Below are 144,179 nucleotides of genomic sequence, written 5' to 3' on the forward strand. Positions count from 1 at the left end.
ATAAAATGTAATTTCCTTTTATTATTCTCTTTTCCAGGTAGGACGAAGGCAGTGGAGGATGGAGGGATATTATACAGCTGTGTTCCAGGGGCTCTTCTTAGGGCTGTGGAATGGATCTAGGCAAGATGGACTCGAATTAAGATTGTAATGACTCTTCCGTTTAGAAAACACACTCTTGCTGTTAATGATGCCTTGTCAGGAATGATTTTTTAATTTGCAAATGAAAGTAAAACACCCATTTCCTATTCAGTTGTATGAATGCTTGCCTCCGTGTGTTTGCATGCGTATGTTGGTTAAAGAACAAAGGCATGGTGCCTGCAGAAAGTTAAGTGCAAAACAATGTGAAGAACTGAGAGTTTCCTGAACCAGCTCTGGTGAAAGGCGATTAAGTGCCAAATTTTGACAAGGCTAAGGTAGCTTGTCTGCAGAGAAGCACTATGAGACTTTGAGTTTCAAATGTACTTTTAAATGTTCTCTGGGATTGAAATTTTTTTATTTATAAATGAACAAATAATGACTAGTCTTGTTGAAAGAAATTTAAATAGGACCCAAGTTGATAAAATCTTCTGGCTGTAATAACATTTGGTCATTGCTTGATCTTCGCTGCCAGATGTAGGTAGTGTTGATGCTGGTGATGATGCGGGATGGTTACAGACACAAGCGCATGTTTTTTGCCTTCCTTTCTTCCTATCAGTTTGACAGAAATAACACTAAGTAAATGCCTTCAGCCTTCCCTGGCATGCAATTTTTCATCCAAGCAAAACATAATGTACCTAGGACCTAAAAGAAATGTAATAATTTCTGCATTCTTGTGATTTGTTAAAACTTTCCCACAAACACCTACAGAAACTATATAATGTTTGCCTGGAGATTTAAGGTAACAGGCTTACACTCACAGCAAGATGAAATTTTTATTAGATGTTAGGCAGACATGTTATGCTGATGTTGAGAAGTGCTGCCAAGAGAGTGTATGTAGAATGGCCTGTTATGGATATTTTACAGACCTATTTAAACGCCTACAGCCATTTGTGAAACTTTCAGGATAGATCTGTTGGAAGCCGGGGAGTGAACATTAGGAACTGGTAAGATTCCACCGACTTCTAATATTCCAAAATAATATATCCATTTGCTTAAAGTGCACTAAAACGACACCTTTAAGGATCAGAGGTGGTGATGATTAGTAATAACCATTGCAGGTTTAGCAGTGACGTTTTTAGATCGTATACACACATTGTGAAGCTCTGTTATTCCTGGGAGCAGCTAGGAGTTTGTCCATTTTTCTTCAGAAAAGGAACATAGGGGCTTGTCTTTAAATAAAACTAAAATAAGAATCTTTAAGTTCAACTACGTGAAGTTCAGGCTGACTTAGTTTTAATATTTAGCTTGGTTAATTAAATCCCATTCTTTGCCCTGAATTTAATTATCCCAACCATTGAGGTAATTTAATATAATAATAAAAAGGGGGGTGGCTAATGAGAAATGGAAGAGAATCTGACTATTCCTTCATCTGGCTCAGTGGGAGCATTTCTTCTGCAAGTGTCAGTTTATGGACGGTGATGGTTTATGGGGCATTATGAATTTTCAATTAGGGAGAAAATGGAAACGAAAGACAGACAGTAGATCATCCAAGAGTGATCGTATCAGGAAATCACTAAAAAGCTCATCTGTAAAGTTCAAGGCATTATTTTAATATGACTTCATGATACCTTAGGCATTTTGTGCCCCCTCTCAGGGGAGCTCAAAATCCATGGCTTTTTTTAACTTTTATTTTTTTTTATATACACTGTTTAAGTCCTTGCTTAGGGTTTCTATTTAAGGTAAGAAAGTCAAATATTTGCCGCTTCTATGCAAAAGTGAATGCTAAAATAAAAAGGTGACCTTTCTTGTTTAGCTGTCACTTCCAATGCAAAGGTCTGTTTTAAGGTCTGTTTCCTTAAAACTGCGCAAGCTCTGTGACCTTGATGCTGAGGTGCTGTGCAGTACAATCAGACTGGGATCCAAAACCCAGCTGGGAACTTGCTAGCTGTTTCAAGCAGCTTATTCTATTGTGCCTCAGTCTTGCCATCTGTGAAATGAGGATAGTGCTATCCACTTCCCCCGGATTGCTGGGGAGCCAAGTGGGAGAATGCAGAGGGCACCACACAGCCTGACAATAGATGCTCTGCAAATAGTGATCTCCTTTCTTCTGAATAAGTCACAGATAAGTTATAAATGGATAACAGACGCCAATGTATCATCATGCCAAACATAAAGCCAAACGTGCCAGCTCGTTATCAATCAGGGCAGTGTTCCTCACTTTAAAGTGCCGGTGATTCACCTGGGAATCTGCTTAAATATAGATTTGCATTCAGCCCAAGATTCTGCATTTTAACAAGCTCCCAGATGATGCAGATACTGGCGGCTGGAGCCACACTTTCAGTCATAAGGAACTAGGCCAGTGACTTTTGAATACAGAATTGACTTGGAGAGACCGGGCTAAGTTGCAAAGCACAATTTTACTCTACTTTGTTTGTTTGTTTGTTTTTGCATTTGTTTAATGATAAAATTATTGGGGAAATCTGAAGATGCTACAAAAAAAAGTTTGAGTGAACACATTTAAAAATCTGGGAAGCTCAAATCCATTCTACACACTTTCATTTATTGTCTGGACAGATAAAGTACAAATAATTCAAACACAACAAGGTTATGGAAAAAAAAAACATTTACAATACTTCCCCTCAGAAATCATCTAAACTAGCAAGATTAACATGAAGTCATTCATTATAACTAAAGTATACAACTGCCTGGTCCTAAGATTTTTTTTCCCTTTTTTTTCCCCCAAGAGTGAACACATTATAGAGAAGAGATTTTTGGCATGCCTTTCCCACTAATGCTCAGCAAATGCATCAAAACTTTGCCAGCAAACTGCGTTCATTCATAGCAGGCGATGTAAAAAGTTTTCCCTGAATGTTGAACGAGTGTTCTCTGAACTGAAATCTGGTGGTTGTTTTTGTTTTTGTTTTTTGTTTTTCCGCAACCGAAAAGAGGAAAAAAAACAGAAAAAAAATGTAAAGGAGGAGTCTATGATGCAGCCTTGGTTTTCGTGATCTGTCTACCACTACGACTGCTACTACAAAGCTTGCCTCTTCAGTGTGAAAACAACAGTTCTCTCTACATGCACTTAGTGGGTTCAGCATGGGAAAAAACGCACAAAATAAGCACAAGTTATAAATAACCATAACGTTTTATTACCATTAAGACTAAACTTGTATTGAAAAGATTTTATATAACAAGACAAGAAAAGCAATAGCAAATTTAACTATCAACTAGATTATGCATAGCGAGTAACTGTTTCTATTACCCAGGGAAGAGCATGAACCCTTGTATTTTTTTGTTTTGTTTTTGTTTTAAATATATAACCGTACAAAGCACAAACATACTAAAATGATCAGTGCACTGGACGCGGGAGGATGCTCCCTCAGTCATTTTGTTCCCTTAGCTCTGTTTTGTTTTCCCCAATCTGAATTACATTAAAATAAAGACCCAGTTGTTTTTATTTTTCTACTGTGCAGTAAGAAAAAATATTCACAACAAACATGACAATATATCAAACAATAGTTCTACACAAGTTACCTTGATACCTCTTTAACTGTCACTTAAATATCATAAGAAAACATTGTAAGACATATACAAACAAAACTAGCCAAGTGTTACAACTTATAATAAATTAACCCAAAGAAAAAATAACTTTATATATATATATTTATATTGTATATACACATACACACACAACAGAATGACACAATAATATGCTTCTTCCCATAGTTTAAGTAAACAAATAAGTAGTCTAGCCAATCTAGCTATATTTGATCTCGGCCATAGGCATCATCACATCGGCGATTAAATAAATAAGTGTTTCAAGCAACATAAACAGTGTTTCAAATGTACCAACACAGCCCAATTCTATCAGCATGGGCTACAAAGTGAATTTGAAAATTCCTTAATGAATTTAAAGCAAATGTATCTTTTGTTTTCCTCTCCTAAACACATTACATTTAACTATGATACTAAGATATGTAAATAATTTCGTAGCACCTACTGCTCAAACTAAGGAAGTTTTAGATCAAAAGGAAAATTAATCTTTTTAATTTTTGTTCTGCTGACATCCCATACTGATGACTTAAAGAAAAACTGTCTTTCAACTCATCTCCTTGCTTTTGGGTTTTGACTGTGGGGAACTGTGGTACCCTGGGTAGAACGAACACTCCTTTCCCCTAGTAATTAATAATTGTTTTTTATTATTATTACATGCTATGAAAAGATATGAAGATCATCTGTTTATAGCCCATCCTTCAAAAAACAGTCTACGAATCCAGTTTAAAACACACATCTTGATCTCTAAAAAGTTACCAGTGCAGTATGAACGCGACAAAGTTGTCAATTTCCCCTAAATTAGCCAGTCAAAATATTTTTTTCTCAAATCCAGATTCTCTTGTAAAAATTCTTTATATTTTATAAAAATAGATTTTTCTTGAAACCCATTTTCAGCAAAGAGACCACCTCTTTGGCAACAATGTTAATGTTATTAAATTGTTAATGTCATCAGGTATCCCCCTTGCCCCCATCCCCTAACAGAAGACTGTTTTTAGTTCACATGATATAAAAGAAAAAAGGAAAAATAAAAAAATTTGCAAAAGTTTTTTTTTTCATTTTTGCAATTTTTATTATTCCTCTTTTGATTTGTGTGGGGGGTTTTTACCAATCTGATTGGATCAACTTTGTGACAAAAAAGAAAAATCTTTTTTTTTTTCTTTCTTTGAATCCCATTACTTTGTAAAAATTGTTTTATTTTTATTATTTTTTTTTTTGTTTTTTGTTTTTCTTCTTCAAATGAGCGAATGGTCATCTTAAAAAGACCCACCTTCAAGGAAGGTAGTAAAGTTAGCTGGCTGGGTTAAAATCCCTGCACATCGCTATCTATGTATATTATATTCAACAACGACAGCTATGAAAGAACATTCAATGCATCAAAGGTATTTTTTTGTTTTTTTTTTTTTCTTTTTTTCTAAGCATTATAAAATCCTTTCCTGGTACACGTCAGGATAATCCAATGTTTTAATACTTAGGCAACACTGGCTTATAAAGTCCATGGTTGAATATAAGCCTCGAAAAGTTTGTTTCTCTCTCTTTTGTGTGTGTGCGTGTGTATGTGTGTGTGTGTGTGTGCGCGCATGTGTTTTGTTCGTATATATTTATATATATATTTTAATAAGTAAGGATGGGAAATTCAGGACTTGTGGGCTTTGTTGGTTTTAAAGGAAACTTGCAACACTCGGTCTCCTAGGCGGTACCCGTTGAGGCTGGCAATGGCCATGGCCGCCTCATCATAGTTGGTCATGGTGACAAAGCCGAAGCCCTTGCACTTGTTGGTGTTGAAGTCGCGGATGACCTTGACGTTGTTCACGGCGCCGAAGGGGCCAAAGAGCTGCCAGAGGACACTCTCGTCGGAATCAGGGGACAGGTTGTAGACAAAGATGCACCAGCCCGTTCCCGTGTGACCAGGGATGTTCATTCCCACAAGGCTTGTCATCCCATCAATTGTGATTGGGGAGAACCTGGGGGAACAGGTAGAAGGGGGGACTGGTCCAGACATCAGTCTGACCACGGATAACACACAGATGCACAGACACAGACATGGGGCAGAGGGCTGAGTGAGTGTTTGCAAGGAGAGTCTTCAGGGTTTAAAAACCATAACACAAAAAAACTAGTGTCTGTGGCATTTCTTTTGAATGGAAAGGCTAAACTGGCTAAGGCCCATATATGGCAAGAAAAAGGCTAGGTCAATTCCTAATAACCACAAGGAACTCCCAGAGCAAGGCTCCATTATGCTTCTGCCACAGTATATGGTCATAGGGTCTCCCACCCTGATCCTTCTTGTCCCTCCCCACAACAGACAGCGAGCTCTTGGGAGGAGGAGCTCGGTTTCATTCATTCTGTTGCTCTACTTATTTATTCAGCTGGGCACATACGGGAACATCACAGACATAGTGACACATAGAAAATAGACTCTCAGTAAATACTTCTTGATTGCATGAGTGAATAACATTGGTGGATATCAATGCTTGGGAAATTTTATTTATTTTTTAGGGCAGATTTGGAGATGGCCCCAGGAGTGCTCAAGTCTACCGTCTTTGCAGTCCCCTGACTTATGGTTGTCAAAGATCTCTTGATATTTTGAGGAGAGAGACACATGAGAATGAACAGACATACCTTGTTATTAATCAGATGGGTGGTTCTGTTTCATTTAGCATCTATTCAAAAGAGTTCCAAAAGAAAAACCCCCAAGCCATAATAATAAAGACATTATCACTCCTTGATGCTATATTATCTGGAATTCATTTCTAAGCATCACAGGAGTGAGATTTCAAGTGGTTTGTGCATTTATGTATCTTGAATTAGAAAAGCTGAAAACTGTTATTTGCCCTATTACAGCTACTTTTGTATTGGGCTTTGAAATCTCAGTTTTCATGTTATCTTGAAAAGCAAAACAACCCTTCAGATTCTATTCACTGTCTGATAAAATATATCCATGTGTGATTCATAATGGATGCATCTAGATTAGGTAACCAGGGCCCACGGCAGAAAAATATTTGTTAACATTTTGTTTTATACCAAACGTATACAGGGATTTGGGCCCTATCCATTGACTAGTGTCCTGGTTTTCATGTGGTTGGGTTTTGTTTTGTTTTGTCTTATGAAAAAGGGGATAGGAAGAAGAGAGGAAGCAAAACTGGGGAAAGAATGGAGTAAAGTGTTATCTGGGACTTTTTTTTTTTTAAGATTTTATTTATTTATTCATGAGACACATAGAGAGGGGCAGAGACATGGGCAGAGCTGGAGAAGCAGGCTCCATGCAGGGAGCTCGATATGGAACTCAATTCCAGGACCCAGGGATCACAACCTGAGTCGAAGGCAGACATTCAACCACTGAGCCACCCAGGTGTCCCATATCTAGGATGTTTTGTTGTTTTGTGTTTTGTTTTTTAGGAGGGGGGGAAGATGGAGAGAGAGTCTCAAACAGGCTTCACACCCAGTGTGGGAGTTTGATTAGACATTAGGGACTCGATCTCACAACCCTGAGAACACGACCTGAGCCAAATCAAGAATCCTATGTTTAACTGACAGCTGCCCAGGCATCCCTAGGATGTCTTAAAATAAGCAAATATTCTCGGAGATCTGAAAGTCCAATGAAAGAACAGTTCTGCATCTAAAGAGAATTTAGATAATCAAATGGCTGCTGAAGATATGCTAAACATAACAACTCAATAGGTACTAATTTTGGCATCAGTCACTAAGTCAATCTTGTCTCTTGCTTAAAAACAAGTAACAAGACAAAACCAAAAAACAGCATGGTAAGGATTCTTAGAAGGGCAAATCCATGTCTGTTATTTGCATTATTTCTGAAGACTGTCTTCTCAGCCTTCTCTCCTCCAACTGAGTGAATTGACTCCGTTCAGGTTAAAGGTAGAGAACAGCGAGGTATTTATTTTAAGGCCATCAAAATCAGGAGCCAGCAAAGAGGTTTCAAGCAGAGTCTCAGCTCTAGTGGGTGATGGCCACCTGGAGCACTTTGGGAGGAAGGAGTCTGGATCCAAATCTGGGTCCAACAGGAAAAGAGAATGCTCTTATGGACTAGTGGTGTTTGCTCTGAGTGGGGAACCAGAGATGGTGGCAGCGTGCATGCTGCTGCTGTGCCTTCTCTGGCCTCATCATGCCTAAGCATCCGTACATAATTGGTGCCACCTCCCTGAAGTTGGAGGGTAATGAAGGCCTGAGGTGGGAAAAATGTAAAAGTGGGAGAGGGAAGAGGCAAGCAGTGTGCCAGACACATGGAAGTAATTCACAGTCATCCTCCTGGTGCCAAGATTGAGATCTGAGAGGCTGGCGCTGTGCTAGTGAGTCTGCAGTCAGCTTACTTCCTCTACTGTGTGCCAGTTTCCAGAGTCGGGGTACTTACCATGCATGGCCAAGTGGTGAAACACTGCCTCATATGGGAGTGTGACTGGGACTATTAAGGACCACATCTCTTTGCCTGACTGTAGGAAGGGGAATTAAAGTGTGCAGCTCTATTGAGCAGGATGATGAAGATGCTATGTCCCTAGCAGCTCAGTGGAGCTTATCAAAAGCACATATGGGAATCTCATGGACACAGTGACATAACGTACTCAACTTCCTGAGACTCAGCTTTCAGACTAGGTCTGGATCATTCCTGTGACTGCATTCAGAGAGCCCCACAAACCTTGATTCTCTTTGAGCCCCCGACCCCACAGAAAGGCTTTAAATGAAAGAAACCGCAAGTTTAAAACATAATACATGTAAAACCAAGGGAGGATTTATAACTGCTAAAACCTGTAACAAAAGAAACTCCTGGTTGAGGTGCACACAGATACACTTCATTCTCAGGCTGTGCCCTGAAATGCACCCTGAGGTGGGGGTGAGAGTCAGCAGGTCATCCACACGTTTATTCATGCTTCGGCCAGGCCTGGTAGTCCAAAATCTAATTTTTCCACTGACAATCATAAGATTGTCAACCATGATTAGCAAAATGTTCTAATTTTGATTTGCTGGAATCTGCCCTCTTAACTGAATCTTGGCATTGCTAATGCCAAACAGTTGCTCTGCAAGTTTGCAAGATCAGCTGGCAAAGAGTAGGAGCCTTCTCCCTTAGGGGAGGCGTCCAGAGAACCAGATTATCAAGGGCTTGGTAGCTGTGGCACCTGAACCGTAGGAGAAGCCCACCTGCAAATAAAAGAAAAAGTGAAACACACAAGCACACTTTGTGTGCCCTAAAAGAAACAAAACCAACTGAGGTCTGAAATTAAAATTAAGAATTTGACATGCTGGTGGAGGAAAAAGGAAGAATTAAAAAAAAAAAAAAGTAAAGTTAGTGAATTAAAAAAAAAAAATTTCTAGCCCCAGTCTGTGCCAACACGGACATCTGGCAATCTGTGGAGTTTTAATTACCTCTTTACGCCATAGGCCATATTAAGCAAATTGTCCAGCCTGCAAAGAGAAGGAGGGTCTCTGGGTTAATGCCTCACAGATGGCAAGATCGCTCAATGGAACTATTAATAAGAATGCTCCATTTTCAAAGAAGAAAAGCTCAATAACTTTCCCCAATGCTTAGGAGTCTATCCACTGGTAGTTCCCCCTTTTCTGCCTCCAACTATGAGTAATTCATGTTCAGGTCAATGCTAGAGTTTAAAGCAAGTGTCTAATGAAGCTCCCTTTCTTTCAAGGTCTGAATTAATCCCACTCCCCCCCCCCTCAGAACATTTGTGTGGATTTCATTTTATATCGTGTGTGAAATCATTAAAAGGGGGCAGTTTCTTACATCGTTCACCTTTTATTACGATTCACCTTTTATTGCAATTAAACTCGTGCATGAAAGGAATACACGTGCATGCACAATGCATAGCAGAATGGATCTTTTCTCTTATTCTAGCTACATTAACTAAATCTTCTTACCACACACATTTTTTGGGGGGAAGAAGGAGTTTGAGGGTTAAGATTTTTTACAATTAGCTTACTATTTACAACCTGAAAGCTCCTCCTAGCAAATTGCCATTATGTTATAATCTCCCTCATGTTCAGTATTTTACTGGAGGACAAGCTATTCACACCATGGGGCAGTAGTAACCATAGTTTCCACCATTAGAAGCCTGCTGGAAAGGCTTTTTACATAAATACTGCATGTGCTCTCACACAAAATAAAAATTAGATGACTTGGACTCTTCATGAAATCATTAACCCTTTCAAATTCCCAGGACAGGACACTGCTGAGGCTGATTTTCCTCCTCGTCATGGCCAGATGGAGGGCCTGCTATCTTTCCATGTGATGTTTGAAAAGGAGAAAAAAAAAACCAAAAAACAAAAACCCTTTCAATTAAAGGGTAGTTGGGAGATCGTGGAATAAAATAAGTATTTAAAATTATTATGGACACGTCAAAAATGTTCCTATCTCTTGTACAACAAAGGCAGTCAGGTTGATTGGCTTCAAGGAGTGAAACCTGCCTTTCCGAAATGTCCCAGGAGAAGGGAAGTGCCCCAGCACATTGGGAGGGTTGGGTGCCTGAGGAAACATTAACAAGGCTTAGAAAAATCTTCCTTCTTGTCTTCCCAGAATCTGCTGACTTCAGAGTCAGAGTGAAGTTAACACAAAAGAGACTACCTACCCTACAGAGTAACCTGCAGGAGAAAGAGGAGGACAGGCCAAACCATTCTCCCTGGGAGGATCTGCCTCCTGGCCTACACTTTTCTTTAACTTTATTAAAAGCCATTCCCTCAGCCTTAAGTCTAAGGTGTTGAATGTGGCCATTTATTTGTGGATGAACTTTTGTTGAAGTGGAACCTTCTGGTTTGGTTAAATGTAGAAATTTTGTTCTAATCCAAGAATCTGAAGTTTAACCAGTCACAGTGGTAAGTTGAAAGGGGGCTTGGAAGAGCATCTGGTCCAACCATTTCATTTTACAGTAGTGGAAACTGAGGCTCAGTGGGGAGGTTCGTTCACACAGGGACTCCTGGGGGCGGAGGTTCTTAGGCTTTGCCCCATCTTTCAGGGCTGTGGGTTTCCCTGGCCCTTGCCCAGCTGTGTATTTGTGTAGCAGGGCCCTTCCCTGGAGGCTGTGCCTACCTGAACCTCTGGGCCTGGTGGTGAAGCGGGCCAGGGTAGCGCCGGTTGGGGGATTGGTAGAGCTGGGACAGCAGCGCCTGGCTGGACTTCTGGCTGGGGTTGTTGGCAAACTTCACAGTAATCGGTTCCGTAGCACCGCTGGGCTTCTGGCCGTTCAGCCCTTTGATGGCTTCTTCTGCCTCGATTCTCTTATCAAACCGGATGAATCCCACCCCTCTGGACACTCCTGGGGAAAGAGAAAGAGCCTTCATAAAGCATGAACAAACCAAACTGGTAAACATCCTTGGGAAGAGATGGGCTGGGCCACATGGATATTCTAGGGGGAGTCAGCCCACTAGTGGGGCCAGGGCTGAGCCTGCCTCCCCAAATCCCTCTCACCCATCAGGATGCATCTGCCTGTGTTTTTGCTACCACGGCTCTGGACCAGTGACTGCCACCCACAGAACACAGGCACCTGTTACATCCATTCCAGCCTCTAGCACCGGCCCGTTCAGTCCTGGTCTCCCTTAGTTGTTGTCACCCATCACTCAGCGTCTAGTCCTGCCATGTGCCCTTCACACCTAGCAACTATGTAATCTATTTGACAAGCAAACTCTGACCACATTACACTCTTTAAAAACATCCTTTATACATTTTTCATAACTTTTCAATTCTTTACCTTGTGCATGGTACCTGTTTCCCACTCCACACACAGAATAACAAACAAAACCCACAAAAACCCTTTCCGTGGGCCCATGTTGCAAACAGGTAAGTCAGACTTCTCAGTACGGCATCTAATGCCCCTGATGATGTGGCCCCAAATCCTCTGTTGAGCCTCATGCCAGCCGTATTTACTCCTTGAACAGGTTGTGTTCTTTCTCGACTCCACGCCTTACAATATGTCCTATCCACCTATTTTATAGGATGCATCACATCCACCTAGAAATCTCTATCCCTCCTTTGTGCCAAGTAACTGCAGGTCATCCTCCAAAACCCTGCTCAAACATCACTTCCTTGATGGAGCCTTCGCAACAAGGTGCAGCACACCTTCTCCTGAGCTCCCGTGGTCCCCTGGACAGCCCCTAGCAGGTGCTCATCATACTGGAGTCCAGCAAGGGCAGGACTGTGCCTCCTTTATCCCTGGTCCCCAGTGTCCCTCTGCACAGTGTCTGGGGGGCAGAGCTGCCTTCACTGAGGGTTTGTTGCATGCGTTGAATGATAAACACACGCTAAACTGCTCTCAGGGGGTGTTTTAAATTGGGATCAGATGTGGAGTAGGTGAAAACATTCGGTCACTAAAAACGCAACCCAGGGCACCTTACATTTCTTACCGAGAGGTGGTGGTTGCCTTTCTTTATTCTGGACAAAGTAGCACAGTACCAGGCCCTGGGTTCCTGTCCCTGTGCTGCTACTAACTAGCCGGGCAGGAGTCAGAGCCTTCACTCTGGACCTCCATTTTCTCCTGTGTGAAATGAGGCAGCATGAGGTTCCCTCCAGCTCTACGATGCTGTCACCGGAGCCGGAGCTCTAATGCAGGTTCTTTTCACGCATAAAAGTAATGTTACTTGGTTGAGGGTTGAAAGAGACTTTGAAGGTCATTCAGTCCCACTCACAACCTGATGCCTGAATCTGCTTTACAGCCCTGCCAAGTAGTTTAGCTGCTGCTGGAACAATTCCCATGATGGAGATCTACCTCCTAAGATGGCCCATTTTAGATGTGGGCATTTGATTGGTAAGAAGTCTTTCTCCTAAGTCAAAAATCTACCTATGCATGACCCGTATCTCCTTTACCGTAAGTAACCATTATCTCTCTGCTCCAATGGGTCACAGGGCACTGGCTGCGGCATTGAGACACAAGGAAAGAAATGACAAAGAAACACTTAACCTGTGACTTGATCAACCAGGATTCGAGAGGTGATGATACGGCCATATTGCGAGAAAAGCTGCTCCAGTTCCTTCTGGGTCATGGTTTTGGGAAGGCCGCTAACGTAGAGGTTAGCATCCCTGATTGAGGCAGAGCTCGGACGGGCATATGAGACCTGGGAAAAGGCAAGAGGAGCTAAATCCATTATAGCAACACCCTCCAAGTAGAGGCTGAGTCAACAACTGAAATGGCAGCCCCTCGTCTATCATTCTAACTCATGGTGTCAGTTGAAATAACTCAGTAGTTGAGATTCTCTTCGCTACTCTTGCAATGGTAACGAGAATCAGGAGAACAGCAATAGAGGAACAAAAGGAGAGTTGGCGATAACTTAAAACAAATGCACAGATAAGGGTCTCTTAGAGCAGAACAAAATAGCTACTGTATGGCAGCTGTTAAATGCAGAACTACCCACGCACGGAGTTCTGAAGATTTACCTCCTGGATGTGGGTGTATAGATGATTTACTGTATCCAACACATAATAATCTTTGAATAAACCAAAAAAAAAAAAAAAAAAAACCTCCATGAAATTCTGCTCTGCAGATTTCTCTCCTTGCCGCCCTCCCCACCCCCAAGCCCTTCGTCTTCAACACATTAAAGCAATCAGGTTCTCTGCAAGATTTTTTATGTCCCGTCCTTTGTGTTGTTCCAATCTGCTCCCACAAGGTCTGCTCTCACTGAATGATAAAGTGCTGGTGAAATGGGGCTTCATGAACATCTGCTTGTGAAACTGGATATGTGACCTTGTCATAACATCTGCAAGAACCAGTTGCCTTCTAACTTTGAGGAGGAGCAGATAAAACCACAATCAACAAAACGAGGGGCGGGGGGAGACGGTGAAGGAGGGAGGGAGAGGGCAGGGGGAGAAAGAAGCGAGCCTCACGGATGGTTATAATAAGTTCGACTTTGTAAATTTGTCCTCCCAGATCTCTCAACTGCTTTTTTTTCCCCCAAAAAGCTAACACAGAAGTGTAAACAGATCTGAAATTCCATCTGCAAGAAGCCAAATCTGTAGCAGTACACATAAGCAAAGCAAACCCCAGCAGTCATTAATTTTAGACTTTCATTTACTTATTTATTTATTTTTTAAGAAAACAACATCAGACATTTGAAATATAATTTACAGCTAGTCTAACAAAAGCACTTTCCTGCTAAAGCTATTTCTGGGGCAGTTATGGCTCAGAATAGATGATGAAAACAGTCATTTCGGAGCACATCTGACAATGTTGGACAGGAAGGGACCTATATGCCTTAGCATTTTTCAGTTGGGAGTTTTATTTAATCCATATAACCAATTTACAAGGCCTGCTAAGACTAGAGGGGTGAGCGAGTGTGCATGTGCTTGTGTACTGCGCACACACAGAAGCCTGGGTACAGAAGAAAGTGTACATGTTAAACTGGACCCTTGGCATCAAGAACTACATCTCGAGTGGTGAAGCAGAGCTTGCATGTGAGAATGGGTCTGACAGTGGATCTAGCAAAGAGGAATGAAGGCTTAGCAGACCCCTCACCCTTGGCACTCGCTCCCACTCCATGACAGAGATGCCAGGTCCCTAAAAATAGATGTTGACTCAACAGATAAAATGATGTGAGTGACGAATCTGCCTCGCTGGTCTCCTCCCTCTATTGGAGCGAGGCAGCCTATCTGCAGTATCTATCTCTTCTAGAAACTCAGGGCTGGCCCCAGTAGGCTGGTTCCCAGCAGAGGGCTGACGTGCAAAGGGACATTTACATGGCCAGTCCCTGGGGAGTGGGGGCTAAAGGAGCAGGAATTTCATGTGACTGCTTGCACAGACCATCACTCCACACAAGGCTCTCCTACCCCATCCTTTGAGGAACAAAGTCTTTCAGGTTATAACCCAGCAGAACTAATTTTTAGGCATGAGAAAGGAGTGGTAGGGAGAAGGGAATAAGAACACTGTAGTGATACATTCACAGTAATAAGAGTACCCCTGTCTCACCCCTGCCAATTATTAGACAAATTAATTACCTGAATTACATTTGTGCTGCCCCATAACATACCCCATAACATACCCTCCTACTTCTATGGCTTTGCTCATGGGGAAAACTTTTCCACCTACTTTCTCAGGCCCTAATCGTATTCTCCTTTAAGGCGCAGCTCCAAAGCCATGTTCTCTTGACAGCTTTCCCTGATCTTACTTCCTCCTAAAAATCCCCCCAACACACTACTAGTGCTCTCAATGAACTGCACCCATGGTCCATACTTAACCCATTCTGACCTTGATTCACCACCTTTCTATCTGGTCTGCTGATCTCATTGTGGTCATGGTGTGTGTGTGTGTGTGTGTGTGTGTGTGTGTTATTCATCTTTGTGGGCTCTACCTTGCAGCACAGAGCCTCATACCTGTAGAATGCTCAACGCTGACAGAAAGAATAAATGAACATGCCCATAAAACATACTGAACAATGTAGGTGTTGGTGATTCTCTGGGGCTAACTGCAGCTTGGGTTTCTCCACTTAGGGGCCTCACCAAGAGTTAAGCATCCAGAATCATAGCTGTGTTTCCCTATTAAGCTAAGAGCTAAGAGATAGGTTTCCTATTCCCCGGGGTCTGGGGTTGGAAGGACTGAAAGGAGATGGTTCTATGACTAGACATCACCTAGAGGCCTTCTCTTAGCAAACATTTCCTGAGGATCTGCTATGCAGCAGGCACCGTGCTGTGTGCTGGGGATGCCCAACAAGCGAGAACAAAGAGTGGTTTCTTGCTCTAAAGGATTTCCAAGTCCAGTGGGGACAACACACAGGAGGTACCCAATAAACATGAGTTGAATGCAAGAATGGCACGCATATGGACCAATTACCACAATGCCCCAGGATGTGTGCTATTCCAGGGCTAGAGAGCTGGGACTGGAACACAGAGAAGGGAAGACTACTAGCCCTTCTGATAAAGGGTTAAAAGGGCCAAGAAGAAGACAGAGCCGAGGTGAGACTGGTTGTGAGAGAGGTGTGTGGTGGGGACAGGGACCGGTGGTCTAGTGATAGCCCTCCTCTGCTGTGAGGACATAAGATGATGACAGTCAAGAGCTTAGTGCAGAGCCTGCTGGACATGCAATGGATACTAATGACCTTGACACCCAATGGTCTGGGCAGCCAGAGCTGGGGGAGGAGGTGGGCTGGGGACAGACCTGCTAGGAAAAGAAGCTGCCACTGGAAAGTCATTGGCAGAACCAAAACCATTTCCCCAAACCTCATCCGGGGAGAATTGCTGCCACACAGCACAGCACAGAGCCAAAACAAGGCCCAAAGATGAACATGGCACTTAGATCATTCACCAAACCTAACTCCTGCTTAGTTGTTCTCCTTTACTTGGAGCCTTAAGGCTTTTGTTCCCTCAATCCCCTGTCCAGGAACTCTGTAGAAGTGGGTGTGGGCAAAAATGACAGAAAAAGGACCTCCTTTTTAAATTAGCATTTAATATCTGAGTGCTTGTCCTGGTATTTGCACTTTTAAAGTGCTTCAGACCTTTATGAAATCCCGAGTGACTACAGGCATCAGGCACTTCGTTGTGCTAAAACATTTCTCAAAAATTATCCACTCCTAGCCCCGGCAGAGGGCCTGCCATTGCTGTTTTGTTAACCCCACTAAACTAGTGGCCTAGAGCCCAGGGCTTCCAGGGCTAAAGGCGGCGCCCAGGACAATCACGTGCCTCTGACTTTCAGGATCCTCCTCAATTCATTCCCCCAGAATCCCTGAAGACAGGGCTGGCATTTCTAGGCCGCAATGATCTTGCTCTGGAGCTCAGAAAGAGCTGGGAGCTGGGCAGCCACTCCTTTCTCTCTGGGTAAGGGTGGCCCAAGGCAGGTGACTTTACACATGATCTTGATAAAAGATTTACAGTCTCTCCAAAGTCCCCATCTCTACAGGCTCGACCTAACTCAGCGCTCTGCAAGCGCAACAGTACAGCGTGACGTAAGCCCTGACTGTGGGCTGGCCCCGGCGCTCACTAGCTGTGCGACATGGGGCAATTTGGTCTTGATAAATCTCAGTTTCTCTACTGGTATAAAGGGGGACAATTTTCCTTTGGTGAAGGACTGAGATAATAGATTTAATGTGTATAGCAGATTCCTAGGACTTAGTAGATCTCCAGTAAATATTATTATGTGGTAGGTACTACAGGCTTTTGTGGGCCAGCGTGGAACTCTAGCCCCATTGGACACACCTCAGTTTTACTGCACAAACATCTGGGATACCACCAGTGAGCACCTAGAGAGGCACCGCTGTCCTCCTCCATCAGCCTAGGGGAGTCATCCTTTACGACTTGGCTGCCATGCATTTTCTCTAGCACATTCCTACAGATTCCGCTGTACTTCCCAGTTTCCACAAAGTACTTCCTAGTTTCCAAAATGACTTCATAAGGTGCTGCCAGTGATTCTCACTAACATGGTATGGCAGGCCCAGGGCTGGGGCTGCCCCTCCCGCGCTGCCCAGCACTCGCAGGCTCCACTCCCTGCTCACAGCCAGGCCTTGGCCTGCGCACGGCAGGAAGGACGGCACAGCCTGGGGAGAAACCTATCCCGAATCCTCTGGCCACCCCTCCCCTCCTGTCTAATGTGCCACGGTACAGGAAAAGGAGAGGACTGGGAAAGCTGATAAATGCTCGCTTTGGGGTGCTGAGAAGCTGGTAGGATAAAGACGTCTTCCTCTGCCTTGGAAAGGTGCTCCTTTAGCAGAATCCTGGCCTTAGAAGAAGATGAGAGAGTTCATTCATTCCTCCCCTTCCTGAGCACTTCCTGTCTGGCAGGCCCCGTGCTGGGTGCTGGGTGCTGGCGGTGCCTCTGCTTCAAGGACCCCGTGGTCCAGTGAGGAAGTGAGCAAGTAAATGACGGGTGCCGTACAGGGCCTGTCCCGGGCAAGGGGCTCCTCATTTCCCACCCGGGTGTTAGCTTCTGAGTGCAGGGAGCCCCTGGGGTGGCAGTCCAGGCCTCTCAGTGCCCCCGCTCCCCCGCCCAGGGGACGTACTGGGACCACTGGGACAGGCTTCAGGAAAGGCAATGGGCACGGGGGCCTCAGCTGCTGCCTGCTCCCTTCAGCAGCCAGACACAGCTGGAAGTGCACTTTCCGGCCCAGGCTCTGTACTGTGGGAGCAGGCTCTGCTTTCGTGGGGGAGGCCGGTGGGGTCCATAGCACCTGTGACAAGGGCTGTCAAAGTGTGGGGTTCTGTGTTAGGAAGCCCATTGTGTTCAGGAAATCCATCCAGGATGAAATCCGTAATAAAGGGGACTTTAGGATTTAATACACCTTTCTCTTTTTGTCTTCTCTCTCAACCGGCTTACAGCTAGGATGTGGAAAACAAGGGCATCACTTGTTAGGCCCCCTCAAAATAGAGTAAGGATCTCTGTCATTGACTGGATGGTTTCATGAGCCGGGCATTCTATTCACAAAACTGCTAATCTCTACAACTGCGGCTCAGGGTAAGTGGAAATAAAGGTGACAGGTGCCATCGGCGATCCCAGTAGAAAGCACCATCCTTCAAATCTGCTCCACAGAAAGTTTGGTGTTGGAAGTGGCCTGCAAAGGTCTGGGTGAGACCCCAGGTAGCCAGCCACCCGCATAATGCGCTACACAGGAAGCTCACTACTTCACGAGGCACCGCGCCCCATCACTGGCCATCACTGATTATTGGCAAGCTCACCCTTCCACTGAGTTCAAACCTGTCTCTTCTATAGCTTCCATCCTCCTCCTATTTCTGTTCTAGCTCCACACACTAGGACAGGAGCATCCTTCCTGTCCACATCACCCCTTATCTCGTGGGTTTCTCTCGTTGGGAGGTGTTAGGGCAGTAAGCAACTGTATTTTGAGACGGGCCATTCCAAGGAAGTTCTTGCTTATGTTACTTTAACTGCCACTGAGCATCTATTTCTGAAATGGAAAAGAGACAAAGGTTAAGAGCAAGGGCTTTGGGGCTAGAAAGATATGGATTTAAATCCTGATTACTTACTAGCTACGTAAGCTTGGGTAAGTCACAACCTTTCTGAGCTGTATCACTTGAATAACATAGATTAGAAGCTTTCTAACAGAGCACTTGGAGCATGAAACAAGCTACTGCGTATAAGATTTCTAGGCACTCTGGAGCACCTGGGTGGCTCAGTCATGTAAGCATCTGACTTTTTTTATGATTTTATTTATTTATTCATGAGAGACACAGAGAGAGGCAGAGACACACACAGGCAAAGGGAGAAGCAGGCTGCATGCGGGGAGCCCGATGTGGGCCCCGATCCTGGATCCTGGGATCACGCCCTGAGTTGAAGGAAGGTGCTCAACTGCTGAGCCACTCAGGCATCCTGCATCTGACCCTTAATTTCAGCTCAGGTCATGATGTCAGGGTCATGAGATCGAGCCCCATGTTAAGCTCCCTGTGCTTGAGATTCTCTTCCTCTCCCTCTGCCCTTCACCCTATTCTCTCTCTAAAATAAATACATAAATAAATCTTAAAAAAAAAAGATTTCTAGGCACTATCCCGGGCACACAGGAAGTGCTCAATAAATAGCAGCTTTGATATTACTGCTCTGGCCTTACGTGAGACCCTGCGGGAACAGAGATGAACACAACAATCCCTGACATGCAGGACTATTAGTCTAGCAGAGGAGACACATACAGAGACCCACCATTTCAGAAGATCAGGGCACAGATTTTCCCCAATCTGTTGTAACGCCCTACTCTCTGAGCAAGTGCAAACTCCCCAGAGCATATAGATCCCTGCGGGATACTCATTCCAAAGAGACAGGAGAAATGGCAGCAGGGAACAGACTCTGGTGCCACCAGGGCCTTCTAGAAGCAAACCCTTGCGGGTACCTCTGATCCCACCTCCGGGAGCAGGAAGAGAAGAAAAAAGCCGGCTGGCTTCTAGAAACAACAGCTTTGATTGTGAGGATAAGCTTGCCCCCCGCCCCCCTGCCCCGTGCCTGTGGCTGCAGCCCTGCCCACAGGCAGAGCAGGTGTCTGCTTATGTGGCCCCACTCCTCATACTTTCCCCCACCTGGCACCTGATACATGATATTCTTTTATCAGGGGTAAGACCCCATGGTCATGTTTCTAATGAGCCCTGATGGTGCCACTTCTCCCTCTTAAAGACGTTCAGTGGGTCTTCAGCACCTTGAGATGGATGTTCACATCCCATGTGGGAGCGCTGACGGCCCTCTGGGATCTGGGCCAACCTCTCGTCTCCTGCTAACTCTCATGCGCCCTGTGCCTCAGTTCAGATTTAAAAAGGTCAGTTTTCTGAATATGCACTTAATGTTTCTACTTCTCTTGGTTCATCATCATGTCAAAATGAACCCCTACCCATCCCCACAGACCCCACCTGAACGCTGCCTCCTCCACAAGGCCTGGGCACAAATGACTGCTATCTCCTTGAACTCTACAGATGACACACATTTCCATGGCAGCAGCTTTCACAGTACCTCCATCATGGTGTTTAAGAGTATCTGGGAATATCATGAGAATATCTGGCATACAGTAGACTGGATAAGTATTTCTTTTTAAAAAAATGGTGGGGTGATCTAGTCATATGCCTACAACTTTAACAGAGTCCGTTAAATTACCAAGGGGCTTTCCTTAGTACAAGGATCTTGCCATGTGTCTAGCAGTCCCCAGAAGGTAGGGATGTGCTAAAGGTTCCACGGGCTGGTTAGTGGAAGAGCTGGTCTCAGACTTAGAGCTTAAGACAGTCTTCTCACTAAACTGCAACTCCTGATCTTGCCTTATGGAAGTTTGATAAGGTGACTGCAGCCACTTGGGAGCCCCACTCTACTTCCCACCACACAAGAGCCTCTATATATGCTGCCTGAGTCTCAGTAAGACTCAAGACTCTGGCCTTACTTTCTTATGCATCTTTGAAGAATGTACAGTTCTGAAACATGTAGATGGGGACAAACCTTCCCGCTTATGTGATTTTCGCCTAGGGGGTAACCCTACTCACTTTTGTCTTCATTCTGGGGAGCATTACTTGAGCAGCCTGCTATAAACCATGATGACCGAGAAGTGAGGTATTATTCGTTCTGTTTTCTGGGTGACAAACTCTGGCTCGGTGAGATCAAGTACTTGTCCAAGGTCACACAGCCAAGCTAAGACAAAGCTGGATATGACTCCAAGCTCTGGGATCTTTCCACTATGTCAGGCTAACTTGGACAGTGAAATAAAAGCAGTGTGCTTGGCGCAAACTGCTACTTTCCCTGGAAAGTTACCAAGCTGACAAGATCACGCTATAATATTTTATTAGTGAGATTGTCAGAGCTGGAAAACACCATTTTGCAGATGAGGAAATGAATCCAGAGAAGTAAAGTAAGTTGCCCAAGGTCATCCTGGTAGTTTTTGACAGAGCTGGGACCTGACTGACTCTTCATCTTAACTCAGGGCTCTTCTGAATGGACAACAAAGGGGAAGGGAAGTGGGATTGGCTCTATGACCTGTGACAGACCAGCTGACTTGCCTTGGGGCTTCATGATGGCCACAGAGAAGAGAGTATTCCCCACAGTTGCTGTTGTTCTAAGCGAGCACTGTCCAATAGAACTTTCTGGGATCATGAAAATGTTCTGGATTGTGCCGTTCGATGGTGGCCACTAGCTCCATGCAGCTACCGAGCACTTCAGATGTACCTAGCATGACTGAACTTTCCATTTTACTTATTTTTAATTCATTTAAATTCAGATTTAAGAAGCCCTGTGTAGCTAGTGGCTACTCTACTTGAGAACAGTGTGAAGCCTAGAAACGTCACAAAAACACAGAATCTCCGAGCTCAAGGGACTTTCAGGTCAGACTCCCATGTGGTATAGGAATCTCTTCTACGTCACCCCAATGACTCTATCAGGATGTCCCCAACAAACAGAGACTCATTCCCACCCAAGGCAAATGTTCTGCCCCGATGGCTGCATCGGGTCTCTTCCCGGATTCCTGCAATACAGGATGGAGCCTCAGAGGCACTGCAGGCTTCTTTTCCCATAGAGAACAGAAGAGCAACCAGCGTGGATGAACCTCTGAGGCCTGCACCATCTTTGCTGTCTTCCCCACTTGCCTCTGGACACCCGTTAGCATGGGACCCAGATACCAAGGGCAGGTAGCCCAGGCTGGATGCCTGGAAGCCCGAATCCACAGTTCTCCTAACAGCCACGGCTAGCTGGCTTCTTGAAGGCAGCTCACATCCTACTGCTGGCTTCTTCCCCACTTGCAGACAGCTAATGCCCCCAAGCCCCATTCCACACACTTCTGAAACCACGTGTCCTCTCAGCCTGGATCCGTCTGATTTTCTTTTGTAATCCAGACCCAGGACACTGGGGATGACCTTTAAGATCCTGAAATCACAACAACCTCACTGGGCAGGGAGAGCAGGGATAGACACCTGTCCCTGAGATTACTCACTTGGAGGAAGTCAGCTGGGAACCGGGGAGCAGAGCGAGCGAACAGAAGCTCTCACAGGAGAGAAAGAGCAGCCTGGTACAACTGGGGTACACAGCTCTCCAGTTTCCCCTGCTGTGGCTACGTGCCCTCCCTCTCCTGGCTCCTTGGGGATTCAATGATCCAGCCTCCCCTGCTGACTTTGGCAGGGGAGAGCTCCCACACTGCTCTGTCTCTAGCTGTAATGGAGGAGGAGAGAAAAATGCCTTTTTATTATTAATAAGATTGGGGGAGGCAGTCTATCATTTCTGGGTGGGGTGATACCCGTCAGCAAAAAAATGATCTGCTAACTGTCCGGGAAGCATTAAGAGCAGTGATAGGAGAAATAATTGCTTATGCCGAGTGCAAAGAAAAGATGCTTCAGCGGAACGAAGGCCTTTAGCAAGGCAGGTGGATTGAGGGGGGGAGGGAGGGAGGGGAGCGCAGCGCCCTGATGACCCTTGGCAAGTGGAAGAAGCGGGAGGGGCAAACTGGACTGAGCAGAACTCCAGTGCCAGAGACCCCTGGAGGCCCCGTTAGGCTATTAGAACAAGGCGAGTGTGGAGAAATGGCTAAGCAGCCTCCCAGCACCGAGATGCCCGGATACAGGGGCTCAGTCTGTTGTCCTTCCCAGAGAAGGGAGGTTTTCTCCTTCTGAAAAGCCTTCACTCACACCTTCCACTTCTCCAGTCCTTCTCCCTCCGGAGCTGGGCTGCTGCCTTGTGATAAAGCCTCCTTCCTACTCTCACGGCCCCTCTCCTGACTGAGTGCCAACCTCCTTGGGTTCGCTCTGAGTGGCTGAAGCAGCCTTTGTCCCCTCATTCCTGCTCCAGTCCTGAAATCACTCACACCTCCGGTTTGCACAAAGCTGTACTCTGGGAACGTTTTCTTAAAAAATCATATTTTTATAATTTGAGTAATAGCTTAATGCAATTATTAGAAAAAGGCAAGACACAACATCATTTGTAAGCCTGTAATGCAATGAGAAAAGGAAGGAAATATATAAAATGGTGTTTACAGTATTGAGTTGGGAATGGCTGATACTGCCTTCATTATATGGTAACCTATTTTCCAAATTATTTATAAATATGTATGCCTTGCTTTTAAAATGAGTAACAAAGCTCCTAAAGAGCTGATGAAAACCAATGTCTAAGGCTGACAAAACCTAGCCCCGTAGCCTGCAAGCTGCTGGTTTCATTCGTCAAACACCCCAAGTGACACACCATTGCCAGATGAGCCTTCTTGGAACTTCCCTTTGACCAGGTCCCTCTCCTGCTCAAACCTCGCACAGCTTCCTACTCCCAGCTTCTTTGCCCCCAAACCGATGGAAACCCCCGCAGCCCGACAGCCCCATCTCATGGCAGTAGAGTTGGCCCTTTGTGTGTCTGTGTCCCAAGTGAGACAGGAGCTCCCCATGGAGGCAGAGCAATGACCACTGCTTTACTCATGCTCCTTGAACTCAAGTTAAAATCCAAACTGGTGTCCCACTACCCTGAAAGGCTTAGTGGGAGTGATTCCAAATCCTCATATTCCACTTTGGGTCACTTTTTACTGAAGCTTTTCAGTGTAACTTGAATATCAACACACACTTTCTGTAAAGATATCCCTTTTGAAGGTACTATAGACCATCTCATTTTGTTACTAATTAATGCAACAAAGAGTTGGAATGCTACAGCTGGATTCGATGCAGGGCTTCCTAGTAAGAGGCTGAAATTACAGTGTGGACTCCGAAGCTACTGTTTTAGAGCACGTGGAGACAGGCAAGAGCCCAGGACAGGGACGGGCATCCAGAATCCACAGCCATTTCACCCACTGCTTCCCAGAGTCTGAAGGGATCTCCATTGGAGACAAGTGAGGAAAAAAGCTAATCAAAAATGCATTCCAAAGCCCTAAACGGGGCAAATCATCTCCACTGGGTTCAGAGTTGAAATCCTCAGAAAAGACTCAGTTTCCCAAGTGGAGCACCAGGCTGGTCTGGCAAGCTAGATGTGGAAGCCCATGGTCCATGCCATGCTCGCTGACACACGTGGATGAGAGAATGCCCAGGGCACTGCCCTCTCGGGGTCTCCTAAATCCCAGGACCTAGCACAGAGCCTGGAAAGCAGGGATTCAAGAAGAAACAGCCTCAAGTCAGGTCTATCCACAGATTGATGGCAAAAGCCTCAAACCATGGGTCTGTTTACTGAGGGACCCGGAGGGACCACACAGTTTGTTTCCTTTTTTTAGCTCCTAAAAATGCCAGAGAGTATAACCTGTGTGTGTGTGTGCAGAGCCAACACACACCCACACAATCTTACAGAATGCATGACCTTCCAACACTTATGACCCATTGCCAGAGTTATTTTTGAAACACACTTCCTGTCTCCAAATCTCACTTACCAACTGTGTGATCCTGGGCAAGTCTCCTAACCTCTGTGGGCTGTAGTTTCCTCAACTGTACGAAGGAGTGAGGAGTACTTCTTACCGGGCTTCTTAAGTAGAATTAATGTATGTAAAGCCCCCAGCCCTAGAGCTCCTTCAAGGATTCAATCCTATCAAGCATGTGAAGGGGCTGGAATACTGTTGGACACAGAGTAAAATATTCAATATAAGGTAGCATTACTATTATTAATTATTAGTATAATAAGTCATTATTATCATTTCCTTTTAAGCTCATGCTCACATATTAAGCAGCTCTGCTTGTAGCAGGATCCTTCACAGGACCTTTGGATGCTAACTCAGCTCAGCTGCTGGTCACTTGCGTGCCTTTGCACAAGTCACGTCATCTTTGAGCCTGGCCACTTTCTCCCACTAAACGAGTTATAATCCAAAGAATAATCCATCTGCAGTCACATGTCTGCAAACATGTACTAGATGTTCCTAGGAGATCACTGTAATGCACGTTTCCAAAGAATATGCTTGTTTTTTCCAGATAGGCACATTATCAGCAGTCATCCATGCTACCTGTAGGGGCTTAATTAACGAGTCATGCTCTCTCTCTGCTTTGATGTTGTGTCTAGGCTAAGATTGTATTCTCTTTGAGGACAAAGGCCTGGCCTTGCCCTCCAATGCCCTCGGTATTGGCACATAGTCATATTACATCCCCCTTACTAAAGGGATGATGAAAATCTGTTAACTGGGAACCATCATTTGTGGGCACCTTCCCCTAGCAGCCCAGTAACGAACCATTTACTTCCAATAGGCAAAACAGTGTTTGTGTATCCAAATTTGACTCCAGAAGCTGCCACCTGCTTGTCCACAGGCCAACTATTAAGTTTTGTTTGGCCTGACCACCTATGCTTTAAAATTTTCAAGTTGGTTTCCAACCTTTAAAAATTGAGAGATTAAAAAAATTTTTTTTCAATTATTTTATTGAATAATTGGAAGATCTGGCAATAATCCGGGCTTAAACAATCAGCAATAGCTGAAGACGGGCTGTTGTTTTTATTGCTCACCAAAGTCTCACCACTCCCTCAGGGCTTTCTAGAACTATCCCTGAATTGAGCTGCTAATCATTAATCATCAAAATTTAGGAATTAACTCTTGTTTTGCCTGTAACCACACTGTGCATTACATTTAAAGTGGGGTGTTTTTACACGAAGCAGTCCAGAAAGGTGAGAAGGAGGGACAAACTTGACCACATCTTGCAAACATGTGCTAGATGATTCTGGGGAGATCTCTGTAAAGCATGCTTCCGGGATACTTGTGTTTTCCAGATAGGCAAGTTATCTATTCCTTCATGGGAGTCAGAGCAAAGAGATAAATCTCATGTCACTTATCAAAGCAAACTGAAGCAGAAGTAAACAGTGGCCTGAAAGGCAGAAAAGCAATTTTAAAAAATTAATAAATGATGAGACTATTAACAGCACATGAAAAGGGTTTGCTTTTTTCCCCCCTCCCCTTTAATATGATTTTTACCTTAAACATTGTGTCCCTTTAGGAAAGGGAAGAAAAGTTAATAAAGGAACCTATCACTCAAACTTAATTTTTAGTATGGCAAATAAACTGCTTTAATGAAAGGGCTGAAATCCCTAGGTTTGCACATTAAATTTTCATCCGTAGTAGAGAATGGAAATTATTGATTCAGTCGTGGCATCATGCATTCTGAATCCTACAGTACCTCGGAAGCCCACGTTACTGCTGGGTGCAAATGTGTTGGCAGCCTTTTGATGCGGGGTGAGCCCAGGGTGGGTGAGGGGGTGGCACAGACTGTCTCCTCACAGAATGAAAATAATCAATGTTCCTTGTCTGTATGGTTCACCTAGACAAAGCACTGCTTCCAATGGCATGATGGATCAGGGGGTGCATTCTGAGATCAGAAAAGCCGGGTCCAATCAGTCTTACAGGAAGCCCAACAGCTTCATGGAATATTTAAAAAAAAAAAAAAAAAAAGGCAGAATGGATGGCTGATGATTTGATCCTAAACTCTTGGGAAGGTTTGGGTTTCAAGAAAACTGTAGAGGAAAGAAAAGTACTTTCTCAGTTCAAGGTCAGGGTGTCCATCAAGGGAAGAGTAAATGTCTGACATTCTAATGCTGAACTAGATAGCACAGAAAAATCAATCAAACCCACAAATACAGCTCTCCACCTGGTGTGGCCTCAACAAACAGCCAGGGACGTGAGCCTCCCATCTTCACCTAAAGCATAAAAATAGGTATGTTTTTCCTTTGAAAGAAATTAATCCTCCTGCCTCTCAGAGGACTACCCCATAATTAAACAACTCTTAATTATTTCTCCAGTAGATAACTCATAGGGATTGATTGTAAGATGAGATGGAGGCAGCCTGAGTCAGGCCCATTTTGGGGTCTGTGTGCACCATAGCCCGTATGAGGTCAGGAAAGCAATCATTTTTAGAAATAAAACTAAACTCAATTACAAAAGTAAAGCTGCTTAAAATAAAGGAAGGAAGGAAGACAATCATATAATATATTACAAAAAAGAGAAGGTTTTGGTTTTGGTTTTGTTTTGATTACCTCCTAGAGCTAAGGTTATCTTATACCAATAGTCTCCTCTGTCAGTCTGGATGTTGGAAAAGTAGCTCTGTTGAACCCAAAAGTTCTGCTTTTGTGTTTTCATACGCTGAGAGCTGGTGCCATCTATAGATTTCCATTCTGGGAGAGGTTTCTCTTTTGTCCTACTTTGCGTCAGACCTGCTGTCGTGAGGATAAGAGCGCCCAGGAGACACCTCCCTGTGGTTTAATAGGCTATGAAGGATGGGACTCATTAATGGGCTGGCAGCTGCCCCCAAGCGGACACTGCCTGGAGGGGGCAGGGGAAGTGGGGGAAGAGAGGCTGAGGAGGAGAAAGCTCCATCCAGGAGACCACCACTGGCTGTCGGAGGGGGCCCTCAAAGCAAACAGCATGCTTCCTCAAGGATCCCTACAAGGTGAAGTCTGAACGGGGAGAGTGACAACCCAGGCACAGAAACCTGTCTGGAGGAGCAGGCTCTGGGTGACTGTTTCTCTTTTTCGAATTAAAACAATCCCATCTGAGATATGATCTACAGCCCTGATTATTTTCCAATTGCTCCAATGCCAGTTTTTCTGTCATTCCTCTACTATGTTCCTATGTAGCCATCCCTATTACACCAGGGTTTATTTATAACTGATTTTTTCTTTTCCAGTCTCAGGAGACTAACTGTCCACCTTTAGGTAAAGCCAAACTGTTCAGCCCGGCACACGAGGCCCCTGCCCACCTCCCATCCAAACTTAGGCCATGCTATTCTGTATGCTGTTCCCCACTCATAATGTTTACGTTCATTTCCACAGCTTCCCATGTGTGGTTCCCCCTGTCTAGAACAGCTTCCCTGCCCCAGCTTCTTCCCATGGCTCAGTTCTGGCCATCTTTGCAGACTTGGGCTCACAGGTCTTCTTCGTGGACCCTGACACCCCATCTGCCCTCTGGTCCCTTCCCTCTACTCAGCCTGCATTTCATTCCTTGTAATGATCTGTGTCCCCCACTTAGTGCAGGGGATGATAAATGTCCTTTGCATAAATCAAGGACACCACTTCCAGCTCCCTCATAGTCTGGATTTATTAGAGCAAAGGGATGAAATGTAACCAGTGCTTCCCAATCAGGAACCAGCATATCTCTTCTTACCTTTATGGTTTTGGTCTGGAGTCTGAGTCCATTTAAAGTGTTGATGGCTTTCTCTGCATCCTTTGGATCAATATAGTTAACGAATCCATACCCTAAACTCTGTCCTGTGGAAACATTTTTAAAAACAAAAAGAGAGAAAGAGAGAGAGAGAAAAAGAGAGAGAGAGAGCTCAGTATCTTTATAGCAGTAACACTTCCCATTGCAATGAGTCAAAATCCTCCTCTAATACATGGTTCCTTTTACATCAGGGTTTACCCCAGGTGGAAAAGTTTCCAGTTTTTCCATCTCTCACTTTGGTCAGCCTGTGAACTCACAGGAGCTGCCCAAGTTGGGAATGTGTAAGTGCCCCTGCACATCGACATATATACACAAGGGTCCACTTAATTGAAAAAAAGTGAGAAGGTAGTGGAAAGAGAGCAGGTGTGGGTTGTTAGATTTGAACTGGAGTCATGGGGCTTTTCCTGTTAGCTGTGTGGCGATGGAGAGAAGTCATTCAAGGTCCCGTTTTATCCCCCACACGTCTTCTTTGGAGATAACAGCACTTGGCACCGACAGGTTTGAAAGTGTTAATGAGACACTGTGCATAAAATGCCTACCAAGTACATTGCCTAGGATATAGTAGCTGCTCAACGAAAGACCGCTGTGCTATGCCCAGTCCTGTGAAAGTGGGGCGAGCGCCTGAATGCAGTAGCTGCGCCTGCTGCCTCGGTCACATGCCAGCCACACCCACACTCCGAGGAATGTAGCAGGATCTGAGCAGCAAAGACTGAGACATTTATAGTGAAGGCATGACCAGAATTTAAAGCAGTTGCTACAAATCACTGGTTGCCCTTATCATCCCCCCCAGCCCAAGAACAATTAAAAAAGGGGGGGGAGGGTTCTACTGGAAAGAACCGGGGAGCTCCTAACACAAAGGGGAGAGTGCAAACGCATTCTGCAAAGAGGGCTTAGCTCCTTTAGGTGGAGATGGCATCGACTTGTCTGCAAAGAGAGGTAGCAAGTGACAGGGCTCCCCCCTAAGTGAAATAAAAATAATGTGCTTGCGATCGTGCCACTGATTATAAATAGTCCATCAGCTCTGCCATGTGTCATCAGCCAGAAATATCATTAGGGAACTTTACATTTTCTGACATAGCCTTTAAGAAACACAGAGCTTAGGGTGGCTGCAAAACCAGCTTGAACTTCCCCGGCAATGTTATTGATTTGTGGGCGGCAGCAGAGCCCAAGGGGAGGGAAATGACAGGACGTCACATGTCAGGGAAGACTGATTACATAAAGCTCTTTCTGGAGTACCCGGGCCAGGGCTGGGAGACAATACAGCAAAAAGCCTGCCATGTCCTGGTGACAGGAGCCCATTTCGGCAGCCAAAAAAATCTTTCCAACAGCTTCTGTTTTGCTGGTAAATGTCTGTGTTTGTGTTGGTTGTAGGAGGGAACCTGGGAAAACAAGTTGGGTTCTGGATCAGAAAATGGGTGACTTTGTTATCCTTCATAGGACGCAAGCAAAGAGAATCACGAGGAATGGCTAAGTGCCCATTTTTGTCCCCAAAATGGAAAACCCGAAATGACAATACTTTCCATTAGAATATTCCTTTGTGTTTGGGAATTGCAGGGTTAGAACAGGAAAGACAGAAGCAAACTTTGCCAGATATACCCTTTATAGGCAGAATTAGTAACTGAAGCAGGAGGGGAGAATGTTGAACATACTCCAGCTGCAGGGCCCCTTCTGCGTGTGTGTGTGCACGTGCGTGCGTGCAGGAGAGTAAATGTGTGTGTGTGAGAGAGGTGTGTGTGAATTACATGACCCTTCTACATGTTCTGAGGAACTTTTGCAAATCCAAAAATATAAGAGACATTAGTTTAAAAATATCATTTATCCTAAATTTGGCTCCACCTCATCAAGCCTCACTAAATTCACCTAATTAAATCCATTTTCATCATTCAAATTTATCAGTTCCATTTTCCTTGTAAATAAGAGAAGGCTTAAAAATTGCAGTACCAAAATATTCTTACAATTATTCATTTTAAACAGTCATGCACCAAGTTGAGATGCTTAAAGGGCATTTTTAAAAGCAATAATCTCAATGATAAACCTTAGTTATGAGTTCTAGGAAACAAGTCAGACAATCTATCCAGCTAAATTGAATTTGTATAAAATTAAAATTGAAATATGAAAAAATATAGACAAAACATTCACCACTTAACTGCAAACATTGAACCTAAACCCAAATAGTTCATGATTCATCCTACTGATGGAATGTATATGGAAGAATTTATCATGCCTACCTGGGGTGCACGTTCCCTGGTATTTCTTTCTAATTATTCATCTATTTATGGAAATCTGCAACAAATATAGTGGCTATGATTTCTACAGTCTATATTTTATCTTTGTTTTAGACCCTTGCTTCAGATCCTAGGAAGGTTCTGAAGGTCAAGTCAAAGAAAGGACTCCTTTTTTTTCTTTAAGATTTATTTATTTATTTTAGAGAGAGAGAGAGAGAGCAGGGGGAGGGGCAGAGGGACAGAATCTTCAAGAAGCCTCCCTGCTGAGTATGGAACCTGATGCAGGGCCTCGAACCCAGGACCGGTGAGATCATGGCCTGAGCTGAAATCAAGAGCCAGACGCTCGACCAACTGAGCCACCCAGGCGCCCAGAAAGAAAGGACTCCAGCCCAGCAAGCTGTGTCAGATCCACTCACCTGCCTGTATGAGTCCCACACCCACCATCACCTCAGGTTGGCAGCAATTAGCACAACTGTGCCATCATCATCTGCTCAAGGTTTAGAGACAGATTGCACTTAACATCAGGAATGAGGGTGCTTTTGAGAAAAACTAAAAACCAGATGAACATTGTTTCAGAAAGGAAGGTGGGGTGGAAAGACTGGAGGTCCTCCTTGATGTGAAATAACGAGGTGCAAACTCCAAAACAGAGCACCTCATTGAACAAGAGGGGGACAGAGGTGGAAAGCGCTGCCTGTGAACTGAAAGACAGGAGATAAACTGCGGCCTGAGGAAATGGCCGGTGGTTAGCCTAGTTCAAGAACAGCTTCTGCACGTGCTTCTTGCCAACACAGGAGTCCAGCTAAGTCAAATAAAAAATACTCAATGGAGCTAAGCAATCTCTTTTAAAACACTCTAGAGAGGATTAAATCCCGAGGTAGAAAATATAAAAACCTAAGCCTCATTTCTTTCAAAAAGTATTAGTAGCCAGGGAGAGTAAAATGAGGAAGAGTTTTATGTTTTAACTTGTATGTACGGTGGGCATACATTGGTGATGAGTTTTGGGTTTGCAGTTCTATATTTAAACGCACATAGAAAAATACAGATGAAACACATTCACAAAAAATACCAACACTAGATCCATGGGGACCAAGAGAGCCACCATGCTGGGAAGACCCCAGGGACCCAGTCTGGAGCCTAGAGCGAAGTGTGTGTGTATCCGCATCCCAGAAATAGATAAGGTCCTCTTATTATTCCTTTTCCCCCAAATAACAATAGCTTCCTCCATCAGTGGAAGCAAGATTTGACCATAGAGGTATAGCGACAGTATTTTCAGAACAGAACATTTTTTTAAACTTTATTTTTCTTCTCAATTTATGCGTTTGATAGCAAGTTGATTAAAAAAACCACTGAGGTTATGTTTATTGATCATCAATAAAAAATAAAATCAATAAAGAAAAGAGGATATTATGAAATGAAGAGTGTCTCCCAAATTCATAAACTATTGTGAGTACCTGGCTCCTTGAAGCTCAGGTGATCCACATCACTTACATGCGACCACCCCTCATGGTCCTGTCCAGAAGGCATGGATGACAGATCTCTGGTAGCCAGGCAGGGGCAGGAAATGCATTCTTGGCAGTTTGGGGTGGAAACTTAAAATTAGAACGGAGTTCTCAAGGGGGAAACGTTATCTGCAGTGGCGACATTGCAAGGCATTTCAGGGTAGTTTGGAAAAAGAGGTTCATGTTTTTAACCAGCTTTTCTAAACTCTGAACCTGAATATTTCTGTTTTTATAAATTGCACAAATGCGCGCGCACACACACACACACACACACACGATGTGTCCTCCTCTGACATGGCAACCTCTCCGTTCTGCTAGGATGATTTGTATACAAACTTCCCCCCGGAAACCAAACACCTCTTCTCGCAAGGACTGGCTTATACAGCGTGCTTCCTCCAACGCAGGTGCTCAACAGGTAGATGAACGAGCGGATATGCACGTCCGCACCAATCCTCCTTTTCTGGAAGAACACTTTGTTTGGGTGGAAGGAGGGGGACCTGGGGAATTCTTTTTGCTTTTGTGAGAAAGGGAGAGCATGACAAGCTGGCACCAAGGACTGGAAAAGAAAACACCAAGAATGTCTGGGTGGGCTCTCCTCCAGCACAGATCAGGTGCTGCCCACCCTCGGAGTTTCCAAAGTGCCTGGCCGCCCATTCTGTTGCATCTGGCTCTCACACCAACCCTGTGGGAGACATAATCATCATTTTATAGATGTGGAACTTAAAGATCAGAGGAAATAGTGATTTGCCCTACATTATAGAGCTGGATCTTAGTCTAGATCGGGGGGTTGGCAAACTTATTTCTTTTTTTAAAGATTATTTATTTGACAGGCTGGGGGTGGGGGGGGTGGAGAGAGAGACAACACCAGAGAGCACAAGCAGGGTAAATGGCAGAGGAAGAAGGGAAACAGACTCCCCACTGAGCTGGGAACCTGATGTGGGGCTTGATCCCAGGACCCTGGAATCATGACCTGAGCTGAAGGCAGACACTCAACCGACTGAGCCACCCAGGCCCCCTAGCAAACTTTTTTACATACAGGGTGAGATAGTGAGTAGTTTAGGATTGGTGGGTCCTCTGGTCTCTGCCATGACAACTTCGCCATTACAGCATGAAAGCAGCCATACATAGGCTATATGTATTCCAACAAAACACATTTAGAAAAACAGGCAGTAGGCTCAACCTGGCCTTTGGGCCATAGTTTGCTGACCCTTGGTTTAGATCTTTTGACTCCAAATCCAGTATCCTTTGCCATACTCACAGTTACTCCATTTGAACTAAAATGTCACTGACAACTATTCCAAAGCCCTGAAATACCTCTGCTACTTTTTTGAATCATCTAAGAAAAACGAAATTACCTTTAGTAGTTTGTGCTAAGCGTTTTTATTGTATCCAAACTCTAGGAATCACCATCATAGCTGATTATAACCCCTCGTTTTCCCAGTTATTCCGGATAGAAGTTGTTTTCCCTTGTCTTTGGGGCTTTGGGGGTTATGACAGCAGGACCCCAAATGTGACATCCTCATGGTTGATGGCAGCAAGAGAGGCCACCCCTTTGCAGGGCTGGCTGGAAGGGACCTCAGCATTTCTGCATTCCAACCTGCACACTTGGCTCTTTCTTTCTTCAAAAATCGTCATTCTCCAGAAACCTAACAGCTACTCCCCTCAACTATAAAGCCCCCAAGGGGGCAGCCAGATGGGTAGCTGCTGTTGATAAAAACTTCTGAGTTGAGTAAGGAATTTTTTTAATGTTAGAACCCCTAGCTCAGGCTGAAATTCTGTTCTCAAAGCACATGATAAAATCCCCAGTCACTTTAAGATCACCTGCATAGCGGTAATCCACATGCTGGGTTAACTGCAGCCAACTCTAACTCCCAGGACTCCCTCCCTGCCAGTCCTGAAATACCTTTCCTTGTTGTCAGATGCCTCAAAATTGACCTGAACACACCCTAAACAGGGTCAGAGAGACTTGCAGCTGCTACTACTACTACTACTACTACTACTACACACACACACACACTCTACATACCTCTGTATGTGTATGTATGTGTGTGTGTAAACTATACTTACTTGTGTAACTTTGGTTTAGTCACTTAAGGTTTATTAGCCTGTTCCTTTACCTGGAAAAACAGGGATGATCCCTTATCTTCACAAAGAATCACTGTGAGGATTAACTATGTTAACATGTAGACTAACAGGGTCTATCTTGTGCCAAGCACAGTGCTAAGCTCCCTACTAATGTTTCCTAGCTTAATCCTGTGCAAAGTGGGTATCACTGGGCCCATCCTGCAGATAAGGAAAATGGGCTAAGACATGTTAAGTATCCTGCCCAAAGACAACCAGCAAGTAGGGTCCATGGCTAGGATTTGAATAAGCCCAGGTCTGTATGACTTCTCAGCCCATGTTTTTCTCCCCACGGGGTCTGGCCTCTGTGAAAAGGCACAGCAGTGTTCAGCATCAAGTAAGCGCTCGGGGATGCACACACTCTGCACTGGGGAGTGCTTTGAGATGCTGGAGCACCCATGGTTCTGCACCCATGGCTCTGTTCCCACCCAGCCCACCTCTGTGGACTTTACACAATGTTAGGCAGTCTGAGTCTTGGCTTTTCTCCTGCAAGCTCAGGGTCAGTAGAAACAACTAGTCAGATAATTTATTTTCTTTTAGTAGTTCATACAATCGCCTCAAACTAAGTATGGCTTAAAGTCTTGGGAGGATGGCCCCTGTACCAGCATCGTTGGCATCATCTGGGGATTTGATACAGAAATGTAACGATATAAGAAATGCAGCTGCCGCTTATTGCTGTGTGGCCTTAGCGAACTAAGTTAAGTTAACCTCCCTACACCTTGGTTTCTGAAAAAGCTACACATCCTAATCCATAGTAACAAGGAAGGGAAGCTCCAATACGAAAGTTCTCAGAATTTCTTTGTATATATTATTTCTTTTCTTCCCCCAATTCTGCATTCCTACTTTGTCCCTTTCTGCTACTGTAATCTCATCTGTAAAATGAACCTAATGTTACTTTTTAGGAACATTAAAAGTGATAATGTATGCAAAGTGCCTGACATATAATAGATGCTCAATAGATGGTGGATCCTTGCCTTTTTTCTCCCACATCACATTAAATACTGCCTTCTACAATCGTCTATGAGAATGCTATCTCCTCAGTAAGGCCCCCAACCTTCTTAAAGGTAGAGAATGTTTTTGATGCTTTACTCTTATATTGGAGCACACGATATGCAACAGGCACAAATTCCATACATAATAGGCACCTACAATGAGCTACATACTTGAGTGGGCCCCAAAATAACCAAGAAGTTGTTCCTAACTTCAGGGGACTTAATATGCAGAAGGGAAAGATGGATATAAGAATTACTTTTAGGGCAGCCCTGGTGGCTCAGCGGTTTAGTGCCGCCTTCGGCCCAGGGCCTGATCCTGGAGACCCGGGATCGAGTCCCAGGATCGAGACCCAGGATCGAGTCCCACGTCGGGCTCCCTGCATGGAGCCTGCTTCTCCCTCAGCCTATGTCTTTGTCTCTCTCTCTCTTTCTCTGTGTCTCTCATGAATAAATAAAATCTTTAAAAAAAAGAATTACTTTTAGTTCAGCAAAAATAATAAGTATATCAGAGATATTTCTTTTAAAACTATACACAGGAACAACAACAAAAAACTATATACAGGAACAGAGAGGAGATGGAGACTGATTCTGACTTAGCACAGTGCAGAAGGCTTCCTGGAGGTGGGAGAATTTGGGTTCAGAGATGAAGAAACAGTAGAATTTTGGTATGGCTTTCCCATAAAGGGATGATCAGCTTCCAACCTAAGGGCTAAATCCAAGCACGGCATACATTTACCCCTCAAGTATTTATTGAGCACCTATTATGTGCCAGACATAGTTCCATTTGCTGAGATTATAGCAGAGAACAAAAATACTTGGTTTCTGCCATCACTGAATCTATATTCTGATTGGGGGTGACAGAGCAAGATGAGAAAGGTAAATAAAATATAAAGTTTGTCAGATGATGGTGAGTTCTTGGGAGGAAATAAAGCACAGAAGGGGGAAGACAGTGTAGGGGATGAGGCTACAACTTTTTAACAGAGTGGTTAAGTAAGACTAAGGTGACATGACAGCAAAGACCTGAGGGAAAAGAGGCAGCCGGTCTGAGGGAAAGTCATCCCAGGCAGAGGAAATCTTATGTGCAAAGGCCCTGGGGCAGAACCATGAGTGGCATGTTGGAGCAATGACACAAGTGAACGTGAGGGCAGCACACCACTGCCCTTGATAAATGCATGAAAAGAAGAAAGGAGCAGCCCTGTTTTCTTTAAAATACTTCTACGGTGCTCTTGAATAAGACATGTAGGAAAACCACTCAGCCCCCTCTCCTCCATCTTGCAGATAAAGATGGTTCTGAAACCATCTCTTGATGTGACTCTGTTCCTCATTAGACAGGGGGCAACCTGAGGCCAAGATGGTATTTTATTCATCTCTGTACCCCAGCACCTACCAAAGGCTCCAGGACATTTTTGGATAAATGTCTGTTGGGTGAATGGATAAATATCTCTTCACATACATAGTTACATCCTCTTGACCACATTCAATCTCTTATACACTGAACAGAAAGAAACCAGAAAGAGCAGCAAACTCTTTTCCCAGGGCCTTACCATGTTCAGAGGAACCAAACTCATGAGATACACCTGACAGACCTGCAGTCTCTAGTCTGAAGGAGACTTTATTGCTGCTCAGAGCCAATCCTAATATTGGAAAGGCTGTCATGGGAAAGCAGGGAGGGGTAGGCCTGCCGTGTGGTGCTCAAGGGAGAGAACAAAGACCAGGGAGAAGAAAGTTGTAGAGTAGACTTCTGCCTTGATAAAAGGAAGAACTTTCTAGTAGGGATTTATAAGGGTGTGGCTGCCTCGTGAGGTGGTAAAGGCTCCATGACTGGAAGTATGCAAACAGGCCAGATCAATGTCCTACCAGGGGATGTGGAGCAGTCAGCAAGATTTACTGATGCCTTCTAATGCTACGGTTCAAAGATTCTAAATTATATTTTATTTATTTATTTGAGGAACAAAAACCAGGTTTTTTATTTGTTCATTTCTTGCATAGGAAGTATTCCTTGGTGACATCCTTGGCTTGAGATCCTTTACCACAGTCCTCGACTACCACACAACTGCAACCAACCACTTTACGGGGTTTTCCCTGTCTGTCAGTTTTGCAGAGGCCTACCCATCCCCCTACTTTCTTGCTGCCATCAACCTTAATTTGTTTGATTTGGTGCTCAGCACAAAGGGCTTCCACCAAATTGACATACATAAGCTCAACACAGTTGGATGCAAGCACACAGAGATGGGCTCAGTGCTTGTCTAAGGCTGTGGCAGCTTTGGGAATTCCTTACACCAGGCCATCATGGATGAGGGCAGTCTTCAACACCTCTTGTAAAGCAGTATTAACATCAATTACACCTCCATCAGCAACGCCTTTCTTGGCCATGGCAGTGGGCGACTGGGGGGCGGGGCAGGGAGGGCAAATCTTGAGTGCACCTGAGCCTCTGCCTCTGTGCTGCCTGGTGTCAGCAGGGAAAGAGCTAAATTATATTTATTTTAGACCCTCTGCTCCCAACTTCTTTCAGTTTATCCTGAGTTCTAACTGAGGGAACAAAAAGAATAGAGAATAATTACTAAGCACCTCTTACAAGCTAAACACTTTACATATACCATTATTTAAATCTTCACAACCTCTGATGCATGCATTTCTATCCCTGTTTTATAGAAGGGGAAACTGAGACCCAGAAAGTAGAAATCACACACCCAAGGTTATTTGGCCACAGAGTAGCAGCCAGACCTGTCCGATTCCAGAGCCTGTGCACTTTTTTGCTGTGTCCTGGTTTCTTGAATATGTGCTCATTTGTATGCTAAACACACCTGCTGGACATGCATAGCACAGTGTGCCTGAGACTTTGAGAGAGCCTGGTTTTCTAGTACTATCTCCAAGTCCTCATTCTCTCCATTTAATTCCAATGTATACCCTCAAAGTATCCCAGTCCCACCTTTTAACTTGGTTGTGCCTGCCAAGCTGGATCTGGTACATCATAGAATGACAGTCTTGGAAAGGACTTTGGTATCAGTCATCTTCAAGTCTGTTCTATAAACTCTAAAACTGAGGACCAAGGAAGAAGCAAGGGGTTCATGGTCTAGTAGGACAGTCAGACCTATGAATCAATGATAGTAGAGTATGGTTCAGTGTTACGACAGTTAGAAGGAGAGAAAGCTTTCTGAGACTAATCCAAAAAGATTGATAGGAGATAGCCAGGCAATAGATGAGAAGGGCATTCCAGCAGGAGGGGACAGCATGAGCATCCATTCCTCGAGGGGACAGATCTGCCACTCAGTTTACAGCCATTACTTCCAGGAGGCCGCTGATGGTTGATATCAACCTGAACTGTCAATACCACTTCCAAGTTGAATCTGCTCAGGTGTATATATGACATCTTCCTAGACCTCTGGAGCATATTCAGGAATCATTTAGGCATCTGAAATTTTGAGTGTATCTGCTTTCTGTCAACAACAAACACTATTGAAAGAGATAGACCCAGCCTCCCTTATTTTGAATTCCCAAAGTATTTAAAATTACACTGAACCGGTACTAGGTTATTTCCAGAGGTTACATTCTGGCTTCCTAAGTAGATGTAATTTCCCCAGAAGCTGAGAACTCATCATGTGGCATCAAGATGGCAATGAGCAAAAAGCACTTGTCCCACAGGAGGCATTCAATAGAAGCTTGCTGAACGAAATGCAGTTCTTAGTGAACCCTAAAGCCCTTCTGGGCAGGGACATGGATATTATTAATCTTGGTATGACCAATGTCTGGCACATAGTAGGCTTTCAATAAATCTATGTTGAACAGATGAATAAGTTAACAAATTCAACAAGTGAATAAATAGGAATAAAAATAGTTATTTGGGGGGCACCTTGAGTGGCTCAGTCAGTTAAGCATCCGACTCTTGATTTTGGCTCAGGTCACGATCTCAGGGTCATGAGATGGAGTCCTGTGTCAGCTCCCTGCTGAATGTGAAGCCTGCTTGAGATTCTCTCTCTCCTTCTCCCTTTGCCCTACCCTCCCCCCACCCACTGGCTCTCATGCTCTCTCTCTCTAAAAAAAGAAAAATAGTTATTTTTTTGAGTGCTTACCATGTGCCAATCACTGTACTGAGTTCTTTGGGTTTTTTTTCAGCTTTATTGAGGTACAATTGACAAATAAGATTATAAGATATTAAAAGTATACATTACGATGATTTGATATATGCATACATTTATTTATTTATTTACTTATATTTTTGATGAGAACATTTTTCTAGCTGACTCCTTTATGTCTTTTATCTCATCTACTCCCTAAAACAATTCTACAAAGTAGGCATTATCACTACCATTTATAATCCAGAAGACTAATGTCCAGAGGCCTCAGATCCCAGGACACAACTCCATCTGGCTCCTAAGTCCATACAGGCTTTTGATAGAGTTTCCCGATTTCAGAGATCGTATCAACCAAATTGTTCAAGTAAATGTGAAACAAAGCTTCTGTTATTGGGGAGAGGCACATGGAAACGCACAGACTATACACAACAATTTCCAGCAGTCCCCAAAGCAGGAAGGACCAGTTACAAAACTACATTATTCCAAAAAGAAAGCCAACCAACAAATTCTCAAAGGAGTTTTTTTTAAGCCTCTTTTGGTTTCTCCTATAAAATAAGTTGCTCCAAATGAGAGATCTTCAAATATATATTTCAATAATAAACCTCAATAACTGACAAAATGAAACTAATCTGAACCCTATTTTTCTTCTGTCTGTTCAGGGAAGAAAGGCGATTCATAAGATAAAAAGCTAGTATCAAGTACTTAGTTTAAAAAAAAAGCTGAAAGGGAAAAAGAGAATGTGCCAGGGATAATAGAAACCTCAGTGACAACTACCTCACCCTCAGCATCTATCACACAAAGAGAAGTGTTCAGACTGATGACCCTGGGGCAATGAAAGGTTCTTAATCGAAGCAACATTCAATTAAATTATGCACAGAATATTCTTACAGACAGGAAAAAATAGTCAAACATTTAAACATATTTTTAACAAGGGTTGAAAGAAAAAAAGGAGGATTTTGGCAAACTCCCAGCTACCCACAGAAATGAACCAGAATTCTTAATTCTTGGTTGGCTTGTTCTCACATAAAACAAAAGGTCTGGATGTCAGACAGACAAGGCTTGCTACCCAGAATGGATGCACACCAACAGGTGATTCCAGAAATGCAGCCGATGTTAGACAACGGTCTAGCAACAAAGGAAAAAGAGGTAGAAAAAGTTATCAGGTTAGTACTAATTACATACACTGTAATTAGCCTTCGGGCAAAATGAGGCTGCCTGTGGGTGAAATGTCTGTGGGTGAAAGGAAGTGCTGTGTTTAACACTAAAGACAAGGCTTCCAAAACTCCCATCACACGCTATTTGTATAAAGCCTGTGTGGAGGCTCCTGATACCATGTCGGGATTTAGATTAAGTGAGATAAGTTATGGGAGAGGGCCCAGCACACAGTAGATGCTTCATAAATATTAACTGAATATAAATCTATTAAAACTGCCTCTATCCAAAGTAAAAGAAAATTCATGGCTCTCGACGAAGGAGGTGAGATAAATAACTTGTCTGTGCAGAGAGAAGTCAGGATGTCAAATATGAGCTGGAGAAGGACTTTCTCTGAGAATCTTTATCAGTGTGTCATTTCTGAAATAAGGGCTTGCGGATCTCTGGCCTTGGACTTACCGCTAAGAGCTGTGTGAAATGCGGCGATGAGTACCCCGTCCCTATCATCAAGGAGTTCACTGATAGTAAAGTACCAGACAGGAAGCTCACAACCATGTTCGGTTCCAACAAATGTTAAAAGAGAAATTCCCCAGATCCATGAAAAAGAAAAGAAACAAGAAAGAATAGCACATTTCCCCTTTTTATCACCATTCAGCTTGCAGGTAAGAAATAAGACAAAATCAAGAAATAAAAACCCAAGAACAAAGGACTCACACAGAAATGGGTCTGCAGAGTAGGAATCAGGGAGGGAAGCGATCTTCTTTAATTTTCTTTCTTTCTTCCTTTCTTTCTTTCTTTCTTTCTTTCTTTCTTTCTTTCTTTCTTTCTTTCTTTTTTTTTACAGCTAAGGGCTTCTCAGGGAATGGCTATACCGTGCAAGTGTGACCAGCCTCATTACACTGAGTCAAGTAAGTACCTGGGAGAGGTGAAAATGAAGGAATGCCCGGAAATGTGTGTGAGAATCACAAAATGTAAACACCTTCTATGGCTCAGCTCTTTTGGGCGATGGAAAATGAAATGTCACCCTGACAGAGAACCAAATGAACCCATGATTTAAATAGTGCCCAGGACTTGCTCAGTACTCAGTGACTTTCAACAAAAATGCCTAATATGTGATGGGGCTGTGTTGGTGCTGAAGAGATGGACCCATCTGGCACCATATTCAGTTTCTCTCGGGGAGCTAGCAAGACTTTTCTAGGACACCAAGGCCTCCACTTGCCCACCCATATGCAAAAGAGGACCTCACCTCTTTCTTAACAAAAGAAATGAGGTCATCAGGTAGGAACTGCCCCAAACTGCCTCGTTCCCTTCTACTTGCAAATTTATCCCTAATGGAGCTCCATCCCTCTCTCTTAGCTTAGAACCATAGTTCATAAAATGCTGGAGGAAAAAAGGTTCTGAGGCGATGGTTACATATTATACCTTCCTTTTAAGATTTATAATGCACATTAGCACGGACTCAAAGAAGTAGTGATAAAAAAGAAACCTCTTTTTAACTTGGTTCACTTCCGTTTCCCAAACTCATTTGGTCACAAAACCTCTTTTAAAAAAACATATTACCTATTAAACTTCTTTTGGAAAGACTTTTAGATGAGATTCCCAAATGAACATTCCTATTTGAAACAGGACCGAATACTGCCTCAGGATATAATTACCCTGAACTGGGGGGTCTGGGCCTGTGCTCCGAGCTAGAGTTCCTGAGATACCAGAGGGGCCCACAGAAAAAAGGAAACCAAACCAGAGAACTTCTAAGGTCTCTTTTCACTGTAACAACCTATGATTCTGTTCCTCAGAAGACATCACAGAGACTTGCTTCTGGGATAATCTACACAGGATGGAGATGCATGATGGGGAGGGGGTCAGACGTTTTGAAGACATATTTTCATGTTGGTACAAGTCGTAACAGGTCTGATTTCTAGCTTACTATGTGTCAGTGGTCAGCATGCAATCACTCAAGGAGTTTCACTCAGAGAACCAAAGACGCAAAGGAAAAACAAAATACAATTGTGTGTGGGACTCCCAAGCAGGAGCACACATGTATACGTGCACACACAAACATCTGCACATTATCTATGCTTAACTGACTAGGCGCATGACCCTGGGAGCCAATATAGTATTGCAGATGAAAATAGAGCCAAACAAACCTGGGTTCAATTTTGCTCTGACATTTAGAATTTGTATGACCTTGGACAAGTTATGTAACTTTTCTGAGCTTGTTTCCTCACCTGAAAATAGGGCTAATAATACCTACACCTCACAGAACTGCTGTAAGAATTATGTTACTGTACACCAGGTGCTGTTTTTGAGTATTTTATATGTACTGATGCTCGCAATAATCCTATCAATATCCCTATTTTACAAATGAGAAAACTGAGGCACAGAGAGGGTAAGAATTTTCCTGTCAAACAGCTAGTGACTAGTAAGGTGGGGATACTAAGGCAAGCAGTCAAGCTCTCCATTACCAGGCTACGCTGCCCAGCACAGTTCCAGATTATAGTAGGTCCATGATATCCCCTGGGAAGACACACACACACACACACACACACACACACACACACACACACAAATACACAAAAACCCTACACCTCTTCCTCTCTGGGATTTAAAATGTGCTGTTTTTGTCATTAGTTTATTACCCAGGCAGTTCAAGTGGGCAGCATGCAGACACCAGCTTCCCAAACACGAGGATCCTATGTGGCTGCTCAGGGAACAGAAGAACAAATTCAGCACTGAGAAATGTTAGTTCATTCTGAATGATGACTCACAACCACTATTTTCACAAACAGCCTGCTAATTAAACTTTCTTATGAACCCTGCTAACCAATTTTTCCAATGCATGGAGGAAAAATCATTCATTATAGACCGGAATCCAAAATCTAATATTAACAGCACAAGTAGGATCTGTGGCATTGTAATTTGATCAGCTTGAGCATTAATAACAGTTAGACACTGATGTCTGAGAGAGTTAATCAGCTTTTGTTGAGATGTACGTAGATAACTGAACAAAACATCTGGAAGGCAGACTAGAAAGCAAAACTAGCTTATCGCAAGGGGTTTATATTTGCTTTACCCTCATAAATACCCTGCTTACAATGTCCTATCTTCTAGGTGAACACAGTAATATCCTGAATTGGTATAACACTTTAAAGACTTACCAACATATTAGCAGCTCATCTTACGTCGAGACACAGTAAGGTGGAAAGAGCCAGTGTTATTATCCCCGTTTTATGCACAATAATCTGAGGCACAGAATGGTTTGATCCACTGAAAGTCCCATAAGTAGAGTGAGAATTTGGTGGGTCCTTCCATTTTATCATGTTGCCACTCATAAAGGTGGCTTGATTTTAAAAACAATCTCAGAAATCATCCTGGCATTTCTGAATATTGAACTAAAGGCTTTCATTTACAATCTTCCAGAACCACTAAAACGGCTGTTCATTGTTACTGTAGCTATTTCTGAGGTTTACTGGAATACATCCTACACAGCCACATGCAAGATTCAGGATGAAACAGCAAGAATGCGAGGAGCCCTCTCTGTGAAGGGCCCTTGTTCCAACTGGCAGCAGCATGTGGTCAGACAGACATGGGTACACAGACAGTTTGGTCAGTCGCTTCAAACAACGTGAGCTTTGGTTTCCTCATCTAAAGAATGGGGCTGCTATTACCTCTTGGGGTTGTGGTCAGGATTAAATGAGATAACAACCATAGAGCAACTGGCATCCAGCGGCACCTAATAAATGTAAGGTGCCATTCCACTCTCCGGCCTTCTCCTCTGGCATCTCTTACTTCCAACTCGGAGTTACGTAACTGAGGACTAAACCAGGGACATACAGATACCAGCTTGTCCTTTCCTCTCTCTTTATCCATCTGTTGGCCCAGGGGTAGGACACTTGGTGAGAAAGAAGAGGGAAGCATTTAGGAGACAGAAAGGGCCCCTCCCATTTACAGGTTGCTTCAGCTTACAGGTGCCTCCACGTGTGTCAGCTGGTTTGGATGGCAAGTACCACGCAAAGACAGTAAGGTAAGGATCTATCCTACTATGTGTTGAGAAGATGGAGGTCCGTGGGGATAAAGTGCCTAATGCAAGGCCGGGCGCACACCTGTCACATGTGTGTGTGAGAGGAGCTGGGGGATGGTGTGGGACTCTCCTGGAGGTCGGTCTCACTGTACCGTGCCTGGAATTCCTGACAAAGAAGCATCCGGGCTGTGTGTGTGTGTGTGCATGTGTGTGTGTGTGTGTGTGTTAGGGAGTGTGGAGCACTGGATGGAGTGCTCTATTTCTTTTGGACTTAGAGTGGGGTCTGTCTCCTTGTGGGCTCCGCTGCCTGGCAAGGGGCACCGAGAAGAGGAAAGGTGGCTGAGTTTGCAGCCACTGAACTGAAACCAGTTCCAGTTTGCAGGATCAGGAGCAAGAAGTGAGAGTCACCTTTGATTTTCCTGTTTGCCGTCCAGTTCAGAGTCCCGGGCAGCGGGGAACCCACCAGAAGTCATTGCAGGAACCCTACCCAGGGAGATGGAAGCAGAGGACTGAAGTGCCTACGTGCCCTGCGCCAGGCTGTGAGGGGCCGGGGAAGACTGAAGCTGGGATACCTCAGTTCAGGGCAGCAAGTGAGGAAGCCCAATTCAGAACACCCCCTTTGGCACATTATTTACAAAAACAATGAACTCAGGTACTCCACTCAGGCAGCTTCTCTCTGGCACTGCCTGCCCTGGCCAGAAAAACAAACAAACAAACAAAAACATGTCAATCAATCCAACATGGGTTCAGGCAAGAAAGATGAGGAAAGGAAAACTCTTTGTATGTGATTCCAGGCTCCCTATGCCACCCTGTATCATAGCTGGCAAGCGTCTCCGTGGAGATCTGCGGGCTAATGTCAGTGTGGGGGCAGGGAGGGGGGCCGGGGCTGGGGTCTGCTTACCACTTAAGAATGGGATCAAGGTCACCATCTATTTTCCCTTGATGTAAAGAAAACTTGGGCTAGGTGGTTTGTTACTTCTCGGACAACTCACCTAGCCACATTGAACTTACTTTTTCCTTCTCGTTCTCCTTTTACCATTTCTTCTACACACAATTTGGTCTACCTGGCTTTTTAAAAAATCCATGGCTATTTTAATTCTATCTCTTTTCCGTACTATCTTACAAAGCCAATTCAAATCCGTTTTTAATCAAATGGCATGCAAATAAATAAAAAGAAAAAGAGGAGTCAGGACAGGCGACGAGCAAAGAGAAGAAGGAGCAAAGAGAAGAAGGAGCAAGGAAAATAAGAAGCCAAGTGCTCCTGACTCCAGTCTTCCTTGGCTGCACTGGCCTCATTTGCAGTGAGTACAGACATTGTCTATATTGGTGATTTCAACAGGGTCAGAGGAAGTACTAAAAGTAAAAGCCTTTGAAAACAGACAAAAATGGCAAATATTGGGGATGATTAAGTATACATTTTAAGCCATACCACCAGTAAAATGATTTAATCTGATTCAAGATGTTTGTGATGGGAAATTCCATTAGCAGCCTTAGGAATTAGAGTAATTACCCTAACTAGCTGTATCCACTTAATGCTGATGGGACCTCACGTATCACCAGACATCAACTACAAAACAAGGGCCAAGCAGAAAACCAGACTTACAAGTCAGCAAGAAATTGAAGGAGGTGAAAAGAGAGTTGCTGAGAGAACACGTAACTGACCTCAGCAAGATAAACAATGATTCTCAAGGCCTAGACGCCACGGAGAGTCTGCAAATTGTCCACCTCCTTCCCCGTTAGGTCGGGTTATTTATTAGTAAAGTAGAAAAACACAGACTTTGGAGTCTGACAAACTTGGGTTCAAATCTCAGCCCCACTGCTTATTAGCTCTGACCTTGGATAACTTATTTAACCTTTCTGAGCTTCAGTTATTTTATCAACACAAAGGGGGCACTAACACTCACCCACAGAATAGTCCTGACTGTTCCACTCACTGTTCCTTGGAGAGGTGTCTGAAACTTGGCTCAGCTGCTGCCTCTTCAGCGACCGGTCTCCCCCAACCTGCTCTCTACCAAGATCCCAGCTCACTCCTATTTGATACTTGTTCCGAGATCCCCAGCCCACTATCATCTTGTTCCCCTTTGAACCCCAGTAGCCGATGTCTTCGTGTTCATTCAGCAGAGGCAGAGTACTAAGGTAAGAGAAAGACCGTAGACTTTGCAGCCAGACAGATCTAACTCCACTCTCCAGCTAACTGATTCTCAGTCTTGGCCTCCTTATCTGTAAAATGGAGATAATACCAGTGATTACACATGACTGCCACACAGCTGCAGTGAGATAGCATGTCATGATGTGCCTCGCCCTGTAGCCGACACATAGCAGGCCTTCCGTCAACCCTCCAGCTTCACTGCACTGTTAGGAGTCTTTCTGTGCTAATGAAATTAATAGGCAGGTCAGAAAGGGTGAGCTTGGACCTTGGTGAAAAACAAAACAGAACAGAGGCACCGGGGTGGCTCAGTCGGTTGAGCATCTGCCTTCAGCTCAGGTCATGACCCCAGGGTCCTGGGATCGAGCCCTGCATTGGGCTCCCTGCTTACTGAGGAATCTGCCTCTCTCTCCATCTGCCTCTCCCCTCACTCATGCACTCTGTCACTCTCTCAAATACATAAATAATAAAATTAAAAAAAAATCCCCACACAACAGAACAAAACCCTCTACAAAATAGCAAAGGTGATGTGTCCACATCCCAGACCTGCAGGTTGCTGCAGGGCCCCATAATGTGTCCTGGCTTCCCCCATCCCTGCCCTGCCAGCAGCAACATGTAGGCACAGACTATGTTTTAGCCTCTCTGGCTTCCTCACAGACCCTGATACAGAATTTAAGAGAAGAGAAGGAAAGGGAATAACATTTATTTGGTCTGAGAGAGCAGACACTAAATAAATACTGTTGGCTGATTGAAAATGTTTTACAAATATAAAAGCCTTATACAAATATATGGTCTCTATCTGAATTTTATGTTTTCTCCAAACTAGAAATATCTTCTCCCATCAAAGCTCAATTTGAGGACTGCAGAAAAAATAAAAAGGCAACTTAAAGATCTTTAGTTCTTACAAGGCATAAAGACAGATACAGGGTTCATCGGTTAAGAGCAGTAAGGAGGATGTGGAATAAGGAGGGGGGAGCCAGACCAAAAAGAGAAATCACCCTGCCACACCTCCCAGAAGACAAGAAAAAAATGAATTTCCCATTAACACATTTCAGAAAGCACTTTCCTCCTACCCTGAAGCTGATGAATTACATTTTTAGATAATGTGTGGAAATTTCAACTTGACATTACCTTCTTCCTTAGCTCCTAGTCTCAATCAACCAGGTCATTCTCCAGAGAAGGGGGAGGGAATGAGGGAGGGAGTGTGTGCGTGTGGGGGGTGTGTATGTATGTACTGGGGGAAGGAGGGGAGGCTGGGTGAGCAGGGAATTGGTCCTACGAACCAAACAGTCAGCTAAAGTACAGAAATAGAAAATCCTTAAAATACCCAGGCCTGATTCACATCCTAGGTAAAAATCCTTTGAGACATCTCTCCTGGGAAGTGAGAATACTTTCCTACAGTTATCTGAGTTTGGAACAGGGCAGAACCATCTGATAGGGAAGGGGAGATGAAGGGGAAGACAGCCAGGGGGCAAAAGGAAACCATCCCTGGTCTGTAATCCTGACTACTGCCATCCTGAGAGAGGAATTATGTGGAAAGAAGCAGAATGTACCTGTACAAATTCTAACCCTCACGGCTCCACTCGGTTGCCAACCTATCCTGATTAGAAAGGATGGGAGGTCTCTGACTGCCCTGACGGGTGTGTTAGAGGCACAATAATTACGTGGTCTACTGTCGTTACTTAACATTCTGACATTTTCCAAGTTCCCCTTAATAAGGGACACCCCTGTTCTCCCATTGTGTCTCCACCAGGCTGCCAAATCTTCTCCATAACTATTTTCCATTCACCCCAACAAGAATCCATTTTTCTCCACAAGTCAACAAATCAAAATTCTTTCCTTCTTCATAGAAGATGACTGCAGGGAGGTGACAAATAAAATGACAGATGCAAATCTGCCTGATTTTCTTATAAATTCAAGGGACACATTGCACTGTACCAAGCATGTTTTCAAAGTCAGCAGCAAAATGTGATGATGAAGGCTACTATTTCCTCTCCCCTTCCCATCACTAGTGGATATCCCTCTGATGTGCATGTAGAAAAGTTTATTTAGCTAATCAATATTTTGGGATTTTCTTGGATTATGCATAATTGAGGCTGGGTTTTCACTATGCTTAACTTTAAGGCAACATCCATTTTTAATACAGTGCTTGCAAAAGAAAGAAAAGGGGAACATAGTGAAGGGTATTTTTTGAAGAAACAAAATCTGAAGTTAAAAACCACTCTTAGTCTGTTTTTCCTTGTTCAGATAAGCAGTGACCTGCTTAATTAAAAAAAAAAAATCAGGGGGATAGGGCAACTGGGTGACTATATGTTGGCAAACTGAATTTAGATAAAATGTAATCTTCTTAAAAAAATTTATCACCAGGGGCACCTGGGTGGCTCAGTGGTTGAGCACCTGCCTTTGGCTCAGGGCATGATCCCGGGGTCCTGGGATCGAGTCCCGCATCGGGCTCCTTGTGGGGAGCCTGCCTCTCTTTCTGCCTGTATCTCTGCCTCTCTCTTTCTGTGTCTCTCATGAATAAATAAATAAAATCTTGAAAAAAATTATCACCAAGAACAGAACAAACCACTGGTACTTTTTTTTTGTAATGCATAGTACGCTCTTTTCCAACATAAAGATTTTGAATTCGAATTATGTTTTCCCTGAATTAAAAGTTTTCATTCCCTAGGTAATGTAATATAAGCTGCGTTGGTTTGTAAAGGGGAGAAAATCAGTTGAGTATTTTTCGAGAAACTGCCAAAGATAAACTACAAATTGGGCAACTCACAATTAGATAGTCCTGGGTTCAAGTCCCAGCTCCCCTACTTAGAAGGAAGTCACCTAGGGCTAATTACTCACTCATTCCTAAATCCGACTTTCTTCACCTATAAAATGACCGACTTGAGCATTACATGAAATTCCACCTACTGATCTCAGCAGTAGTGCATAGTACGTGCACATAAACACTGGCTATTATTATGAGTCTCCAAGAAATCCCAATTTACTATTTAAAGGAGCTGCTCTGTTTAAAGCCTCTAATATAGTGCCCAGAACACACATAAGGTGCACACAAATATGCAAAAGCTGGTGCTATTATTTTTATTTGTCTTTGCTGGCTGACGTAAGAAAGCATGCCAATAAACGCACCTTAGGGCTGAATTCACATTTTAGGAGTGAATTAAAAGCACTTTCATATTTAGAATTTTTCAGGGTCTTTTATTGTTTTATAAAGTTACCTCAGAAGTAAAACTCAATCAAATTCCCGTGATGTCCTGTAAATCCAGTTCCTTGAAGGTATACGAGGTAACTAAAGCAATCCACAGCCCTCAGCCTCCTTTCTGTCTTCAACCCAAGAGACTATATTCCACGTAGTGCCTCCTGGCCTAGGCCCCCTGCCAGCCCCTCCCCACGCCCTCGCCCTCCCCGCTGCCGTAGTCCCTGGCCCACATGTCACCCACTGAGAGGGACACATGAGATTAAGAGCATTTTCACAAATCCGAGAAAGAACATAAGTTACCCAGTGTCACCAAATCAAAACAGAGTTGGTTCCTTTAATTAGAGATGTGATTCCAGATACAAAAGTGGTGGCAAAGCATTCACCCTGATGTCCAAGCAGTGAAAGCTCTTTTTTTGCCTGTCCTGCTTTCTCCACTGAATGAGAACATTAATTAAGCCAAAGACATGTCTTATGAATAAAAAAATGAAAGAATGGGCTAGAGGAGAGGTTTAGGAAGTGCTGTCTTAGCTTCGTTTTTCACTATGCTTAACTTCACCTGGCAGTGCCGCTTCACGTTGGATCGCTGCTTCCAAAGAGCCATGTCCCAGCTCTACCTCCCGGGTCCAGAGCACGAAAGAATAAGAAAGGCTTTCATTCTTAGACTGGAAATTTAGCTCTTTACTTTTGGTTTTCTTCCCTCTACCTAAATCCCAACCCTATCTTTCAAACCTCTGCCCGCAGCTCCAGCTCACACAGACCCCACTCCTTTATCAACCTGTTCCAAATCCAGGTCACTCCACATATTCAGCTTTATAATGGATAATGTCCAGTTTGGACCACTCTGTCCTCAAAACCCTCCCTTGAGAGCTCTCACCTACATGAAATGGATCAAAAAAATGACACTGCATGGGCACATGAAGAGTCACATCAAGTAAAAATATAATTCTTTTTGATTGCTGTGATGCAAATCATCACACACTCTAGATAGGCAGATCAAACTGTTGTACACTGATTTCTGGGGATTTTTTCTTTTGTTACTTTTTTCCTCCTTTCTCTGTTCCTTTGGGAGAGGGGTGATAACAAGATCAACAATTATTAAAATGTAATTTAGCATTCTAGCTCTGCTGGCTTTAAGAGACACCCTGAGCCACCTAACTGTATCCTCCCACCTAAGCCAAGTTTCCTCCCCTAAAACACGGAGCATCTGTAATGCAATCTCAAAGCTTGGAAAAAAACAGAAAGGCAGTGAAATTAAAAATTAGAAAGTAATTCAATTCTCTGCAGTTCACGGGAATAATATAATTTCTATCAGGGATTTGGTGTTTCCTTGCCTGAGTTTCGAGGTCGCACAAAGCTTGTGGCCCACGTACCACTTCCCTTTCTCTCCAGCAGTAGAGGCTGCAGGTGGATGAAGGAAAAAAATGAAGAACATGGCTTCATGTGGCCACAGCTGTGCACGGAAGCAACTTGGGAGACGTGTTTTCTCTCCCTGGTACCTAGATTATCCTGATAAGTGTCCTTTCTCAATTGGAAAAAAGAAAATCTAATATCTCCGAGAAGATAAATAACAGAGATGTTCAAAAACACTGTAACAGAATCTTAAACCTGGCACTTTCAGTAAATTTGGTTCTACTCCGAAGGCTGAGTTGTATCCCCAGAGGATGATAAATATTGTTATCTCGGCATCCCGTTGTACACAGGAGTCTAGTTTAAAGGCGTGGTGCGTTGGGTAGACCCTCCAGAGGGTGGCCAGCAACTGCTACTCAGAGGATCACAATGTTTCCTTGGGTTATGGGCTGAGGGTTAGGCGGGGGTCTTCACTTAACACAGCCAGAGGCATCCTGCACGCACTTCTCCATAAGATCATGCTTTTCCAATATGGGGTTGAACCCCAGCTCTACCACTTGGTAACAACTGTACCAGGGGAAGTTACTTGACCTCACAAAGTTTCGGTGTCCTCACTGAAGAAAATGGAGGCTGTTTCAGGTATGTTCAGTGCTTAGCAAGTAACTAGGATAGAGTAAGTACTTGCTAAATAATAGCAATTATGCACTTAGCAGCAAACATTTAAGTCCATGCCCAAACTTCCTCTATGTGTTCTCAGATGGAGAATTCATTGACAAGCCACAGCCAGGAGGGAACCCAGCCTACATGCAACGCATCAATGAGTCTCTCTCTCCTCTTCCTCTCAAAGTCTCTCTTTCTCTTCATTTGTTAAGCCGGAACCTTTGAAGGGAATCCATTCTCTTAGGGAGTGGTTTGGTCTGGAAAATCTTAATCTTGAATTCTTATCTCTTCACCACTTCCCACCCCCCCGATCCTCCCACTAGATATTTAGAACTCCTTGTAAACTTCACAGGATCGAGATGTATTGAGATCTGTAGGAGGTGTTGGAGGAACAGGGGGGACTGGGATGTTAAAAATCAGGGCAACAAAAATACCTATGATGTCATTCACCCTGACTTCTGAACCACCAGCAGCAGCCTTTCAACTTGCCTGGTATTACACCTCACCTCTCCCAGCCTGTGTTACCACTTACCACCAAATGTAGGCCTCAGACGGTCTTCCATTAGAGCGATTCTCACTCCTTCCCCACCTCCCCACAGCCCTAATCTCTCCCTCCTTCTCTGACTTTTAGCGTAGTCAATTAAACCTGAACAACTGGTGGATGGAGGAAATATGCTGCATCTATGGAATGGTACAGCAGGGACCAGTTTCACTGTTAATTTAAAATGCTAGAATTAATTAGGTAGTGTAAATGAAGAATTTAATAAGCGCTCTTTACAACCACAAGTTCTACTTTTATTAAACACTGCTACCAAATGAGGGCAAATATCTCTGGTCTCTCTATATTTCCTTGCCTCATTCTCATAAGTTCTCTGCAAATAGAAAAAATTTTTTGTCTGAAATTTAAAAAAATGCATAATTATAAATTTGTGCCTGAATTATATTTCTGCTCTCAACCCATAAGCTTCTTCTTTAAGCTCAGATGCTACTGTATGTCTCTGCTTGTGCTGGAGAGGGTGCTAAACAAACCAAAGTTGACAATTTTGGTTTTGTATACCAAATTAAAGGCTGTCTTCGAAGCTGTCACTCCTATTCAAATCCACTCGGTGAACTACCAAATTAGCATTCTTTCAGTAAAGGAATCTGCTTGTTTAAACATGTGTCTTTAGAAAACAAGGAACAACACCATGAATCAGTACTTTACAAAAATCTCACTACAGTTCTAAGGGAATTCTTTTGAAAAGGTGATTAATAATGTTCACTAATATAGCTGGCAGAGTCCCTATTTAGAAGGTAAGGCTACACCAAAAATACATTTTCTATACAGGAGTGGGAGGAAGAATCATATGGTTAACTGGTTTTAATTTTGTTTGAATTATCATCCTATTATATAAAGATTATTCAGAAATCTAAACATTGACTCTCTGAGAGCACAGACAATTCTGTTAAAGGATGAATGATCCGGCGCTCTCAGATAAAATCACCAAAGCCCTGGCCCTATTTGGAGACCTTGATAAGATTTCTCTGTTCAGCCACTCTCCCTGTAACCTACTACCTGTATCTGTAATAGTAACATCTCCCGATTACTGAGAGACCGCTAGGCACTGGACGGTACGCTAGGCAGTACCGTGTATATCCGGTCTCTCATTTCATCCTCACAATAAGCCCTTTGAGAAAAATATCCTTTTCCAATTTTATAGATGAGGAAATCATGTTTGGAGGGTTATGTGACTTTTATTTTCAAGTTATTTTAGTTTCATGATTTTGCAAAGTGCCTTAATTTATATGGGAGACAGATTTACAAGCGAAGCAGAAGAACACATATAGCGACACGCACACATGTATGCTGGATTTCCCTATTTAAAACCAACATGATATATCTTCCTATTTTAATGGTAGAGTTTCCTTTTTCTAATACAGGCTCATCACTTAAACTGTCCACCGAAAGGGAAACAAAAGTCAATGCTGAAAAATGTCCAATACTCCGTTGAGTGTGAATTATTTTAGGAGTGGAGCTCCAGAGAGCAGTGGCTGCACTGCCATCACAATGTAGCCCAGCAGTTTTCCAAGAAAATAGTCTCACTTTGAAAGAAATTACAGGAGAATGTTACCCCCCAAAGAATCATAGTGTCTGGCAAACATTAGGTCCTCAACAAATGGTTGTCGATAAGGAAAAAAATTAGAAGCTAAAATTTCAAGTATTGAAGTTGTTTGGGTATTGTTTTACGTTCAAGTAAAAAGTCTCTGGCTTCTCACAGAGTATCTTCAAAACAAAACAAAACAAAATACCTCAACTGCAGACCTTCACTAAGCTTCTCCTTCCTACTGGAGTAGTTTTATTCCAGAATAATCTGCTATCCTTAGAGTGTATTTCTCCCCAGGGACAATGGGCAGTGGTGATCTCCGTCCAAAGTCCACAACACCCCCCCCCCCCTTTAAAACACTCTCTCAGACACATGGAAGAACACTGGACACACACAAACCAAATGCTTGAGAATAAAGGAATAGATAAAAACTCGTGTGGAGTACAGGGAGGGCCGACGGCAGAACAGAGAACTATAGAACACAGGGAAGGGGTGGCTGATTGAGAATAAAAGGGGATAAAAACAAAGGATTAGTTCACAAAAAGTAAAGCTCAAGGAAGCTCCAACATCCTCATCTGCTTCCCAGTCCTTTCAATCTGCGGTCTGGTCTTATGTGGTTGCACACACACATGTGAGTTTACAACTGTGGACCCATGCCATCCTTGAATGCAGGCACACATAGCGGACACTCAGATGCATCCACCTCTGTGTACATTTCCGCTGAGGTCTGTACAGCTAATGGAACAATGCAGCTGCTAATCCTAATCCTAGAACATTGAAGAAGAACATACCTGTAATTTTGTCTCTCACGAGTTTGCAGGATTCTATTTCACCAATGCTCCCAAAGAGACTCCTGAATTCCTCCTGGGTCATGTTCTGGGGTAAATAGTTGACTATGAGGTTGGTTTTGCTGTCATCTGTGGCTGCCCCTGTCTGCATGGGAGAAGGACAGTTTCTATTGTTGCTGGAGGGTCCATTGCTTGTATTGGATGTCGGGCCATTTGACACCTGTGGCTCCATGGTGCTAATTATCTAAATAAAAATAAAAATAATAAAAATAAGTCTCCTGAAATCTCAAAGACACAACTAAAGTCTCTTTCAAGATTTTATTTTCCATTTTGAAAAGAAAGAGAACAAGATAAAGCAAGATGGAGCAAAAGAGACTGGGTTGTGAACACAGCCAATTTAGAAGCATGTTTTTAACCAAAATGTTAAACTCCCCTTGCTATTTTTAGGCCAGCCCATAGATTTTGAACACAGACTAGAATGCAGTGGGAACTCTCCCATTATTTTGTTAATGAAAAGCTAATTCCTGTTTTCATTACACAATCACTCTCAGAAATGTATACTTAAGCCACACCAAATTATAATTAAAATGTAAAGTAATAATCATGATTAAAATTATAGTTCCATTAAAGCTGAAAAACTAAATATAGAGGGCTATGCTCACAAGATCAAATACAGTACCTGTTTATTAACTATCTCATAAAGTAAAATGACATTAAATTAAGTGGGGCCGTTCCATATGGGAAGAGCTTAGACTTTCACTGATGCTTAAGCACTGATCAAACTTCAGATTTCATAAGCACATGCTGGGGAGCTACGAAGTCATCTAATGATTTTTCTCCTTAATTGCTCTATTACTGTTTCTCCTGGACCTCTAATAAAATAAAAAACATAAAGGAAGAGTTCTCTCTAGGTCTCCACCTTAGATCCAGCACAGCCTGAGGCTACCCTCTTAGACTTTACTCAAAAAGTCAATAGTTTAAATTTAAATTAAATTTGGATTCAAATAGTTAATTAAACAAAAGTTGCCACAAATGTGTGAACTGTTCCAGGCAGCATGTATGGGGGGAAACAAAAAGAGATAAATAAATCTTAGTCTCTACCCTCCAGGAGCTTACAGTCTATTGAGGACACAGGCACAGGCTCCCAGGAGGACAATGGTCATGGAGTAGGGGAGCCAATAATCCTGCTTCACAGGATGGGATTCAGGGAAAGTACTGAGAAGATGAGGCTGGATTAAAACTCTACATGGAAAATGGATTTGAACTCATATCATGGGCCTGGTTATGAAGAGGTCCTGTGTGGCATGACAAACATGGAGAATCACAAAACTGCAACACCAGAAAGCACTTAAGGAAATAAAATCTAGTTCAAAACTCATGTTTGAGATGAATTCCAGAGACATCCAATGAATTCTGGCATCACGAGAAACGGGCAGAGTCTGGGTCTGAACCCTGTTTTCATGGCCCCAATGCAACTCAGCAGTCCCACATTTCCACTCTCTCCTATCATCATCTCTTATTCGTCCTTCATGATATGACCTCCATCACCTCTGACATTGGTCAATTCTTAAAGATGGAATCATGCTCTGCCATTCACTAGATGTGTGACCTTGGGTAAGGGACTGAAACTCTAGGAGTCTTAGTCTTCTTCATTTGAATAACGGGAACAAGGCCACCCATCTTACAAGAAAGCCCCTGAGTAGTAGTGGGAATGTAGTCCATCATCACTGATAGTCATTAAAGTCACTCTACCAATCGTCTGACATGGCTTCTCTCACTAAGTCCTCACAAAAAGTCAGTGAGGCATATTCTAATATTCTCTACATCCACAGATGAGGAAAGGAAGGCTTAGCAGACTTCTGATAACTAGCAGCTTCCATTATTATCACCATTTAGCTGCTGAGAGAATTTCTGGGGTATAAGCACTTTTATATACATGTAAAGTGTGCAAACCTTAAGAGTACAACTCAAAGAATATTTATAAACAGAACACAATTCACACCTGAGTAATCACCTTTCAGCTCATGATATAGAACATGACTAGCATCCCAGAAGCCTTTCTTGTGTCCCCATCTCCATCATTCATACCCCCAAAGGTAACTGACTTCTAATCCATAGATTTTTTTATCTGCTTTTGAACTTTATATACATGGAATCACACAATATGTACTCTTTTATGTCTTTTCACACATTATTTCTGGGTGTCATCCATGTCGTTAGATACGGTGGTAGGTTTTGCCTCTACGCTGCCGTAGCGAATTCCATTGTATGAAAATATCACATTTTATTTATCTCTTCTGTTGATAGACATTTGGGTTGTTTCTAGTTTTTAATTATTATAGATAATGCTGCTATGAACATCATGCACATGTCTTGTGGTTTACATATACACACATTTCTGTTAGGAATATTCCTGGGAGTCTATTTTTGGGTCAGAGTAGATGTATATTCTATGTAGTAGACACTGTCAATATCCTTTTAAAATAGTGGCACCAACTTATACTCCCACCAGCAGAGTATCAAAGTTCCAGTTGCTGTACATCCTCATCAATACTTAGATACTTTTTTTTGGTTTTGTTTTGATTTTTGCTTATTTTCTCACTGAAGCAGAAGGGATAAAGTAAAAAAAGGAATAGGATTTTAGTCAAGGTAACAGCTGACTTAAAACTGTGGATCTAGGGGTGCGTGGGTGGCTCAGTGGTTGAACGTCTGCCTTTAGCTCAGGTTGTGATCCCAGGAGCCTGGGAGCCTGGGAGCCTGCTTTCCCTCTGCCTGTGTCTCTGTCTCTCTCTCTCTGTGTCTCTCATGAATAAATAAATAAAATCTTTAAAAAACAAAAAACCTGTAGTTCTACCACTTATTAGCTGTGTGATCTCAGGCAGGCTACTTCAATACTCTGAGCCTCAGTTTCCTCTTTGTAAATTGGAATAAAGCCTCCCTTGCATGTTTCTCTTCAGAATAAATGCCTGGAGACATTATGACTATTATTCTTCATCATGCCCTACATAGGTGTTACTCTAATTGTTTCCTTTTCTGCATGACCACAAATGGGAAATGAAACCAAAAGAGAGAGAGAGAGAGAAAAAAAAAAGAAGTCTCAAGAGGAGTCAGGGAAATAAGGCAGATTGAGGAAGGTGAGGAGCTTCTAAGATTCTTTACCATCATGTAAGTAACTTAAGTGGCTCCGCTTACCACATCATCAGAACTTCTTGGATTCAGGTCAACTGTGAGATTCTGAAAGGCTGGTCCAGACAGCAAGGAGAAAACAAAGGGTTTCTGAGAAGAATCTTAAATCAAGCTCTTCTCGGCACTGATAGAAGCTGTACCCAAACAAAGCCTCTTCAGCTGCTCTGTCCAGGAAAACATGAGGGAGATGAGCCCAAGGGAGGCACACGCTAATGGAGATGATGGCGTAGAGCATCATCACAGCTCCTGGCTGGGAGGTAGGTTTCTGCTCTGCCCAACTGCTGGGCCTCCTGGGTTTGAGCAGTGTCTTCATTTGCTATGTCGTCTCACTGCTTCACTAAGTCAGGTGTCCAGGCAACAAATACAAGAAACACTGCCAACTTGATAAGGAACTTTAAAACAGAATTTATCCAGCTCAGGATGCTGGGCTGGTAGAAGCACAGAGTACCCAACTGTTACCTTTTGATTTTATGGCAAAAAAGCCAGTCCCACAATCTGTAAAGCTTGCCCCCTGCTCTCCATCTTTCTCAGGTTACCCTTCTATGGCTCCCGCACAAACACTTAGAAAATATCCTGCACCAAGGCAGCTTTTTGGGCATTAATGTTGGAGTATGAAGAATGTAAGTCATACCTAAGCATGCTGAGACTTTATGGGACCAGGACTATTAAAGGTCACTGGAGAGCCGGCTTCATCTTTTGTTCACTGGATGCTGGCCTCACAGACATGTGTGGTGAAAGCCAGCATTCATCCATGTGAACATCTCACAGGCCTCCCTGCTCCAGAGAAGCCCAGGAAGTACCAAGTCCACAGCAAAGTAATTTCAGTTCCCCAACCAGCTTTCTGGTCTCCTCACATCTTATGTGGATTTCCTAAATTACGCCGACTCCTGGAGTTGAGCCCCATGCATAGGTCAGCCAACCTTAATTGGACCCAAACCTCTGAAAAGAATCCATGAGATGCAACATTCAGTACCAAGCTACTTCCACTGACCAAACCTATAAATTAGGCCAAGTCATTCTTGGTTTATGGAAATGGAGATCTCTTTGCAGTTCACACACACTACACAGTTATCCTTTTGTGTATTCAGAAAGAACTGATGAAAATACACACATGCACAGAGTTTGCTCAATAAACACGTACCATTCTAAAGCTGAGAAATACTTGCAAATGTGTTAACATACATTATGTAATATGACCCCTCATTGGTCTTAATGATACATCCCAGATACAAGACAGGCTTTAAAAAGGAATCAGAAATAGCAAATGTCAGGATGAAATCTGACACACAAGTGAACCAAGAGGATTTTAAAACATTACTTGGAAAATAAGAGAAATTGCTAAGCTCTAAAGATATCAAACTCAAGAATACAAAACTATAATATTTTAAGGTTAATGACACATCTAAAAGGAAGGACACCTGTAATCTCGATTTGGGAAACAGACCAGAGGTAAATGTGTGTTAGCAGGAAAGCATATCCTCCAATAAGCAACGGGAGGCTGCTCAGCAAGACCAGAACACTTCCTTCCCCAAGCCTTTGAAATTCTAACAGCACAATTTTCATTGCAAATAAATGTATCAGTTACTCAAGTATGCCTATGTACTGTCTTGAAACAGTCTGTGTGGGTCACATGGCCAACTTTGCAGCTGACCAGGTTCCAAACCCCTGACTTGCCCTCCTTCCCTCTTCTGAATGGCAATTAAGAACAGAATTACAGTGAGCATCCAGGATAGAGCATTGAGGAGGTTCAGTTGACGTCAAATTCTAATGGTTGTACAAAGCACTGCATTAAATCTTTTATGTTCCTGTGATATATTTTAAGAAACATTATACAGGCAGAAAATTTCAGGGATAAACTATTAGAGCAGTGCACAATAACGTACGCACTCAAATCCTGTCATTGTAAATGTCAATGGTTTGAATGACTAATTACTCACACTCAACACATTAACCTCACCCCTCTCACCATTTTTTTTTCCGGCAAAATATACAACAAAAGCAAGAGGGAAGGCCTCACACATGCAGCTGCTGGATCGCTATTCAGGGTCATTTATCTCTGTGGAGGGAGGTAAGAAGCAGAGGCCAGGTTCAGCCTCTTTCTTAGGGTGCTCCTGAAAAAACCAACCCTTTCGGAGCATCTCTATTGCCAGAACCCCAGGTCCTTTCTGATAACCCCAATTACCTGCCCAATCCCGTCTTTTCTTATTGTCCACCCAAGGTATCTGCTACACTATTTCCTGGACTTGTCAGGTCAAATGCACATAAAAAATAAGGTTTACTTCCACTATGGGTAGATCTGGGAATGCTAGATGAACAGAGATGGAGCCCTCGAATGCCAGGCACTGTGCCAGGCCCTGAGGATACAGAGACGACAAAGACAAGGAGCTGGCCCTCACTGAGTTCACGATGTGGGTGCATGACAGATATCAGAGAACATGAGGGACCACAGAGCCCAACTCCATAATTTAATGATGAGGAAACTGAGGACCAGAAAGAGAAAATGACTTGCCCAGGATGACAGTGCTAGTTAGAGCAGGAAATGGGACTTGAGCCCAGGTCTACAGACTACCTCACTTGAGTACACATGAATACAATGACGGGGTACAGTGTGACAGTGCAGTCATGGACATTTAGATGAGGTTTTACTTTTCCCTTTCTGGGGAGAGGCAGTGAGGGGTAGCCATATCATAAAAATGCACTTTAACAGACCTGTGGAGACATGTCTACCTCCATACTTTACTGAATATGGCACTTTACAGTTCACAAAGAATGGTGACCCGAACTCTGAGCTCCATAGCTCAGAGACCACATCTATTTTGTTTATTATAGCATCTCTTCCTGCATGTAGAAGAGGGCCTGACGATTGGTAGGTTCTGGATAAAAGACTATTGAATGAATGAAAGCCCTTGCATGTTCAATAGTTCACTAAATCCCTCAAACAACTCTGTAAAGTACAAGCCAAAGAGGTATTAATGTCAACCCAATTTTACATATAACAAAAGAGGGGAGAACACTTACTGGGTACTTATTATATGTCAGGCATACCTTTAGGTATTATTTCAAATATAGATTTTAAGAGGCATTCATTCAAGAGGAGGGGCTGAATCTTTGGGTGACAAGGACCCCTTGAGAACCTGTTGAATGCCTTTGCCCATTCTCACCAGAAAAATGCACACACACATTTTATGTACACTAATGGCAATTCTTTGTCTCCAGATTGAAACCCTTTGGTTGATTCTAAGAGTAGCAATACAATCAAAGTGCGAAAACTTCGCTTCCTTCCCAATCATTCTTTTCATATAGTTTCTTGTTCTCAGAATTCATTCATTCGTTAACCAAATATTTATTGCTGAAGGGTCTATATGCCAGAGGAGAGTGCAAGCATGACCAGAAGGCCAGAAGGCCCTTTAAGTGTACTAAGCAAGACCACTGTAAATTTCTAAAAATGTACTTAAAGCAGCATTTAATATTTCTTCCACCAGCTCAAGAAGTCTTCACAGTTCCCTCTGTTCCCCTACTCTTGACAGGCTTTCATTTGCTCAAATTTGGGGAGAGTCAGGCTGAGAGTTAGAGGGCTGGTCCTCCTAACCACTAAGGACAGTCACTGTCCTGGGCACCAGAGAGCCAGCCACATCAGAGGTCCTACCACAGCCCCTTCACCAATCCTATCCTGTTGGCCATACTGTGTGGCCTTGCTCCAATATTTTCCATAAAAAATGGCAGTCCCAACAATAAACTGCATGGTCTTGCATTTACACATCTTAACCTACTTACACTCTTAGGATTTATTTCATGAGGCACTTAAAAGGTTCTGGCTTTATGTTCTAGGAACCTGTGCTACTGTAGAACTCACTACTGATATTTGTCATCCAAGAGCCTAGGGCACACCTCCTATACTCCCAGCAGTCCTCAACTTCTGGTTTTCTGGCAGAGGGGTGGTCATGATGTTCAACTCAGGCAAAAGGATCTAGAGAAAAGAAACTAAGAAGGTCATAGGAATGTGATCCTTCTGTTCCAAATACTCTCCCCTCTACCTCCAGTGCCCTCTAAATGTCAGCATTCCCAGAAACTAGAAAGATGTTAATGGAGTGTACTGATTGCAAACATGTCTCAAGTGTGTACATCTGTGACACATACACGTATTTTATTCAATATTTTAATGAGTATTTAAAGGTGTTTTCTTTTACCGTGTTGGAAGGACTTTTGAAAATTTATGTATAAAGGCTAACCCTTATGTAATAGAACAAGCGCTCCCGAGAGCATGAAGAATAATGTTTACCAAGGGCAGTCACTGAATCGAACCATTAAAGAAATAGATTTAAATTATTCATAAGAACAAAAATAAAAGTCCTAATTCTCTTTGTAGGCATTTCCCACTTAACCCTTATAAAATCCTGACACGCAGTATGTTAGACTCTGGTGGTGCAGCCCAGACTATTGCATCTCACCCGCCTTTCGAAAGCCTGAAAAACAAATCCCCAAAGTTAGAAAATTACACAGCAGGCTCTGTGTTCCTGAAGACAGATATTATTTTTAGGAATAATTCCTCACTTCTCTCCTTGCTCCTTGAAAGATACTAAAAATGTCCTTACAACCCCCCAATTTCATATTTTTTAAAAGTTTCGTCCGTCAGCTCATAAAATCCATACTCTCCCCTCCTTCTCTTCAAGAGGCTTTAATTCGCTCAAGTCCCTTCAGATTAATATTTTTTTCTAAATGCAATGCTTTCCTGGTTATGATTCAACTGGGAAGGAGACACATGTTATTAATGGGGCTCAAGAGCAGGGCCGAGATTGATGATCTGATCACTCTAGGAAAAGGGAACTTGGGAATAGCTCCCCCCTACCCCCCCACCCCACCATCGAAACCAAATTACAGGTGATGACTCCCAAAGACCCCTGGAGCAGAAGAAGACTGCTGAAGACTGTACGTGTGTCCCTCAAAACCATTTGTAGCAAGTTTCTGTAATTCTGCTGGAAGGTAGCTAGAAAACTCTAGAAAAAAAATTTCATTCCAACTGGGGAAAACATGCTGACAGTTTAATAGTACCTTTGGGTAGAGGCACAAATAACCTGAAGGACCTATTTACTCTAGGAAGTTATGTGGCAATAAATTCTCGGCATATCCTTAAAACAAGTGTGTTCAATTCAACACAAGTTTATTGAATGCTATTACAGACCAAGGCATGGTTCTAGGAATCTGGAAAACAAAAATAATTTTGTCCTTGCCCTTAGAGGGTTCAAGACAAGAGGATGGGAGAGGAGGGCAGGTAAACAAATTATTAGAGTCAATCGCATATACCCCTTCCTTTATGGAGTTGCCTCCAGAGTTTCTCTAACGACTCTCCCTCCTTGCCAAAGAGCACAGACAGGAATACACCCAGACATGTCCTGACACTGAACTGACCGTCCTGTTTCTGGTCTAAATGCTTACGTCCTAAGCAAATGACTTCGTAACAAGGAGGTAAGCTTGAGGCATTACTCCTTTGAAACAGGATCTTCTTCACTGAAGAGGAATACCACGCATGCCAAGAGTATTCTCGGTGGGGGTAGTCAGGGTTTTTAAAAAATCAGCAGCCGCTGGAGAGAACAAGAAGCATTAATACTTAAAAATAGCAGGGCCAGGATGGATATGAAAAGCATAATCAAAATTTAATTTCTCTTAGGCATTCTTCTCAAATTCACAGAAATTCACATTTTTAATCTTCCTCCCCAGATACATCACACACATTTGCCCTCCTAAACAAATACTGGCCTCCTTTATATCTTACAGTGTTTCTTTAGGGCTTCAGTCTGGGTCTAAAATGATTTCCGGGGGATCCCTGGGTGGCGCAGCGGTTTGGCGCCTGCCTTTGGCCCAGGGCGCGATCCTGGAGACCCGGGATCGAATCCCACGTCGGGCTCCCGGTACATGGAGCCTGCTTCTCCCTCTGCCTGTGTCTCTGCCTCATTCTCTCTCTCTCTCTGTGACTATCACAAATAAATAAAAATTAAATAAATAAATAAATAAATAAAATGATTTCCGGTATGCCCAACCTGGGGAAATCTTAGTAAAACTCCTGGGTATTTTGGTATTTGCAGACTTTTACAGCAAACCCTCCAGGGTTGAGGGGTGGCGTGAACATCCAGTTCATTATAAAGATGATTTTTAAAATAATTTTCTTTCACCCGCTGAGCCCCCAGTTCAGTCCTCTTTTCCAAAATGGCCAATAAATAAAGATGATCTCAAACTTTTGATAAGCTTTCTTTGTTAAAGAAATATCTGAAGAGCATAAATGTTTTCATTTCAGTATAAATGCAATTTTGTGGCCAAGCTCTTCGGCTTCCTGCAAAAAAATGTTAGATCTAATAAAAAAAATCAATTGGAAAACAATTCTGTTCCCATCCAACCCCCTAAGCTCCCAAACTCTGAATGTTTAATGTAGATAAAATAACCAAAATGCCTCCTGAGAAGCTATGGGCACCTGTTGGGGTGGGAACCAGTTGTGATGGTAGATGTGTTACCTTCATCTTCCACACAAAGAACATTAATGAATCATTTATAAAACTGCCCCCAGACTGATTAAGTTGAGCTTATCTCTGATTAAATGCATAACCAAGAGCCAATGGTACAATTCATATAAACATAAATATTGTGTATTTATAAAATGCCTGGCTCCTGGCTCAGAGTGTGAGCAAACTCACCTAGATTCAGCTGTACAAAGCAATGTGCTATTCTGTATCTATATCATGATCTCCAGCACTAGGTCACATCTCTGAATTTGTCTTATGCACAGATTAAATTATTCAGAAATACAAATAAAATATTTTTTACTATGAAAGTTTATATTTGTTTTCTTAACAAACCTAGGTGGAGATGGAGAGGATAATAAAGGGAGAGAGAGAGGGAGTCAGTATCTAGGAAAATCTGCACAGGGCAACCTTCTCTTTGTTAAGAATTGTAGGATGCCAATGGCTCTTCCAATTGTGCAATTCAAAGGAGAGAGATTATTTGGGGGCATTTTGTAGCTAAAGATCCTGAGTGAAAGAAAATGGTTCTCAGTACTTCAATGTTATATATAAGTGGCCACGAAAAATTAGACCCATGGACTATTCACACAACCTCATGTTATTATAGCTACACATTCATTAGTGAAAAAATCCTGAACATCATTCTGATAGGGCAGTTTTAAATTTAAAAATTACTTATCACACTTGAAATTTTATTTTTGATTAATTCCTTCTCTGAATTTTTTCTTTTTTCCTTTTCTTCTGTTTCATTTCTTCCTTTTTTTAAAAAAAATAAGAAAGATGCATTAGAAAAAGGACTTTTTGGTCTGATAGGAGAACATTATCCGTCAACTACTTTAGTAAGGTATTTGATCCTAGACACCCCCTGGGAAGGCAGATGAGTGTGAGTAAAACAGGACTCTATCATATCAGTTTTGGTAAGAATACAGATCTGGGCTGGGAGAAGTGTATCTTTGAATTATTTGTGGACACCTTGTTTACAGAGAACACAGAAATTCAAGGTTTGCAACTGGCAAGCCTTAAGAAGGTGCAGTGAAATAGTCTCTCTCATCATCACTGGTGGAAATATTATTTGGCACAATTTTTCTGATCCTTCTGTTCAGATTCTTAGACCCAAGGATCCATTCTGAAGCTCAGAAAAGAATCCAAAATTCTAAAGACCAAAAGTGTGCATGATAAGGTTTATTATGAAAAGGGTCTCTAAAAGAGTGAAAAAACAGAAATAATCTAAGGGCCCAACAAGGAGGAGTGACTAAGTAGGTTATTGTATAGTTTCATGATACAGCATTCCACAGATGGCAAAATCATGTGTATAATGAGCTTTATAACATGAGAAAATGCGTATGATAAATATAGAAAAAAAGTGAAATAAAAAATTGATTATCTTGATTATATAAACAGGTGCAGCATAAGAGCGAAAAATGAAAATGCTAACAATAAAGTGTGGGATTATGCTTGTCTCTATTTTCTAAGTTTTTTGTTTTATAATGAAAATACAGCACTTTTATGATCCGAAAGGAAGTTATTTTTAAAAATGAAAGAAAATGGCAAATCCTTCAAAGCAGTTTAGAGTCACAGGTTTAAAAATGGTTCCATCTCCCTCCCAGAGCCGTCCTGCAGACTCTCTCCTTGGCCACACTCTGTTCTTACATTAGAGGACACATAGGAACCCAAATGAATAAAAATCGCATTTCTTGAAACGGACTGTGATTCGGTCTCTCCTTCACCTAAATCACTGTGTATTAGCAAGGTTACAATCTAAGTCGGCCTTATCGCCCGGCAGCAACCTTCAGGAGGACAGCAAGGAGAGAAGATGATTTATAAGAACCCCGTTCCCTGGATCAGGGAGTGAAAAGTACTGATCCGTTCTAAGAGCTCCTGCTGACAAACTCTGATATTATGAACATTCTGCACTTGGACAAAAGCTCCCACTTTTCTTAATTACATGGTTTGAGCAGGAGCCTGCTTTTAGGATCTGCCCAATCACACAACAGCCATTTATTTTCCCAACTGCAGCTGCCAAAATTTCCCTGATCTCTGTTCTGTGCTCCATCTTCAAGGACATCTTGTGAATGTATGACACTGTCAAGCGGCATTCCACGCCATGCTCTTTAAGCTTCTCCCTCTCTCCTTCCTGCATACGGAGATCTTCCTAATACATATTTATTAAAAATCTCATGAACAACAAGCAATGTGTGGAGGCAAAAAAAAAATCACAAATACCACATATCAGAATATTTATCCACTTTAAGACAAATACTTTATTAGGACAATGAACCGCTAACATTCTTTGTCCTCCGTATGATGGGTTTGCTTTAGTTTTATGGCCTCTGCATCTTGTAATTCATTGGGTCCCCGCTTTGTAATATTGCTAGGAAAATGAGTGGCTAATCTGTAGCCCTCTGTGTTTAAAGAAAGAACACAGAATCTCGCTGCAAACTTTTAATTCTTTCTAAACACAAACTTTACCTCTGAATTTCTTATTTTTTTATTCTCTTAATTTTCCTTTACTTAAATTTCGTCATTGTTATATGTTTAAAAAAGAAAAACAGATGTTTTTTTTTGCCTCAAAGCATAAGACATTTAATAGATGTGTTTTTATGATTTGCCTTGTAACAACAGAAAATTTTGGATTAGAACAAAGAATAAATAAGTTAATAGTTATGTCTTCACAAATAACCTTTTGCTTTTCAAGATATGCTTTTGAAATCTCACTAATTCATACCAATTGGGCAGGAGTAAAATAGACATTTAAAAAAATCAGAAATGGTAAGAGTTTTTAAGATATATGATAAGGTTTCAAAATGATTATCTTTATACTAAAATTCAAACTGTATTATATATAATTCTCAGATAAGACCCATTTAGGACTAATTTAATAAGTCCCTAAGAATAATTTGGATAGATACATGTATACACTCAAGTACTGAAAAGAGTTTACTTCTTTGAGTCAGGTAACCATGTCCTTTAAAATCACAGATACAAAGTAAATTTGCTTGACAATCTTCTCCAACTCTTGATATAGTATTTTTATCCCAGAAATTTATCTTAAAAAAAGTGAAAGGCTAACAAATATTCAAAATCAACAGTTGTCAAATTAGGGCAAACAAATTATTATTTTTTAGTTTCAGGCATATTTTAAAGCAAGTCACAATTTAATAATGACGATACTGTCCTCCATTTGAACAGCTCCTCCCCACAACTGAAGTTCATTCCTAAAAGAAGAGGAAAGGCAGTACAAAGGGACAAAAGTCAAGCTAACTTCCTTAACGTTAATGGGTTCCTTCAATGGGCCAGAAGCCATTATGACAAATGCCTGGAATACAGGAGAGAAAGGGGGTTCCTGTCTGTAAGGAAGTAAATAAATCAACAAAGAAGTAATGTATAATGTCATAAACGTGGTCACAGAGAAGCACATACGGAGTGCCCAGCAGAGTCTCTGCCCCGAACATGGCAAAGGCCCAATAAACAGAGCTCCTGTGGTAACACTGATTAAAAAGTGCTTTGGGTTACACGAGAAAAGGTTTAGGCAAGCAATTACTCTGAACTCCTTCCAATATACCAGCAGTTAGCGCATAATAAATGGGGGCAGATGTTGTCAGGTATGCTACTTCACTTAATTCTCCCACAACTTTGCAAAATAGGTAACTGTCATTCACCCCACTTAGAGTTGGGGAAACCGAGGCTTGAAGAACTGAACTCTATACAGGATGAAGAAGTAAGGCCTCGGGCAATATCCAGTCTCACTTAGCCAGAACTGCATCTTGACCTCAAGTGTGAACCAAACTCTGTACCCTTCCTGAAGCCTCCAAGTTGGAGGGAAGAGTTCCTAACACCGTAACATGCAACCGAGGACTCTTGGAGAAAGCAAACGATCTAATCTGATTAAAACCGTATCTGCTGTTAGTCACTAAAACTACCAAATACATAGCTGTTAGAGGAAAGATCTTAATTCAAAATTCTACACGGTGCAATGGCAAGAGCATGGAGTTGAGAGTTTGGGTTTGAAAATTGGCTCCAGCCTTGACCTTGGTTTAGACACTTCAGACTCTCTGAGGTGCAATTTAAATTTACTCATCCGAAAAATACACACAATTCTATCTGCCTTGCAGGGTTGCTGTGAAGATGAAAAATAACAAATTTAAGGCATCTGACTCACAACTGGGCACAGAGTAAGGACTCAATACATGTTCATTCTCCTTATCAAAAATGGAACCTTCTGAATACATATTCCCATTAAAATGAGGTGGCAAAGTCGATTAAGAAGTAAGTGGTAACATTTATCCTTGGAATTTAATTTCTGAAATGGAAAAGAACACTTAAAAATGTTACTACTCATCACCTCTGTCAATAGCTATTTCCTTCATCTTCAAAATGTTTCACAAACATTAACTAATAAGTTCTTACAATAATACCAGTCAGGAAAATACTGAGCAATGGGGAAGGGATTAAGTGAACTTTAAAAAGTGAATCATGAAAGCACCATTTTTAACACTTACAAACATAATTTCTGGTACACTTTGCCTTTTTAAAAAACCCTCTGCTGTGAATGGCTTAAAGTTAGATACTTCAAATGTAATAAGTGCAGTCATTCAGGTTTCTGATTTCCCAAGAGGAAAACCCTCTTGTTTTCATGGGAAATTTCGGGAAATTGCCACAGTGTGCTCTGGGTATGGATAGCAGAGGGCATTTCTGGCTTTCCATACCCTGCTCAGGCTGGAAGAACGGGGGTCATCCTTGGTCCACCCTCCGTTTGGATTGCTCCTTCCTTCTTATGGACCCAAAGGAGTAGCTACATTGACCAAATTCACTTCAAGAGGCTTTTCCAGGGCACAGTTGGAAAGATGTGTTGGGAAGTACAGAGAAAACACAGAAATTGTTAACTCCCTGCAGAAGCGAGATGAACCCTTACAAAGCCACTGGAAAGAATCCTTTAAATCACATGCTAGACTCTGTGAGCACATTCACACCTAACACCCCATCCCATCTTCATGAAGACCCTGAGGGATGAGCGGGGATTTGCCTCCTTCTCCCCCACAGTCCCATGCATCATTTGCATTTTATAGGTGAGCAAACCAGGGGTCAGGGAGTAAACAAAGTAGAGTGACTAGCTCTGGCTCACAAGGTGCAGAGCTGGAATCTACACCAGACAGGTCTTCCTGTCACTGATTCTCCTCTTCCTCCTTTACCCACCACAACCTCCATAAACCCAGGAAAGCAAGCTCCCAGCAACATCCTTCTGCAGCCAGCAAGGACAAATGAGTACACGCTGGGTGTGTTCCATGTCACACTCTGCAAGAACACTCTTGTTGGCCTGGAAAGCCGTCCTCTCCCACCATCAGGCCTCACTTGCCTTTCCCCAGCTCCCCTTCTTGTCCCAGCTCCAGGCCCATCCATCGCACACGCTTCCCTCACGACGTTTACCACACAGCCCCAGACTCTCCATCTTCCTGTCTCTACCACTGGACTGTGAGCCTGTGGAGGGCAGGGACTGTGTTTGAGTCATCGTCATCCCAGGGACCAGTGCAGAGTTTTGGGTTTTGTTGGTAGAACAAATGAATAAAGGGATGGCTCTCTATGGCTCACCTGCTCTCCACAGCTAACTCTGCTTTCCTTGTTCTGCTCCCCACCACTCTGCTCTCATCATAAACTTCTCTCGTATCTCTCTCACCTCTTCAAAATCAATTTAAAAATAGGAGCACTTTTATCTTTTAAAGCTATATTGCCCTTATCACTCTTGCCTTCTTCAGCTTCTTTCAAACAGTCTCCAAAGAACGTATTTTTAAGGCCATTTTCATAGCCTCTGTTTCTTTACCTCCACATTCCTTCTAACTCGGATTGCCTCTGCATCAGGCCTAAACTCCTATTTCATTTTAACTTTGGGTCTGAATCTGGCTGCAGTCTAGAGGTTAAGAGTCCCACAGAAAAATTCCACCTTTGAGAGTTCCTAAAAGTCACATAAGCCAAAGTCAAAAAAGCCAATGGGGACTCATTACTTTGTTGCAACAACTATCAGAGCTAGGAATGCCTTGCATGTTTTTGGTTTGTTTTTGTTTTTGTTTTTGTTTTTGTTTTGTTTTTTTAACAAATGAGCGAATACATTATCACGCAATAACTTCTACTTTCATTCAATTCAAATCAATTTTAGCAAGTCTCCAATATCTATTGCACAGCATAATGGTTAGGAACACATGCACCAGAGCCTGAACGCCTAGGTTCAAATCCCTATTCCACTGTGTGGTTTTGGGCATGTTACTTAACAATTCTGTGTCTATGTTTTCTCAGTGTTGACAGTGTTCATAGGAATGTGGCAGAGATTAAATGTATTATTATGGTTAGAGAACTGAGTTCCCTGGCATTTGATCCCTGCCCTCTAGGAATTTAGGCTTGGACAGGGAGGGCGGGTGGCAGTGGTTAGTAGACAGATCTATGAAGAGACAAAGTTCCAAATTGCAACCAAAGCAAGTGCCATATTCTGAATGCCTTCTGTGGTATGGATGTCTCTTCCCTGCTGTTACATGTGTGCTTCCTCTCCTCCCCCGACTAAATTGCAAAGTTCAGTTGAAGGCTGCCTCCCTGCCCCACGCGGCCTCGGCACCTCCTCTCTCCCCTTCGTCACGGCACTCACCACTCCACATTCAGTCACAGTTTACACTACTGGGAGCTCCTTGAGAGCAGGACCCGAATTTTACTTGCCTTCTTGCTCCAGGCATGCAGTATACAGGAAGAATTTGACCATAAGGCTGCTGAATGAATCAGTGATCAGAGGCAGGTGCAGGGCGCTAGGAGGTTTAGAGGGAGAGGACATGGGAACATTGCAGATTTCCTTTTTCCCAACCCACCAGACTCTGCAGTGTGCTGAGAAAATCAGAAGAGAAATGTATGGTTTTATATTTTTAAATCCTTTTCTTAAGCCTTTTCCTCACTCTACCTGCACTGTTTATTTTAGATGAGTGCAGGCATCAAGATCAAAACAAATGTGAACTAATGGCCAAAGGCAGGGCAAATAAATTTTGGGAGAATCACAATCCTTACATGCCACTAAACACAAGAGGCAGAAAATACTTAGGGCTTCATCCAGTGCTCTACACAAAAGGTACCTGCCAAGTGTTCAGTTATTCTTCTACTCTCAGAAACATTTGATGGAGAGTTTGGCTTTTTCTTTTAAGTAATTTAAATCCATACATTGCAAATGAAAACAAAAGAGCTTTGGCACGAGAATAAACTCTATCGCTCCTTTAATCTTAAGATTTCAATCTAATTTTATGCAATAGTATACACAATGGAGAAAGGAGATGAAAATACACATATCTATATTTTAAACCTAATGCTTTCTAGTTGCTCACAATGGAGCATCAAGTAGGCTTATTTACAATTCCAGCTAATATAAGACTCTTGGCCTGAGTACTTTTAACCTATGAAAATACATATTCAAAAGTAAACACTTTAACTTAAAACTAGAAAGCAGGAGATTCAAGACCTGAACTCAGGATCCCACACTCCAGAGCTCTTTTATCTTCCTCTGGCATCTGTGATCCTTTCTGGGATGATATATCTTCAGTTTTGAGGCTATCTGTTCTCCTTTTTGTAGGTTATGAAATGGGAAGTAGCCTGCATATTTTATTCTAGATCTTCTTTCCCTATGAGCCTTGCAAAAAAAAATGACCAATATCTAAAATACACATCCTGGGGGGTGGGGGGTTGAACTATATCTTTAGATGTTCCTTTATGAGATGCTTACTATGTGCCAGGCCCCAAACCAGTCTCTTTACATATGCTAACAATCCTTTAAACTAGTATTTGAAGTAGGTATTAACTCCATTTTACAGACAAGGAAACTGAGGCTAGAACAAGTTAGTGACTTGTCAGTGGGGAGAAAAAAAAAAAACCCTTAATTTCTCTGACTTCAAAGCCCATGCTCTTAACCACTAGAATACCTTTATAGAAGTGAAGAATCCAGGGCACCCGGGTGGCTCAGTGGCTGAACCTCTGCCTTTGGCTCAGGGCATCATCCTGGGGTCCCGGGATCGAGTCCCACATCAGGCTCCCCACAGGGAGCCTGCTTCTCCCTCTACCTATGTCTTTCTCTTTGTGTGTCTCTCATGAATAAATAAATAAAAATATTTTTAAAAAAAGAAATCAAGAATCCTATGATAATGCCAATGACTACTGCACTTTTTAAATGATTGGCCTAACCTTCCTTCTGATCTTCTTGGAACATTTACCCAGTTTGCAGCCTCAACTATAGGGAAATAGATTGGAGGCTTTTCCTCATATTGGAGACCCCTGGTCTATTATGGGTTCTCTTTGTTGGGTATTCCCAAACAAATCTCTTAATTTTCCGGTACCCCAGGGATGACCACCCCACACTGAGTACAGGTAGGACAAGTCTGTCACCCCAAGAGTCAGCAGCTGGACAAACAAAGCCCAGCCTTTCACAACAGGCAATGACTGCTCCCACTTACCAAGCAGAAGCAAGACACTGGCTGAACTGTTGTGGCCTCATTACATGTTCACAAACAAATTCTCATTGGTGTCACTCTTCAACCCATTATCTCATTGTATTTCTTTAAATAGTATTTCATCACATGAAATTATAAAATATCACATAATATATCCACTAATTCTACTTATTTACTTACTCTATTGTCTGTCTTCCCCCTCTAAAATGAAAGCTCCAAAGTCAATTGGAGAAAGACAATTATCATACGGTTTCACTCATATGTGGAATATAAGAAATAATGAGAGAGACTATGAAGAAAAAGAGGGAAACTGTTGGGGAAAAATTAGAAAGAAAGGCAACCCATGAGAGACTCCTAACTCTGGGAAACAAACAAAGGGTTGCAGAAGGGAGGGTGGGTGGGGGATGGGGTAACTGGGTGACAGGCACTGAGGAGGGCACTTGATGGGATGAGCACTGGGTGTTATACTATACGTTGGCAACTTGAATTCAAATAAAATATTAAAAAATAGATAAATAAAATAATGATAAATAAACCGAAAAATGAAATGAAATAAAACGAAAGCTCCATGAGGGCAGGGACTTGTCTTTTTTTTTTTTTCCGTGTTTTTTTTTTTTAATTTATTTTTTATTGGTGTTCAATTTACTAACATACAGAATAACCCCCAGTTCCCGTCACCCATTCACTCCCACCCTCCGCCCTCCTCCCCTTCCACCACCCCTAGTTCGTTTCCCAGAGTTAGCAGTCTTTACGTTCTGTCTCCCTTTCTGATATTTCCCACACATTTCTTCTCCCTTCCCTTATATTCCCTTTCACTATTATTTATATTCCCCAAATGAATGAGAACATATAATGTTTGTCCTTCTCCGACTGACTTACTTCATTCAGCCTAATACCCTCCAGTTCCATCCACGTTGAAGCAAATGGTGGGTATTTGTCATTTCTAATAGCTGAGTAACAGCAATTGCACTGTTGGGGATTTACCCCAAAGATACAAATGCAATGAAACGCCGGGACACCTGCACCCCGATGTTTATAGCAGCAATGGCCACGATAGACTTGTCTTAATCACCACTGCATTTCCAGTACCTAGAACAGTGTCTGGCCTATAGCAAGCACTCAATGACTATTTGAAGAGTGGGACACAAATTAATATTACATGATAATAATAATGATGATGATCAACAGCACTTTATATGCCAAGCACTGTTTTAACTTCTTAATACACATTGGTCTATTAAATCACAACAACCTAGTTTACACCTGAAGAAACTGACACATAGGGGGGATAAGTGATCTGCCCAAGGTTGTAACTGGTAAAGACAGGATTTGAACCCTGGCAATCTTGCCTGCAAGTCTATTAATAACCACTAGGCTAAATGTCTCTCATTAGTCACTTCTCTTTAAGAAATGAGTAATACAAAACAGGACACAGAACATGGGCTCTGGAATCAAACAGACTAGGCTTGGAATTCCAAGTCTGACACTCCCTAGCCAAGTGACCTTATGAAAGTTATGTAAACCACGTGGTGTCCTTTCTTCCCTTCTTTTATGGGAATAAAAATACCTGCTTCCTCTAGTTGTGAGGTTCAATGAGATAAGCTAAGTCTGTACTTTTTGTAAAGCCTGACACATACACTATAAAGGGTCCCTATTATCGTGATATATCGTTGTTAACTGTATGGTAAAGACCAAGTGACATAAAGGAGTCTGAAAGAAAGAAGAACTACTGAGGAAGTGCAGGTGAGTCATGGTAGTCAGGAAAAGTTTCGTGTAAATAGATACACTCAAGATCCTCAATCCAAAGTTACAGAACTGTGGCTGGTGAGCAACAATAGCGTCAAAACCAGTCTTCACAATAGAGGGCTTTGGGTCCCACATCCCTCTCACAGCTTAGAGGTAACAGGGTATCTGATGGCAAGCCCTTTATGAACAATCTAACCAACACCCAACTCCATCATTCAGTTAGCAATTCGTTACTGAGCACCTGCTAGAGGCCAGACACAGAGAGGACCCCAGACTGCTGACGTGGTGGTGAGACAAGACAAATCAACAAATGATAATGCCGTGGGGAAGACCAATGACGGAAGGATGCTGGCAGTGCTCAAAGATGAGGCCCTAACTCAGCGTGAGTCAGGGACACTTTCCTGGTTGAGAAGTCACCTCCTATTGGTCTCTTGAAGCCAAGTGAAGAAAAGCAGAATGATGTTTGAGACCAAGGGATCTGTTCGAACATAGGTGTGGATGGAACAGCACAGCGAAGTCCCATAGTGGAGAATGAATGGAAGGCAGAGAGCTGCAGGATGGGAGGCTGGAAAGGAGGGCAGCAGCCAGGCCACAGAGGGTGTCCGGGGCGTTGTGAAGGTGGCTGGGCTTGATCCTGAGCCACAAATCTATTAAGTGGCCATCTCTGTGATCACATCTCAACTGTGTGCCTGCAGCAAATACACTGGTTTCCCATGAAATACAAACAAAATAGCATGGAGAAAAAGAAAGAATACATTAATTTTTAGGTTCACCACCAAATTGTCTTTGGGGCCCTCCTTTCCTCCTGAATAGATCACAGGCATTGTGAGCACAGCGTAGTTTATCACCACCTCATGATACTGTTCCCCTTTTGTACTCTAGAGTTTTTTTCAACTCAACTCTGTTGAGCAAATGTTACTCTCCCTTTCCCAGCACAGCACCCTGAACAACTTGGTAAATATTTGCGGAACTGGGCTGGATTTATTGAGTGATAACTATATAAGGCAACCCTGCACCAATGGGTAAGGCAGGGGCCGAGGGGTAGCAGAGGATAAAAAGATGACCATCGTGGCATCCTTATCCTCAATAAACTTGAACTTCCAATGATGCAAATGAGACATGCATGACGATAACATATACACCGAAAGCAGACTGCAAGGGGTGCATTCTTTCAGGTGTGGGCTTTGCAGGTAGCGGGGCTGAAGCCTCGCTGCACTTTCACTAGACGCTCAGCTCCCTGAGGGCGGGGAGCTATGCCTCCTTTACACTAAGTCCTTAGAGACCACTAAACAGTAAGTGCTGAACGAGGCTTTCTCAAACGGAACTATTCCATCCTCACAACAACCCCAAGAAGTATAAATCATCTTACAAACGTGGAAATGGAGGCTCACAGAGGTAACGCGACTTGCTTGAGGTTATGAGGTTAGTATAAAATAAAAATAAAATAGCAATAGTAAAAATAGCAATAACAACAATAATGACTATTTTTCAATCTAAGATTTGCCCTCTATTTGTCATTCTCGAAATGTTTCTGCCACAGGACTCTCTTTTCATACTAAGATGAAAAAGGTTCTCTCTGCCTGAATGAAATTTGAAGTTCATAATTTGAGTTCGTGAGCTCTGGTTGGCTTTTTGCTGCTGCCAATTTCATGAGTTCCAAAGGGCACCGAGCAGATGGATCTGCCACTTTCTAGGTTTAAGGATATTCCCCAGCACAGAGGTTCCTCAATAGGCTCCCACTCTCTTCCAAATCACCAGGTGAGAGTTAATCCAATTTCAGTTCAGTTCAACAAATCTTTACTGAATACCTAAACTATGTGGCAGGTACTCTTCTCACTACTTCCAAAATTAAATACTCAGTAAGAAAGTCTTTGTGCCTGTCCTCTTGTGATTAGATCACATCTCACCCACTTCCATGCACAGTAAACCCTCAAGGGCAGAGACCAATTGACCCACCATTCCCTGTAAAGAAGTTCTAACGCAGAGTAAGCACCTTAGTACATTTTCATGGAATTGAATAAATCGTTTACATTTTGTTCTAGAATTAGACACATCTGGGTTTAAACCAAGTCTGGCCTAATTGCTGGCTGTGTCACCTTAGTTTACCTTTCAAAATCTCAGTTAGTTCATCCATAAAACAGGAAAATTAACATTTACCTCTTAAGGTTGCTCTAGGGATTAAAAGGAATGATGTGTAAGGTACAGCGCCTGACTCAGAGTAAGAACTCAAGAAAGGGAAGCTAAAGCTAATTTCATTATTTCTAGTCCCACCTCTAGATCACCTCCACTACTTAGTACTCTCATTATCATTATTACTTTGAAGGTTCAGCTAGGTAGCATGACCAAGGTATAAAATTTGCTAGTTAATAAATACTTTAATAGAGAGCCCCAACATATACCATGCAGATAGCCTTAATTTTCAAAGATTTAAGATACATTTTTCATGTTGGGATGTCTTGGTGGCTCAGTGGTTGAGCGTCTGCCTTTGGCTCAGGGTGTGATCCCAGGGACCCTGGCGAGTCTCGCATGGAGCTCCCTGCAGGGAGCCTGCTTCTCTCTCTGCTTATGCCTCTCTCAAGAATAATAATAAAAAAAACTTAAAAAATACATTTTCCATATTAAATCTAAAATAATCAGATGTCATTTTTTTCTTTAATAATTTGGAAGATCCTAGAGATTTTGCATTGCATAGCTCTGAAAAAAAAAAAAAGGTGACTGGTTTTTTTCCTTTGGATAATGCAGAGCTCACTATCACCTAGAACAGTGTTTGTTAGGGGCGCCTGGGTGGCTCAATCAGTTAAGCATCTGCTTTTGGCTCAGGTCCTGATCTCAGGGTCCTGGGATCGAGCCCTGCTTTGGGCTCCCTCCACAGCAGAGTCTGCTTTTCCCTCTCCCTCTGCTTCTCCCCCTGCTTGTGCATGCACAATCTCTTTCTCTGTCAAATAAATAAAATCTTTAAAAAAAAAAAAAAAACGACCAAAAACCAAAAACACAGTGCTTTTCAAATTTACTGACCAGGATTCAACAAAGCAAAAAAAGTAAGACATATAATGAACAGCAACTTCACATCACAACTCAAAACATAGGTAACTGAAACAAAAGTTTCACGAAATAATACCCTTAACAAGCACTAGCCACTGATCCTTTCCATTTCACTTATGTTTTCATTTTAAAAAAATTCTGGTCAAGACCCAGTAAAATAACTGTAGGCAAAACTAGAACCTAGTAATTTACTAATATTGTTATTCTATCTATTGGAATGTATCGAGGATATGGCTTAACTGATCCTCCCATCAAGACATGAAGTTGCATTAATGTGTTTTACATATTGAGAACCTGGAACTCAGCCAGGTTAGGTGGCTTGGGTGAATAAACTAAAGGACAGACCTAAACTCTCAAGTCAGAACTCTGTAGTTCAGACTCTAAAAAAATTATAACTCAATTCAATAAACGTGTGCCCAACATTGAATCAGAGAGCATTTGACACAATCTCTGCTCTCCAGAGCTCACAGACTACCAGGGAAGACAAGCATGCTCTGGCACATGCACTTGGAAGTCTGAAGTGGGTAGTTTTCTATTCTGGAGGAAATAAGCTGATTCCCCAACTACCATCATCCTTTCTCTGGCCACACATTTTCCCATGACATGAGCAGCTGGTGAGAGAATGCAGCGTGCTCCTCTAATGGCACACTTCTTTGCAATCTGAAATAAAGTTGATATTTTTTCCTCCTAGTGCTTTTTGGCACTGTAACCCCAAAAGCAATCCTCGATGTGACTGCACCAGTGAGCAGCATCATCATCATAACATCACACTCTGATTAGAAGAATGCTTTAATGCCAATTCTCTCTAAATAACCAATGTCTAATTCAGTAGTATCTTTTGGATGACCTCAACTTCTGAGAAATCATGACCCAATAAAGGCAAGTCTCAACCCTCCCAGACAATCAGGAAACTATAAGTCTCTAAGACATTTCGTAGCTACTGATTCAAATAAAGTTAAAACCAAGTCAGACACCTTAACCTTCCTAAATGATAAGTTTTCTTTATCTCTCTAGCTTTATCTTTACGCATCCTGTGTTGCATTTACACCATACTAATTATCATTCCTTAGGCAAGTGTCCATCTCGTGCCTTTACTTATACTCTTCCTTCCACACGGGATGCCCCGTTTTCCTGATTTCCCCGCCTACTCATCTTTCCTGGCTCCACCCAAATGGCATTTCCTCCTTGAAGACTGTCTCCTTCCCCCAGCAGCATGGGATGTCTCTTCTTCTGTCTATTGGACCTCCTCTGCTGAGACACTTTGCACATTTTGCCTGTCATAGTCCTTACTCACTATTTTAGAACATGTTTTAAAGACTGTGACATTCCAGGAGGCACCCAGAATGTGGTTCATAGGCCCAGACATGCAACTGTATTTGCCTATTCCACACTGAAAAATCTGATCTAGAAAAGGAATTATTTCTACTGATTTGCTTTCATTTTTGCTTTTTGCTCCTAGGGAAGTTAACTTTGTCTGAGCTGAACGTATTCCTCAGCACTCCGGAGCTAAGACGTCTGATACTGTTAAACATGTATCCCAGGGCAGGCAGCTGAGCTTTACTTTCTATAAAAAGGGGTTAACAACACCTGCCCTAACTACATTAGGGAGATCAACCCAACACCATAGGGCAAAAATGATACAATGTGAAGTGAATATGAGAAATCATCTCCTTAGTCACAGAGCCATTACAGCAGAGCTGTGCTGGGAATTGTGAAGTTCTAGAAATACAAGCTCCTCTGTTCTTGGAAAATTGACATGACGATAGTTCAGGAAGAATACTGTTATGATTATAGCCAACTGTAAGCCCATGTCTCCAAAATCCACCAACTAGAGACCTGTTTAAGAGTTTTTACTAAAGTTCTTCTAAGCTAAAAGTCTTTTCTTCTTGCTGATAACCTTAAGCCAAAGGTGTAAAGCATAAAGGAGTGGAGACTCAAGTACTGGTTTAAATATGGGGCAATTTTTTTTAATAATATAAACAAAATATAAACATTTATCTAGCAAGGAGATCCTAAGAATATCCACCTGCCCCTTTCCTGCCCAGTCACCTGCTCAAATAGCTCACCCAATCTTCTTTTTTTGATCCACCATTAATAGGTGTGAGATTTTTCTAGGCTAACCTATGCACAAACATCTTCTAGCCTCTCTACATTCAAGCTCCCTTCTTCCACTACTGTATTCCCCCCCCCGTACCAAAACATGCTATAAAAATCAACCAAATTCTTCCAGAAAGCTGGTGCACAAGGCTGCTTACAAAATCCTTAGAAGAACTTGGTGAAGCCTTGAAATAGATACACGTGGAAAGAGAAAAATTCTATTGTCTGTTTCACAGTAAAGAGTCTTTTTTTTTTTTCTTTTTTTTTTTTTTTTAACAGAAGCGTAGGTCCTGCAAAATGGTGCTTGGGGGATCAAATCAATTTATAATCCTTCCCCTGATTTTAAGGATTCAGTTGAAGGAAAAAAAATGACTCCCTTTCACAATCTTCTCATGATCATATAAAGTGAAATCCCAAATCCATGACATTAAAATACTGTTCCAAGGACATTACATATTTTTTTCAGTTTCAGTCGTGAACCCCTTCAGGTACTACTTGCATGGTTTCTTCACCCTCATTGGTAACAGCAACAGGTCTCATTTTAGAACAACCTGTGAATTTTATTGAACGTGCCTGTTTATTCCCTGTTTGCGAGCCTTGGGGAAAAGGCACAAAATTAGGCTCGGCCTAACACCGGTCCTGACAACTCCCATTACCCCTTCCCAAGTGCATGTGATCAGCAGTGACATCAAGGCCCTTATGGTGACTCTCGTCCTGTCCTTTCCTTTCTGCAAATGGGAGGGTCATAAATTGAGGGCCAGCATTCTGCTCACATCTCCCACACCTCTCCAGTCAATGCAATCGCTTCTAGAGCTATTTGCACTGCCAAAGCCATCCATCATCCTGCCTCACCAAGCAGGAGAAAGAAAACTGATGGCAAGTTAGAAAAATCTCATTAAGCCACTTTTTGCCTCAACCTCTTCACCACTCCTTGAAAAATAGGACTTCAAAATTCAGTCTGTTGGGGAAATAAGAGGGATAGAAGAAAAAAGCTGGTGTGGTAAAGAGGAAAAAAAATAGCTCCAAAGTAAGCTGGTTTCTGGGCCAAAGTCAAATAGCTCACAGGTTATAATAATATATTTTAGACAGCAAAGATGAGACTGTATTCATTAGCTTAACCCATTTTTTTTCCTGCTTGACTTCTGAATTTCCTAACAGACTCTTTCATGAAATTAAAAAAGGAAAAAACAGCGCTGATTAAAATTAATTTTATATTCACCTTTTTTCTCTTTTTAACAACTAAATCCCAAGTTAATTCTAATTCCAAAGGGGACTATGAATGCACCTTGCAAAAGTCTATGAGAATGCAGAAAACCTAATAAAGCCACACAATTCCAGGGAAGAACTGAGGGCTTGTTTGTGTTTAAAAATTACTGTATGTCACCCCCACCCTCCTTGAGTTCTGGGGAGAGCATTCAATGTCACTTCTCCCCAGGACATCTGGCACAGGGAGACTGAAGGAGACCTAACATTCTCTAGGCATCTTTAGTAGTCAGCTGTATGACTGGTGCCTTCCCATACTGTGTCTCGTCTGATCTTCACAAAACCCTGTGAGTCAGGCCTTCTCATCTCCTCTTAAAGATGAGGACATTGAAGCTTGAAAGCTGAAGGACCTCATCCAAGATCACTCAATTACTAATAGGGAAAGTCAGGATTCTAGCCCCAGTCCACCTGACTTCAAAGTCCTTGGCACTTCCTGGTTTCTTAAAACAAGATGCAACCTTTCCAGTTGGTTGCCTGTACCAGGCACACCATGAAGATCCTGTGAATCCAGAGAAAGACTTGTGGTTCCGTAGCCTCTGAGCTGGCCCTGCCACTAAGGACATGGGGATAGTGGTATCTAGCAGAAACAAATCTAATTTTTCTACATACGTACAAGTCGATGTAAATGCTTTTAGCTCCATCTGCACACTGGCCCTCTGGGTCCTAATCACAATAACAAGGTTGATTTCAGGATTGGAACCTTTTCTACTACAGAGGTGATTAAAATATAATCAAGCTGGAAAGTTATCCTCCCCCAAAGCCACCTAAAACAGAGCAACTCCAAAATAAAACCAATTTACATATTTTAGCCCAAATTAAAAAGTAAAAGCTAAGGATTCCCTTTTAATATCCTGAATAATAAATGCACATTTATGTAAAGTTTCCTTTGGGGAATGGTTACTATGAAGACAACTTTCCCAATATTATTCATAAATATCACTTTTGTTTTGGTGTTACAGTAAGAATCTGGACTTGTGGGAATTGTACTGTCTGTACCCAGTGCATCAACAGAGATAATTAATATTGAAGACAAGTACAATATCCAGAATTTTAGATGTGTGGTTGGCTGCATTACAAAAAGTAACATAAGAGAGGATGAGTCAAATCTGGTCAAAATCACACATTCCAGGGACTTAGTCGTTTACTCCATTTTAAGTGAGCACTCTCCTAATAAAAGTTTCATTAGTAAAGATTGCAAGTTCTCAGGCTTTCCATGACAGACTTTTAAATAGCACTTAGAGCTAAAGTTTATCATTAAAGCTGTATTTACTACTGCTGCATCTTCAAAGGGGGCACTTGAAAAGAGAAAAGTTCAACTCAGCCTGTTAATTTTCAAGTACAAATTAAAAAGGAAAACTCTAAAGGTTTGGACTGCCAGCTTAGGAAAACAGGCTACTTGAGAAGTCATTATCGGCACATCCCAAGCACACTGGGCATCGTGGCTGTCCATCTATACCATCCTCACCCCGCTGCAGGCAGGATGTGGGTGTGTATCACGACATTACTCTATGACATCTGCTCCATGTGCAAACTTACCGTTTGCACAAGGGCCTGCCAAGAGGGTCACTATCTTCTGAGGTCCTCCCTGGAAGGTGACATGAGGGAGAGGTACTCAAAGAAGCATCTCTGTTAGAACAGCCTTCGCATTTCTGTAAAATTGATTGGCTCTAGCCAAGCTCATGGGTAGCAGACAGAAAGACAAGTTCCTACTCCTGTCTAAACTTTACCTTTCCTGGAAGTGAACATCTCCATACATGGAACCTTACAGACAAAAATATCCAGAAGATCTTTGACTTCTATCTTTTGGAGTCATGCCTAGGCTCTTACAAATACAAAAAGAAAACATTTGTGTATTTGAATGTTCCAACAGATCTTTTCCCATAGCTTGACACAAACTGGGTTACGTAACAACCAACCTTACAAGCCCTCACCTGAACCTTAGCCCCAACCACAGGGACTTACTTACACTCTTATTCTGTCTTCTGATCAGTGCCAGAAGAAAAAGAAACGGTGACCTTGAATTCCACCTTCCAGAGAAAGGTACATAGTAAGTCCTCAACAGATGATAGCCTAGCCTCCTCGATGAACACAGCTGGGAAAACAACTTCAAGGGCTAGTCGCCACAAGACAGTAGACGACAGAAGGTAACTGAGTCATAGAAGGAGCAGGAGTGGATTCAACGCCACAAAGTGCAGAGAGGAGGCAACCTCCACGTTGTGGTGTGTTTTTCAGAATTCAGCATCTTGCTAGAATTGTTTCTCTGCTTCCTCATATCCTGAAAATAGAACTAAACTTCTTATAGAAAAAATATATTTATGAATTATATTTTTATAGCTTTAACATGAATAATTAAAAAAATTAAACTCGAGTTTAAATGTTATCTTTCAAACCAAGAGTCCCAGGTGAGTTATTTTTAAGAGAGACCTATGACTTGTAATCTTTTTCCATTTTTAAAAAATCACATATGCTAGTTTTGCACTTTACTTTTGTGGTTAAAAATAAGGCTTTCCAAAAACAACAAAAAACAAAGCGCAAGCACAACAATTACATTGACCTTATTTCTTCAACATTTTCACTGCTTCCTCAACAAAAATTATTTAAAGATTCCTTTATGGTGTTCAGCATTTCGTGATCCTGATGGAGAAAGATCCATATTGAGGGGAAAACATCTCTCGTATTAAATAGAACGAGGAACTGAAGGATGATCTTCCCCATAGCAAAAATGGTCCATCCTAAAATGGCCAAGTAAAAGGCAAAATCTTGGGGGTGGAGCGTGGGGAGAGAGAGAGAAGAGCGAGAGCGAGGGGGGCAGGGGGAGCAACCAGCATATTAGGAGCACTGACACTGCATAATTTATTTCTTAATGAATGTACAAGGAACAGCATAAATATTACCATTAAGCAGAGTGAACATCCAAAGCAAGCTAGCTGGCTGATTGCTTTCTTATTTTTTATTCTTTTGTAACAATTCCATTTCCAAAGTGCTTGATTCCTAACACTGATGCTCCAAAGCTATTGTGAGCACTCTGCCTGAATACTTAATGAAGTAAACAACAAACAAAATGGCTCATCTTTGGTGCCCCTAGCTAGCATCCCAAACTGGATATAATTAAAGGTGTGAACAAGCAAGCAAGGAAGTAATGAACCTGCAAAGTCAAGGTTCTGAGAAATGATCAGGCTCCCGCACTGCACCAGTTCAAATTTCTCACTCATTATCTCTTCTATCGGCAGGCGCAGATCCACATGTTGGTGCCCCTCTCCATTCTTGTCCTCCAGCCTTTTTCTCTTTCCATTTCTAGATGAGTAATTTATGACAATTACTGCTTGTGATAACTCCCACCCATCCACAGATCACCTTTCTTTTCACCCTTAAAAAGCCACTCACCTATAATAGCCCTCTACCCTTAAAATACACTGAGATCTTAAAAATACGAGGATGTTTCTGAAGCACACACATACACACACAAACTCCCAAAACAATGCAGGAACTGCGAACACAGGCACCCTACCTCCTACTTGTTTTTCCAATGGTTAAAGATTAGGTTCAAATGCTCCCAAAGAAAAAGCAACTCTCCTTCCACATACATGTACATTTTAATTTGAACCCATCCCCTTGATTGAGAGAGCAGCTTCGAGATCACAAATATGGTTATGGATCTGCACATTTGTAGTTTCTCAAGTGGCAACTAAAGGAAGGTGTTTGGTTACTAATGGAAGTCTGCAGGGTCTGGATATATCTTTTTGATTAAGTTTTGCATTTTTCTAATAAGAAAACTCTTGGAGTTTGTGAGGAGGAGAAGCCACTTCTTATGGGAAGCCAGCCCAGTTTGGTTTTCTTTCCATTTTTAGATGCACATACACTTGCAAGTATGTATACACATTTGGTAATACCAAATAAGGAAAACCTAAGACAGGTGCAGGATTCCAGAAACACACATGCCTACACAGATACACACACACACACACACACACACACACACAGAATCTCCCTCTTTCACATATACATATTTGCCACATATCTATCTAATGGATGGAAGAACAGACAGCGGGCAATAAAAGGTTGACTTCACTTTTAAAAGGAGATTTGGCCAATTCTTTACAACATGGTCCATCTACTGGAAGATAGTAAGATAAAAGCTTGAGAATGTTTGTGCCCCTTTATACCCCCAAAATTCCTAATGACATTGGGAAAAAATACTGCATTGCAGCATTTGCCAGCGCACACTCATGTGTCTAGCATCCGCTGGCCAGCTCACCAACAAATGTACATATTAAGTGTCCAGGCATATAAATTAAGTGCCTGGTGGCCACAGATCATTGGAACTGATGAAGAAATTTATCAAGGCCAAAGTACCTCCGTCCACACACAATGACCTCTATCAACCCCGCCATTCCTTATTTGCGGTACACACAATTTGTTTCTTTCTTTTTTTTTTTTTTTTTAAATAAGGCATTAAGATGCCAAGGACTAAATGAAGCAGCATATATTCTCATGGAAGGAACAGTATTTGGTCTACATGTAGGAAATGAATCCACCCACAATAAAGAAATAAGTGCAAAGGGAAGAAATCAAACCAAAGAAAGGACTTGCCCTGAGGAAACCTTTTCATTGTTAGTGGTAATTCTTACTTGAGAAAAACACCTTGATTCACCCACAAATTCTTTTAGAGACACTGAACATACACACAAAGCACTATTCAGGCATGATCTCTAGATTCGAAATGTCAAGCAGATTACCCCCAACAGAAATGCTAAGTTTAAAATACGTGAAGTCAACCAGGTCTCAAACCCTTTTTCAAGACTGAGTTACGAACTCAAACGCAGATGCGTAGCTCATTTTCTTTCTCTTTCCTTAAGTGAAAAATTCCATTGTTATTAGCTCACAACACTCTGGCCCTCCTCTCATCACAAAATCCTTGAATATTCAAAGGACCAATAAAGGGCTATAGGGAGAGGAAAAACTTTTAAGGCTTTGGAAAACTATCAAACAGAAGCAAGTTCATCTGTATCTGGCCAGGACGATGACTTGAATGAATGGCAGTTAGAAATGAATGGGACTACAGAAATGAGTGGCTAAGTTGCTTGTTAGGCTTTTTTTTTCTTCTAACCGTGATATTAAAATTATCTTATAAGTCTGTGATTCTCAAAGCAGTTTCTCAGCCATTTCCCTAGCTATTTTCATTTTATCCTTTTAAAAATTTAAATATTAAACGATGTAGCCATGATGTTACAATGATATATACGGACATTCTGATCATTAAAACTGCGATGTAGTCAGGTGTTTTTTGCAGAAATATTTCTGATCAGATTTTCATTTCTTAATAAATGCACACTCAGCCCTGTGTTTCCATAAAGGCACACCTCCACATGCAGGTAGTAGGCATTAATATTTTTAAGACAAAGAAGCAAGAAAGGTCAGCAGTAGAACCACGTGTCTTTTTTACAACCCATGACAAGGTGACAGTTCTTATGGAAACGATTTTCCCCCTAACTAAAAAATGATAGAAATTTCTCAGAAAAAAAAAAAACTCTATTAGAGATAATAAAAAACTAGTCTAATCTTTAAGAGATATATGGCTATGCAAAGGTTCGAGTGTTCGACATATGACAAAAAATAAGTTTATATATATTTCCTCAAGAGTAGACAAAACAAAAAGAAGCCCTTTGCAAGGAAAAAAGGGGGGGGGGCGGTGAGTGCAGAGATTTGCAATGGAGAGAGTAAAAATTAAGAGTACCTTCAGTAAAGCCAACTATATTTCCTAACCTTTTAACATATTTCAGTATAATTTTAATCTCTCATTTTTGGGCTTAACATTAGCTACATGATCATGTATCTAATTTGGAAGGAACCATAACAGATCATGGTTTTATGCTACCTCCTATTCGCCTAAGCACTATACCTTTCTGTTCTCTGGTACCCACCATCACGAGAAAAAGAGCCTACTAGAAAAGCACACTCAGAGAAAAAGGGAGAGACGCCTGTCACCCAGCGCACGCACGGGTCCTAGACGTTCAGAGACACTAAAAAAAAAAAAAATTAGCTTTTCACTCAGTTTATGCCAAGATCAGACCCAGGACCAAATGCCTTGCAGTTGTTGCAAGGGTGCAGCCTGATGGACCTTGTGGTTAGAGGTATAGAGTGGTAAACGAAGCAAAGGCCAAAATGCAGTTTTTCATTTATTATTTTTAAAAGTAATTTCTACTTAGGATATAAAATGAGGGATGCAATGAACTCCCTGGAATTGTAGTATCAACATCTGATTTAGTAAAAACACCAATATCACCTAGCACAAAATCATTGCTTTAGGGTAAATCTATTCTACCTATATTTTTCCTATGGATATTTGCTGGAAATTTCTAAGAAATCATTTGCAGAACCTATCAGCTGTGGGAGTTCACTATTATGCTTCCGTCAACTTCATTCAATATAATTTACATTTTTTTCAAATGGCCTCACAGGATTCCTTGCGATTTTTCGCACGTACAATTTCACAGCAGGGAAAAGGGGGAAAGAGAGAGAGAGAGAGAGAAAGGGGGGGAAAAAAGCAAGATTCCCTACCCTCCCTTCCCCCTCGTCTTCTTCCCTGTTTTTTAAACCAAAAAAAAAAAAAAAAAAAACAACAACAACAAAAAAACAAAACAAAACAAAACACAAAAACCCAGGAGAGACAGAACAGATGCTTAAAAATAGATTTCTAAAAATCACTGTAAACCAGAGTTAGAAATGTAATTAACACCTATTTATAAAGAATAATTAAAGTTGGGCCGGCCACAAAGAACAGCAAAGATAATCGAGGTCCTGTCCTCCCCCCTTTTTACACTGTTTGCAGTGTGTTCTCATGATAGCCACCTGCTCCCGACTCGGCTTTTCCTCTGTTCGTTTCCCCGGCAACCTTTCATTGGGTTTTCCTCCCAGCTATCGCTTTCAGTTGGGCTGCTCGGTCTAATCTTATTTGTTTTACACCCATCAAAACAAGCAGCCAGACAAAGGCAATCCTCTAAGAATGGGAAAAAGACCACAGCTTTGTTATAACATCTATGCAGAGCGAAAAGTCCTCCCCAGGCTTTGCTAGCAAAAAATAAGTGAGATGGATATGAATTTACAGCCTCCCCACACACCCGGCTTTGAAGCCCCCGTGAAAGCTATTGCTGGTGAAATTCAAAGTCAAAGTGGGCACCCGTGGCATCTGATTGTGCCATTTTGTGCCATGTCTTCGGGGTCAACATCAGGCGACAGGAGCGGCACTCAAGGAGTTTCCCTGCTTCTTTTTTTTTCCCCCGAAAAAGATGATACTAAAAATAGATTTACTACTTTGGCAGAAAGGTTTTCCACTTCCCCTTCCACATCCCAAAGTCCTGTTTCACAAATGCATCTGCTGGTACTGAACCCCACCTCCCCACCCCTCATATCCAGCCTTCCCCATCACTCCTAGTAGGAGACTAAAAAAGAAATGTGCCTTTAACTTTAACAGTCATGTAATTCTGCTGAAAGCTCACAGAGGCGGCGGACACGCCAGCCAACAGCGACGGTGACATTGTGATTGTCAAAAAAGGCACCAACCTTGCTTGGCTAAATGTGTGTTCGATGGAAGAGGCAGTGTGTGTGCCTTGTGTGCATGCAGTGCCATTACACTTGGAGATGGATTCTGGCTTTCAGAAAAGAGAAATACTAATAAACACACACATACACACACACGATCTGCACGGTGATTTACGATGCACGGTCCATCATCCTTACACACACACACACACACACACACACACACACACACACGGCTGGAATCTCCAAGCTGCCTTCCTCTGAATTTTCACTTACCATCTTCAAGCCATTCCACTCCATCTGTGATCAGAAGAAGATGGACCCTCACACAGTGTGTCAAAAGCGGAAAGGAACGTTATGTAAAAGCTGACATTCCTTCTTACAGAGCTGCTGCCCAGGGAAGGAAGCAACAACTCAACACGCCAGGCACCGCTACACATACAAGCCGCCTCCTCTTTTTTATGAGGTCATGACAGGAAACTCTTTGAAATACAAGATGCAGCATTTACTGAAGCCCAAATAAATCACTCTCTTTGCCGTTTTGACTGCGCAGTCCCCCGAAACACCACTGCCCATCTCAACGTTCAGGATCCAGGAGCTGCCTCTCAAGCTTTACATTTCCAGCATGGAAATGGAGATTCCTAGCCCCGCTGCATCCACCTCCAGCCCCACAAAACCCAGGCACATAGACAAACCCCCCTCTCCCTTACAAAAAAAAAAAAAAAAAGCCTTTTCTGCCAATATGGTCTCATGTAATATAACCTCTTTCAGCAAACCAGCAATTATTTCAGTCCACCTCCCCTCTATACCAGCCCCCTCCTTTATGTTGAAGGGAAAACTGACAATGACCTGTTAAAAATGACAATCTATTTCCCCACTGCTTTTCAATAAAAGGACCTACCGGCACTCTCTACACAAAAGAGATAGTAAATGTAGGAACCAAACAGCAGCAGAGAACTAAACTCTTGTGCAAGCATAAGACTGGTCAAGGTGTAGATGCTTTTCTTCCCTCCAGCAACACAAACAACAGATTATAAATCTAGTCATACCTACCATAACCATTCTTATTGGCAAATATTGGGTCTCGCAGAGCTTCGACTCTTCTTTTAAAATTTGCAAAGGTTTCAGGATATATTTTTTAAATGACTACTATTGTTATATATATTTAAAGATCCACAAAACACAATGTGGATGATTGTAAAGTAAATCAATTATTTGGGGGGAGGGGATGGGGGAGAGAAAGAAAAAAAAAAAAGAAAGAAAAGGAGCAGTGAGCTGAAACCCCCGATTCTAGGATGTAGATAAGAACAACTGAACAGAGCCTTGCTGAAATTGGCTCGAAGCTTCCCCTTTTTACATCCATTTATGGGACCATCTGTCAGCCGAAGCCAGGATCTGATTGGCTGGGAAAACGAAGGGAGGCGTTGCAACATCAGGTGCTATTTAAATTAGCTACTGCCAGATTGACGATGTTAATGATTTGGTGACCTCTACAACAACAGAGACCAGATTTCTGAACTGCTTCTTGTGTCTGGTAATTAAGGCCAGGCTGAAGCAACAACAGCCATACTTGTATTTTTACCTTTTCCCTCCTCCTAGCTCAAAAGTACTGTAACAACTGCAGGTCACCGGACGGCCGCTGCTTGCAAACCCTAACGGTGGGAGTGTCCCCCCTTTCCCCTGTCCTGAGGGCTGCAACGCCAAACCCCTTTGACAGAGGGCTTTTCCAGGATAGAATATTTTCAACCACCTTATCTTTCTCGACAGTTGCTTTCTAGCGAAATGCATATTTAATGATCTGCCTCTAGGCTTAAAGATACAACAAAAGCACTTTAATGTGCTAATACATCTACATTTTAACTTTATTATTTCCTAATATTGCTGATTTTTAGTAAGTAATGCTCCTTCTGCAGCTAACCAGGCCAGCGTTTCAGGAGAAAGCAAGTTTGAGATTGTGTTTGCTCCACAAACTGGGTTCCTCCAAGTTTGATTCAGAAAACTACTTCCTAATAAACAAAAAAAGAAAAAAAGCTGGTTGGGGGGGGTGGGGAGGAGGGCAGCTGTCAGCCTCTACCTTTCTGCCTTCTGTCTGAGCTTTTCAAAACACAGAATGATGAATGATTTATTTAAATGAATTTATTTCTCAACTTGGATGGGGCATGATCTGAATTTTTAAAAATCCACTAAAACACAATCTCTCTTTACTATCCTCACTGCTATAAAGAATGGTAAAGCAAGCTTTTAACAACAGCGTCATTTCATGACCGGTGCAAAGTGCTCATCTTGCTGACTGAACACGTGATTTTGCTTCTCTCCTCCAAAAGATGTCTTTTTCCTTCGGCCTCTTAAAAGACTTGCAAAGAGACATCTAGCAAGTGTGTGGTGATGTATACAGTCCGCCTGCCTATGTTGTGCATTTCATAACCTCTGTGATACCAGCCTTCAGTGGTACAGTAATTTGCTCTGGTTTGGGTTTTAAGGTGGCTTACCTGAGGAACTTATCCTTTACTTCTAACCAAAAAGCTAATTTATCACTATTTAATTCATAGTTTAGTCAATTTGTTCTTCAGTGAATACAGAGAGGTAACAAATGTTACTAAAGAAATAATGCAACATAATTTAAATTTTGGCTGGACTTGGCAGCGAGATGGGCCTGGGAAGAATAGAAATACAGACTGAAAATCATGCTACACTCTGGACCCCAAGTCCGAGAATAGATGGGCCCATGAAAAATTAGTCAAAAAGGAAAAAACCTTTACATTTAAAAAATTGGAACTATTGTCTCCCAGCTACTATTTCACAAGCACACACCCATAAATATACACGCTTAGATATGCACGCTTTGAAAAATACAGATACACCATGAAATAATACATGTTGGGTACACTATATGGAAAATTAGAGTTGAATATTAACGCATCGAGCTGTTAGAAATACAAATCCATGAAACAGAAAAGTAGAAATGTCAAAACTATAATCCCTTCAAGTGGAACCAGACTGAATTAAGTAAACTTTTAAGATAATTTCTCTAGCAAATACACAAAGAGTCGTACAAGTCACAATAGTACTACTGGATCTGCTGAACTATGTTCCCGGGATGAAGTCCTAGGTTGAGTGTTCTACAGAGCGCAACACACAGACGCAGGGCAGGGACAGGTGCCCTAAATCAATGACAGCAGCCCTGAGTGCCATCTCCCCCACACGGAGTACTGTGAGGAGAAACCCATGAACGCAGGGCTGAAAAACACACAGATGAAAACAGCTCACTCCAGAGCAAAATATTTCCTTTGCCTTTCTCTGGAGGTTACCAAAGTCAGAATTTCTTAAAACCACTCTCCCGCATCCAGCCTAACCCCAGCACGCTCAGCGAGCTATTAATTACCATCAGGTGTATCAGAAGATGCTGTGGCCGCTCAGCTGAAGCAGGACTGTGCACTACGGCCCAAGTAATCAGCTGGCTTGCGAGGCTGGAAAATCCATGCACTTTGTATATTGATCACTTCTCCAAAAACCCTCCACTCTGAAGTCTTTCAAGGGAATCCTCAAGCAAATGCACAAATGTCCTCAGAGGCCTTTTCTCTAAAGACAAAGGCCGAATGCTATTGTTGGGAAAAGTCAACCTTATTATTGCATTTCCAATAGTACCATTCATCTTTCAGAGTGAGGGGCTGACCGCTCCATCAGTGGTGTGACATTTGTAAAGCAACAGATTCTCAATATATTATCTCAAGAATCAGGCAGGCGAGTCTCCCAGTCATGCAGGATTTTTTTTTTCCTTCTGCCACAATCCTCCACCACCAGAGAAATAAACTTGTCTCACTCGGGCAGCTAAGGCGACCTAAAAATGACACCCCGGAGCTGTGGGGCCGCCAGCGTCGCTGGATCCCTCTTACCATAAATGAGCAGTTTCTGGACTCATTAATAACAATTTCCCTTAAAAGGAGGACTCTCCTATCAGTCAGCCCCTTGCCACCATGCACACATCCCAAAGGTTGCAGACATGTCAGCATCAGTCGCCGGCAGCCAGCTTTCCCACACAGGGTCCAGATGGACTGTACCAGAAGCCAATTCAGCGTTAATAACTCCCTACTCCGCGCAGCGCAGAAGCCTTACGTGGCACAATGGGCCAGCGAACAGCAGCCGGCTGAAGCTGCAAACGGAAAAGACAAACCAAATTCTCCAAAAGCACCAAAAGGAAGGAACAGAAAGGGAAGCGTGAACTGTATTCCTTGACTTCCAGGAGAAGAAAAAAAGGGGGGAGGGGGAAGAAAAAAGAAAAAAAAAGAGAATCCTTCATAAACATAGGGGGATAAAAATGAAGGGGGGGGGGGGGAAACAGATGCTGCCCAGAAAAAAGTGACAAAATATTACCTCATTATTTAACAAAGCAGCATTAAGCGTCCTGCTGATTTCAAACATCTTGCCACAGATTTTGTTTTAAGAGAAACAGTTAGAATCCTTTGCAAAGCACTCCGTCTGCAAAGGGTTCTTCAGTGCTGCTGCGCGCCCCGGAACAGTCAATATAGGATTTCCCCGGAGTTTGCACATTAAAACCTGAGCCCGTGAGCCGCGTTCTCCCCGCATCTCCCCCACCGTGGGCTCCTTCACGTGCGCTGCTCTCTTTGCAGGAAGGAGCAGCCTGCCCCAAACATGGCTGGTGTCTAAACTACTCTTTAAAGTAACAGTTCACGACACAGCCACCAGGTGGGTAGAGGGCACAGACTCAGATGAACCATCCTAGAGGGCTGTTGTCCCCCCCCCTCCCCCCCCCGCCCCAGATGTGGAGTGTGATGCGAGAAATGCCAGCCTCCTAACGGGCACCGGGTCTCCTCTCTCCCTGTATCTTGTCAAAATAAATAAATAAAATTCCATCTCCTGACTTCTAGCGAGGAAGCAAAACAAAACACCAGCACCAATTCTAATAAGAGCTGTGAAGAAGGAAACACAAACATGCTTTGTTTCATTCAGCGAGGGATGAGCAAGGAAAACCCAAGCAACACAGAGCAAGCGGGTGGTGGGGGACGACCAGAAACTCCACGGAAATGATCCTCCTGCAGCAAAGGGAGGAGAATATTGATTCACATGATAAAAAACCAATTCAAAAGTAAACATATGGACGAAGCACATACAAGATGGAGGCAAGAGTTTGAGGGCGCAACTTTGCTTCTGGGTAAAGCATTAGGTTTGTCTGATAGGGTCCTTCATGATAGGAAATAACCCAAAAGCTTGAAAGTAAAACAAAAGCAAGATCTTAAGCACCTCTTTCAAAAATCCAATTATATGAATAGCTATAAACAACCACAAGAGCAAAGTAATCATATATCTCTCCCCAGTTCTGTTCTTTTTCCCTAAGATCTGCCTCCAAGTGGAACGTTTCTGTCCTGTGTTATTTTGGGTATATAGCTAACTTGGTGTCTCCTTTGTACAATTCTATTCCAATTAATCTGCTCCTCTGCCAGGAATAAATAGAATGTCCCAGGCTGAGAGCTCCAAGTGATGGAGGGTGGATGTTCACAGATAAAGGACCACCTGGACAAAAATAAATCTCATCACTTACATTGTTATACGGCCTGATTTTAAGGAGGATTTTATTACAGAGCGTGCATCCACTATTCTACGTCCCCTCGTATCTAAAAGAGAAACCAACACGCACAGATACCTGGGACTTTGTTTTCTTGGCTGGACAAAATTAAAGCCCTGGAACTTCCACATCCTCTTGCAAACACAGATGTCGATACTAGTATTTTTCCAGCCCATCCAGGCAATATTTAGCCACACACAACAGTGACTGTCTCCTTCATCTTTGAGTCAAGGCTGCTTCACTTAATACCATTTAACCTCCTCGCATATATTAAGTTTCAAGTGACAATTTTTAACTGGGGAATGAGAAGGAGGAGTTGCTCTCATCAAATTCTGGTTGTATGAAATAAGCTAATTTGTACACTCACCATATGTCTTAAACACTAATTAAAAAATGTCACTTTCTTCAAACATTAAAATGTAATCAGCCCAGTAAATAAAATATTCTCGACTTTTCTTGCCTTGGTGATAATTTAAAGAGTGTTTATCTCAAGGTAACCTCTCTATTTTGATTACCAAGAAAGACTTTTGATTTGAAAAGGAAGAAAAAAGAGATATTGGGGGCTTGGGGAGTGAGAAGAGAAAACCACAACTGTACGTAGCTGCACAAAGGAAAATAAGATGAAGCGGGGTTTTAAGGACCATAGTCTTGTTACCCTAAGGCAAATCTAGCCAATCAATACCACCCATTGACGGCCTACCATCTGCCATGCTACCCAGCGATGTGGCTAAACAGACCTGTTCCATATGACCGTAGCCGGCTCATTTTCAGTCGATTAGGGCAGTTCCAGAGCATTCACGTGCAATAGCACAAAACTCCAAGTCTGACTGAGCCTCTCTCTTCATACCAGTAACCTCCCAGCACAGCTGCAGACCTTTTTCTCCTGTTCTGGGTGTCTGGATTATCTCTTCCTGCCACTTAAAGGAATTAGTAAAATAGGGTGGGAAGGTAGAGCAAACAGACACTCACACACACACACACACACACACCACACACACACTGATAATTGCTGGCCGTTCTTCACTGTCATGCAGAAATCGGGAATTCCATGTGCTCTGTCCTAATATGATTATGACACACGATTTAAATAGCATCATCAGTGACTATGACCTGACATTTTCCTGTAATGCTATTTCTTTTTATCTTCTCCTTCTTTCCTTGAAAACTCAACCTAAACTGCTGGTCTTTCTTCTTTAGAGAAAATGCAATCAACATGCCCTGATGATGGTATATTCTATTTAAGGGCTTTTGATAAAATTTAAAACCTAATTTTCCTTCGATGAATTGTGGTATTGGTTTTGTCTTTTTTTCCTATGAAAAACATTAAATCAAATTTTATGAGAAAAATACAAACATATCACAGAGGCGAGAAAGATGCACCAGACTGACGCGGAGCCTACGGGAAAGATCAGGATTTCACTGTCGATGTTCTCTTAGAGATATATGACCCGACCATATGATGTTTTTCTCTTTCCTAAGTAGTTTCATCTACTATGGATTGTGAGAAAGAGCTACAAGGATGCTACTGTGTAGGAAAATGTGAGAAATGGATGTCTAGTCCACTTAGATTGCCAAGAGTCCACCTGTGCAGGTAAACCAACCTCCAGGTTGATTCACACTTGATCTTCCTGTTTTCTTTCCATACTCCTACGCCTTACACTACAATAGCAGCTGAAAGTAGAAGGTTCTTTCTAGGATCAATGTACACTTTTTCAGAAGTGCCTTTGACTGTACCCTTAATGCATTAGGATGTCTTTTCTGGGAAAAAAAATTTAAAGGACAGGAAATCTGCTTTACTTACAAAATTCTTAAAAAGGTAAATACACATTCATCAAAAAAATCTAATTTAGGTGGAGTCCCTGTCTGGACGTTTCACTGTTATATTCTTCATCATAGCCTAAGAAAACTCAACAGGGTCAATGTGCAAACACAGAGATTTCTGAAGATCCCTGCATTAAGGGATTTGAAATCTTTCCATTTCAATTCAGATAAGTTTCACTAAAAATTTAAAGTAAAGAAACAAAAAACCTTCGTATAAATATTAATCTTTCCAAATCAGAGGCCATTGAGCAGATAAATACGGAGTAGCCATACCAAAAGATACAGTTTTTATCCATATTAATATAGTTTTGAAAATAATTCAGTATAGAGTTAAAACAAAACCCTGGACTCGTGTATAATTCTGTAACTATAAATAAAGAAATAGATGTATTGTAAAAGGCAAGGAAGGAAGTTTGTAGGAGGAAGAAGGAGGAGGAGAAGGAAGGAAAGATAAAGGGAAGGGGAGGAAAGGGAGGAGATAATGAAACAAATAACAGGACTTATAAAGTACAAATAAAAACTTTTTTTTTTTTTACCAAGAATCTACTGTATACCGAACACTACAGTAGGTACCTGACGTGCACAATCTCATACGCCATCATAGTGGTGACAATGGTTATAACTAAGCATTTTTCTAGAAAGATGTTTTCCTCATCTAAAAGTGGCCAAGAGGGGATCCCTGGGTGGCTCAGCGGTTTGGCGCCTGCCTTTGGCCCAGGATGTGATCCTGGGGTCCCAGGATCGAGTCCCACATTGGGCTCCCTGCATGGAGTCTGCTTCTCCCTCTGCCTGCGTCTCTGCCTCTCTCTCTGTGTCTCATGAATAAATAAATAAAAATCTTTTTTTTAAAAGGGGCCAAGAGATTTCTTTGTGATGTGCTTCTAACTCAGCATGTCCTCAGAATATATCTCATTTAATCTATCATTATGACCAGGCTATACATATGAAGTAAGAGAGACACAAAGGATTAAAGCTGGAAAGCAAAAAAATCTTAGCAAGTAGAGTGAGTACCTCATTAGGTCCTCATTCCCTACTTCTTCCAAATCTGGCAAAACTCCTTACATAGAGCAGTGGCTCAGCAAACATTGGTTAGGTGAACTTCTATGTCCTTAGCCCCTTACAGGAGAGAGCCTGGTTCCAGGCAACACTCAGTTATAAGAAAGGAATAAAGATCAACAATTCACTGACCACCACCTCAAAAACTATCCCAAGGCCTATTTCATGTGCTTCAACTAGGGGGCGCTGAACACCATTTTAGGGGAAAAGATATGCTCGCTTCCTAAGCCTCAATTTCCTCTGTAAAATGGGCACAGTAAAACTTCTCTCAATGTTTGTTGCCAGGATTAAAACAGATATAGGCTTGGTGGAGGCCGCACTCGAAGTGGTACCTATTATTAATATGGAGAACAGGGAAAAACTGTATGAATTAGTACCTAGTTATAAAAGAATTCAATCATGTTGAGGATGATACAATTCAGACACTCTCAAAAACAATTAGAGAATAGTAAAAGAATAATAACTAATAAAGTCTGAATGATCTGTTCCAGTTCTTTTTTTAAAAAAGATTTTATTTATTCATGAGAGACACAAAGAGGTAGACACACAGGCAGAGGGAGAAATAGGCTCCCTGCAGGGAACCCAATGTGGGACTCATTCCCACCACCCCAGGATCATGACCCAAGCCAAAGGCATGCTCAATCACTGAGCCACCCAGGTGCCCCCAATCTGTTCCAGTTCTGATGAAAATGCCTGTTGCAGATTAGGATTTTGCCCAATAGGCAAAGTTCAGTGCTAAATTCTGAGTGTGAAGAACAGAAAGAAATACAAGTCATAGATCCCACCTTCAAGGAGCTTACAGTCTGGTTGGAAAAGGAACTTCCCTCTTTATGCATGAATCTTGATAGTGTAGAGAATATAAAAAGAGTGAGTATCGAAATGAAATAGTGAAGGATAGTTGATGGTGACAATGCCATCTGGATTGATGGGGGAAGGCTTTCTGGAAAAAGCTGGAACTAAGGCTAAGCTTAAAGAATGATAGGCTTTGTCTAAGAAAATTCCAGATATTCCATATAAGAACAAAGGTGGGGAGGAGGACAGGAAGGGGATAGTGGCAGCCAGCTCATTCTAGCTAGATCCCCCATGAGATTTCTTCTGAATCTATTCCAACCTCTTCCATTTTTTAAAAGTTATAAATAGAGGAATATTATGATGACTGTGGGAGAACAGACCTTTTATTCAGTAAGTACTTTCATAAAAGGAGTAGGAATTAACATTTATTGCACATCTATTATGTGTCCAACATTGCACTAGGTACTTTGCCTATAAATCTCATAACTCTGAGATTTCCAATTAGGAAAACTAAAGTTTAGAGAATTTGCTCAAGATCACACAGCTAGTAAGAGGCAAATTTATACACGTCTAACCTCAGTTCACACTCTTCACTACAAATACAACCCTACATAGAAGAGTGAAGATCTAGAGAAATTTAAGTCTTATTCTCTATATTATTCTATATTCAGAATCTAACATTCAAGATAATGTCTATTATGGGGCGCCTGGGTGGCTCAGTTGGTTGAGCAGCCGACTCTTGATTTCAGCTCAGGTCATGATCTTGGGGTCCTGAGATGGAGCCTTGTGTCGGGCTCCACACTCAGCAGGGACTCTGCTTGAGGATTCTCTTTCCCTCTCCTTTTGTCCCTGCCCCACCTCTCTCTCTAAAGTAAATAAATAAATCTCTTATATATTAAAAAAAAAAAAAAGTAATGTCAGGGTGTCTAGGTGGCTCATCTGGTTAAACATCTTACTCTTGATTTTGGCTCAGGTCATGATCCCAGGGTCATGGGGGTCATGGATCAAGCCCTGCATTGGGCTCCATGCTTAGCAAGGAGTCTGCTGGAGATTCTCTCTCTCTCTCTCTCCCTCTCTCCCTAGCTCCTCCTCCTCTGGTGTGTGCATGATCTAAAATAAATAAATAAATCTTCAAAAAAAAAGCAATGTCATTGATATTTGTTGACATTATAGCAAAAACAATATAAAAAAAAAAAACCCAAGAACAAAAAAACCCTAATCTATGCTTACAATTTCAGTATTGTGCCACCAGGTGATGATAGAATCCTGGCCTGAAGGGGTGAGAATTACAAGGGTCACCTTTTGCCTGCTATTATTTTTTGTGTGTGCCTCCGTCTCGAAGTGGAGGAAAGAGTGCTTGATCTTCCAATTGAATTGTCTACTAAAGCCCCAAGATATTAATCCTTCCAAATATTTTCCAAATTTTATTTATCAAAAATTCAACTCCGGGCATAATTCTAAACTTCAACAATTTTCAAACAATTCTATCACCTATTGTGTTCAACGAATTACAGTTCTTTGTTACTTTCACGCTGTACTGTGAGCTTACAAGGTGGAAATTGTATGTTATTTGCCTTATCATCCCAGCATGAAGAATGTCAGTACCTAGGACATAGTGGGCACTCAGTAAAAGAACATAAATAATTGATTCCAATATTTTAGAAAAACTTTTGAACCAAATGCTTAGGGCATAGTTGTTTGGTACTTTATTCATTAACACATACCTTTCTTTCTCGTGTCACCCTTAATGCAGGGTTATTATAAAAAGCCCTTTCCTGAGGTTGGTCATCAGCAGAAGCATTTCTCTCAGTGGTCGGGGACTTGCTTCTGCTTTAGCCAGGGACAGTATACGTTCATTATAAGCCCTGCCCTGCACAGCAGTCTAGTTTACCTTTTCACCCTTCTTATGCCCAAGAAGGTTGCTTCCTTTTTCTGTAGGAGATGAAGAAAAAAAGTGAAAAACAGGAGAGGCATGCTATATACCTGTCAGAAAGAGGAAACTCTCCACTTGACCCTCTTTGGTTCTCTTCTTTGACTCTGAAGCTGGGGGAATGATTTAACTACTTTTAAGCAGACGAATAAAGTTACACATTAGTGCTGAGTAGCTCATTTCCCTTAGCAACCCCTTAGCAACGGCAGCTTCAAGTTCAAAATACCTCCTTGAAAAGGATCACATCTTTAACGAAGATGAGTATTTTTTTTAATGTAAGGTTTTTGAACAGATGTTTTAACATTACAACCCCCAAAGCCTTGTAGTCTACAAATACCTATTTAATGCTAACTTTCCTTTATGATATTATGAGGCAACCATAATGATGCTGGGCTTCTGTGAAATTTCAGTCCCTAGACAAGCCCTGGTCCTACTCTGAAATTATTCACAAATACATAACTTTTATTTTATCAAGTCACCATTAATCCTGGGTTATTACAGAAATTACACTTAAGTTCTTTAAAAAGAGTTATTGATATTGACCTCACTATTCAGTTTGCTCCCTGAGAAGAATGAATAACTAAAATCACAGTTTTTAAAACCTACATCAGGGTTTTACAAACTACATTTATTACATATAACCTAAGGTTCTGTGGACAGTTTAAAGAAAAATATAAAAAGAAATTCCAACTTTACCCCCAACTGGTACTTATTGATATTATTATTCAATATTTATTTTGCTCACTTCATTATCTATAAAATGGATCATGAGATAATCAAAAAGTCATCACATTTAATTGTTTTTACATTGTCAGTGAAATGAGAATGCTGGAAAAAGGTTTTGCTAGCCTTCAAAAACCCTTAGGAATATAAAATGTACATGTCATATATATTATCCTTATCATTAACATTTTTATCTTGTTCAAAAATTTTGAAGCTCTTTTGTCATCTTAAAGGTTTTGTAACTAGGATAATATATAAATGTCTATTTGAGTGTATTATTATTTATTAGCACATGGGTACCCTGAGGCACAAAATGCACAAGGGCTTAGGACAACAAACACCTTCACTTTTGATTTCTGTGTGCCAATTCCAAGATGTGGGGAGTGAAAAGACATCTTTTTTTTTAAATATTTTATTTATTTATTCATGAGAGACAGAGAGAGAGAGAGAGAGAGAGAGAGGCAGAGGGAGAAGCAGGTTCCATGTAGGGAGCCCGATACGGGACTCGATCCCAGTCACACCCTGGCTGAAGGCAGGTGCTAAACCACTGAGCTACCCAGGATCCCTGACATCTTTTAACTTGGTATCAGTAGATAGCTAAACTGTGCCATCCACCTGACATGAAGTTTTACATGTTTCTGTGTGTCAGGGTATTACTGATAAACATGCCTAGAACAATGACCCTTATACACAGTAGGTGCTCAATGTGTATTCCTGAAAGTAAGATCCATTTTAAATCACTAGGGAATACAGGAGAAGCCAGAAGACCTCAAGGCCAGTTCCATTTCTACCACTAATAATTCTATGACCTTGGGCAAAGCACTCTTCTCTTTGGACCAGAATCTTTTTGATTAAATAAGAACTGAAACTAGGCAATTTCTGAAGTCCCTGCCAGCTCTAATATGTCAGAGTCTATAAATAAATAGTTTTTAATTAGCAAACAAAATTTTCCGTAAGGTTAACTCAGATTTTCAACTGACTTTACAGTGTAAGAATGCTGGCTAAAGGGAAGTCAAGCTTTTGAGGATTTTAAAATCTGCCTCAAATGAAGAGCCAAGTTAGCATCACATTCCTCCAATATCCTGTCTGGTCACCAAAGTTATCTTAATAAAATAGAACTAGAGATGGTTGGTTAACATCATTAAAACCAACAGCTTTGACCAGGACCTTGATCAAGTTCAAAGGTTCCTTTGAGCTTTAGTGTCATCATATTCAAAATGGGGACAATAATCATGCCTGAGATTGTAAGGCTTAAATGAGATAATGCATGCACGGCATGTATTATAGGGTGTAGTATATGCTCTATATGTAGTATTCAAAGATACTAAACATTTTCTTAACATTTTTTAATATTAGGGAGAAACACACACAATTATTTTTGTAGGTTAAACAGAATCAAATATGGTCACTTTTGTATGGTTCAACCTATGTTGTTACTCTCCTGCCTAAAGTACCTTCCGTGATCCTCACTGCTTATATCAAGTCTAATTTTTCAGAGTGGCATTCAAGGCTCCTTGCAATCTCATCTTCATTTAAGCTTCCTGGTCCTTTGGGACATTCCCTTCCATATATACAGCTCTACACATGCCAATCTATTCTCCCATGTTCCATGATCCTTCTACCTCAAGTCTTTGTTCCTGCTCATTTCTTCCATTTGAAATGACTTCTCTCCCTGGAAAATCATACTCATCCTTCAAGGCTTCAACCTCACTAAGCAAAATGAGCTGATTCATTATTTGAGCTTTTGTAGTGGCCTATTCTTTCTACCTCCACCCCAGTTGTTTACAGGTCTGTCTCCCTGAGCTGCTTTCAAGATACTCCAGGGCAAAGGCTGCTGTTCTTATTTGTCTTTGTTTTCCTTTGGTTGGACACATTGGTGGTCTCATAGTTGGTGCTCAGTAAATATTTGCTAAAGTAAAATGAACATATTCACATGGCAGGTTAAGCTATGGCTTCTCTTAGAAATAAATAATGAACAGATGAATACCAAAGATGACTCCAAAAAAATTAACTTTTGGGATCTACCCTTCCATAGAACCATTTTTTTGATGTGAGAAATCTCTGCCAAAGTAAGGTCTTTCTCCCTCTGCAAATGCTTAAATGACTAAAATCAAGAACTGTGCAGTGGAAGTTGCTCTTCAGGACAAACCCATGGTGCTGAAGCCATGAGCTTTCAACAAAGACTGTTATTTTACCACTAGAGATGACAATGCTCTCTGGCTGCAACCTCATTTAGAGGCTATAATGTGAGAGTTCGCAAACTAAATTTGAGCTTCCACTACTGGAGAAGTAACAGTTACAGACAATTCCAATGAGTCCTGTCTGATGTGGAAGGCATGGGAAAGAGGAGGATACTGCTGATGCTGAAGCCTGGAGTATGAATTCATCATTTACCCACATTCCACACTCTATGCAACCAGGACTCTGGAAGAACTCTAGGAAGTGCAAGTACTTAAGAGAATTAATAGTGTATTCCAAATATTCTTTAACAATGTTACAGCCTTTATAAACAATAACTGTTAATATTTAATGTGTATATGTATATATATGTGTGTGTGTTTGTATAAAATTATATCATTATATATAGGTATATATACATACACACACACACACACATATATAGTTAGTTTAAAAGGACAGCCAATAGTTCTGCACTATAGGAGTACAGGCTATTTAGCCAGTTTGTAATTCCAGAGGATTTACTTTTGAGGCTTTTTTTTCCCCCAGAAAGTGCTTTTTATCCAAGCAAAAGCTATTAGAACTCCTAATATTTAAACAAATAAAATAGTACTGCTTTCCTGGTTGGGAAAAGAGTGGGTCCCACTAAACCAATTTAATCTAGTCTAAAGCTAGTCTAGTCTAGTCTATACTACAGTGGGGAGAAAAGTGAATTGAGAATCAAAAACCAATGCTGCTATCTTAGGCCCAAGCCTCCTCATCTAGTACCTCTAATTCAAAGCATTTGGTAATTGCTATGCAAGATTCCAAGCGCAATGCCTCAGTTTCTGGGGCTTCTCAAGCACACAGGAGAACAATGACAGTGCTTACTCCTCTCCTACTTTATACCTACCTTAAAGGTCCACAACTAATCTACTTCACAATCATTCTTTAATTACACAAGCACAAAGTTCAACAATTAACAGTGGGGACACACAAGTTTAGGGGGCTTAGAACATATTGAAGTGTCTTGATCTTGTTCTGAGAGATATACTTCCCTCCAGTCAAGAAAACTTAACTGTAAGCTTCTTAAGGAGTCTTGCCAATCACTTAGTTGTGTAGATTCTATCTCCCTAACTTTTCTTATACCCAATGTTACTCACTTGATATTACTCAAGTCTCTGTATCTCTCACCTGGATTATTATCATCAATATATCCTTATCTCTAATTTTGACTGAACCCCTTTAGCCAGACACATCGACCTAAGATTCCAAGTTAATCACATTGCTTCCTCAATTAATATTAATTAATGTTCATCCCTGTCCTGCTGAGATTTCCAATGAAATCTACCCAGCAGACCTCCAGCTCCACAAGCTAATAGGATATTGTTTCATGACACCAATGTATATAAGTTCATGACACAGATGTATATAAGTTCATAGTCTTCTTTTGCATGTCTATTTCTCCTACCAAGCTTGAGCTCTTTAAAGGGTGGGCACATATATGATTCACAATAAATGATGGATGAATAGATTAACAAATCCAACCTTCCCTAAACAAAGATTCCAAAGAGTTGCTATTCTCATTTTTAAGCTGCAGAGAGCTATAGGTAGCTCTCTTCCATTTGCAACGTGGTTTCACACAACAACTACTATGTACTGAGAATTTACTATATCAGGTGCTAGTATTAGCTCTTTACATGCATTAACTCACTTAAATCACAATAATCCTATAAGGTAGGTGCTATCACTGTTATCTCTTCATTGACAGATGAGGACAACTAATGAGAACAGAGAGGTTAAATAATAAATACTGACTCATCATAATCATTCAACAAATATTCACAGTGTTTACGGTGCTATTTTCACACAAACTACAAGCAAGAAAGGATATGTGCAATCATCACTTTAAAATAAAGGCAAGGAGAAACCATGTCTTGTTCATCCTTAGGAGTCTCTAGTATCCAGGATAGAATCACATTCAATAAATATCTGCTGAATAAGCACTGAATTAGTGCTCCTGAAATCTGGTAGCAGGCCTTTCTTTCTACATCAACCACTTTTCTTGACTGATGCCCAAGAGAAGGGACCTCTCCTTCTTTTGGTCAAATCCAGACACTGGAGAGTGCAAGGAGACTCTATTAATAATCACATCGAGACAAGATACAGAAACCAGCACTGTCCATGCAAACCAGAAATTCCATTGATAGCCATACTCTCCCAGAATGCCCTGTTTAATTATATTTAGGGAAATAACTCCGGTAAATAAAAATGCACACTTATGTATATTAACTTTGTATGAGCTATTTTCTCTATTCTTCTGCTCACTGAACAGCTCTTCATCCTTCAAAATAAAGTTTGAGTATTATTTCCCACAAATTCATTCAGCAAATATTTACTGAGAACCCACTATGTGCTGGACACTAAATATTAAACATCAAACAAGGCGCATACATCCTCTGCCTCAAGAGTTTACATTGAGCTGAGAGTCCACAATAAAGCTTCCCAAATCTCCCCAGACAGAATTAGCAGTTTCTTATTTGACTTCTCATAGAACTTGTCCTCCAGATTACTCCATTTCTCACGGAATTGCAATGGCTGCCTTCCATGTCTACCTTTCACTGAAGACTGAGCTCTCTGAGGGCCATAACCCACCTTCATCTATGTTCCCCAGGACTGACACAGTCCTGAGTTACCCAGTTGATCTGAAAGCTCCACACTTTCTTTCTCGCAATGTCATAGCCTGCTAACATTCCCTTGAGCTCGCTGCTTGATTTCTGAACATTTTTAAAACACCAAGCAATTTCTTGGCACCCACAATACACTGTTCTTAGCATTGGGATGGTGATGTGGCAAAAATGTGATATGGTTCAGGATCTTTGAGCATTTATAATCAGACTTGGGAGGCCAGGTTTATTGATGAGAACAGGGACAGAACAAGACAAGACGGTACATATTCAAGGACTAGATAGATTGTGTGGATCAGACTTAAAATATTCCCTAAGTTTTGAGAACTAGAATGTCACCATGGGCCCAGAAATGAAGGTGAACACAAGTATTACAGATCATCTTCCTTCATTTTAGCCCAGCAATGCTGCCAGGCTGCACCCTGGGGTTTACCACTCTCCAAAACCATCCCCAGTGTGCCAGCATATCCTTACACAGGCCACATTCTCTCAGGCTTCCTTGCTTTTGCACAAGCCGGTATCCATCTAGTACCTCTATATATATATGTGTGTGTGTTTGTATAAAATGCCCCAATACCCCTTGTATATCTGATGGTCATTAAGATTCAGCTCAAATGTGGCCTCCTTTGTGATACTATTCCTGAACTTCTTAAAAAAAAACTGACCATGCTTTCACTGTGTGTCCAATTCTGCTCCTTCCCCACATATATTACCCACTGTACTCTGTCTATATAGTTAATTGTATCTATTTTTTATTTATCTATAGGTCCATCTCCCTTACTAAGCTATGAACTTGTTGAAGGCAAAGACCCTCATGCATCTTTGTATCTCAAGCACAATGCCTGGTGGAGATTTTGTGGATGAACATATAGATGAATGGATCAACATACAGATGGACTCAGTTATGACCTGGAGTGTTCTCTCCTCCACACCAAAAAAAGCACCAGCTGATATAACCTCATGTAGTCTAGCGAACTATAGAGTATGGAACTATAGAGATTTAGATGCCAATCCTGAAGTCACTTAACCTTAAGTGAAGGCACTTAATCTCTCTAGACCTCAATTAGTCTTATCTGTTAAATTGGGATAAAGCATGAAATCCCTTCCTCACACAACGACTGGGAGTTTTAAATGAGATGAAAGAAGTGAAAATGCTTAGAATAAAATGTTGCTTCAATATAACATGATTTCAGGTGGGGAGGGGAAGCATTAGCCACAGTAATATTATCTGGAGATACTTTAAATTTAGACCAATACTTCTTTCCTTCTAAATTGACACATGGCTGTGCTTTTTCTAGGTCTGCTAACAGGACAAATAGGTGACAAACCTCTGAGCTAGGAGTCTCTGGGGTGAGTTTCTTTTGCTCTCGCTAGGTAGGAGAAAGAATTTGTCCTTTTTATGGGCCTGGGGTTTCAACACTCGAGGTCTAAACATTTTTGATGGCCTTGAACTAATTTCGGCCACCATCGACAGAATGGGAGTGGAAAAATCCCCACCACATCTGCCTTGTCAGGGGGTGGAGGAAAGAACTTTCTAAATAGCCTCATTATTGGTCCCAGCTGAATTCTGCTCCTGTTCCATGATGCCAGCAAAAGCATTTTACTAAGATGCTGCCAGCATCAAAAGCAGATCCACTTACGGTTTCCTGTAAGCGTATCTGCAATGGCAGAAGGTGGCGGGTAGCCAGGTGTGAGTGTGCGTGCTAAAAACCTCCAATACGTCAAGCTGGAAGAACAATTTATGAAATGAAATTCAATGTTCTATTTCTACTCCAAGAACTCAGTTTAAGGCACCGGAAATTCGGCTGGGTAAATCGGCTCCAATTCTCTGCTGCTTTACTGAATCAGAGAATCTGAGAGAGAGAACCGTCCTCTGTATTCTTCTAGCTTGAACTTGTCCTACCCCACCCCAGCACGACATTCCAAACAAGGGGTCATCAGACTCTGCTTACACAGTTTCAGTGAAAGGGAGCTCATTCACTACTTTTCTAGTAGTTTGACCAATTTGGGGTTAGGTCTGGCCATGGGGCAGAGATTGTCATGTGTCCACCAAATCCTGTTTCCTTTTCTGCCTGGCCATCTAGCTAGACTATACTGGAGCTGAGTACCTGGGTTCTGGTTATTGGAATGTGGATGGAAGTAATGCATGCACATCCTTCCCAGCCTGGTCCTTCAACAACTTCTGTATGATGCTTCGTCTTCTATTTCTTCCCTTGCCTACTGAGTAGATGCAGATGGTACAATGCTGAACTCTTGAGGCCTGAAAGGAGAGCAGAGCCACTAGGTGGAAGGGGCCTGGGGTCGTGAATGACCATGAAGAGCACAGCCTCCTGCAGACCCATTTGACTGTGATATGCGTGAAAAGTACTTTCACTGCTTTAAGCCACTGACATTTGAGGGCTGCCTGCTATAATAATTCATATTCTGACATAGAGACCAGCCATCCAATTTTTTTAAGTGGCAATACCAGCCTAAGGGTCTTAGGAGTTCCTGTATACAATCTCTCTTAGAAGGCTTAGTGGCGCACTTGTACAGAATATATGTAGAATATAGCTCTATGTACCATTAGCTCCTGAAAATGGAAAGGAGCAGTGTGGGAAGGCAGGGGAAGAGGATATGGGAAGGAGGGAGAGGTGGGAAAAGCCACATTTTCTCAAAGACTTGCCTCCTTATGCATGTAAATTTTATTGATCTCTTATAATAACCCTATGAGGAATCACCACCATTTTAAACAGGAGGAAACAGATGTTCAGGCAGGCTGATGTACATAACCTGAGTATGCTTGGGCACAGCCATTTCCCACTGATTTCAGCACTAGAACCTACCAACTGGCTTCTGTGGATAAACCTTCTCACAACTTCCACCTATCTCTCTGATGCCCAAACACCAACCTCAGAATCCCTGTTGCTATGCTTTCCATGTTAGGACCCATATGCCAAGTGTTTTCATGACTCTTAAAACAAACAATTGAGTCCCTTGGACATTGGGTCTCCCCGTCTGGGTGCTCTTCTCCAGGTGGCCATAGCAAATAGCTGTGTTCTTCTGTACCGAGACTCATCCTTCCCATCCCTAGTGGCATCTGCTGAGAAAATGCACCCCTACAGCCCATTCTAACTACAGGAGGGATGTGAAAGAAAGATGTTTTTGAAAAGCCAACACCTGAGAGAATGTTGAAATTAAATCAAAGTTTCCGAAAGTTTGAAAGTGTAAGCCTCCCATCTTCCCCACTGCAGAGCTGGTGCCCTTGCACTGGTAAATCAAGCTGATGTCAAAATTGGAAACTAACACTTAACAGCACAACCTTGGACAAAGTATGAGATCTAAAAGCGTATGGCTCTATGTCTAATAAAGTCCTTAAAATGCAGGAAAGCCAATATATATCAAAAGTCTTGTTTTTTTCATTCCATTAGAAGCTATGGAGATCACCTTGGAATCAAAGGGAAAACCTTCCTAAGTAACAATATCTTATCTCTTTAACTTAAGTTGACCAATTTTTAAGAATCTGCATTAGGTATCCTCCTCTCTGCCCTCACAGCCGCCTCTGCTTCCTTTCTAACACTGCAGCACTTTCCCCACTCTAATGATCAGTTTATGGGGCTTTCTTTCCCACTATATTAAGAGTTCTGCAAGGCCAGGCAGGGACCATGCCCGATTCTTCTCTTAATGCCAGTGCCTGGCAATGTGCCAGATAATCCTTGAGGAGCTGGTTAATTTTCAGTGTGGTTCATAGTAACAGAGCTGCTCGATTCCTTTATTGTGGAGCCCTCAAGCCTTGCTTTGCATCAGCATCATCAGCTGTGAAATGGGGCTCTGGTTGCACCCAGCCTACTTTACAGAGTAACTACCAACTCTGAGTAGGAACCAAACACAGTCATTTGAATGGATCTGAAGTATCACTGACAGTCACCAAGGCTTAACTGATTATTCTCTGTCTAATATTTGGAGAGCAGGGTCAGTGGAAAGATGTAGAGGTATTGGCTGGCTATGTGGGTGGGTGTTCTTTCTTGTTTCATTGTTTCTAGTGCCCTGAGTGATCCAAGGAGCCTGACCATCTTGGGAGGTGGAGGACATTTGGTGGCTAACATTATGGAAGTAACATTACTATCCAGTTAAGACATAAAGACCAGCAGGTGGCTTTCTCTTATTTCAAGAACTTTATAAGGTACAAAGCCATACATTTTTAGATCTCATACTTTGTCCAAGGTTGCATTGTTAAATATTTGTTTCCAGTTTTGACATCAGCTGAATCTGTCAAAGCAAGGGCACCAACTCTGCAGTGGAGAAGATGAGAGGCTCAGAATTTCATTAGAGATGCTTGCGGAAGAGTTGGTCTACAGAGAAAAAGCTGGATGACCTCCTAAAAGGATTCTATGATTCAGATGTTTTACACAAATGTTAATGAATAACTCAGCATGGCAGGGAAGACAAAACCAGTGCAGTAATGTAGTTCAGGTATTATGTGCACTTGCCTTTAATTAAGTTATTTCAGGAGCCAAGAACTGAGTTCGCAGCCCAGCAAAGACCTCTGGCTGCAGTGACATCACAATTCTAATGCATCCTTTATTCCTGGTTCAACGGAGGACAGGCCAACTTCCATCCACCAGTTCAATTTGTAAGTGAGGATATTTCTCAACAATAAGTTATTTCTTACAAGTAAAATAAGTGCTCTTAAGTGCTCACAATCCATATACACAAAAGGTATCCAGAGTATCAAAGATCTGGGTGTATTGGGTCTAGGAACCAGAATTTAATAAGACAATAAAACTTTTGTATTAGTCAGCTTGTACTGCCGTAACAAAATACCATAGACTGCATGGCTTAAATAACAGAAATTTATTTTCTCATAGTTCTGGAGTCTGTAAGTCCGAGATCAGGGTGCCATGGGTTCTGAAGAGGATGCTCTACCTGATTTGCAGATATGATCACCTTGTGTTGGCTGTGTGCTCACATGGCAAAGAGAAAGATCTCTCTCTCTTATAAGGCCAACAATCCTATTTAAATAGGACCCCATCCTTATGAGCTCATTTAACCTTAATCACCTCCAAAAAGCTCTATCTCCAAATAGAGTCACATTGGAGGGTTAGAGCTTCCACATATAGATTTTGGAGTGACACAATTCAGGACATTGCAACTCTCATACAGAAAGTTCAGTGCCTACTTCATGTGGTTACAGTTTAAGTGACATTGCTAAGGTGTAATTAACAGAAATAAAAATATATTTATCTTCAATGGGTTATTTTTTTAAAATTTTATTAAGTAATCTCTATATTCAATGTGGGGCTTGAACTAATGACCCCAAGATTAAAAGTGGGATGCTCTACCAACTGAGCCAGCCAGGGTCCCCTCAATGGGTTATTTTAGCTTTTAAAAAATACAATCCAAAAGATGTATGCTGTTTGCTGTTCATAACTAAAGTTGTAAAACATATTTCTCTGGAGATTGTAAGAAGAGACAATGGAGAGTACTGGAATGGAAGCACGAACACCAAGTACCTTTATTCTGTAACTAACTAGCTGTGCCACCTTGACTAGGTCCCCAGCCCTTTCTGTGCCTCTGTTTCCTCATCATACCAAGTTAGTTTAAACAAGAAAACACAATTTAAAATAAACCATGTTTCAGAATGCCATTTCTAGTCAGTTGTTTTGAGGATCCAAATAGTATAGTGATTAGGAAAAGAATCACCTTTGGAAGGGTCTAAAAAGGAAAATAATGGATGATAAAATAAGTATCCTTAATCTATTTAGTTTTTTCCATTTTGTTTAGTTTTAAGCCCTTAAGATAATTAATTGCCCTTTCACACCCACCCTCTTCCTTGGTACTGACATTTGGAAAAATAGATAAGAATAATCAGTAACACTTGGGAATCTTTCTCTTTAGCTGAAGAACAGCCAAGGCCAAGATGTGACTTGAGGGACAGAGAATGAAGAACTGGCCTTGGATCTGCAGAACCCCTGAGACAATGCGCTGACACTACTACAGCCCCCATTCCTTTGGGAATATAATACACAATCTCCCCTCCCTGAACAGCAAACAACAAAGGAACACTGGCCACAATCCAATTATGGGGGGGATGCACGACTCCTAGGACGGCCAGCAGGAAGGAGGGCCTGGGAGAGCTCACAGCAAGAAGAGCTCTGAAAATGTATCTCTGATATAGAATGCAAGATTCTGACTTAAAAACATTAATTCCATTGCAGAGAGTCACCGAACAATTTCCCAAGGATTCCCAAGATCTCTTAAGCCATAAAAAGCATCCTTATTATATTAGTATGCTAAAGAGTTCCTCTGCGTACTATTCCAGGAGATAGAAGGGAGAGCATAAAAAAAAAAAAAAAAGCTGAATGATTCCAAGGAACTAAACAAAGAAACATCTTTAAAGCTTATCTAGTTACACCTAATTTTGAAATCTATTTTTTCAAAACCAAATTGGAAAAAAGTTCACACCAATTTTAGGGAAGGTACTACAGAACCAGTTATTTACAACTCAAACAATTTCAGTGTTCCTTTATACCATTAAAAAGCACTTTCTAAACAAGACATGCTTATCAAATTGTAAAATAAGAAAAAAATAATCATTTGTCTAATCCTAGAGTTTTCTAAGCTTAAAATAATTAACAAGGAAAAATATTGATAGGCTTGACTACGTATGTGTAAATTCAAAACTTCCATAAGTCTCTAAAACAATAAAAATTATAAAGAATATGAGCTGGAAAAATATTTGCCACAGGTATAAAAAAGGACTACTGCTTTTTAAAGCACTCACATAAATTATAAAAGACGTCAGTATAGATTTAGGCAAAACATGCAAACAGTTATCCAAAAGAGGACTTACAGCTGATTAACAAGTATGGAAAATATCTAACCTCACAGCTAGTTTTAAAAACTATGTACATTAAAACAACACTGATAAGAGGAAGTCTGAGTATCTGTCTCCCTCTTTACTGCCCACTTAAAGAAGACACTTGCAGGAATAAATCCAGTCAGGTTTCAGAGCTTTTTATTGGATCATGATCTCAGGGTAAAGTTTTGATCATGTCATGCATTAAATATTATCAATTTTTAAAGGCTTTGTTGATTTGATATATTTGAATAAAAATGGTATCTCATCTGTCAAGGAGATGATATGGAAATGGCATATGGACAGGTCTATACCAGCAATGATAGGGCAAATAGTCTTTCTTACTCTGAATAGGACTTTCCTCACCATTCCAAAACAAATGGGGAAAAGAGACACAGGACAACCCCATTTTTAGGCTCCGGCCGCATGTAGGCCCGGCAAAAGGAATTCTTCACAAGGTCCAGTCCAGATTATAAGGACTACAGATGGAGTTCATCTGTGCACCTCTGCTCGTTCTCTGCACTTATATTGCTCTGTGATCTCACAAGAAAAGGAGTCCAGAAAAGGATTTGAGTGTTCTTGGAACCCTGGCTAAATGCAACCTTATCAAATGAGATTCCTCTATTCATTGAACAAAAATGTCCTGAGCACCTAAAATGTGTGGGCATCATTTGAGTCACTTATCAAAAGAGCTAAAGCTGTGTTTTTGGTCTATTTTACTTTATTTATTTATTTTTAAACCAATTTATGGAGGTGATGGTTTCACAGATATATACTTAGCTAAGACTTAAAACTGATCGCACTGGTAAAGGTACAGTGAAAGCAGCATCCTCACACAGAGCTTGCAGTTATATATATTTGGGATGGTAGGATGAAATTTTTTTTCCTTTTTTGAGGGGAGGAAGGGCAGAGTGAGAGGGAGAGAGAGAATCTTAAGCAGGCTCCACTCCCAGTGAGGAGCCCGATGCAGAGCTTGATCTCATAACCCTGAGATCATGACCGGAGCTGAAATCTAGAGTCAGACACTTAACCAACTGAGCCACCCAGGGGCCTGGAATGAAATTTTGGCAGTAATATGAAGCAAGATGCTTCAAAATGTTCCTATAGTTTGACCCAGTAGATGAACTACCATAATAATAAAGTATATTAGACACAAAAATGTCTAGTATAGAATCATGTGTAAGCCCGTGGTAGGCTAGACCTAAAAGGATGAAGGTGACATGAGGATACAGTGAAAAAGCAAATAAAATAAACTAATGGTAAGTTATAACAAGTGCTACAAAGGAAACCCACAGGGGGCTAAGAAAGAGAACAGGACCTACTTGAGATAGATGTTCAGGGAAAGCTCTCTACATTTAAGTTGGGGCCTGAAGGCTGAGAAAAAAAATGAATCATTTGAGGGCTGAGACAAGAGCAATTGAGCTAGGCCAGTGCGAATGTCCCCAGGCAAGAACATTCTTGGTGTGTCCGGGAAGACAGAAGGCTAGTGTGGCTGGGAGGTGACATGCAAGGTGGAAGGTGGTATGAGCTGAAGTCAGATAGAAAAGCAGAGCCAGATCGTATAAGGAAAATGCTTATGCCATTATGTTAAGTGAAAACGGGAGGGTCGAAAATTATCTTCACAGTATGATCTCAGCCATGAAAAAATACGCATAAAAAAAGACTTGGAAGAAACATACTAGAATGTTAACAGTGGTTATGTGGGAGAGGCACAAAAAGCGTACTGGCTTTGGAACTAGAAAAAGACCCGAATGTTATATCCAGGCTTCACTACTTACCACTTAGGAGGATAGATGTTTAACCTTTCCAAGTCTTAGTTACCAAATCTATAAAATTAGAATTATGTCTCCTCACAACAGTGAGCTGACACACAGTAAGCATGCCTGATTTAAAAAGCATTTTTTATTATTACTACCATTACTCTTGAATAAGAGGATTATGGGTGATTTATCTTCTTTATACCATTTTATATTTTCCTAATTTTTAACATTCAAACCTAGTTCATAATCAGAAAAATACAAACTTTATTTTTTAAAACGTTCTGATAGCTAAAGGAAAATGAATACACTGTGTTCAATCAAATGCCCTTCCACTGCAACAAATGCATTTTCACTGGCATACAAGGCATTCAAGGCAGCTCCAAACATTGAGGGCAATGCAACATTTATAAGGGACCTTTAGCAATAAAGGTTCAGCTATGCAAACATGCAGAGACTCACAATTAACTTGAAATATCAAACAAGTTGTTATTGACCTTTTAGGAGTGTTAACAATGCTGCAGGTTCTCTACAAAATACAAAATTAAGGGCAGCCCCGGTGGCGCAGCGGTTCAGCGCCGCCTGCAGCCCGGGGTGTGATTCTGGAGACCCAGGATGGAGGCCCACATCAGGCTTCCTCCATGGAGCCTGCTTCTCCTTCTGCCTGTGTCTCTGCCTCTCTTAGTTCTGTCTGAATGAATAAATAAATAAATCTTTAAAAAAAATACAAAATTAGATACATGGTTGCCCGGTTTGGTCCTAAAACAACTTTCAGAAACCTCTAAAAAAAAAAAATCACAGCAAGTATTCTTTTTTCTTCAGTACAACTGAGTTTTAGATTTCCCAGAAACTGGGAAGATATTAGCAGCAGTGCCCTGGAGAAATTCTTGATTTGCTAACTTTCCTAAAAACAGAGTTTCCAATTAAAATTGAATGTTTAATGAAAACAAACTGACTAGTGGACCTGGAAAAGGTCAACGAACTTTGGTGCCCATCTGTGTAGCCAAAGATACAAGTTCATTGAGAGAAAGGAAGCAGAGAGTTTTGGAGTCAGACACACCTGGATTCAGGCATAGTTCAACCTCCAAGACTCTGGAGGACTTGAGTAGTTACATAATCTCTCCCTCTCACTTTAAAAAAAAAAAAAGATTTTATTTATTTATTCATGAGAGACACAGAGACACAGGCAGAGGGAGAAGCAGGCTCTGTGCAGGCGGCCTGACCCAGACTCGATCCTGGGTCTCCAGGATCACACCCTGAGCCGAAGGCAGACACTTAACCAGAGAGCCACCCAGGAGTCCTGGCTATACAATCTCTTTAAGTTTCTGGTTTCCTCACCTGTGAACTACCCTCTTCTGGGTTAGTAATGATGTACCTAAGAAGGCCTGTAGAGTACCAAGTACCTCACAGGTACTCAAGAAATGGTTGTTGGTATTATTCTCAGGGGGGTTAGTTAGTTCCTGGCCAGCACATTTCACCTTTAACCATCAAAAATGCCAGAACCCTAGTGTAACCCGTGTCTCAAAAGACTGGCTTATCCCGTGGTTCACGTTGCTTCACTGAACACAAAGCGCATAAATCTATGAGTGGATATGTACATAGCTACACAGCGAGGTAGATAGGTAGATGGGTACAAAGAAAGACAGGGAGGTGGAAAAGGAGAAGTCTGTTCCATAGTTGGAGGTCAAATGATAATTCTAACTAGCAATCCCATGTGCAGAAATGAAGACCATGTCTTTCAAGCCAAAAATCAGGGCATGAGTCTAAAAAGGGTGCTATCAAAGGACAATGGTTCAGAATATCTGAAATCATAACTTCTACTGAAAGGTGCCTAGCCACGGAAAAGTGTGTAAATGGCTCTGTAAAACCCATCCACACTGCAAGATGCGTGTCCATTAGAATCACCCTAGGGTGCTTATTGAAATGTATATTCCTGGACTATAGCCCAGATCCACTGAATCAGAATCTGGAAGAGAGGCTCAGAAATCAGCATTTTAACATAGGGTGATTCTTGGGCACGGCAAGGGCCATTAATCTAAGAAAAACAGACTGAAAGTGTTCTTCATAGTGCTGTCTTCAGTTTGTGAAGGCAAGCGGGTAGAAGCTGGTGTGCATCTAGCACTTCACCTGCCAGAGGCCTCTCTTAACCACACGTGACCTTTTCTCGTGTGCTGTTCAGAGCCTTCTCTTTGTGTATTCTAATGTTTGTGAAGAACCATCGGATTTACCAGAGGCAAACTGAATTCATTTCGGGGCACGACTTTCCATACTCTAATTTTTAAAAATATGTAACTATCTACACGTGGTAGCCTGACTAAACAAAGCAATGAACAATCCACAATATATTTCAAGATCTCTCAACCTGGGGAACAAGGTTTGTGTTTTTGTCTATCGTCTCTGGGCTCTTGCAGCACCTCCACAAGGGGGCAGTCAGGGGAAAGTTTTACTTCTGTCACGAAACCTCTTCTTAGAAGCTCCTAATCCTTGGGTCAAAAGGTGGTTGGTTCTTGGTTCTTCTTAAAACCAAAACCAAAATCAAGGATCAGATACATAAAGTCATGCTTATAACTGAATATTGACTCCATAGGATATAATAAGTTTTAAGTAAAAGGGTTTTGCTTATTACTTCTCCTGTTCTCTCTCCACCCTGACCCTGTCATCTCTTGAAAGGTCCACGAATTCATTTCTCTCCCATCAGGTGGCTCAGTGGGAGTAAAGCCTGTACAGAGCAGCAAGTGACACTGTGGCATTGTGATGAAGCCAGGGAAGACTGCTTGGTAGGGGTGACATTGAGAAGGCTTTTTTGAGTAAAGGAAATGGCATCCGCAAAGACACAACAGCATACAAGATGCTGACATATTCAGAGACTAAAAGAGCTTTGCTAAGACTTTAGATTTTATGGTGGAGATGTCAAGGGAGCAACAGAAGATATTTTGGCAGAGAAAGGACATGATGAAATTTATGAGTTAGAAATACACACACATGTATGTTTGAGAGAAATCACATGATGCTGGAATTCACAGTGGTACTGCCTGGGTACATGAGTGTGTGTGTGTGTGTGTGTGTGTGTGTGTGTGTGAAATCAACAATATATTACACCTTTGAACTCTCATACATAGTTCTTTCTATAAGCAGCTGGCCCCCGGAATTGACTCAGAGTTGCTCAACACTCTTGATCTCTGGAACATTCATCTTTCACGTTGACGGCTTTTGCTGTGGTGCTCTCATGTCTGAGCTCTACAAGCTGACAGACTGACTCCAGGGTCAGTACAGAGTTGGGAATGCTAGGGCTGGCACTCAATTATGTTTAATTAACCTCACTGATAATAGGAATAGTTAATGTTAGCAATGTTTAAAAACTGCACTCGAACTTAGAATTTCCCTAAGCCTATATGGAATATAAAGTGTGAAGATAGATAGATAGTCAAGAAAGTGCTTCCAGTTGCTCCAACCACCCCAGATTAAGGTCAGGGTTCAGAACAGTCATTTTAGTGGAAAGGAAATCAAATCAAACCAACCCTAGAGGTTTTAAAATAGGACGGCATAAGCACTTTTAAGAGGATATTAATAACAAAAGAAAGAGGGGAAAGGGTGTCTTTGGGGGAAGTGAGAGGAATAAAACCACGGTATATACCAACTTCATGATTCTTACTGGGAATCTGTCCTAAAAAAATAGACTCAACTTAGCTGAAATATTTCCGGAGCCCCAAATGTACTACTGCTAATATTACCAACTAAAAATGTTATATTTGTTTAGCATTTCCCAGTATGCTTTTACAAGTATCAGCTTTCCAAACACCCCGTGAAGTTGCTATAGTGGAGGCTGTAGGGAGCTGCCCAGCTCCTCCTTCAGGATAGAAGGACTTCATGCCCTAAACAGCCCTCAGCTGACAAGACAGATTTGTCTCTCCCAAAGTCATGCCCCGTTCTTGGGGCACCCCACATCCAGTGCCTGGTCAGCATAGGGTCTAGAGACCTGGCACCCCTACTCTGACTCTGGACACTGGAAGCGCTATCTTAGCTTTCTGGCTCCTCATGGGCTTGGCTGAGGCCTTCACTGAGACCGTGCTGCAGCCCCACTTCTCCCTCGGTCTGATCCTGCTTCCTCCCCCCATTCCACCTCCCCCTTCTCTTCCCCTTCCCTTCTCTTTCCTTCCCTCTTTAGGATCCTGATGAGGGAGCAGGGCTAGCTGAGGACAAAGCACAGCTGATGTCCCACAAATGACCCCCACCCAGGGTGGGATATGTGTGACATTCTTCAGGAAACTTGCAGTTATCTTAATGTGAAAGCCTTGCTAGAGGGAAAAACAATCTAACTTGACAATAGCAAGGCCTCCAATATCTTGTAGCTCCTCCTTAGCATATGAAAATCCTTTTGAAATCTCCCTTCTGCTTACTTCCTCCAACTCCTGGGTATATAATCAGCCAGGATCACAGGCCCAGGGCAGCCACTCTTCCTGCCCTTGGGTCCTGTCCCCGGGCTTTAATAAAACCACCATTTTGTACCAAAGACGTCTCAAGAATTCTTTCTTGGTTGTTGGCTCCAGACCTCACCCATATTCCAAAACTTCATCAATCTCAAGAGCACTCACTAAAAGTCTCCTTCTGGCATGCTAGCACACATCTGAGAGTCTGCTTCCCAGGTAATACAACCTGTGGGAATTATTCCAGTCCTGAGAATGGAGAAACTGAACATCTTAGACACTACACTAATTGCTCAAGTCCACCATCTGTTGAGAGATGGACAAGAACCAGAACTTAGACCCCGCAGATGTTACTCAATGGATACCAGTGTGCTAGGGAAGCAGGAGACACAAATATGAGTAAGGCCTCAACCCTTCTGAGCTCACAAGGGAGTGGCTAACACAAGTGCAAACACAGCCACAACCTCTGTGGCCACGACAGAGGTTCCTGTGTTAGGCCTAAGAATGGCTAAGAGAGTGAGGTCAGAAGGGGATGGGGTTTGCCTAGGGAGGGCCCTGTGTTCAGTCCCAATTCCCTCTGGTGCTTACTATGTGGGGAGTGGGCTTTGATTCTGACACCTGTAAAATGGGCCACCCTGCTAGCAGAACTGTTAGGTCCTCATAAAACACACATTATAGCAGCTTGGCATGAGACAGACGGTGGCGGCTGGGGGCGGGGGAGGGGGTGGTGGTGGTGGTCTGAGCATGATTTGTAAATTCCCAAATTTCAGTGCCTTTATTTTATTTTATTTTATTTTATTTTATTTTATTTTCTTAAAGATTTTATTCATTTATTCATAGAGACACACACAGAGAGAGGCAGAGACACAGGCAGAGGGAGAACCAGGCTCCATGCAGGGAGCCCCTTGTGGGACTCGATCCGGGGTCTCCAGGATCATGTCCTGGGCTGCAGGCAGCGCTAAACCACTGCACCACTGGGGCTGCCTTCAGTGCCTTTAAAGGAAGAGGGCACTTCCTAGTTCTACACTGACTCTACCACTCCTTACTGACTTATTCTTGGTTGTTTCACACTGATGTTATCTGACTGGCTCCTGAAGGCAAGTGAGCTTGTAATTACTGTGATCACCACCACTGCAACATGCACACGTACACACTCATGTGCTACCTCTACATATAGACGTGCCTGGCATATATTTACATACTAAATGCTAGGCTCTTTTCTAAGCACTTTATAACTGTTATCTCATTTCATAGGAGAGGAAATCAAGGTGCAAAGAGCCAGAATTCAAACCATGGCAGGCTGGCTCCAGAGCCTATGCTCCTGCTCTCCATGTCATACTGCAGGCAGTCTACCTGCAGTAGCAATTATAGACATGGACACTCTCAGGGTAAAGGGAGAGATAAGGTTATTGTGAGAATTAAATGAGAGAAGGCAAGTAAAACAGAACACTAACTGGCACATGGGAAGCACTACGTAAATGTACGTTATTATCATTAAGGAATAAACACCTTTTCCCTTGAATAAATGATGGCACTCTTATATTTGTGCGGTATTTTTTAATTCCCGTAGCATTTCTACGACAAGCATGGGAATTGTGATGGTTAATTTATATGTCAACTTGACTGGGTCATAGGGTGCCCACATATTTGGTCAAATATTATTCTGGGTGTCTATGAGGTATTTTGGATGAGATTAGCATTTGAATGAGTATATGGAGTAAAGCAGATTGCCCTCCCAAATGTGGGTGGGCTCATTTAATCAGTTGAAGGTCAGAAATGGAACAAAAAGATTGACCTTCCAGTGAGTAAACAGAAACTTCTCCTGCTTGAACTGCACTGAGTTGGGACATCAGTTCCTTCATGCCTTCCAACTCTAATTGAAACATCAGCTCTTTCTAGGTCTTGAGCTTGCAGGCATTCAAACTGGAACTACACCATCAGGTCTCCTGGCTCTCAGGCCTTTGGACTCAGAATGGAATGACACCATTGGCTGTCCTGAGTCTTTGGCTTGCTAACTACAGATCTTGGGACTTGTCAGCCTCCATTAGCACATGAGCCAACTCTTTATAATAAATCTCTCTATATATACATCCATCTCTGGAAAACCCTGACTAATGAACCAATACAGGAAGTATTCTTACCTTTCTCCTCTAGATGTCGAATAACTTGCCCAGCTTTCAGCTTATCTCTTTGTCCTTCTTCACCAGGACTCTCTGAGTCCTGCTAATTGTACATTCATTCGGGAAACTGCCATTATGGGCCATGCCTGGTACCCCTACATAATTTTCAAATCCTCCCCCTCCCTCTCCATTCCTAATTGTCTTGGCTCTATTCTGCACAGCATGCCTTGCAGCCATGATGAGCCAAATACCAGCTCACTGTGTTATTCACATGGTGTACTGAAAACATCCAGAAGGCACCTGGAGGCCCAGGAATCTTACCCGGAATCCAGAGTCTGGCCCCCTATGTTAGAGCTCTACTTTTCTAAGTACTTAAGGCCTTTGGTACCTGTGGCCTGCCCAATTTGCTTATGGTTACCATTACATTTCAGGCAAGACTCTCAGTATTTTCTTCATCTACAAAGCCACCAGATCTCGGGACGCCTGGGTAGCTCAGCGGTTGAGCATCTGCCTTTGACTCAGGGTGTGATCCCTGAGTCCTGGGATCGAGTCCCACATCAGGCTTCCTGCATGGGGTCAGCTTCTCCCTCTGCTGGTATCTCTGCCTCTCTCTCTCTATGTCTCTCATAAATAAATAAACATAATCTTTAAAATAACTAAATAAATAAACAAAGCCACTAGATCTCAAATCCCGGCAGACGACCAAAAGTTAACAATGCATATTAATGTTTCATACGTGTGTGTATTCACTAAAAGGTAAGGAGTTGTTTTAGCCTTAATTCACCTTTTCATAATTTTTTCACGTATATTATTGATTTTGCAATGAAATAGTTTTGCAAAGCATTTTAGCTAGAATCCTTATTTAGCATCTCGCGGACCACAACACCTAGTAATAATGATTTTTCACAAAAAGAGGGACATGGGTTTTTGTTACTTCGCTTTAAAAAAAAATCAATAGAGCATTTGTGCCTGTATTAGTGATTAAAATAGCTTTTACCACACAATTATGGTAGGCTTTAAAAAAAAAAAAGACTATGTCAAATAACCTTGCCTCCATCAAGAAAATGTCTAAGTCTCTTAAAAGTTCAAAGATGCAGAGGAGGGGAAATGACTAAGTATGATATTAAGAAACCTGAGTTTATATCCCAACTTCACTGCCGATTACTAAAAAGGACTGGGAGGATATCTCTTCCTCTGTAAAATGGAGTAATACCCCCTCCTCCTCCAAAGGTGCTGTGAAGCTTGGGGAGACTACCTGGCTGAGCAAATGGCTGAGTAGAATACCTAGGTATAGGCATTTTTTATCTTGCAGCTCGAGATATAGATTAGGGCACTATCCACATAAAGACCACAGATTTGAGGGACCTTCAAAGTTAAGTTTCTTTTTTTCCCCAAAACTTTATTTAAATTCTGGTTAGTTAACATACAGTGCAATATTGGTTTCAGTAGTAGAATTCATTCATCTCTTGCACACAACACGCAGGGGGCTCATCATAACAAGTGCCTCCTTAATACTCATCACCCATCTAGCCCATCCCCCACCCTACTCCCTCCGTCAACCTTCATTTTGTTCTCTATCATTAAAAGTCTCTTATTGTTTGATTCCCCCTCTCTCTTTGTCCTCACTCCCATATGTTCATCTGTTTTGTTTCTTAAATTCCACATGTGAGTGAAATCATATGGTATTTGTCTTTCTCTGACTGACTTACTTTGCTTAGCATAACACACTCTAGCTCCATTCATGTCATTGCAAGTGGCAAGATTTCATTCTTTTTGATGGCTGAGTAATATTCCTCTGTGTGTGTGTGTGTGTGTGTGTATGCGTATTTTTAAAAATTTTCATCTTAATAACCACTGACCAAGTAGGGTATTGGGGATGAATGGGGATTAAGGTGAAGGAGATCTATCTCTCCTTCCAAACACTTCACAGGCTGGCAGAGATGACAGACCACCTTACAGATTGACAACCCAGCAGGGGCTCTGGAGTCAGATGATTTTCATTGACCTCTCAACTTCTCCATTTTCTAGTTGGGGTACTTTGGGAAAGTTATTTCATCTCTTGAAACTTCTGTTTCAGGGTGCCTGGGTGACTCCATCAGTTAAGCATCTGCCTTCAGCTCAGGTCATGGTCCCAGGGTCCTGGGATTGAGCCCCACATCAGGCTCCTTGCTCAGTAGGGAGCCTGCTTCTCCCTCTCCCTTTCCGTGCTTGTGCTAAATAAAAAAATAAATAAATAAACAAACAAACAAATAAATAAAATCTTTATAAAAAAGAAAGAAAGAAACTTTAGTTTCCCCATCTGAAAAAAATGGGACAAAAATAATACCTATACCTTCTTGTGCTGTGGAAGGATTCAGATGAAGATTGAGTACAATGTCTGATACTAGCAAGTACTCAATCAAACTTTGTATCAAGATTATTATTATTTATGTCATTCCCAGAAGTTGCAAAGACCATAGATTTGAGAGACCTTCAAAGTTAAGTTGGAGTCCAGTTACCAAGAAAAGGAGGATCTATGTATCCCCCTTGATAAGCTAGAGGAAAGGTGGCTTGCCTATAGCCCTTTCTTTTCCATGACTCTTGTCATTCACCAGTGATGGTGACAGTGAGTGGCTGACACTCAATGGATCTTGGCATCTGTCTTATAAAACAGTGGGAAGACCCAGTAGGGCTGTGTGAACCAAGCATGCGTCTGTCAAGGAGGAAATACAGGGTGGTTCACATTCATGCAGTGGTACAAAAGGCATCTGTGAATTATCTAGGCCACAGTTTATTTCTCTTGCTTCTGGCATTTTGGCCACATGCTTCTTTTACATGATGGACAGCAATTTGAGAGAGAAAGGAAATTGAAACTTGCATAGGCTAAGATTAGGTTTGGGCACTAGTCCATTTGCCTACTTATTCATTCACTTCAGGATTTGCACTCATTTCTGTCTGATTCCAGAGTCCAGATTCTCACTGTGCTCAAGGGACCTCCTATGCTTACTAAAAGCAAACAGAGAGTAGAAGACAATCCAACAGTTTGTTTAAAATCTGTTGAAATCCAAAAAAGGTTGATCATTAACACTAAGACACTGAAATCTTTAAAAGTGTTTCAAATCATTTCCAGTGCTTTAATAATTTTAAGACAAACAATAGGTGCCATTTGTTGAGTATTTACTGGGTGCCAAGCACTTCATATGCATTTATATTAATTTATATGAGTTCCACTTGATGAGTTCCACATTCTCCCAACAGTTTTACAATAACCCTTATGTGATAGGCAGTCCCTCCCCCATCTCCCTTCTTCAGTTATGAGTCTCATTTTACAGAAAAGGAATCAGAAGTGTAGAAGAGGTCAAAGGACTTGAACAAAGTCACATCATCAGTAAGTATAAGGCCTTCGGCACTCCTTACCTGTCCAGTTTGGTTACAGCCCTGTCATGTTCAAACACGACTCTTGTTTTCTTCACCTACTTGAATCCAGTTCTTCCCATCCTACCTTGGCTGCTTCTCTAGAAATCAGCTGTCAGCAATAACCCTGCACTTAACAATTCTTACCCCATAAGGTAGCCACCTAATCCTTAGGAAGCTGTCTCCATTTGTCCGGATTCAATTTGACCCTGATTTTCTGTAACCAAATTGTTCAATAAAGTTTTACTGGTTAAATACATAAAAATAAAAAATGCATAACCCAGGAAAAAAAGTTGCTACAAAGCTTTAATTAAGAAGTCTATCCATTCCCCAAGAAATGGATCATGTGGGGCGCATTTATATACATGACAAGAAACACTGAGTGCTTACCACATGCCAGGCAGCCCTGGAGGGACTGAAGAGAAAAGGAAACTTGATGGACGAAACCCCTGCCCTCATGGAGCTTTCATTCAAGTGAGGGGAGAACAAATAAGCAATAAAAAATAAAGTAGTTTAAGATAGCAGTAAGTAGTATAAGGAAAATAATGCAGGATAAGGGGATAGACAAAACAGGGGAGGAAGGAGAGAGGGCTCTTCTAGATTGAGGGTGGAAAGGTTTTCTGAGGAGAGGTCATTTGAACAGAGGCCTGAGCCAAGGGAAGGAGGAAGTCAGCCAGCCACCTAAGGATCTGGAGGTGTGGGTAGAGCAGGATGGCACAGGGTCAGGAGCCAGCCAGGCCCCCTGGAACAAGACAAGAAATCCAGTGAGGCTGGACTGGGGTGATCTGAGATGTGAGAATCAGGGGGAGATCAGGTAATACTGGATGTTGTAGGTCACAGTTAGGTATCTGGATCTCATTTATTCCACCAACAGTTCTATGGAGTACATGGTATTTACAGAGGAAAACACTGAAGTCTAAAATGATTATACAACTTTCTCTGCCCTTATGAAACCTCACCATTTAGTTGTGCTAGTTTCATATTCTATATTCTTGCCGTCAACTGAAAACACAGGTCAGTTAAGGAGAAAATGAAAATGATGGAGAAGAAGAGCTCATAGAAGAGCCCATGTTCTCCCCTTCCCTATCCCACCCCCACCCCCAGCACCAAGAACTACTCTTAAATAGTGCTAAATGAGTAGAAATCTGAATGAGGTCTCAGGAAAATAAATGCAGTGTCCAACCCTCCTTGGCCACTGTAATTCTTTTGCACCTCCCCAAAACTAGAAATACCATCCCCAAAACTGTTATCTCCTCCGTCCCAGTGACCATTATTTACATCACAGATATCCTTCTGTGTCCAACCACATTAACAGTGCCAAGAAAGCTTTAGAAAACAGGGAATCTTGTTCCCTGGCAAAGCCAGGGGTGGCAAATACGTCAATTCTAGTCTACTCTAAATATTCCCTGTATTAATCCTGTATTTAGCCAATTCAGCAGAGAGGAAAAAGAAACCACAGAATTTCATAGAATATATTCATAATAGCCCTGACACTAAAATACAAAGGACTTAGAAATGTTTAAAATGCTTACGCAGAGCAGCCCGGGCGGCTCAGCGGTTTAGCCCCGCCTTCGGCCCAGGGCCTAATCCTGGAGACCTGGGATCGAGTCCCACATCGGGCTCCCTGCAGGGAGCCTGCATCTCCCTCTGCCTGTGTCTCTGCTCTCTCTCTGTGTGTCTCTTATGAATAAATAAATAAAATCTTTTTAAAAAAATGCTTAGGCAATGCCTTCAATTGGCTTTCTCCTGAGAATCGTGAGGGCTGGAAGTTATCCAGCACAGACAAGGTCTACAAAGGCAACATAGTACCAAGGTCAGGAGTTTGGGCTCTGGAGACTAGCTTCAGAGGGTGGTTATAAGGGTTTAATATAGTACTTTATGTAAAATGCTTAGTATAATGCCCAGTGCATAGGAATAACTAAAAACCAAGCTATTATTACTATTTTCATTTTTGCACAGATAAATAAACCCCAGACCCTGCCTCAAGGATGGTGAAGTAATTAACATCACTAAGGATACTGCTAAATAGAGATGCCAAGAACAAACTCCAAGGGTGTAGAGGAGCTAGGGCCACATATCAAAAACATATTTACTGAGCACCTACTCTGGGCTTGATACTATAGTTGGCAAGGAATATAAATGAGGTTGACAATATGACCTATGCCCTGGAGGAATTCATTATCACTTTCCTTTCACCCATGGATGGTTCTGAATCAACCAAGTAGTTCATAAGTACCCATGTCTAGTGTCTCGCAAACACAAATGGAGTTCCTGGTTTAAAAGATAGCTCTGGTGTTAGTTTATTTTTTTTTTAATTTTATTTATTCATTCATGAGAGAGAGAGAGAAAGAGAGGGAGAGAGAGAGAGGCAGAGACACAGGCAGAGGGAGAAGCAAGCGCCATGCTGGAAGCCCCATGCGAGACTTGATCCCGGGACTCTGGGATCGTGCCCTGGGCCAAAGGCAGGTGCTAAACTGCTGAGCCACCCAGGGATCCCCAGCTCTGGTGTTAGAACATACAACCCATCTAGGGAGATAAGACTCAACCAGGAGAAACAGTAGGAAAACAAGCTAAGTGTGAGAGGGTGTGGGGGGCAGGGTATAAATGTTGCAGGAACCAGAGACAAGAGAATCACGGGGGCCAGAGATCTAGAAGGACTTCATTAAACAAGGAACAGAGAGTAAGGTGTCCTCCTCAGCACAGTGAGTAGGTCTCCATCCAGAACAGGCAGTCTGCTTAGCTAGTAAAATGGTGCTGCTATTAAAGAAATTGAAATATAACACAGAGGTACATAAACAGAACTTGCATGAAATGAAATCCGTTTCATATAAGACAGCAGGATGTAGTAGAAAGAGCATGGACTCAGAGCCACAAGGTCTCAGTGATTACTGTCTGTGAAATCTTGGATAAAATTACTCTTTCTGAAATAAATAAATGTTTGTGAATAAGCGAAATAAATAGAAATTAAATTACCATACCCTGTTTAAATCAGGTACAGCTCTATGGACAGTAAAACCATTCTCCGATTCTAGCAGAGAAAATGTCTATGAAATGAAAAAGGGGTTACTTGTAATTCATGTCAACCAGGGGAGTCAAAGTGGAATTGGCTGGCGTTTTAGGGAAAACTTAGCTATAGACTTCCATTTAAATCCATAGCCATCTCAACTGAATACTTGCAAGAAGATCCATGGATTTCACACAACCACACGTGTGATGCTCAGAACATAATTCAAAACTCAACTCTTGATCACCTACTATGTGTCAGACACTGGGATAGGCACCATATAGAGATCGATGAAAAAGACAACGTTCCTGTTCTTTTGGCCCTTTGGAGTTCCATTCTAACAGGGTACCAGAATCCCTTCTACCACCCACTACTCGACAGCATAGACTTCAAGCCCTGAAACCCCCAGCCATTGCTTCTAGGTCAGTCTTGACTTCTCCAACTTGAGAACCTTTCAAAAGAGTAGAAGATGGAGGTTTGCCAACTGTCTTATTACCCTCATCTCACCCACCCCCAAGCCAGTCCAACTGGATTGCTCTTCCCCAAACACATTACTTGCTCCCCCATACCTAGCCATGTCTAGATTTTTTATTTCAGAAAGACCTTCATTTCCCCACGCTCATTTCTACATAATCCTGATCACCTACCTAAAACAACAGGTCTCTGCCTGCTAAACTATATTACTTTATTTAATAGTTCATTAGCTTGTTATTTATATGCCCTGCTGGAGTGTGAACTGTGTCCCCAGAACCTACCACAGTGCCTGGATGAAGTAGGTACTTAATCCATTTTTGTCAGAATAAATGATAGAACATACAAATTCCATATCACTTTATACCTTTCTGACAATACTTGTCCCTTTTGACATGGTAATATTTTTATGCATACTTATATAAATAAAATGTAATCCCTACATAGTAGGAAATTCCTTGAGGAGTTTGTCTTTGTATCCTCTGATACTCAAGATAAAGCATTTCCTTGGTTAACAACTGGTGAATGAATAAATGATGTTGTCCCTTGGCTAAGACCTGTAGAATAAATAAGTAATATCATCCCTTCCTCTTCAGGCATCTTAGCCGTGACTTTGTCAAACCTCTACCTCAATCCTCAGAAATCTGAACATATTTGACTGGTAACATGGAAAAGTTAAGCGCCCCTTTAACCACATTTCTTCTGCTTATTTTTAAGAACTGTACTTGACCACCAAGTTTAAAGGCTATTTTTCCCCATCTAGCAAACCATTACTTGGTACAGCTTTTGCAAACAACTATCAATTTCTTGGGGGTAAAAAAGTGAATCAAACCTTTAAAAAGCATGCACTCTTCTAGAGTGCACCAATCTCTGCTTGCTGTGGGTATAAGCTATTTTTATCAGGTGATACTGTGATATTCCTTTTCAACACATGATATTCACTCTTTCAAGCTGTTCGGCACTGTTCTATTTGGTTTCATGTTACATCAATGAGACAGTTTGAGGGAAAAGGAAAAATGGGACATGCTATATTTAGTAGCACCACTAAAACCCTAAATAAAAACTACCCAATCTACATCCAGGACCCTACCTTCCAACCCAAGATTAAGGCCAATTAGGAAATGCCTTTATCCAAAAAGTATTTTTGCTAAGAATGTTAATTACAGAGGGCCATGTGCAGTGTCTCTAAAACTTTAAGGAGTTAAAAGACATAAAAATCATAGAAGGGCCAAAAGACTACAATATGTATTTTGTATTTTCATAGCGTTTTTACTCTGGGAAATATCAGCCTAATTATATCTTAAAATGATAACACATCTGGTTACACATCTGGGCATGCTGAGTTTGAGATGGTCATGTGACAGCTACAAAGCACTGATTAACAAGCCCTAAGAATAAGACCCTGGAAGATTTAGGCAGGAATATCAATGTCCCTACATAAAGGTAGAACGTGAAACCATGAAAGTAAATAAAACGACCCTGGAAGAGTCAGAACAGTAGGCTGAGGAGGAAACCTTATTGCCCAAATGTTAGCCATCACTGTGTGCTGGAAGGGTAAGAAAAAGATTTCAATAGAAGCATGTGCCTGAGATAGTAGGTAGCAGCGAGTAAAGGCTCAAAAATACTTAACTCACAGTCTCATCATAAGACTCGGTACTTTCAGGCCAGAGGTCTTTGTAATCTGCAAACCATGGTACAAACATTTGTTCTTATATTTCTAGAAGGAACATAAAGGTAGTATGGTAGAGCAACTGCAAAACTGGCCACAATCTTCACCCCTCCGTGTATCCATGCCCCTTGCAATGTGACCTTGTAGATCTTCCTCTCAAGAGATGTCGTCTATTCCCCATGCCTGTATCCGGGCTGGCCTTATGATCTGCTTTGGCCAATAGAATGCAGTAGAAATCCCGCTGTGTCAGTTCTTGCTTACTTTCACTCTCCCTTGGATTCATGCCCAGCTGTCATGTGAACAAGCCCTGACTGTCCTTCTAGAGAAAGAAAAACTACATAGAACACAGCCCCGTGAGCCCCGTCAAGGCCATCCTGGGATAGCCTATAGCTCACTGACCCCACACATGTGAGAGAGCCCAGCCAAGATCACAGACCTGCCTACCTGCCCTAGAACTGACCGCAAAGGTATGAATGAGCACAGCTGACACCAAGAGAACTGCCCAGCTGATCTGTATACCCAGGAGCAATAAAAAACACTCATTGTTTTAAACCACTTAGTTTTTGAGTAGTTAATTATACAGTAATAGGTAACTGATGTAAGTAGCAATAAAAAACTCAGCCTAGGGCAGCCCGAGTGGCTCAGCGGTTTAGCCCCGCCTTCAGCCCAGGGCCTGATCCTGGAGACCTGGGACTGAGTCCTGCATCAGGCTCCCTGCGTGGAGCCTGCTTCTCCCTCTGCCTGTGTCTCTGTGCCTCTCTCTCTCTGTGTGTGTCTTTCATTAATAAATAAATAAAATCTAAAAAAAAAAAAAAAAACACAGCTTATCTAGAGTTATGTGCCTGGCATTGTGTTACTAAGCACCTTACAGGGGTTGTTTCACTTGCTTCTCCCAATAACTTTATGCAGTAAATATTACAATTTTCACTTTATAGATTACAAACTTGTGGCACACAGAGTTTAAGTTGGCTTGCCCAGTGTGGCACAGCTAGCAGACAAGGAGTCCAAATGGAAATCAGGCAGTCCAACTCCAGAGCAGGACTCATTCCAAGAAAGAGGATCTTCTACTTAATCCAACAAATAAGCAACTTTTCTTGTCTTTTCTATGATAAATAATTTGCCCTAACCTTTCCCTGTCCTGATTTTTCCAACACAAAGAATCATTTTTATGATGAATAACAGTAACAGCAGTGATTTCATTACTGATACATTATCTCATTTGATCTTTTTTTTTTTTTTATTTTTCATTTGATCTTTAAACAAACCTGTGAAGTTCATGTCATCAACTTTGTTTTAAAAAGAAGAGAAAAAAAGGTAGAGGGGGAGGCTCAGAGAAACCAACCTACCTCCTTAAGTCACACAGTCTGTGAGCAGCCTAGCAGAGCTGGAACTCCAAGTCCAATAGCTCCAGAGCCCAGGCTCATGCTGCCTAGCTGCTCTTTTGAACCACCTCTGAGTTCTCCAAGCAGTTCTGTCTTTCCTGCAGTTCATTTGCCCATGGCCCCATTGTTTCATTTAGCAAATATATACCAAATACCTCCTATGTCTCCAGCCATAAGACTGGCTCTTGAGGAGGCTTCAAGCAGTTAACATCATGTTCTCTGCCTTCAAAGAACTCAGAGTTAGTTGGGGATGCAAGACTGAAATTTACAGAAAGCTAAATGGTATAATAAGAGACAAAATTTAAGCGGTATTAGTAATTGTCAAATAAATGGAATAAATAGATTCTAGAGTTCAAAGGGAAGTGAGAGAAGCATAGACTAGCAAGGCCTCACATGAAAGGGACCATGAAGATTGCCCAGGATGAGAGTTCCCTGTAGGAGCACGGCCTTCCATTGCTGTCGGTATGTAATTTTTTGTCAAAGGATTGTCATGGTGATGGTATCTTCAAGATAGCCATGTGGAGACTATTTCAAATCTGGTGGGTTCAGACAAGGGTAATTCCTTGTATGTGGGCAAAGAAGACTCATCTGAGGGGAGCCTAGCAGGCTCAATCCATAGAGCGTGTGACTCATGATCTTGGGGGTGAAAGTTTGAACCCCATATTGGGCTCAAAAAAAGAAAATCTTGGGAAAAAAAAAAAAAAAGACAAAAAGACTCACCTAAGAGTCCCAACGTATCCAAAACTTGGAAAGGCTGATAATTGGATTCTGGAAGCTTGAGGCAACTATCAGGTCATGACAATCAACAGATCCAGAAAACAGTAAGTCTATACACTGTCTAAACCAGTCACATTGGGTAGCAAAAATGATGGAAGAAAGGACCAAGAAGAAATGAAAGCCATCCTTAATATGTACAAAAGGTCATCAGCTTGTGTTTCAGCTTTTGGAGGCCAGGGTAAAAATAGCTACCAATAAAACACCTGCACTTGGAAAAACCCAACCTGTTTCACTTCCAGGTTGTTTTTTTCTGTTCTCAGTATCTAGGAGAGGCCCTCCTGGTTCTAATATAATCAAACTTCCCAGGATTACCTCTGGCCATCTAAGCCCTTGAATTCTATAGTGCCCTGGCTACATCATGATGCTTGCATTTTCTCAGCTCATGTTGCTCTATCACACACCCATGCTGCTCCTGGCCTCCGTGGCTTTGCACAGGGCAATTCCTTCTGCTGGATCTCTCATCTCCTCCATGTACCCTACCTAATCCTGATTCCCTTCTTCCACTACCTAATCCCAATTTTTTCTTCTTCCTTGGTTTAAACCTTCCAGTTTGAACAGAGGTAAAATAGAAAGCCCCATGGGGGAAAAAATCAACACCATAAATGAGAAAAGAGGCTGGTACAGGGGCCTAAAAGCTGGATGGCATCAGTGGTTCCAGCTACAGAGGCAGGTTCTAACATTTAATAGTGTAAGAAAAGGAAAGACATGTGATAATGAAATAACTCTCACTAGAAGCCCAAGCTACAATGTCATGGGATCCCTACAAAAGCAGGTAGACATGAAAGAGGAAAATGCTTCACTGCTGACTGGAGAGAGGTGAGCACCTGAGACCTGGAGGTATGAAAAATGGCAACAAACTCAAACTGGCAGGAGAAAGAGCAGATGCTCCAAGAGGTCTCGGGGAGAACAGTGGTTGGGTGATGAGATGAGCAAAGCAAGTTTTAGTAGTAGATTATTGTAAATGCTTACAAAGGAACAGAAATCTAAAGACAGTAGCCATAGAGGAAGCTGATAAACCAGAAGGTCACATCATGTAGGCGTTTCCAACAGCTGTGGGAGCACAGCAGAAAGATAAAGCAGCTTTATAGTAACAAACAAAGCAGCATGCAATGGCCAGGAAATATGGTGAGAGGAGGCATCAAAGGAGAAGAAGTAGAAATGTAATTAGCAGGACATATTTATATGATTATATTAGTAATAATAATAAAAATATTCAATTTGTAAAAGGTTTACTCAACTACCAAGCATGTATCAATGATAGGCATTATTTCATTTGCAAGAAAAAAAATAGCTTTTGAGGAGCCCTTAGAGACATAAGAGAGGGACAGAACTGACAGCATGCCATTTGGTACATGGGAGACTATAGATACCCTGGACTTATTGACAAAGACAAAAAGTGACCTCATCTAAGATCCATAAATTGAAGGGGATTGGGGGACATTCAAGCTATATTTGTTTAGAACCCAATTAGCCTGCCAGAAGGAAAACTACTTGAGGTCAGAGACTGCCTCTCACTCAACACTATGAACAGCACTTAGCACTGTGCCCGACACACAGAGGACACTGTAGATATGTGTTGACAGACTCAATAAACAAATGGAAGGATGGATGGATGGATAAAAATATCATCCTAACATATCTACATCACAAACAAGATAGAAAGCATTTGTCTATGTTTAAACCCAAATTTTAAAGGAGCAGAAAAACATCCCTGAATCCAGGCCTGCTGATGACACTGGTGGAAGGGGTGGAGGGGAGTGAGATACTTTCAAGAGAAAGGTAAAATTCTTCTACCTCCTTACTATTCTCCTCCTGTGCATTGTCTTCCAATATCTCTTTTCTACTCACGCCTTGAAAGGTTCAAGATCTAGGAGGTAACAGGCCAAGCAAACAAATGTTTCTCCTCATTCATTGATTCAACAAGCACTTCTGTAGTGAGGCATGCCGCTAGGCACTGGGCACATGGACAAGCAGGAGGCAAGCAGGAAACATCAACTAAGGTGGGTGTGAGATGGTAAAACATATGGTTCCTATAAGAATACAGAACAATCACACTCAACTCAGTTTTGGGAGGTCAGAGAACATGATAGCTATCCCAGATGAGTATCATGGCTTGAGCTAGAGGGATAAGAAGAGGAAGGAGATGTCCATACTAGGGGTTTCAATGCCTTTGCCTCTAATCATGTTCTTAAACCATTATGGTATATTACCTCCCCATTACCTCCCCTAAAGGTCTTGTCTACCCAATTAAGTATCCTTTGTATGGCACAAACTCTGCTGGGTTCTAGAAATTAAAAAAATGCAAAATATAGCCCCCTATCTCAAGAAACCCGTGGTCTCTATAGCTTATCTGGAGAGTATGTACCCTGACTAATGATATTAAGATTAAAAATGATATCAAAGAAAATAGCCTGGCTAAGATTCGAATTTTGAAAACTAAATTTGTACATAATTTTACAAATAAACAGAATCTATCATGCAAAGATCTTATCCATCATTTTTGGCCATTGATAGCTAAGCAGAGCATTACAGGGACTCTGCTTTTCATAATCTATGCTGGTGAACTTGGCCTTTTTGATATGTGAGGAGTCATATACAATCTCAAAAGGCCTCAAGGAATATTGGGGTTTCTTCTTCATTTGGTTATTCAAAGTTTTGATACTTCTTAATGTACGGAGATGCTCTGCTGGATATTAAACATGTGTATATTTTTTCTAACAAGAGAAAAAGAAGAAAAATCACCTTGAATGAAGAGTGTAAATCATTCTTGAGTGCTACAAGGCACTCAGGGTATCTATAAGAAGTAAGCAGGCAGCTTTGTCCAGCCGACTTCAAGAGATGGAATAGGTGTGGGATGGTCAGAGTTCTGGACCTGTAAGGGCAGGGAAATGTGAGCTCACAGCGCCGCTGGGTTCTGAGGGCTGTCTGAGACTTGCCAGATGACAGTGGGAATACTGCTCTAAATGGGATCATGCTGGTAGCTGTGACATAGTTAGAAGAGGACCCAGTCTAGCATATCCTCAGCTACAGGCCTCTTAGGCCCTCCTCAACATGGAAATAGCAGGACACTGCCTCACAGACTCCTTGGTCACTGCTCTGGATCTTGGTTCTGGATACACCTGTACCAGGCAAGTTGCAACTCTGCCACCAATGCTCACTCATGACTTAGCTGCAAAGGGCAGCACCACTCATGAGTCCTGAGTGGGGCATACTGATGTGCTGCTGAGGGGAAAAGGAATGTGGATACTTCAGTTATACCTGATTATGAATCATACAGCTTCTACTGGAAGCCAGGCTTTTGACATGTAGGTGTCAGGTGCCTATATGACAGCCCTTAATGTCACATGAAAAGGTCATACCAATCTCTCTGAACTCTGAAATTCTAAGATCTTTAGAAAGAGATTTGGCCATTTATTCTGTTTTTAATTGCACTGAATAGTATATGACAGGCAAACTTCATGGCATACAATAGCTTTTATTTCCATTTTGCATCACATTATATTTTTAAAATAATTTATCAAGGTGAAATTTACATAATATAAAATTAACCATTTTAAAGTGAATAATTCAGTGGCATTTAGTACATTCACAACGTTGTGCAACCACCCCCTTCTAGTTCTAAAACATTCCAATCACTCCGAAGTAAAACCACCTTACTCGTTAAGCAGTTTCTCCCATTCCCACTCCCATCCCTAGTCCCTTGCAACCACCAACCTTCCTTCTAATTCTTTGGACCTTGATATTTCATACAAGCAGAATCATGTGTCACATTTTGTGTCTGGCTTCTCTCACTTCTTCCAGTATATTGTGGAGGTTCATCCATGTGGTAGCCTGTAACAGAACTTAGTTTCCCTCTCATAGTTGAAGAATATTCCATTGTATGTATATACTACAATGTGTTTATCCATTCATCCATTAATGGACATTTGGGCTATTTCTACCTTATGGCTATTGTGAAGAGTGTTGCTATGAACATGTGTATACATATACCTGAATGACTACTTTCAATTCTTGTGGGTACTCATGTAGGAATGGAACTGGGGAGGTCACATATTCTATATTTAACATTTTGAAGAACTAACTAACAGTGGCTGCACCATTTTACAATCCTACCAGCAATGTATGAGGGTTCTAATTTCTCCACATCTTCATCAACACATTATTTATTATTGTTATTATTATTATTATTATTATTATTATTATTATTATTTTATCATGGCCATGCTAGTAGAGATAAATAGGTATCTCTTTGTGGTTTTGATTTGCAGTTCACTAATAACTAATAATGCTGGACATCTTTCCATGTGCTTTTTTTTTTAAGATTTTATTTATTTACTCATGAGAGACAGAGAGAGAGGTAGAGACACAGGCCGAGGGAGAAGCAGACCCCATGCAGGGAGCCCGATGTGGAACTCAATCCCGGAATTCCAGGATCATGCCCTGAGCCAAAGACAGACACTCAACCTCTGAGCCACCCTGGCATCCTTTCCATGAGCTTTTTGACTATTTTTAACTTAAATAAAAATCAGGGATACACATTTCAGTTAAAATTCAATTGTGTATGGGACTTCCAAATGCAAAAAATACAACTGAGGTGATGGTTGAACAGACACCTCCTAGGAGCTTCTCTAAGTTTGTCCATATACAGGTAATGATAACCACATCACAACCCACTAAAACTAAGTTTTAGTTTAGTGGTTGGTTTTTTTCAAGCATTGAGCATAAAAATGAGTTTCCACTTCAGAAATCTTATCTTCAAATCAGAAAAATATGATGCTTAAGAAACCATAAGTTCCACAAGGGCAGTAATTTTTGCATCTATCGTCTTCCCTAACTAAAGTGCCTTAATTAAAGAAATCAAATTGACTACCTGGACCCAGAGATTGTAACTAAATGTAGACAGTAAGGTAGAGGATGGATTTACAGTAATTCCTCAGCATTCTTCCTGCCAGGTCCACTAGGGAAACGATGATGCCATAAACCTGGATAATGAATACAGGAACAAGAACACTTGTGATAAACACATTATCTCAGGATTCTTACCATTAGTTCAGAGTTCCATCTTTACTTTTTATTCTTCAACTTTCATGTTCCTTTTATTCCACTCTTTCTATGCAGAAAAATGTAAGAGAAAAGAGAAAGGGTTCTATACAAACAAAAGGTAATAACACTGCTACTCACAAACATTTCTTGATTTAATTTTTTGTGATTTCGTTTCTCTTCCTATATGTCCTTTCCTATCCTCATCCCTGTTGAATGTCACTCCATCTCATAGAAGTACAATTTTCCATAGAGAAAAAGACTATTACGACAGTCTTTACAGTATTGGTTATCCGGATTCGGTTTGGCAAACTTATTAAGACTCTTCTCTGTCTTATGAATTAAAGAATATCTCCCATTGAATAGAACTTATCTAGAAAAGCAGTTAAACAGAAAACTTATCTAGAACTTATCTAGAAAGGCCGAAAAGGAGGCCTATTGTGATTCCATGTGACAACAATTTTGAAAAGGACAGATCACTAAATTTTTGTTTATTCTGATCACTTCTTCCTTATTGAGTATGATTCTCTCATTTCAAAAATTGGGAAAAAAATTTAAACTTACTTTAATCTGGTAAAAATGTTTTGATGCCACTTGTATTTTGAAATTATCTTATTATAATAATATTCTAGCCTTGTATAATTTATACCTCAAAAGAATAGATCACATCCTCAAAGGAGAGAGAAAGACTATTTCAATGCACAGTAACAGTGTCTCATGTATACTAAAGATTCTTGAGCTCTGTCCTTCTGCCATATGTCTCCAAATGACACAGTAATTTGACTTCAAATTAGTCAATGATACAGTTAGTATCATTTTCCCCTCAACAAGTGATAGCATGAGTGGACAGGGAGAGTTTGTAGTACAAAACACTCACTTGTAATACAAACTTGGGATCTGACTTCTATTATTACAGTTTGCACCAGGCACTTTCAGGAACACTAGTTCCAATGACCTGAGTAAGAGCCTCAAAACTGCTGCTTCTCAGATGACCCTTTGTTCAGAAACTCATGCTGTGAGAACTAAAAGATCTTTAATATCAGAGATGTAGGGAAAAGATGGCCAACTAATCTTCAGGGGGGAAAAAAAAAAGAAAAATCCCTTCTATAATAGCAGCAGAGCAGACTAACACAGGTCAACCACAGGTGTCCATATATTGGATAAGAGACCAAAGTTGTAAGGAGTCATACTCAGGCCTCTAGCAGCAAAACCATGACTCCATGTCATGGACTCCCTATATAGAAACTCTAGTTGATGACAACCCAGAATTTTTGCTTTTTATCTGTTCCTTACTACCATCCTTACCCCACCTTTCTGACATTTTAATTAAAATCAGTTAAAAAAAATTCAAAACTTTTCTTACAAAGGTTTTGGTTGAAGGAGCCTTGCACTGAGTCTTTTGCTCAATAAATACTGGTTGATTGTCCACAAAGTACAAGAACTCAGGGGATATAGTGCTGAATAAAATCCAGTTTCTGTCTTCAAGGAGTTAAGCTTTTTTTCTTCAGTGTGGCAGTTCTGCTTGCAGGGCCCACAAGGTTTCTTGTGATGATTTCCAACAGAACTCCGATGGGTAAGTGGCTCTCTTGACTGATACGGAGACTCAAGGGCAAGAACAGTTGACATTTAAGGCAGAGAGAACAACAAATGCAAGTAGGCAAAAGCAAATATGAAGCATGTTTAGTCAACTGCAAATAATTTAATATTGAGGCAAATAGAGGATTTAAATCGGAGAAATGGAGAGCCAGGAGGTTAGGTATCAGCATAAGGATAGATGGAGAAAGAAAGACAAACCAATAAGCTCATGTTTCATCTTGTGGATAGTGGGGGACAGGGAAATGATAGGGTCAGAACTACATCTTAGAGACAACGTTTGGTGCTGATGAACAGTTGATGGGGAAGAGACAGGAAAGGACAAAGAGTACAGAGAGTTTTATGGTAAATCAGCAGAGAGACGAAAAAGGAAAAACACAGATGATTAACTATTCACTCTATCCCTATTTTTCATCACCATGAATGACCAAAAGCAAACAGTCTAATTGCTTCCTGATTTTGTTTCTATGCTTTTCTTATGAAGATATGACATGTTAAGGATTTTGTCTGCTTGGGGACAAGAAAGTGAACAGTATTTCTTTCTAAAGAGCCCTACCTTTCCATACTTCAGGAAATACCAATAAATAATACCCCATATAATATACTTTTAACTGAAGACCAAAGTAGAAGGGTTTCTTGACAGTATCCACCAGTTGGAATATATTCCTTAGCAATATATTTTAAAATAATGGTGCCTCTGGGTCAAGAAATGAGAATTCCCTAGTTTCCCAGAGTAGAAGTCCCTACTCTGTCATTTACCAGATTTCTGACATTGGGTAAGTCTCCCGACTTCTCTAGGTTGTTATCTTGAAAGCTGTGTGTCAGACAGGACACCAGACAGGAAATGGAAGGCACACTCAAAGAGTAAAATTAAACAGGATTTAATAATGGAAATTCATCAAGGGAGATGAAGCACTCCATTCCTAGGCCAGTAGGAGTGGAGACCCTTTGGCATCCCTTAGACCTTAGAGAACCCAGACAGAGAACTATAGCTGTAGGATGGGTTGGGGCTGTGGCCTTCATACACCACTGCTAACTAAGAGCCTAGCAGAGTGGGACCTGGGGGAATAAGTATCTGGACCTCTCCTTCTGCCCTCAGATATCCTGCTAGTACACCATAGCTGAATCCTTCCCAAAGCAAGAGGGCAATGGATCTCACTGATGCCATCTATGAATGGCAGCCTCCAAGGCCACAGAAAGGATGGGGAAAAGGATAGAATAGCTTTAGAAGACAAATGGAAGAAACCCAGTTCAAAATTATTTAATAGGGCAGCCCAGGTGGCTCAGCAGTTTAGCACCGCCTTCAGTCCAGGGTGTGATCCTGGGGACCCGGCATCGAGTCCCATGTTGGGCTCCCTGCATGGAGCCTGCTTCTCCCTCTGCCTATGTTCTGCCTCTCTCTCTCTCTCTCTCATGAATAAATAAATAAAATCTTTAAAAACAAACAAACAAAAAAAAACCCCAAAATGATTTAATAATGGCTATGGTGGACTACACATAAATTTGTTGTGAGGGACAAATAATATATGTAAAACTTCTTTGTAAACTGTGAATTAAATACACAAATACAACAATTATGAGAGCTATAATGCTATGCTATGTGAATCCTCAAGTTGGCATATCTCAAGGTTTCAAATCAAGAATATCCTCTACACTAGAATTTTTTTCTTTCTGGTTAAAAGTTCAAATCATGAGGACAAAAAACAAACTGAAAAGGAATTTTTCAGTATCAAACATTTAAGTTCAAATGAAAAACTGACTCCCTAGTGAAGTCAGTGCAACAATAGGTAAGACTCAGTCACCTGCATGTTGGCATCTTTTTGTTAGTTCCCTGTCCTTCCCAGCTCCTGCTTGTGTCCCAACTCTAATTCTAACTTTTGCTGGCACCAGAATCAGCAACAATTCTAGAAGCTTATTCCTTATTCTATCATGGCTCAGGGCCAGCTCTTATAAGCACCAAATTCATTTACCAAAGAAACATTCAGCAAGCATTTGCAGAGCCCCTACAATGTGCTTAGTACAGAAGGCAAGCATCTATCTACTTATCAGGGGATGAGGAGCCATGACAATATTTATTCAGCATACAAACATTATAATCCAATTTATAATCTTTTTTTCCTTCTCATTCACTCCTCTTTAGCCTATACTGTCTTCCTTGAAGTTCCTTAAAGCCTTCTAAGCACACTTCTGCCTTAGGGCCTTTCCTCTGGCTGTTCCCTCTGCTTATTCTCCACACAGCCACATGGCTAACTTCTTTACTGCCATCATGTTCGTTCAGGTATCACCTTCTCAGTGAGGCCTACCTTATTCAAGATTGCAATCCCCCATCCAAGCTCCTAATCCCCCTTGTCCCACTCCTCTTCCCCAGCTCCCCCTCTACCCCCAGCAACTGCAACCTTCTAACATGCTATATGTAAAGTACTTGTTTATTTTGGCTGTTTTTAATGTCTATCTCCCCTTGTGCCCTTGCTGACAGGGATATCCAAATTTTGTCCACTGTTATATCCCAAGCACGTAGAACTGGGCCTTGCCCATACTGGACATTCAACAAATACTCATTGAATGAATGAGTCAATCAATCATCAGATCAGTCATGTGAAATGAGACTCAGTGATGTTAGCAATTCTTTGTTAATGGAAATTTTAAAAGTCAAAAAAATCCAAGCTTTCTTGGCATTGCATTTTAAATCTAATAGCCTCATCTCATAATTGGTTCCAAGTTTTTTGCTCATAGGTGAAAACTGGTATGTGATGATTAATCCCCATTATAATTAAATGTAAAAGCTGTATCATTTCTATTAAAATATAAGATTAAACACTAAACTGGTACTATAGATAATAAGTGTTTGTAATTAACACACTGTGGATAACTGTAAACTCCATCATTACACTAATAAAATGTAAAAATTCCTAAAGCAACTGGAAACTCCGTGGCAGCTGCAACGTCAACACTAGCCACTTTGCCAGTTGTTCAGAGACTGTGCAAATTAGCAGAAACTGGTAGTAACACAAATAATGCATTTGAGAGCCATTTTTGCACAACATAAGTTTAGAGACTTTTTTCTTTAGATACAATATCACATCCTGATGCATTAAAAGGAGGAACCAAGATGAACTTCAAACCAGTAAGGGAAATAAACCATGAAGTAGGCAGTTTAGGTAGCTCTGAGTATACTATCTCCAGGCTCTGATTTTAGAAACAAAGGTTGCTTGTGCAGTAAATTTGGATCCATAAATTCATGGCTTGAATATGTAGAAAATATGTATTAAGGGATTAGTATAATTATTTTGCAGAGATACCTGGAAAGTCAAGCAAAGGGCTCAAAAGATAAATCTAGGTATTAAGGTATCAAAGGGGTAAATGGTTTCTTTCCAGAGAGCCAAACCTTCTACCTTCATTATCCAAAGTGTTATAGAACCATAAAGATTAGGAAGCCACTATAGAGCTATCTTTCTCAATCAACGAAGGACCTGATTTTTAGCGGACCCAGTCATGGATTAAGCTCAGCTTAGACAATGACTTTAACTCTACTTCAGTTGTAACTGACCTTACAGGTAAAAAGGGCACAGAGTGTGTGGGTGTATGTGGGTGTGTGTGTACCTGATGGATATGTTTGGGTTTCTCATTGCAAAAGGGAACTACATTTAGATTCAAATTGAACTGTTTTAAAACAAGAATCAAAATCTGACTTGTTTCATATGCTATGTGCTGAGCTATTCTGAAAGAACCAATACAGCTTTTTACTAGATTCCATGTGTTGTGGGCTGAATTGTGACCCCTCTCTGAATTCAGACGCTAAAGTCCTAAAACACCCAGTCCCTCAGAATATGATCATTTTGAGACAGGGCCTTTAGAGAGATAGTAATTAGGGTAAAATGAAGTCATTTGAGTGGACCCTAATTCAAATGACTATTGTTTTTGTAAGAAGAGGTGATTAAGGGCAGCCCTGGTGGCACAGCGGTTTAGCACCGCCTGCAGCCCAGTGTGTGATCCTGGGGACCCTGGATCGAGTCCCACGTCAGGCTCCCTGCATGGAGCCTGCTTCTCCCTCTGCCTGTGCCTCTGCCTCTCTGTCTCTGTGAATAAATAAATAAAATCTTTTTAAAAAATTTTTTATTTATTTATGATAGAGAGAGAGAGAGAGGCAGAGACACAGGCAGAGGGAGAAGCAGGCTCCATGCACCGGGAGCCCCACGTGGGATTCAATCCTGGGTCTCCAGGATCGCGCCTTGGGCCAAAGGCAGGCGCTAAACCGCTGCGCCACCCAGGGATCCCTAAATAAATAAAATCTTAAAAAAAAAAAAGAAGAAGAAGAGGTGATTAGGACAGAGAAAAGACCATGTGAAGACCATTTACTTATCTACTAGTCAAGGAGAGAAGCTTCAGAAAACAACCGTTTTTCACAGCATCTTTGTAATGAATTGACATTCAACTATGCATATTCTGACCTCCAAAAAAAGAGGAATATGAATATATCGATTTTAATAATAACAGCTAGCATAAATTAGCATTTACTAAGTGCCTAGTACTGTGCTAAAAGCATGTTAGGTATCTCACTTAACTACAAACAATACAAAGAATTTATTGAAAGCAAGGAAAGGGATACAAAACGACTATGACCTTTCAGAAACTGTGTTTATTGGATGGATATATTACACAAACAAGCTCTATTGGATCAAATAAAACATTTTACTCTGGTTTTTAAAAGCTATTTAGTAAAAACTAATACTATATGTAAGTTTCAAATTAAATATCATCTCAACGCGAACCAATCATTCTTCTCCATGGACCATCAGTCTTGACCACAACCTGAAAAAGGAGAGCAACTTCTTTGTTTCCTAAGACCCAACGTAAACTTATGAAGAAGATATGCTCATATGCAGAGGGGCCTCTAGAAATGAATGACGAGAGGACGCAGAATTAGGCTGGTATGTCAACTACCCCCTCCCCCAACCACCACCACATTTGGAGGTTAGTTTTTTTTAAAGATTTTTATTTATTTATTCATGAGAGACACACGCAGAGGGAGGCAGAGACACAGGCAGAGGGAGAAGCATGCTCCATGCAGGGAGCTGGACGTGGGACTCAATCCCTGGTCTCCAGGCTCATGCCCTGGGCCAAAGGTGGCGCTAAACCACTAAGCCACCCAGGCTGCCCTGGAGGTTAATTTTTAAAATTAACTTTATCGAGATGTGCACATATAATCAAGTACACAGACCTTAAAGGGTTCAGTTTGATGGGTTTTGACAAATGGATACACCCTCTTAAAACCACAGTCAAGATATAGCTTATTTCAATCACTCCAGAGAGTTCCCTCCTGCCCCTTTGCAAGAAACTTCTCTCCAACCATGGGCCGGTATAGATGTTTTGAAGTAGGTAGGTAGTAGTGATGGCAATCGCTACTGTTTGTGGATAGTTAACAATAGGAGTATTTACTGAATGCCCACGTGCCAGGCACTGTATTTACATAGTATTTCATTTTTTATATATATTGCATCTCATTTAATTCCCATGTTAAAGGTTGGTGTGATCCCCATTGGCTCACTGGGAACAAAGGGGCAGAGGATGGTAGGTCAAGAAATTAATTATGCAAGGTCAAAGAACTACTACCAGGTGTCGGGATCAGACCTGAACCAAGAATATCTGAATTAGAATCCCTATGCCAAATAATATTGCCTCTATACAAATGCTAAGGAGTTCTCTGTTAATCCAAAACACACATTACCTAGTCGAATTAATGAGACCACTAGCTCTAAATCACAACCCCACCTCTATTACAATCACATCCAACCACCTCATCTTAACACGCAAGGAAGGGTTTTAGGGTCTAGTACTAATGATAACTAAAGAGGATTACTTACAAGTTCTTTAACTGAAAATCTTCATGTAAATCCTTCGTATATTTCTAAAGTAGTTGGGAGAGGGGGAAAATCCTCTACATAGGTGGGTGGGTCACCACTCCATCCGCCCCAAGGAATGGTTAGTGTCTTAGAAAATGAGTGGAAAGAATCCAACCATCCACTTGTTCTTTTTTTTTTCTTTTTTTTTTTTTAAGATTTATTTATTTATTTATGATAGACATAAAGAGAGAGAGAGGCGGAGACACAGGCAGAGGGAGAAGCAGGCTCCATGCCGAGAGCCCTAGTGGGACTCGATCCCCAGACCCCAGGATCGTGCCTGGGCCAAAGGCAGGCGCCAAACCTCTGAGCCACCCAGGGATCCCCCATCCACTTGTTCTTAATCAACCGCAGGGCCGCTCTAAGAACCACAGTGAAAGGCCCTGTGCAGCACCGCACTGTCACTTTATTAGGGATGCATGGAGGCAAACATCTGGATTGAACCTTCTGATTCCTCATTACATTAATTTTATTCAGTTTAAAATTCTTCCCACTCACATTTACAAAACACTTCACACAGACTACTTCCCTCATGAATGAAGTTCCATTCACATCTCACTTTTATTCTGAAATGACTGAGGTTAAAGCTTGTTCAGTGTCAATTTTTATATTGACAAGTATTGTAAAATATACACGCAAATGCAGGAGAGTAAAGGGAGGCAGCCTCTTTAAGGAAGGGGTTCTAGTGAAATAAAGCAACTGGGTGAGGGGCACGCAGAGGCTTTCAGGATCCCCCCAGGCTCCTGCCAAACTGCTTTGGACGGCAGGTATTTGAATGCCCAGGGGAAGATTTTACGCGAATTACCACCCTTACAGGTACG

General features: G+C 41.7%; 1 protein-coding gene and 1 pseudogene across 7 annotated transcripts; both read right to left on the bottom strand.

The window, feature by feature from the left end:
• Positions 1-2,617: 2,617 nt before the first annotated feature.
• Positions 2,618-92,773, bottom strand: ELAVL4 (ELAV like RNA binding protein 4). 7 transcript variants are annotated; one of them, XM_077845000.1, is made up of 8 exons: positions 88,523-88,897; positions 83,853-84,001; positions 54,406-54,646; positions 28,042-28,145; positions 12,537-12,690; positions 10,673-10,898; positions 9,004-9,042; positions 2,618-5,636 (listed from the first exon to the last, which is right to left on the bottom strand). In XM_077845000.1, exons 3-8 carry the CDS (start codon positions 54,632-54,634, stop codon positions 5,267-5,269), a joined length of 1,122 nt encoding a protein of 373 aa, XP_077701126.1. In that variant the 5' UTR covers positions 54,635-54,646; positions 83,853-84,001; positions 88,523-88,897; the 3' UTR covers positions 2,618-5,266. The 7 variants fall into 7 exon arrangements, with proteins under 7 accessions (XP_077701126.1, XP_077701120.1, XP_077701123.1 ...); XM_077844994.1 differs by lacking the exons at positions 83,853-84,001; positions 88,523-88,897 and adding an exon at positions 92,618-92,755; XM_077844997.1 differs by lacking the exons at positions 83,853-84,001; positions 88,523-88,897 and adding an exon at positions 92,618-92,750 and having other exon boundaries at positions 2,618-5,594.
• Positions 36,910-37,308, bottom strand: LOC144281979 (small ribosomal subunit protein eS12 pseudogene; annotated as a pseudogene).
• Positions 92,774-144,179: the final 51,406 nt, after the last annotated feature.

The sequence above is a fragment of the Canis aureus genome, chromosome 13 (assembly GCF_053574225.1).
Source record: "Canis aureus isolate CA01 chromosome 13, VMU_Caureus_v.1.0, whole genome shotgun sequence".
Classification (NCBI taxonomy): Eukaryota; Metazoa; Chordata; class Mammalia; order Carnivora; family Canidae; genus Canis; species Canis aureus.

Bases quoted from the DNA above. Each gene is read 5' to 3' on its own strand.
- ELAVL4 (XM_077844994.1), bottom strand. From the start codon at position 92,665: ATGTTTGAAATCAGCAGGACGCTTAATGCTGCTTTGTTAAATAATGAG. The intron at 10,899-12,536 runs GTTAAGTGTTTC...CTCTTTCCCCAG, and splicing joins CCTGGTTGATCAAGTCACAG to GAGTGTCCAGAGGGGTGGGA. The intron at 9,043-10,672 runs GTAGGCACAGCC...TTCTCTTTGCAG, and splicing joins CACCAGGCCCAGAGGTTCAG to GCTGGACAATTTGCTTAATA.